This window comes from Ipomoea nil, unplaced genomic scaffold (genome assembly GCF_001879475.1).
Source record: "Ipomoea nil cultivar Tokyo-kokei standard unplaced genomic scaffold, Asagao_1.1 scaffold2805, whole genome shotgun sequence".
NCBI classification, from domain to species: Eukaryota; Viridiplantae; Streptophyta; class Magnoliopsida; order Solanales; family Convolvulaceae; genus Ipomoea; species Ipomoea nil.
This window is the reverse complement of record NW_017619233.1, coordinates 610,601-754,779: the sequence shown is the minus strand read 5'-3', so window position 1 is coordinate 754,779 and position 144,179 is coordinate 610,601. Positions and strand designations below refer to the sequence as shown.

The 144,179-nt window shown below is 37.5% G+C and overlaps 9 protein-coding genes and 1 long non-coding RNA gene across 11 annotated transcripts in view; 5 read left to right on the top strand and 5 right to left on the bottom strand.

Moving 5' to 3' along the window:
* Positions 1-16,565: 16,565 nt before the first annotated feature.
* LOC109158274 (protein kinase APK1A, chloroplastic-like) lies at positions 16,566-19,802 on the top strand. Its single transcript, XM_019306185.1, has 6 exons — positions 16,566-17,103; positions 17,505-17,827; positions 18,022-18,157; positions 18,262-18,404; positions 18,499-18,622; positions 18,945-19,802. Exons 1-6 carry the CDS (start codon positions 17,046-17,048, stop codon positions 19,397-19,399), a joined length of 1,239 nt encoding a protein of 412 aa, XP_019161730.1. The 5' UTR covers positions 16,566-17,045; the 3' UTR covers positions 19,400-19,802.
* Positions 19,803-40,126: 20,324 nt separating this feature from the next.
* LOC109157987 (expansin-A9-like) lies at positions 40,127-42,285 on the bottom strand. Its single transcript, XM_019305798.1, has 3 exons — positions 42,073-42,285; positions 41,677-41,992; positions 40,127-40,845 (listed from the first exon to the last, which is right to left on the bottom strand). Exons 1-3 carry the CDS (start codon positions 42,221-42,223, stop codon positions 40,536-40,538), a joined length of 777 nt encoding a protein of 258 aa, XP_019161343.1. The 5' UTR covers positions 42,224-42,285; the 3' UTR covers positions 40,127-40,535.
* Positions 42,286-60,141: 17,856 nt separating this feature from the next.
* Positions 60,142-63,408, bottom strand: LOC109158298 (RHOMBOID-like protein 1). The gene is made up of 6 exons (XM_019306218.1): positions 62,859-63,408; positions 61,930-62,093; positions 61,408-61,571; positions 61,055-61,314; positions 60,726-60,852; positions 60,142-60,433 (listed from the first exon to the last, which is right to left on the bottom strand). The coding sequence occupies exons 1-6, from the start codon at positions 63,188-63,190 to the stop codon at positions 60,308-60,310; spliced, it is 1,173 nt and encodes a 390-aa protein (XP_019161763.1). The 5' UTR covers positions 63,191-63,408; the 3' UTR covers positions 60,142-60,307.
* A 2,723-nt stretch (positions 63,409-66,131) lies between these two features.
* On the top strand, positions 66,132-67,669 carry LOC109158299. 2 transcript variants are annotated; one of them, XM_019306220.1, is made up of 3 exons: positions 66,132-66,357; positions 66,944-67,331; positions 67,399-67,669. In XM_019306220.1, exons 2-3 carry the CDS (start codon positions 66,986-66,988, stop codon positions 67,401-67,403), a joined length of 351 nt encoding a protein of 116 aa, XP_019161765.1. In that variant the 5' UTR covers positions 66,132-66,357; positions 66,944-66,985; the 3' UTR covers positions 67,404-67,669. The 2 variants fall into 2 exon arrangements, with proteins under 2 accessions (XP_019161765.1, XP_019161764.1); XM_019306219.1 differs by having other exon boundaries at positions 66,133-66,357; positions 66,947-67,331.
* Positions 67,670-72,814: 5,145 nt separating this feature from the next.
* On the top strand, positions 72,815-99,574 carry LOC109158300. Its single transcript, XR_002050356.1, has 3 exons — positions 72,815-72,835; positions 73,789-73,791; positions 99,374-99,574. It is a non-coding gene; the product is annotated as an uncharacterized LOC109158300 (long non-coding RNA).
* LOC109158297 (L-type lectin-domain containing receptor kinase IV.1-like) lies at positions 74,474-76,584 on the bottom strand. Its single transcript, XM_019306217.1, has one exon. It carries the CDS (start codon positions 76,582-76,584, stop codon positions 74,668-74,670), a length of 1,917 nt encoding a protein of 638 aa, XP_019161762.1. The 3' UTR covers positions 74,474-74,667.
* Positions 80,658-83,032, top strand: LOC109158296 (L-type lectin-domain containing receptor kinase IV.1-like). The gene has a single exon (XM_019306216.1). It carries the CDS (start codon positions 80,658-80,660, stop codon positions 82,662-82,664), a length of 2,007 nt encoding a protein of 668 aa, XP_019161761.1. The 3' UTR covers positions 82,665-83,032.
* A 24,845-nt stretch (positions 99,575-124,419) lies between the features above and the next one.
* On the bottom strand, positions 124,420-125,979 carry LOC109158019 (zinc finger MYM-type protein 1-like). The gene has a single exon (XM_019305839.1). It carries the CDS (start codon positions 125,977-125,979, stop codon positions 124,420-124,422), a length of 1,560 nt encoding a protein of 519 aa, XP_019161384.1.
* Positions 125,980-131,089: 5,110 nt separating this feature from the next.
* On the bottom strand, positions 131,090-131,842 carry LOC109158018 (uncharacterized mitochondrial protein AtMg00810-like). The gene has a single exon (XM_019305838.1). It carries the CDS (start codon positions 131,840-131,842, stop codon positions 131,090-131,092), a length of 753 nt encoding a protein of 250 aa, XP_019161383.1.
* A 7,480-nt stretch (positions 131,843-139,322) lies between these two features.
* LOC109158234 (oxysterol-binding protein-related protein 3A-like) overlaps positions 139,323-144,179 on the top strand; it is a 5,431-nt gene continuing 574 nt past the window's right edge. The window contains exons 1-9 of the mRNA XM_019306121.1: positions 139,323-139,659; positions 140,153-140,246; positions 140,688-140,804; positions 140,905-140,977; positions 141,062-141,180; positions 141,280-141,401; positions 142,921-143,097; positions 143,409-143,553; positions 143,823-144,001. Coding sequence (XP_019161666.1) covers positions 139,547-139,659; positions 140,153-140,246; positions 140,688-140,804; positions 140,905-140,977; positions 141,062-141,180; positions 141,280-141,401; positions 142,921-143,097; positions 143,409-143,553; positions 143,823-144,001 — 1,139 coding nt within the window. The 5' untranslated portion in view covers positions 139,323-139,546. The remainder of the gene's footprint in view (positions 139,660-140,152; positions 140,247-140,687; positions 140,805-140,904; positions 140,978-141,061; positions 141,181-141,279; positions 141,402-142,920; positions 143,098-143,408; positions 143,554-143,822; positions 144,002-144,179) is intronic.

Genomic DNA, 144,179 nt, shown 5'->3' with positions numbered 1-144,179 from the left:
CCGGTGCGGGGCCGGCTGCCGCTCCTCCAAGTGTCGGTGTGGAACCCGCTCATCAACGCGTCGCTTCCCCGCCGAGTGCCGACGCGGAGCCGGCTCTTCGACGCGTCGCTCCTCCAAGTGTCGACGTAAGGCCGACTCATCAACGTGTTGGCGTGGGGTCGGCTCCCGAGACTCGCCTACCTCCTCTGTGGGTGATCTCTCGGCTTCTCTGTTTTCGTGTTGGCGAGGACCTCTGGTAGAGGATCCCTCGGCCCGTGATCCTAATCTTTGCCGCACGGGCGCCCTCTGTCCTAATCATTCTGGTGCAGATTGGGAAGGGCCTGGTTGTCGTCTGGCCGGTCCACTTCTTTGGGTCTCCACCCCTATTTCCTGGGGCCGCGGCGGGGGCACTTGGCCTTGCAGTCCCACCGCCACTTGGGGTAGCGCCGCCGTCACTGCTCGTTGTATGGTCGCCTGGAGGTTCACGACTTGGTTCGCCCCTCCATTGTTGAGTTGGTCTCGAAGGTCCCCGGGCCTCCCGTTGTTGAGCTGTTCTCGGAGGTCCCCTCCGCGATTGTTGGTGAGTTGGTCCCGGAGGTCGCCTGAGGCATTGTCATTGTTCACGTTGCGGGAACCGTGGGAGCTGCGGGACACCATTCTTTCAAGCTTACTGTAAGAGGAAAAGAGTTGTGTGTGTTGTCGCCTGCTTGAGTGTTGGACTCAGGCGCTCAATGAAAGCACCAATGACGGTAATAACGTTACCGGTAATAATAATATAATAATGCTATAACAGTATAACGTGAAAGAGAGAGTAACAATAGTTGTATTGCCTTAGTTTCAGCATGGAAAGTACAGTGTCTTTGTCCAGAGTATTGAACGTCCCCCTCCAAGCTGAGGGGAGTCCCTACTTATACAAAAGCTGCTAACGGTAATGATGGGGTGAGGACCCCGGTCCAAGGTATAGGGGCCCAAAGAAAATAGATAGGAGAAATGGGCCAGCGTCGAGAGGAGCCCGAAGAGCAATTGGGCCGAGTCCGAGAGTCGGCCCAGGCCCAAGCATGGGGCCCAGTTCCGAGCTGCCAAGAGGAGTCCAGTAGGAGCTTAGGCCGAGACAAGGAGTCGACCAAGGCCCAAGCCCAGGAAAGGACTCGGCTCAAGGAGCCGTTGAGAGCATTGAAGAGGCTCGTTTAAAAAGGGAGCCGTTGAGACATTGAAAAGCCGGACACGGTCAGGCCGTTACAAGCCTGGGAGAGCCGTTGGTCGACCGAGTAATAGCGTCCAACGGCTCCGTATCTTAATTAGCCATGAAGTCGGCCATCAAAGGCCTTCAAGTCGGTAGAGGAGGAGCCACTATATAAAGGCTCCTCCATTCTTGTAAAAAGGGGGACAATTAAACACCCAAGGAGGGGAGAATACCAAAAAGTTCCAAGTACTAGCATAAACTCGGAAATAGTCATACATTTCATTAAAAGGTGCACCCACCAGTCGAAGGTTGTGTTGGACCTCCTTGGGCCTGAAAACCCTAAAACCATCACTGGCGCCGTCCGTGGGGATCGAAACTAAGAGTCACGTATCCTCTTGAGTGAGGCGAGTCCGAGGAACAACGATTAGAATCACAGTCAAATTAGAAAAGTTCTAGACATGGCAGGAAGTGAAGAACAATCGAGCCGCCATGACAATGGACGGGAAGCAGACCTGAGAAGCCAGCTGAATCAGAGAAATGCTCGGAGTCGGGAAAACTAGACAACGCCGCCGCCGACACCACCGATAAACCAACAATTGCCCCAAGTGCTGCTCACCCCAGAGCAGCTGCGCGCAATCGGACGCGCCTGTGCCGAAGCAAGCCTAGGAGTGAGAGAACAGTCCATCACTCGCTAGCAGCAACACGAGTTACAGCCGCCTCGTAGGCCCGACAACCGGCAACAGAGCCGACGGGCTGAAAGCCAACCGGTACAGTCCGTTCATTCTCGGCTGGGTCCCAGCGTTGGGCGTCGGTCCGCAAGAAAACGATTGGGTCGGATGGAAGCCAGTCATGCCCCGTTAGCCGCTCGCCATCGACAAGTCGCACGAGAGAAGAACCGTACCAAAAGAGCTAGGACTGAGACTCGTCGCGTGGAGCAACCTCCATGCAACCCCGACCAACCGGCTGAGTTTGAAATCGGCGAGAGCACGGAATCCACAGGAAATCGCACCCGGGAGAGGGTTGAAGTGGCGAACTTAGTGCAAGAAGTGCGAAATCTGAAAGAACAGATGGAGGGGAAAACCAAGTCCCCAGGACGTACGTTACTGACTGCCTTACCCTTCTCGGATGAGGTTATGGCTTTTAAAATACCGGGTGATTTCAAGTTCCCGGAGCAAGCCACGTTCGATGGAACCGGTGATCCCCGGGAACATTTACTGAGCTACCAGGCTAAGATGCAGGTTCTGGGGGTACGAGATCTGGTCATGTGCCGCGCCTTCTTACCCACGTTGAAAGGGTCAGCACAAAGGTGGCTAGTGGCACAGCCCTCGGGATCGATTCGCAACTTTGAAGAGCTGGCAGACCGCTTCATGAGCCATTACGCCGCTAATATCAAGCCACAAAAGGACCTAACACACTTGGGGGACATTTGTCAAGACGAAGGCGAGTCCTTGAAAACCTATCTGGCACGCTGGCAGAAAGAAATCCAGTCCATAGAAGAGGTCGAGGACCAGACGGCGCTCACTTTCTTCATCGAGTCGCTGCGGTCCGGCCAGCTGTACCGGGACCTGAGGGACAATCGTCCGGCCACCTACGCAGAGGCCATTCATATGGCCAACAAGAGGGCCAACACAAAGCAGGCCATGAAGTACAAGCGATAGCGCGAAGTCGGCGGATCCGCCAGCGGGAAGAGGACGCGAGCGGAAACCAAAGAAAGGCGCCCGGACGTGACTCGGCGACCCGAGGTCCGACGGCCATACGACAGACCCGTCGTCCACGCTTATCGGCCGATTCCCGAACGTCCGGTCCATGAGATACAAACGGTCGCTCCGCCTCTGCCTCCGCCGACCGACGATCGCCCGACGAACGAAGAAATGGGTAAGATCTCTAAGTATTGTCGTTATCATAAATCTTATACTCACAGCACGGAGGAATGCTTCTACCTGAAGAAAATCATGGAGGGTATCATTCAGCAAGGAACCCCGCCTCCTAATCAGTGGAGGCGGAAATCGGTCCATCGAGGGGATGAGGATCCCGCCGCCGTTGCCGAGAATAGTCGAGGCAAGCAGCCGACTCCCGAGGAGGAGGAGGCTCAGTGGCGTCAGAAGCCGGTTATCAACATGATAGTCGGCGGGCCGGAAGGTGGTGACTCAACGAACACCAGAAAAGCCTGGGCCCGCCAGTTATACGTCGGAACGGTGTACGGGCGCGAGGAGAATCCTAAAAAGGCGTGCCGAGAGCCCATTGTGTTTACCGACCGAGATTTACCAGCCGGTGAAACACCGCATCGAGATGCCTTGGTTATAGCTATGGATATCAATGGCGTTGTCGTTCGACGAATCTTGGTGGACACCGGGAGCAGCGTCAATGTGCTGTACCTCGAAACCTTCATCAAAATGGGAATGACTCGGGAACAGCTGAGTCCTGTTAAAACTCCCCTCGCCGGATTCACAGGGGATTCGGTGGAGGCGGAAGGATCGATCACACTTCCGGTTGAGATCGGCAATTACCCAGACGTACAGAGACTCAGCATGAAGTTCATTGTGGTAAATCTGGCCTGTTCGCACAACGCTATACTCGGCCGACCAGGTCTCGAGGATTTGGGAGCGTTGATTTCAATTGAGCATCTTTGCTTAAAATTCCGCACGCCAAACGGAATAGGCACGGTGCGCTGTGACCGTAAGGTCGCTCGCGATTGCTACCTACAGGCATGTAAAGGGATGGGCAAGCGCGAGATGCAGGTCCATGAGATCACCGAGAGGCCCCCAAAAAGGACAATGATACCACGTCCGGAGCCTGCCGTCGAGTTGGAAGAAGTCGAGATCGACTCTACGCAGCCGGACCGACGAGTCCGAATTGGAGTCGGCCTCCCCGAGGAAGTAAAGGAAGAAATTATAAAGGTACTCCGGGAACACCGGATGGTCTTTGCCTGGTGCCCGGAAGACATGCCAGGCGTCGACCGATCGATCGTATCGCACAGACTCGCTGTGGATCCCGGGCATCGACCGGTTGTGCAGAAGAAGCGATACCTGGCCAACGACCGAAGAGAATTTGTGAAGAAGGAAGTGAGCACGCTACTCGCAGCCGGACACGTCCGCGAAGTTAAGTACCCAGAGTGGTTGGCGAATGTGGTCCTTGTACCCAAGCCCCCGGCGTGGCGGATGTGCGTGGACTATACCGACCTTAATAAGGCCTGCCCAAAAGATCCGTTTCCCTTACCGCGGATCGATCAACTGGTCGACGAGACGGCGGGGTCGGCGCTGTTGAGCTTTATGGACGCTTTTAGGGGGTATCACCAGATATTCATGCACTCGGCGGACGAAGAAAAGACCGCGTTTCTGACACCGGACGGAGTTTATTGTTACCGAGTCATGCCGTTTGGGCTCAAGAACGCCGGAGCCACGTATACCCGAATGGTGGCCCGATTGTTTCAGCACCTGCTGGGAAAATCGATGGCCGCGTACTTCGACGACATGCTCGTCAAGAGCCGAGAGGAGAGCAAACACGCAGGGGACTTGGCTGACTGCTTCAAGGTAATGTTAAGGTACAACCTCCGGCTGAACCCTAAGAAATGTGCGTTCGCCGTGCAAGGTGGAAAGTTCCTGGGTTACATGGTCACCAAGCGAGGTATCGAGCCTAACCCTGAGAAAGTACAGGCCATCGTCGACATGCAGCCTCCCAGCACTATAAAAGACCTGCAACGGCTGACCGGCCGATTGGCCGCCCTTAGTCGCTTCCTAAGCAAGGCGGCAGATAAGACCGTGCCCTTCTTCGAAGCCATGAAGAAGAAAGAAGGATTCGCTTGGACACCAGAGTGCCAGCAGTCGTTTGAAGAATTGAAACAATACCTCTCGACACCCCCGGTATTGTCCACCCCCAGGAGGGCGAGCCCTTACTTCTGTACTTAGCCGCCTCTCGCAAGGCGGTGAGTTCGGTATTGGTCCGAGAGGAAGAGCGAGTCCAGCACCCGGTTTACTATGTAAGCCGGTCTCTGAAGGCTGCCGAGTCAAGGTATACCGCCTTGGAAAAAATTGTATACGCGTTGGTGATTACCGTGCGCAAGTTGGCGCCCTACTTCCAGGCTCACACTGTCCGAGTACTGACAGACCAACCTCTCGGAAGTGTTTTGCGAAACCCGTCGTCGGTCCGGCCGCCTGGTAAAATGGGCCGTAGAACTGACACAATATGGGATCGAATACCAGCCCCGGCCTTCCGTGAAAGGTCAGGCCTTGGCCGATTTCTTGGTCGAATGCACCGAAAGTGAGGAAGAAAAGGAACGCGCCGCGGAGAGCTGCCCGGGCGAATGGTGGGAAATGCATGCGGACGGAGCCTCGAGTCGACAGCACTGCGGAGGAGGTGTTGTGCTCATCACCCCCGAAGGATTCCGACTGTATTATGCCCTGAGCTATTTGTTCCAAGCCTCCAACAACGAGGCCGAGTACGAAGCTGTGTTAAATGGCCTCCGACTCGCCAGGGCCTTAAGGGTCGAGAGGTTACGAATCAAGACTGACTCTAAGTTAGTAGTCGGGCAGATCTCAGGCACATGCGAGGCAAAGAATGCCCGGATGACTCTCTATAGAGAACGCGCGGTTGAGATGCTGAAAGAATTCGGAGCCTACGAAATAGAGTATATATCTCGAATGGATAACGTAGAAGCTGACATATTGTCCAAGATTGCCTTGGAAGGAGTACCGGACCACCTGGTAAAAATCTGTCAGAAAGAGGAGCTAAGCCGACCAAGCATTGAAGAAGCACCGCTAAGGGTCCAGCAAGTGACCGACGAGGAATGGGACCGGGAGAAAAATCCCGAGATGTTCTGGATAGAGGACATCCGGCGATTCGTAGAAAAGGGCGAGTTACCGGAAGATCCAGGAGTCGCCGCAAGGGTTCGACGAAAGGCCCCCTCTTTCCAGATCGTTGATGGGCAGTTATATAAACGGTCGTTCGGAGGACCTTTGTTAAGATGTTTGCTCAGGCCCGAGGCCGAGAAAATAATGGACGAAGCCCATAGAGGCATCTGTGCCGCGCACCAGGGTGCCCACACACTCGCTCGGAAGTTAGTCGTCCAAGGATATTATTGGCCCACCATGATGCGAGACTGTATTGAATGGATATCCAAGTGCGGCGTTTGCCAGGCATTCGCCAAGAAAGATACTCGGCCAGCTACTTTTTACACGCCGGTCACCACCGCTATCCCATTTGCCAAGTGGGGGATTGATTTGCTGGGCCCATTGCCAGTCGCCCCCGGAGGTTTAAAGTTCTGTGTCGTAGCTATCGACTACTTCACCAAGTGGGTCGAGGCGGAACCACTGGTCACCATCACCGAGTACCAATGCCGACGTTTTTTATGGAAAAGGGTAATTTGCCGCTTCGGCCTGCCCGAGCACATCGTTAGCGACAACGGACGACAGTTCGATTGCCAGGCATTCACCGACTTCTGCCGCCGACATGAAATTCGCCACACTAAGGTGTCGGTAGCATATCCACAAGCCAATTAACAAGTCGATAATGTGAACCGAACATTAGTGGATGGAATTCGGAAGAAATTGGAAGACATTCGAGGGAATTGGGCGGATGAGCTTGACCGAGTCCTATGAGCTTATCGCACCACCCAACGACGAGCAACGGAGGAAAGTCCGTTCTCCCTCGCGTACGGCTTTGAGGCCAAGGTTCCAATTGAGGTGGTCGAGCCCACTCACCAGGTCCGTACCTATTCAGACACGGAGAACGAAGAGAGTTTTCGAATTGAGAAAAATTTCTTAGAAGAAAGGAGGGAAGCCGCGAGTGCACGAATGGTGGAATACCAACAGGCGGTGAAAAGATATCACGATCGGCGGATTCGTCCGCGAGCCTTCCAGGTCGGCGACCTCGTGCTACGGGATCGACAGGCCAGTCAACCCACAGAAGGGGATAAGCTTGCGATCAAGTGGGAGGGACCATACCGTATCGCCGCGGTCGTCCGAGCGGGGACCTACAAACTAGAAACCATGGAGGGCCAGCCCGTGGATCGAATTTGGAACGTCATCCACCTGAAGAAGTTTTATCAATAGAAAGGGACAGAGCATGTATGGGCCTGCGGGTCCTGAAATACTTGAATAAAAGTACGAGTTACGGTTGACCACTCCAGGGACTCGGCGAGTATATAAAGAAACAATGGGGCACTGACCCTAAGACGTTTCTAAGAAAGTAAAAGCCTAAGGAGTCGCCTCGACTGAGGGACTCAGCGAGAAAGAGTTAGGAAACAAGGGCCTAGACCCTTAGTCGTTTCCGTGAAAAAGCCAAGAGGAGTCGCCTCGTCTGAGGGACTCGGCGAGTATATAAAGAAACAATGGGGCACTGACCCTAAAACATTTCTAAGAAAGTAAAAGCCTAAGGAGTCGCCTCGACTGAGGGACTCGGCGAGAAAGAGTTAGGAAACAAGGGCCCAGACCCTTAGTCGTTTCCGTGAAAAAGCCAAGAGGAGTCGCCTCGTCTGAGGGACTCGGCGAGTATATAAAGAAACAATGGGGCACTGACCCTAAAACGTTTCTAAGAAAGTAAAAGCCTAAGGAGTCGCCTTGACTGAGGGACTCGGCGAGAAAGAGTTAGGAAACAAGGGCCCAGACCCTTAGTCGTTTCCGTGAAAAAGCCAAGAGGAGTCGCCTCGTCTGAGGGACTCGGCGAGTATATAAAGAAACAATGGGGCACTGACCCTAAAACGTTTCTAAGAAAGTAAAAGCCTAAGGATTCGCCTCGACAAAGGGACTCGGCGAGAAAGAGTTAGGAAACAAGGGCCCAGACCCTGAGTCGTTTCCGTGAAAAAGCCAAGAGGAGTCGCCTCGTCTGAGGGACTCGGCGAGTATATAAAGAAACAGTGGGGCACTGACCCTAAAACGTTTCTAAGAATGTAAAAGCCTAAGGAGTCGCCTCGACTAAAGGGACTCGGCGAGAAAGAGTTAGGAAACAAGGGTCCAGACCCTTAGTCGTTTCCGTGGAAAAAGCCGAGAGGAATCGCCTCGACTGAGGGACTCGGCGAGCAATTAAGGAAAACAGGGTTGAAGAGAAAGCCCCAAGCTCAAGATAATACGAAAGAGAAGAGAAAATGGTAGTTCTATTAAAAAAGGCCCGAAAAGGAGGCCAGCCTTTACAAAAGAGACTATCCCAGATAGGATAGCCCTAAACTACTGGGGAGGGGGTGTCAACGTCAATCCCTTCGACTTGAGCCCCTGCCGTTGGTCCAGCCAGGGGAACAGAAGAAGGGTCCTCGGCCTGAAGAGAGGACTCGGCGAGCTCAGGAGGTGTTGCTGAGGGAAGAGTCGTCGGATCAGAGGCTGCCGGAAGAACCGCCGAGTTCACGGTCGCCGACTGTCCTTCAGTCGCCGGAAGAGCATCTATTACGGGCTTGAGGCCCCAGCTCTCGGGAGTGAAGGAGGAGTCCCGGACCAACAAGGCCGAATGGATCTCTGTCTGCGCCTCGCGAAAGCCGAGGCGATAGTCACGCTCGCCCAAGTCCAGGAGGAACTCGTCACCATCCGGCGTCGACAGCCACTCCTTAGCAATTTCTTTCTGGCGAGCTTCTATCGCCGCCTTCACCTCCGCCTCGAAGGCAGCCGACTTCTTGTATTCTTCGACAGAGGTCGCAGCAATCGTCGCCACTTTGTCCCGCTCTTCCTCCCACTAATGGGTGACCCTCAGCATCTCGGAATTGTGCACCTCCACCACCTTGAGGTGCTTCGCCTGCTCTTCCAAAAAGGCCTCCTCCGTCTGGCGCAGCTTGAGGACCACAGACCGCATTTCGGTCCTGTAGTTCTGCAGCCGCTTACTCATCTCCATTTGGAAGGTGAGGTTCTGCGAAATGACCATGAGTCAGATAAAAAAGGGAGGGGGGGGGGGAAAGAACGAATGAGAGGAATTAGATGGGAAACACTTACGCGGTACGACTGGCGCAGCGAGGCTTCAATGATGTACTCGTCCCCCAGAGCATGAGTCGCCTCCACGTCCTTAGGTAGGAGGACGTTAGCACACCACTTACGGACGGAGGAGGTGCCCATCCAGATCTGGGCATCCTCCTCTACCTCATGGCACAGCCGGATTCTTTTTGGAGCCGGCTCATCAGTTTGACCGGCCGGGCGTTTAGAGCTGGGGCTCTCTGTTTGAGGAGGAGGCGGCTGTCGAGTGGGCGACACCACTGGAGACGGAGTCAAATCCACCACATTTCGAGGTGGTGGAGGAGTCGGCCTAGGAGCAGGAGACGGTTGGGATGAAGAGGCAGCAGCAGTGCCGGAAGTGCGCTGGGTCAGCCGACGCCTCATCTTTTCGGCTCTATCCGCCATCTCGGGAGTCAGCTCAACCGCTTCGTCGGAGCTGGAGGAGTCGGAATCGTACGAACCTGCGGAACGGGGAGAAAAACCATGAAGTATTCCGAGTCGGAATGTGGCAAGATAAGAAAAGAAGAAGAACGAGGGGTAACGAAGACTACCTACGGTGGCCGCACCCTCCGGTAGCAAGCCACGCTTAACCATGGCCCGGACTCGGGACCAGTACTTGACAGAGTACGGCCCGAAGCCCTTCAAGAACTCGCCGCCCAGGACCGCATCATCAGAAGGAACGACACGTCGAGAGCAAGGCTTGAATAGAGCGGCCGGCCACAAGGTCGGAAAAGTGAAGGAAGAAAAAGCAGGGCGAACGAAGAAATAGAGGAGCTTCCAATCCTTAATGGAATCAGACAGCCCCTCGAAAAGCTGCCGCCCCGGGCGAGCGGCGACTTGGACGAAGCCCGGCGAGTGCGAGCCGACCTTGTTCACGGTAAAAAGATACCGGAACAGGTCAAGGTCAGGCTCGCACAACCACCAGTGGTAGAGGTTGACGAAGCAAGTGAGGAGTCGGTGAGAATTGGGCACCAGCTGGCCCGGAACTAGGTTGTAATGGCGGTAAAAAAGGGAAAGAAAAGAACACGGGGGAACCCGGAAGCCAAAAGCGACCGAGTGTAAATGAATACCGACATAACCCTCGGGAGGGTCGTAAATTTGCCGGCCCTCCGGGGCGAGGACTACGGCAGAAGGCCCAAGAAGGTATCGGGCCATTTCCAGGTCCACCGCATTAACGACGGATGGTGACCCGGAAGGGCGGACGATGGAATCGAACTTGCCTCGCGGCCGTCCGACGCCACCCGGCAGAGCCGCCACCGTCGTTAGAGGAGCGGGGCTCAGCGGAGTAACCGCCCCCGAAGAAAAGGGGGTCGGTGGAAGAGAAGATGTCGATGGAATGTCCGCCGGAAGTTCCATACGACGAGGAGAGGACGTCGATGGAATGTCCGCCGGAAGTTCCATACGACGGGGAGGAGAAGAAGAAGACGAAGAAGGAGAAGACGAAGAGGGAGAGGTCGTCTCAAGGTTATCGACCGAGTAACGACGAGAAGAAGAAGAATGTGAGGAAGAAGACATTACCTAAGTTAGGAGAGAGATCGGAGGAAATACTGAGTTCCCGGAGAAGCTCAAAGTTGAAGCTGAGAAGAAAGACTGGAGAAGAAAAGGGAAGGAGAGACAAAATGGCTATTTAAAGGGGAGGAATTTCAAAGGACGACCACGTGCCGCCTTCTCGTTGGAGGAAGAGGAGGTGACGAGACGTGAAGGGACGCCGCATTTAATGCCTCAAAAGGCGGGGCGACGGTTCAGGCCTAGGGTTAGCCTACAGACGGCGCATTTGTCCTAGGCTAAGGGTCGAACGTCAAGTGACCCGGCCTGCTAAGCCGGAAGCCCGTGGTGGGCCATGGCCTCTGGGCCCATATGATACGAGCTGGAAGCTTCTAAAATGACCCGGTAGAACCCGGCTCATCGAATGATATCAGCCGAGTTCATGAAGAGACTCCCGTAACCAGGTCGGCAATCAGACTCGGCGACTCCCTCACCAGGAGGGTCTCGCCGTAACAAGGCTAGGAATCAGTCCCATAGACCAGAGGTCGGACGACAAAATAATAAGAAAATGTGGGGTCGGACAGAAAAACACACAATTTATTTAATTAGTACGAAGATTACAAGGCCCAGCACTCGGCCGATGCAAATTACAAGAGAAAAAACGAGTCAAGGCTTGGCTTCTTTCTCTGTCGACGGGCTAGCGGTCGGAGGGCCTTCCAGGAGGTACTGAGAGCGGAAAGGCAGAGGACTCGGCTCAGGCTCAGGCATTTCGTCCAGATACACGGCGGGCTTCCCGTCATCGATCATTTGCAAATGCCTCTCCAGAGCGCTCGGCGACATGGCCACACCGAAAAGGGGAGGAGCCTCCCACTTCTCTTCCACCATTGGTTCGGGATCTTCCACCACCGGCTCCATCTCCACCCCAGATTCCGTCTCCACGTCAATGGGTTCCCTGCACATCAAGTCCGGCATATCTGGAAGCACCACGATGGGGTCGGAGGCTGAGTCGCCCACCAAACGGCCCCCGTTAGCCAACCTTTTCTGCCTCAGTTGTTCAAGACGAGCATGCTCCTTGTTACGAATGGACCATCGGCGATCACCATCCCTATAACTCATAGCGCCGTACCTTCGCGAAGGGGAGAATGTTGCGATTTGCGTCAGCTGTAAAGGGCCTTTATATAGCCCAGCAAAGGCAAATACCTAGGCGGTGATCGCGGAGGAGATTATAACTGACATAACTGAGCCGGATTAGACGGATGACGCGAATCTCTGTCAGAGATTAGTTCCATCAGATCCGCTCGAGAAGAGCGAGATTCGCACGCCAATGCAGGAAAAAGTGGATTCGCCCAGGATATGGGGAATCTTGCAGGTGTCAGACCGAAAAGATTTCGATGACGTGACCGACCCCTTGACCGGTCGTCCAGATGAGTACGTGATAGAACACGACAAGACATAAGGCAAGGATAGCATTTATTATTATTGCAAAAAGGAGGATACACATGGCAAGGAGCTTATTACAATGGGAAATATGAAAATGCTCCTAAAAAGAAATCCCTCCGAACTATGACCGACTCCGGTACATACGATCACTCGCCAGGCGAGGAGGAGTCGCCCCCAAAGAACCCCCCCGATGGTCCAGGCGGGGATGGGCAGAACGAGTCCCAGAAAGCTGGCATGAGTGGTGGCGCAATCGGCTCCTCGTCATCCGGATACACCTCCAGGTAGCGGGCGTAATCCTCATCATTCATCAGGCCCGTAACCGGCCCGTCCAGGTCATCCAGCGGAATCGAGAAGGTCATCTTGAAAGTAAGTTGCTCCGGAACCGCCACCTCAACAAAGGACCCGTCTTGAGAAGTCACTCGGGCGGTTGTGGGAGTAGGCGGATGGCGTGATGGCGGGGTGACCTCGCGTCGAGAAGGAGTCGGCGGCTGAGAGGCTGAGGACATAGCGCCGGCAGGAGACCTCTGAGGGGCTGGGCGAGGAGTCTTCTTCCCGTGTTCTCGTTCAGGCCGAGTCCGCTTAGAGGGCAGCGGACGCCAAGGAGACCCGAAGTCAATCCGTTTTCCTTTCAGATTAGAACGACCCATGATAGACTTGAGAAGGTGAAAGAAAAGGAAGGACGCCATTTATAGGGTCCAAGTTTAGACGGAAGAATCCAAACGGCCCCGCGAGATCCGGAGGAGATGGCTGAGGATCCGGACGTTACCAAAAGAAATTTAAGAACGAAGATACGATGATTGGGAGGGACGAACAGTTGCTACTTTTCCAAACCCAGGTTAGCGGACCGGGTGTGGAAAAGTGAGGGACTAGTTGATGGGGTGAGGACCCCGGCCCAAGGTATAGGGGCCCAAAGAAAATAGATAGGAGAAATGGGCCAGCATCGAGAGGAGCCCGAAGAGCAATTGGGCCGAGTCCGAGAGTCGGCCCAGGCCCAAGCATGGGGCCCAATTCCGAGCTGCCAAGAGGAGTCCAGTAGGAGCTTAGGCCGAGACAAGGAGTCGACCAAGGCCCAAGCCCAGGAAAGGACTCGGCTCAAGGAGCCGTTGAGAGCATTGAAGAGGCTCGTTTAAAAAGGGAGCCGTTGAGACATTGAAAAGCCGGACACGGTCAGGTCGTTACAAGCCTGGGAGAGCCGTTGGTCGACCGAGTAATGGCGTCCAACGGCTCCGTATCTTAATTAGCCATGAAGTCGGCCATCAAAGGCCTTCAAGTCGGTAGAGGAGGAGCCACTATATAAAGGCTCCTCCATTCTTGTAAAAAGGGGGACAATTAAACACCCAAGGAGGGGAGAATACCAAAAAGTTCCAAGTACTAGCATAAACTCGGAAATAGTCATACATTTCATTAAAAGGTGCACCCACCAGCCGAAGGTTGTGTTGGACCTCCTTGGGCCTGAAAACCCTAAAACCATCAGGTAACAACATGGAGCATAAATGAGGAGCTAAGCCTTTAATTCTCTCTCATCAATGGTGACATCAATGGTGGCTTCAATGGCAGTAAAGGTGACAGCCGTTGGAATTCTGCCCGTTGGAGTTTTGCTCGTTGGGTTTCCATGTGGTGTCGGGTCAGATGCTGCTTATGATCCGGGTCGGGTGCCAGCACCATTCCATGTGGTGTCGGGTCAGATGCTGCTTATGATTCGGGTCGGGTGCCAGCACCATTATCCTGTCAATGGTAATATAACATTACCATTACCTAGGTAATCTAAGATGATCTGAACCAAACAGCCCTAAATAATATATCTAATTTGGGGCTAATGATGTGTTAATTGAGTGTTACTTTAGTTGACTAGACCTCTTAAAATATACATAAAATAAAATAAATTGTCAATCCCCCGGAGGTAAATGAGGCACAAATTGGTATCTGTATCAAATTTTGATTTATTTAGAGTAAAAGAGGATAAAATGTATACTTAAAAATTAAAATGTAGAATTTGATAGTTTTGAAATGGTGCATTACTTCTACTTTGTAGCAATAATTGAGTAACGTCACGGTTAAGGTAAAAAAATTCAATCTGGTGCAAGAAAGAAATTAGGCAATGGAGAAGCATGTTTACCTCGATTTTTTACTTTTTTCATTCCATGTTTTTTATGTTTTCTGTTTGAGTAATGCTATTTACCCCGCATATTTTTACCACACTAAGCATTTCGTTCTTATATTAAACGGAGGTTTGTTATTATATTTAGTTGAAAAATCAAAATTAACAAAATTTTGATTTTGCTATAGTAAATCATAATATTTTACTTTAAAATTTTTAATTTTATTTAATTATTATGGTTATTATGTTTTAATTATTTTAATTGATGTATCATGTATAGATGATGGTGATGTGTTGTTGTGTTGAAGAAATCCTCCCAATTCCATCCGAGTTTTTAACGGCGACTATCATTACTTAGACACTAATTTGAAGACTTGAAGAATGGATTAATTTGAAGATATATAATTATATTGTTGTTACTCGTTAACTTGTTATGTTTGGATTTTCAGACACTATATTAGTATATTACTATGTGTAATATAATGTGTTTATTTTGTTGATGTGTTTTGAATTTTTATGATTGTGGATGTGTGAATTTGTGGTGTGAACTTTTAGAATATTGAATGCATTTATTTATATTATCATATATTCCGTATTTGAATTTGATTTTAAAGTTTAATTATTTTTTTAAAAATTTTATTGGGATGGTGGCCCGCGGGGTCCGTGAGCCCGCATGGAACAGGCTTTGGGTTGTGTATATCTTAACTCTCAGGCTTCATGGGTTGACTCGCAAAAGTCCGTCGAAACAACCCACTGTGAGATGGATCAATCGTTATGCTATGGACCCGTGTCCAGCATGCATGCTGGACACGGGTAACAGTGCCGTATTATCTCTCATTTTTTTTTTTAATTTAATTTCAGACCGCTTCGTTATAGGAGTACATGTTCATAATTTTATTACAATATGTTAATAACTGTACATTCATAACTCCATAACTGTACATTCATAACTCTATAACTGTACATTTATAACTCCATAACTGTACATTCATAACTCCATAACTGTACATTCATAACTCCATAACTGTACATTCATAACTCCATAATTGTACATTCATAATTTTCGAAGCTCTATGTTCACAATTTTAGAGCTCTATGCTCATAATTGTAAGTTCATAATGTCAGAGCTCTTTGTTCATAATTCGATCAATAACTGTACATTCATAATTCCATAACTGTAGATTCGTAACTCCATAACTGTAGATTCATAACTCCATAACTGCAGATTCATAACTCCATAACTGTAGATTCATAACTCCATAACTGTACATTCATAATCTTCGAAGCTCTATAGTCACAATTTTAAAGCTCCATGGTCATAATTTTATCACTATATGTTCATAATTGTAAGTTCATAATGTTAGAGCTCTGTGTTCATAATTTCATAATTGCATAACTGTACATTCATAACGGCACAACTGTACATTCATAATCCAAAAAAAAAAATAACGCCGTTAACGGCAAAACACACGCGATTTTTTTTTTTTTTTATACTAAATGACGCGTTTTTTTTTTTTTTTTTTTTTTAAACGACGTCGTTTTAGGCCCGTGTCCACAATTCATTGTGGACACAAGTCTAGGGCATAATTTGCCGAGACGGATCTAATGGGGTGTATCGGCCCACATTGACACCCCTAATTGGAAAGTACATTTTAAAAAAAAATTGACAACTTAATTATTCTTTTAGTAATAGGCTGGTTTACTTTTTTTTTTTTTTTTTTCCTATGTCAACACTTTTTGTTTAATTCTTTTTTGATGATTTTAGAATGATTATTCACATCCAGCTAGCAATTCCGTACACCTAACCTTTGAATTGCAGATCTCAACAACATTGGACCTTAGAGAGTTAGAGATGAGAATAATTCTAAAAAATATTTAGGAAGTCACCAAAAACACAGTACAAACATATATATACATCATAGTTCAACAAATATACATCATCAACGTTAAAAAAATGCACCCCAAAACACACACAAATTAGGTATGCATCACCAAAAACACACCATTAGGTGTGAGTAAAAACACTATACAGTATTTGAAAATACACAATTGGAGGTGGTGAGTTATATGGTGTATTTTTTTTTTGGGTATATTAGTGTATTTTTTTTGGCATTTTTTCATTATGGTGTGTTTACCTTATACTATTGGTGTATTATGAAATTCCGTCGTACCGCCACACCTAAGGACATCGCCGCATTTGAACTTTTATATATATATATATCCTTTAAAAAATGGTTTTAAAACCCATGCAAAATGACATTTTAATAATCATGCCATAATATGCCCTTAGCATAAACAATGCCAAGATTTGACTAATCATAAGAACAGGACCCAAATTTGGACACAAGAATCCAACACCTAAGCATCTTAAAATCAATAATCAACTTTGTTGACAAATGCTAATTTTCCACTCAAAATTGTTGTATCCACAGTCCACTACTACTAGCTAGTCACAAGAGAAAAAAGATAAAGCTAAAGAGCGAGTCAACAGCCTTCTGTGCTCCTTCTTTCCCACAAAAGTGTCCAAAAAAGTTCTCTTTTTCAAGAAAGGTTGAAACTTGAGCCCCACAAGAGGCTACACCCAAGAACTTAAATTCCCTTCACTCTATTTTCTCCTTCTTGTTGTCTCAAGGGTTTTCTCATCCGAAATCCACTGGAAAGATACAATTTTTTGTTCAAAAGTTTGGGTTTTCTTGTTTTTTCAATTTCCTCACCGGTTATCTTACCTACAAGACAAGTTGGGGTATATTAGTGTATATTTATATATGGAGAGAGAGATATAGGGGGGGTAGTTGGAGACTAACAACCAACCTTTGGAGAGAGCTGAAAGGGATAAATCTATAGATTCACACTAGATCTAGGCTCAGGGGCCCTGTGGGGTTTTTACTGAGCTTTATACATGACTATTTCTTGATTTTGTTACTATCTTTTGTTTTTTCTTGAGGTATTTATTGTGATGGGGATTTGTTTGAGCAACCAAATCAAAGCTGAGACTGCATTTTATGTTGGTTCAGGTATTTTTTTTTTTCTTAAATTCAACTCTGATATCTTTTCCTCATATTCTGCTATTAATAGTTATGAGACTGTTTGTTAACCAAGATATATTTGTATTCCTTTTCTCTGATTTAAGATGATTTATTTGGTACTTTAGTAAGTAATCTGGTTGCATTTTTATGCTTGGTGTTTACTAGAGATTAGAATAACTCTAAGAAGATTAAAAAAAAAGTGTTCTTTTATATTCCTCAGAGCTGCAGATTAGAATGAACAGATAGATATGTACAGTTCATATAACCAGAAATAGTCAATTTTTTGGATGTATATATAGTACTAGAGTGGGAAACTGAGCCTGTTAGATGTTCATTTTCATCTCTTATGATTAGTTTTTTTGACAATTCTAGGATTGTTTTTTATGTAGGGGTGGATTCTAGAAATGTGAGTGGGAATGGGACTGAATCGAGTAACTCGAACAAGCTATCATCGGCTTCTGTACCACCCACGCCTCGTAGTGAGGGTGAAATCTTGCAGTCCTCCAACTTGAAGAGTTTCACTTTCAGTGAACTGAAAGCGGCCACCAGAAACTTCCGTCCCGACAGTGTGTTGGGGGAAGGGGGTTTTGGTTCTGTTTTCAAAGGATGGGTTGATGAGCACACTCTTGTGGCGTCAAAGCCCGGGTCCGGGATGACCATAGCCGTCAAAAAGTTAAACCAAGACGGGTGGCAGGGGCACAGGGAATGGTTGGTGAGTACATATATATATATATGGTATTTCTGCAGCCCGGGCATAGCTCAGTGGTCGAAAGGTTGAGTGTGGGTGTAGTGACCCAGCAAATACTCGGGTCCGAATCCTCAATGGGGCAAAAAGCAAGCACTCAAACCCTACGTCACTAAGGCACATCCCTGGGATCTGATGTTTTTGAACTTGTGAAATTACAGGCTGAAATCATCTATCTTGGGCAACTACGACATCCAAATCTCGTGAAGTTGATTGGTTATTGCTTAGAAGATGACCACCGGCTCTTGGTTTACGAGTTCATGGCCAAGGGGAGTATGGAGAACCATCTGTTTAGAAGTAAGTTCCGGAAATCTGCTTAAAGCTACATGCTTACACTTGCCCCGGTTATTAACAATTTCCTAGATGGCTATATAACGTCGTGCACGTTTTTGTTCGATCAGGAGGTTCCTTCTTTCAGCCTCTTACGTGGAGCCTGCGAATGAAGGTTGCCCTGGGTGCTGCAAAGGGGCTTGCCTTTCTTCACAATGCTGAAACAAAGGTCATATATCGGGACTTCAAGACTTCTAATATCCTGCTTGACCCGGTATGTGGTATCTTTTAAAATTCGGACACATAATTTTGTATCGTTTTAAACTCCTATCAAAAAATTTCCACTAATTTTGTGCATTGGGCTACAGGACTATAATGCGAAGCTTTCTGATTTTGGATTGGCTAGAGATGGGCCAACAGGGGATAAGAGCCATGTCTCGACAAGGGTTATGGGGACTTATGGATATGCTGCTCCCGAGTATCTATCAACAGGTTTGTCTCTGTGCAAAAAATTTGTGATTGAGTTATTTGACAATGCTTAAGCTGCTTTTATCGTGTTTTCTCGGGGAATTTCAGTGCTAATGTTTACCCTCGCTCCCGGGCATAGCTCACTGGTCGAAAGGTTGAGTGTGGGTTCGAATCCTCACTGGGAGGGGAATAAAGCACTCAGACCTGCCTCACTGAGGCACATCCCGTGATTTACCTCCTCTCACAGAACCCAAGGGCATGGGCGTGAGGGCATTTTCGTACTTGTATTAGAAATGAAAATTGCATTGCAATCTTCTAATCTCTTAACTCCTCTGTTCTTAACAAGGTCATCTTACTGCAAAGAGTGACGTATACAGCTTCGGAGTCGTTCTCTTAGAAATTTTATCCGGTAAAAAAGCAATAGACAAGAATCGGCCTTCTGGGGAACACAGTCTTGTGGAGTGGGCAAAACCTTATCTTACCAACAAACGCAGAATTTTCCGCGTCCTGGATCCCCGCCTCGAAGGCCAGTACTCACTGACCAAAGCTATGAAGGCAGCTAACCTCGCACTCCAGTGCCTATGCATGGAACCGAAGTTGAGGCCAAACATGGATGACGTGGTCAAAACCTTAGAGCAACTACAGGAGGCAAAGGACTCAACGACGGGTGATAAAAAAGAAAGGAACCTCACTCGAGACAGCCGCCCAAAGGGCCCGTCTAAGTCCTGCCGCGGCACTGCATCAGAGACGGCCCGAATGACCACGTACCCCCGACCCTCGTCCTCTCCTCTCTACGCATAACAGAAAAGAAGCGAGTGCCCGCTCGGGTTGCTAGGTTGCCGGCAGTTCGTGACAATGCCTATTCGCTTAAAGAGATGTATGTACAGCAGTTAACCTTCCAATTTATGCATGTCATTGTGTTGCTAGTTTGTTACACGGCTAAGGTTAGTCACAAGGCGGGTGTACCCAGTGCACACTTTCGGTTAGTGGTTGCGGTTTCCCTTTGTCACCAAAAAAAAAAAAAAAAGAAAAAAAGGTGTAGAATATTAGCATGATGGTTGTGCACGTGTATGGCATATTTTTTGGTACATTAGTGGGGGAATATGTATATATGCTTGTCTAATGCGCTCATTTTGTAATCCTGCAAACGTTTTTGGTGAATGCACTTCAACTATTTGCTACATATCAAGGTAATTTTTTTATTTTTTTTTGGACCATGAATATATGGTACGTTTTTATACTAAAAAGTGTATTATTTATGTACTAAAGGTACATTATTAATAATAGTATACAAAATAATATACTTTTAGTACACAAATAATGTATATTTAGTATATATATTACTCACTTTATCCCATTTTATTTGTCATACTTATTATTCATTGGTCAAACTAACTATTTTTTTCTTTGTTTATTTTCTTTAGTATTTTTTTACTTATCTTTAAATTTGATTTTTTTTTTTTTTTGTGTGTTTAATAGTACTTTTAGTGTAGTTTCTAAATATATAAATTTTGTATACTAATACTAAACTTAACATTATGAAGAATTGGATTAAAAATAACAGCAGTCAAGTCACGTTGGTCGAATCAGACACATAAAATGGGATGGAGGGAGTAAAAATGTACGTTTTATTGTTTTTTTTTTAAAATATGTACGTTTTATTCATGGTCTACACAACTGTGTGGGCCATGGTTCATAGAATAATGATTGACATATCAAAGACTAGACCAAAGATCTTCATTCATTTTAAGAATAACTAGTTACCACACACCCATTGTGCGAATAGTCCAATGTTCAATGTGTATTTTTAAATTAGTATTTAAGAATTTAACAAAGTATTCATTTTGTATTCTGGTGTATATCAATACATATTATCAAAATTTTCATAAAAATAATATTTCAAGAATACATAACTATGACCGGTAAGGTTTTAATTCTACATAGTTTATCAGTTAGTGAGGTTTTCTCTAAACAAAGTTATAAAGTTTCTTAAAGATCATATATGCATGTAAGTATTTGAAGTAACTTAGTAGATTGGAAATGATCTTTGGAAAATTTTAAAGTTAATGCTTTATATAGAGTTCAAGTAAAGTTGAATAAAGTATTCAAGCAATGAAGTATTCAAAGTCCACAGAAGTCAATAATGTTGACTTAGACCCTGTTTGGTAATGGCTATTAGCTGATAGTTGTTAGCTAATTGTGTTAATTAGAATGTATAATTAGTTGATAACATTAGCTGTTTTAGAAAAGTGTTTGATAAATTAGCTGTTAGTTGATAACTGTGTGGTATAATTTCTTTTCTGAAAAAACTAATTGAAAAAATTGTTTGGAGTAGCTTTTTGAATTTTAACATTTTAGAGTTACAAAAATCTAATTAACCAAATACTTATATTAATATTTTAATTAAATTAAATAATTAATAGTGGTTAAATAAGTCAAAATTGACCTATAGGTCAATTTTTTACCAAATAGTGCCTTAGTGAAGGTAGTAAAGTCCGGAGTAGCACTTTAGAGAAGAAAATGAAGATAGACAAGGAAGGGTCAGTGAAGTCAAAGCATTGAATTGAAGATCCAATAAAGTGGAAATATCAATAAAGTTCAAAGCAATGAAGACTAATTATTATTAGAGCAATGAAATGATGATTTCTAAGAAACTAACGGAGAGGTTGTTTTCAAAAAAAAAAAAAAAAAAAAAAAAAAAAAAAAAAAAAAAACGGAGAGCTTAATATGAGTAACAAAATGTTCAAATTGGTAAAGTCAAGATTTAAATATTATTGAAGTAACCTCAAATGGAGATACTAACCACAGAAAAGAGTTAATTTAATTTTTTATTTTAAATTTATAGGTGATAGTCTACTTTATTATTATTATTTTTGAGAAAGTAAACTTAATTCATTAAATCAGAATGAAGAATGTTTACAAGAAAAGATGGAGGGGAGTCCAGCCACTCCCCGCAACCTGACACAGAAAAGGCCTCCCTAGAAACACAGTGAGCGGCACGATTCGCAGATCGCTTAACAAAATAGAATTCAACATCCTCAATTTCAGATGCCAAATCCTTTACATCATCCACCAAATAGCCAAAAGCAGAACTAAAAGACACAGAACGAATAGCATTACATACCAACTGTGAGTCCATCTCCACATCCACGCGTCCTAGTCCCGTAGCCTTCAGCCAGCTGAGAGCTTCTCTTACGCACAAGGCCTCGGCTTCCTTCACCAAATAAGTTCCTGCTACAAGCACATTCTTAGCCGCCAAGAACCCCCCATTATCATCCCGCAGCACCCAACCCAACCCGATCCGTCCATCTTCCTGCCGCACAGAAACATCCGTATTTAATTTTAACCTGCCCAACCGCGACTTCTTCCAGTGCACAGCGTCCACCGCCCCATTCACACGGTGTTCCTGATTCGCCCCACGCCACCCTTCCAGAAAGTCTAGGGCACGCTGCACCACCAAGGCTGAATTATGCACACTGCCCTTCCAGACACTTCCATTCCTGCTTGTCCACAATCCCCAACAAACCATTACAAACCTTGGCAAAGAGTCAGCACACAACTTACTATCACCTGCATAAGCATTCAGCTGTGGCACACCCACTAGGTTCCAAACCCGCCTGGCCTCCGCACAGTTGACAAAAAGATGGACCGCAGATTCGGCCGCAAGCCTACACATATGACAATCAAGTGAACAAGCTACCCTTTTCGCAGCCAATGCATCACGTGTGGGAAGAAACTCAGAAGCTAGCTGCCAACATAAACATTTTACCTTAGGGGGAACATGTAAATTCCATATACGTGACCATGGCCGATCATCCGAAGCAACCATGGTAATCCGTTTGTAGCATGACTTAACAGAATACATCCCCTTCGGATCCCAATGCCAAGTCCACCGATCAACAGGCCTGCGCCAACTAACCAGAACATTCATAATCAATCTTGCATCACGGGAATTAAAAATATCATTAACACAATCATAATCCCATCCCGTACCTTGGTCATTTAACAAAGACGTTACACGAGCCCCGAAGACAGACTGGTGCAACTCTGTTTCCACATACGGGTTGTCGTCATCTGGCAACCAGGGATCCAAACCAATTATCGTGTCCGCCCCATTCCCAACGACCCTCCTACACCCCTCCTTCAACACCCCTTGTACCGCCATAATACCCTTCCAAATGTAAGAGGGATTACTACCCTCCGTTGCATCAAAGAAACCACACCTCGGGTAATAACGCGCTTTGTAAACCCGAGCCACCAAAGAATGTGGCCTGGTTACCAAACGCCAAGCTTGCTTCCCAAGCAACGCTTTATTCATCTCATGCAATTTCCGGTACCCCAAAGCACCACAAACTTTCGGCTTACACAACCCTTCCCAAGAGCGCCACCGGATGCCCCGACCCCCTCCTACACTGCCAGTCCACCAATACTGATTCATCAACGTCTCAATCTCTCGACACAGCCCCACGGGTAACAAGAAAATCATCATTGCAAAGGTGGGCATTGCCTGAATCACATTCTTCAACAGGACTTCCCTTCTTACTCTCGATAGGAGCTTTGCACTCCACGATCTGATCTTAGCAAGTATTCGGTCCTTGATGAAACCCAGAATCTCCTTCTTTCTCCTGCCAACTAGGGATGGTAGCCCTAAATACCTTCAACTCGTAACCCCTTCCTCCACCCCCAGTACCTCCACCACCTCATTTCGCACATTCTGCTGAACGTTTGCACTAAAGCACGCAGTGGACTTATCATAATTAACCCATTGGCCCGAAGCCTTAGAATAAGTGTCCAGAACATACCTCATCTGCACGCTCTCATCCAAATTCGCCCGATGAAACAAGAAGTAGTCATCAGCAAATAGAAGATGAGAGATCGCCGGGGCTCCTCTAGCAACTGTGACACCATGCAACACACCCCCAGCCATTCTCTTCTCCAACAAAGCACTGAGCCCCTCGGTTACAAACAGAAACAAGTAGGGTGAAAGCGGGTCCCCCTGACGAAGTCCCCTTCCTGGTAGTATAGGCCCCAACTGTCGGTGCTCATACAGCACACTATAACGCACCGATGTAACCGTCTCCATCATTAAATTGACCCACTGCTTAGCAAAACCCATTTTCAGCATTACAGCCTCCAGATACAACCACTCAACCCTGTCATAAGCGTTGGACATGTCCAATTTCAGCGCCACGACACCATTCTGTCCCTGCGTTTTCCTCTTCAGGTAGTGGTGCACCTCATATGCCAACATTATGTTATCCGAGATTAGTCTCCCCGGAATAAAAGCACTCTGCGCACTGGAAATCAATTTATGCAACATATGTTTCAACCTGTTAGCACATACCTTTGCCGCGATTTTATAGACCACGTTACACAGGGCTATAGGGCGAAGATCCTTCATAGACACCGGACTCGGCTTCTTAGGCACCAGCACAATAAAAGTTTCAGTTGCCCTCTGAGGTAATTTTGCAGTCTCAAGAAACTGCTTACAAAATAACCACACTTCTCCCCCGACAATATCCCAAAAGTGCTGAAAAAACCCCGGACCAAACCCATCAGGACCAGGCGATTTATCAGGGTGCATTTGAAAAGCTGCTTCACGGACCTCGTCCATACTCAGCGGCCTTAACAACCCTGCATTATCCACATCAGAAACCCTTTTTTTAATAACATCAATCACCTCCTGTACATCCCCGTAGTCCGGCGAGAACAACTCCTCAAAATAAGCCACCATCAACCCTCCTAATTGTTCCTCCCCTTCAACCCAATTACCCTCCCCATCTTGCAACCTCACCACCTTATTCCTCCGCCGGCGGGCTTTTACCGAATTATGAAAAAATCTACTATTCACATCGCCCCCCTTATACCAGTGCTCTTTAGCCCGCTGCTTCCAGTACAAACTCTGTTGTTCTAGCAAAAACAACTGCTCCTTCTGCGCAGCTGCATAACCCCTCATCCCATACCCATCTCGCCGCATACACAACCTTTCCATCTGGCTCTTACATCGGTCTATCCTCCGCTGGAACTCCTTATTATACTGACGGCCCCAACGACCAATATTCGTGGCACACATACCGATTCTAGAGATAGTATCCAAACCCGCTGACCGGGTCCAACTCTGCACCACAATCTCTCGGCACACATCCTCCCGTAGCCACATATTATCAAAGTAAAACCGTGACCGTCTCCGAACCCCGGGTAACACAACTGGAGTGACTAACAACGGCGAGTGATCACTGTAAGGGACAACTAAAGATTGCGCCCGTACACCCTCAAACAGAATAAGCCAATCATCAGATGCAAAGACACGATCCAACTTCTCCTCAATCATATGATCAGTTCCCCTGGACTTCACCCATGTGAACTGATTTCCACTAAAAGGCATATCATGCAGACCACAATCATCCACCGCCGCTCTAAACCCATTAATCTGCCACTCCGGGTGAGGCACACGCCCCCGTTTCTCCGACTGGTCCATAAGGTCATTAAAGTCGCCCACGACCAACCAAGGCAACTGACTCCGCCCCGATAGTGTGCGTAACATCTGCCAGGCCTCCCTACGTCGGGTTCGTTCCGGATATCCATAATACACCGTTAAACGCCATTTCGGACTCCCAACATCCAACTCAATCTCCGCGTCCACATGATTAGCAGAATAGCCCGTTACCCTCAACTCCACTGTACTCATCCACAAAACCGCCAATCCTCCACTATGCCCATCCGAATCCACAGCAAACACACTATCATACCGCAACTGTACACGCACCTCCTCCATCCGGTGCCTATCAACAAACGTCTCAACTAGAAAAAGAACACACGGCTTCTTAGAACGGACCAAGTCCGCTAGTACACGAATCGCCGTAGGGTTGCCAAGCCCCCGACAATTCCATGATAAAAGACTCATAATTCTGGGCGGGTCTATGCCGCAAGACCCGCCTCTAAGCCGTTTTTTGAAACCGTAGCATCACAGTCCATACCCGAAACCGTCTTCGACATCACCTCCTCCACCCGCCTCCGTTTCTGCTCCCAACCACCACACAACCACCGTCCCCCCTCACCACAACACTGCCCCCTCCCCTGCCCTCGACACTGCCACCACCATTCCTCCCCACAACACTGCCCCCATCCTCGCCAACCTCACTGCCATCATCCCCCCTCAACTCAACATTACCCCCAACCTCGCTCACCACACTGCCACCCCCCCTCCTTCCCACAAAACTGCCCCCCACACTGCCACCATCCCCTTTTTCCTGTACAGTACCCCCACCACCGCCCCCAACACTGCCTCCAACCCCCTTCTCCACCCCGGCCTCCCCACCTAGTCCGGCATTGTCCACGCCTAAACTGGCCACACCCCCCATTACCGGTGACCTCCAATGCTTCCTCTCAGCAGCCACTTGCGGAGGGATCCAACATTGATTCTGCGTCGGCGTAGCTCTCCTCGTCCCCGCCCTGAGCCAGGCCCCATATGGCTTGTCCATAATTGGCTGCTCCCGCCCCAATGCTAGGCGGCAAAACCTGTCCCCATGCCCAATCACCCCACACAGAAAACAAAATGTGGGTAGCCTCTCGTAACGGAAATCCACCACAACCCATCCTGCACCTCCATTCTTCAATCTCATCTGCTTCTTAAGCGGTTTAGACACATCAATAGAGACCCGAACACGGAAAAACGTTCGTAACGAACCATCAAAATTACGAGAATCCGATTGAACAACCGAGCCCACAAACGAGCCAATTGCCCTCACAACCACATCAGACCGAAACCCAACTGGCAATGCATGAATCTGAACCCAAAACTCAGCATGAGTTAGGGCTACCATCTCCGCATCAACCCCGGACGGAACCTCCTTCATCACCAACAAGCTCTGTTCATATGCCCATGGACCCTCACTCAATATCCAAGCTCGGTCCCCCTCATGATAGAAACGGAACAAGAACTTACGTGGCTCTAATTCATGCATATTAACCCCCATAGCAGGCTGCCACACCCCCGCCATTGTATCTTGAAAGAAAGCAAAACGTACTGACCTGGTTGTTATTAACCTCCCCACCGCATAGTAGCAGTCTTCTTCCACAATCGGGGCGTCAATCTCATCTGCAATCTGCATGAAACTACCATCATCATCTACGTCTGCTAGAGTCAGGCCCGCGCACTGGTTGGCTACATCATCAGCTTCCATCGTGTCTCACCGGCGAACAGACTTTCGTCATGGCCAAAACGCAAAAAACTTCTCGGAAACCCTAATGAACTCGCGAATACGGCGAGAGGAAAAAATGTAATTTTATTTTTTATTATTATTTTTAAGAATATTTTTCTTTGGTCCTAATATTATTATTACATAACAGTTTTTGGTCCCCATCAACAAAATCGTTGAAATATCATTAAATACATGGACATTTCATTCTTTTTTTTTTTAATTATTTTTTTTTAATACAAAGTGGGTTGACCTACTATATTTTTATTTTTTAAAAAAACTCCCTAACTCAAGATTAAAATGTCCTTATATTTAACAGCATTTAAATGATTTTGTTGACAGATCTTAAAAAATGGTCTTATAATACTAGGATTAAGGGGATGTTCTGAAAAAAAAAAAGTACCTAAAAATAGATTGTCCCTATAAATTTAGGATAAAAAAATGAAATTAATTAATACTGACAAATATTAAAAAGACTTGTGATATGAATATTATATCTGTGGGAAAAAATCTCACTTTCTGTGACGATGAAAATCACAAACAAATAAATGACAATGCAAGGGACACAGGATTTACGTGGAAAACCCTAGACCACCACCAACAACAATTTCACTATAACAAATCTTGGGTACAAAGTTTCTGGCTACCACACGAACCAAACATCCAAAAATCATCAAAATCCAACAACTCTAGGCCAAAGACATTCTTTACCATTCACATGTTAAACATGAATAATATCTCGTACTTAAAATATTCAACCAACACGAATAAGATGAAAGTGAACATAAATAGTACGAGAATATCTAAAAGATGCCTGGAACAAAAAAGCTGATCTCTCAAAAGTATTTGATGAAAAATACCACCCAAGAACTTCGACAAACTCACGGCAAATTACACCAACAAACATGACAAAGGATGAAACCCGCCGAACACGTTGCTGCTAAACTACCGAAGGAGACAAAGAGACAAACAAAAGAAATCTTTGTTTTATTTCACTGTCTTGCCTCATGTTTGCCGAATCAACATATGTGTGTATCGGTCTATCTTGGAGAAGAATGTTTTGCTCCCTTTTATACTGCCAAAATGGGAATATGGAAAGATAAAAGGAAATAAATTCTTCACCTCTTCACATGCATGCTTTAAAGAGCAAAATGACTCTTCTTCAACCAACTTCCAAAATTCCCTAATATTATTATATATACAACAAATACACATCAATAATTCCCTAATATCCTATCCTATTCTATCCTATATGAAATTAATATAGACAATGGATTCGGTAGTGTTGAAACTGGCGTTGTGACACAATTAATTTATAACGCAGTTTGGGCAAACAACCCTAAACTGCGAGGCACTTCTCAAGTTGAGAATTTGCCTAAATCCACTAAAAGCTTGATATTTAAAGTACACTTGGTTTAGGGAATGGGGATTACACAATATGATATCCTATCAACCTATTGTGACCTAAACACTTGTACTACTTTTCAAGGGAGTTTGGGTATCTCTTCTCAATGACTCTCGTGCTCACAGTTAGGTGTTGAAAGCGTGAGTTCTTGTGATTGAGGGTGGCTTCTTTTATAGGAACCAATAACCTTAGTCTGTGTATGAATAGGTTATTAATCCTAATCATAGTTGGATTATGACATCTACTATGATTAGGACACGGTTTTTGCATCTATCACTTTGACAATTCATTTGAGGTCAACACTCCCCCCCTTTGTCAAACTTTTGCAAAAACCTTGATCCTTAGAGATGCTTGATTCTTGGCCTGTCTCCCCCTTAATTTGATCACAGTCATGATGTGTCTTCCTCTTTGTTTTAATTTCCTCCTGTCACACAGTCTAATTTCTCCAAGTATCCAATCATGCGAGAGTAGAATAGCTACACATTTGTTGGGACTGCTACATAGTATAGATCAGTCAAATAATCTTAGTATTCCAAGTCTTCAAAAGATAATCACAAAACGGGCTGCCCGGACAGGGGATTGTCCAGTCATCCTGTATGCTCCAAGACAGTCCGAATACTCTTAAGTATTCAGAAACTGTCATTCAAAAAGAAGAGAAATAAAAACATCCTGATATACATTTTCCAGTTAGATCAGCTGAGTTCCAAAAAAAAACATAATACTGTCAATTTTCTAAACAGGATACTGTCAAGAATAGATCAACTAAACAGTTAAAAAATTAGTCCCAAAAAAAAAAGAGTAAAAGACATTTTTGGTCCTAAACTTATAGTGGCACAGACAATTTTAGTCCTTTTTAAAAAAATCAGACAATTTGTGGACACTCTTATTGTGACGAGGACAATTTTGGTCCTCCGTCAATATTTCCGTTAGATAGTCTGTTAGATAGGGGATAATTTTGTGTTTTCAGACCTCCTTCCTTCTTCCCCTTTTCATTCCCGTTCTCAACCAGACTTAACATTGGAAGACCTAATTTTGACTCTTTAAAAGAAAAAAAAATAAATAAATAAATAAAAAATAAAAAAAAAATCAAAAACACCACCAAGGCCATCGGAGATCACCCAAGGCAGCGCCGGAAAATAAAAGAAAGGGGAGGAACAGCAAGATATGCCAAAGCTTCACCATAAAAACGTGAGAATCATCTCACAACCACCAGAGAAGGAAGCCACAACGAAAAAACACCAGAAAAAAGAGCAAAAAGGAACCCCATAGCGGGGCAAAGAACGTTCACCGGAAAGACACCACGGATTAGAAGTCAATCCTCTCCAAATCTGCCTTCTTCTTGTTCTTCTTTTTCCTTCTCTTAACCGGTACACTTGTGTTGGGAGTATCTGAATTGCTCCTGACCCCAAAAGCATCACCAACCGGACTTGCAACATCCTCACCCTCACCAACATGAGAACTGCCAGCGCAGTCACCTGAGCTCCCATCCCGGGAAATACCAACTCCCTCCTTCGCACCCAACGAATTATCAGAAACAACAGGGGGAATCCCAGGGTCCAAAGCCGGAGGTATACCGCCATTGTTGACCGGAGGACCAACGTTGACATCTTCAACAGGGCAAGCAGGTTGCTGCACCTGCTCAGAGCATTCCTCCACACCGAATTTCTTATCCCTCACAACATACAAACGACAATCTTCTGTAACATGTTTGTTACTCCCCGGATTCCTTATCCCCGTCGTCCTCGCCCTGCTATCGGACACACATTTCCTCACCCCAAAATGTGAACTTCTCCGTACTCCAGCTTGAGTTCAATAGTCACTAACTACTTTAAAAGATTCTGCCTTTTTTTCTTTTACTTTCATCAGACTTCTGAATCAAGTCATGTGGTGTCTGCCCTTTTTTTTTTTTAATGTTCATTCCAATTCCATGATAGAGAAGGGAGATTTCAGTTAAGTGAGTTGGTCTTGGTCTATGTCCATGGATCCTCATTTGGATCTGAATCAAATATCATTGTAATTTCAGGGGTGAGTGGTGTACTTTGAAAACAGAAAATGTTCAATATGAAGTGAGTGCCTGAGTGGCAAAGAAGGATAGTTGCTAGTCGCGGAGATGGACCGGAGGAACTGGCTGTGGCGGAGGAAATCGTCTGACAAGAGTCCTAGTGGTGAAACCGAAAGCTCTGGTTCGATTTTATCGCATTCCGAGCGGAGAAGAAGGAATGAGGTCTGAAAAGACAAAATTACCCCCTATCTGACAGACCTTCTAACAGAAATATTGACGAAGGACCAAAATTGTCTTCGTCACAATAAGAGTGTCCACAAATTGTCTGATTTTTTTAAAAAGGACTAAAATTGTCTGTGCCACTATAAGTTTAGGACCAAAAATGTCTTTTACTCCCAAAAAAAATTATCAACTTCTTGATCAAATAGTCTGTTCCAAGAGTAGACTAGCTACAACAAAATTTCCAGAACCACCAGAATCCATTTCAGCAAAATAGTCTGATCCAAGAGTAGACTAGCAAAATTTCCAGAATCACCAGAATCCATCAGAGTCTATTTTAGCAACAGCAAATTTCCAGAATCCATTTTTTTTTTTTTTGTTTCTCCCCCTTTTTGCTAAAAGTTTGAAGATGCTAGGTAGATTTTTCACCACTTTCTTCATCCTCTTCTTGATCATCTTCTTCATTATTTTCACTGCCACTTGCTTCCTCATCTTCCTGATCATTTTCTTCTTCATTATCTGCTTGACCTTCTTCAACCTCCTGATCATTTTCTTCATTGTTTTCACTGCCGGTTACTTCTTCATCTTCCTGACCATCTTCTTTTTCATTGTCTGCTTTTAAGGCTGTCAACCATTGTAGTACTTCTGCTTTTTCTTCTTTGATTTCCATGTGTTTCCGTAGCAATTGTTTCTTTGAGTTATCCAATTCTTTTAACCTTTTCTCAAAGTATTTGATTAAAGTTTGCCTGTCAGTTGGGTCTTCTGCTGGAACTGAAGCCTTGAGATCATTTTGATGTGCTCCCTTTTTCAGTTTTATTGTTGTGTTCAAGGTTTTGACTTGCACTTTTGTTCCTTGTGACTTTAGCCCTTGTTTGGTTAGGATAGAGTAGATTAGATTTGGAAAAATTAGGTGGGCTTTTGACTCTCTGTTTTCTGCAAAGTGTGTGATCTGTGAGTGGATAATAACTCCAAGATTGATTTTGATTCCTTTCCCTATTGTGTATAACAGTTCTTCTAGGCTCCACTTGATTGTTGACTCATGTAGCGATGGCATCCAATTGACAAGGGCAATTTTTTGTAGTATAGCATGCTTGTTAGGGATGCGGCCTTGATTTTGTTTTTATCGAAACTTACATTTCCAGCTGTAAGTTCATGGGCAACCTGCTCACTTTCTAGTTGAATCTCTTGTTCTCCTGTTGTTGTCCCTAGGTCGTATTCATTGATGGTTTCAGGGTTGAACTCAAAGAATTTTCCTCTTAGATATACCCTTCCAAACATTGGGTTATTGGGGTTGGTGGTGGCTTTGGTGAGGTTGCTATAGAATTCCTTGATGGCCTGTTCCTCATAAGGGTGGATATTTGTGACTGACCCCAGTAGTTGGTTTCCTGTTAGAGATTCAGATATTTGATCATAGTTTTCCAGTCTGTCTAGTATAAGAGTTTTCTGGTTGATGATGTTTTTATCCATGAATTTATTCCATCCTTTGGCATTTTCTCTAGTCAAGAATTTTGGACTATAGGGTTTTGGTAGTTTTGACAGGTCAGCATCACTAACTACCTTTTGTTTCCCTTTATCCTTAGCAGTCAATTTCTTTTTCTTCTTTTCTGAGACTTTTTCCCCATATTCAGTGTCCTCTCTTATATCTTCAGGAACCCAATCTTGTTCTTCTTCTATAATTTTTCATTTTTGTTTCTTAGTATTACTCTGTCTTGGGGGAGGTATGTTAGGAGTTCTTCGGGGAGGTCTAGCAGAAATTGGAAAATCGTTGGGTCTTTTTGCTCTAGGATCTGCCCCTTCGTAGGGGTCAGTCCTTTTTCTTTTTCTCTGTTCTCTCTCGGACAGAGAGGGTGGACGTGAGGGTTCAACAGTGGGGTGTCCTTCTTCTTCTCGGGTGCAATCAATATTATCCCTCAATTCATCCACAATTGGTAGAGAAATCGTAAAATCCCCATGTAAATCAACTGTAAAATTACCTGGGTTAGGGTTTTGACATTCTTGAATTTCTTCGAATGGGACTTGCGAGATGGGGACCGGGTCCATGATGATGGTGGTGGTATCTTCTTCTTCGATGCATACCGGGTTTGATGGATAGGTTATTAATACTGATCATGGTTTTTACATCTATCACTTTGACAATTCATTTGAGGTCAACACTATATATAATAAAGCCATATGGTCTTGTAAAAATTAAATGGTGATAATCAACATTTAATTTTCACAAGACCATAATAATATTGTTATTATGAAAATTAAATGTTGATAATCAACATTTAATTTTCACAAAACCATAATAATATTGTTAATTATAATAACAACAACAACAACAACAACAACAACAACAACAACAACAACAATAATAATAATAATAATAATAATAATAATAATAATAATTGCAATAATAATAATAATGATAATAATTTCCACAGACAGTTTCTAAAATATATATATATATATATATATATATATATATATATATATATATATATATATATATATATATATATATTCACTTATTTATTTATTTATTATATTTATTTATATTTCAATTTCTACTGGCAAATTATTGTGAGGAACGATGGTCCACATAATTGTATGGATCATGAATATCAAATACATTTTTAATATATTAAAAATACATTATTTTTATATTGAAAGTACCTTACATACATATATAATGTACCCTTAGTATATTTAAAATATACTTTTTTATTGCATGCAACCCCAAAGTTCATAAGTTTGAAATTAATATATGGCATAGCTAGGCGGCCTAATATTTAAGATTGTTGATGTGCATATTGAGGACTACGGAGACAAAGATGCGTTATTCGTGGATTCATCGGATACTATCCAACAACACTCTCCAACTTAATTGACGTGAAGTGGCTTAGTAACATTAAGATTATATTCTCGAATTATTAGTTCTCATCTTTTATTGATTACACACTTAATTCGATAGTATTTGGAAGAAAAAATCAATGTTCGAACTAAGATTGTGATTTTGGTCTTTAAAGGTCAATTGTATGTTGCTAGATCTAGAGTTAGAAATCTCAAAGGTCTAAAAATTTTGATCCGTGGTGACTCTAAAATTGTAATTCAATTACTATTGTAGTTTACTAAGTTCTTTAAAATTTGTAATATTAAATACTATGTACTAAATTTTTAATATAGTTTAAGATTTGTAGTAATCACCCACCTTAAATATTATTTTAATTGTAAATATATTTATGTTCATAATTTTATCATAGGAATTCACACATAATAATTATTAAATAACAAAAATTTTATATATGAATAAACCTCATATAGGGTATATTTTTATAACATATTTTCCGTGCATCGCACGGGACAAATACTAGTAGTTATTATATATACAACAAATACACATCAATAATGTGCGCTATCATTGATAAAAGTGATAACGTATTTATTACCATCTCTCATTTGTATCGATTTAAAATCGCACAATTCACTATAGATTAATTCAAGTAGTTTAGTTTTCCTTTCAATCAATTTGAAAGGTGTTTTAGTCAATTTTGTCTCAAAACGAATTTCACATTTGTTATTCATGTTAATTTGGAATGTAGGAATTTGGTTCATATTAATTAATCAATGTATACAATTGAAATTAATATGACAAAAAAAAAAATGAACTTTACTTTTATTGATAGTAACAACCATTGCATTGAGCTTAAACATCCCATCAGTTACATATCCTTTTCATATAAAAATTTCTAGTTTAGAAAATACTACTTTGTCTTACTCGAACACCATCTTGAATTCATGTTTGTTCAACAACGAGCTAGACACCATATTCTTTTGCAATTTCAAGACATACAATACATTGTTCAATGTTAGATTTTTTCCAAAGATCATCTTTAGAATCACCTTGCTCATGCCTTCCATATTAGATGAGCAAAGTTTCCCATCTACACATTCTGGCCATCAACATTCTAGAAGGTGGTAAACAGATCTCGATTGCAACAAATGTGCCTTGTTACACTAATGTTGATAAACCATTCGTACTGGTTGGAGCTCGCCATGTTCACCTCAACCACAATGGCAGATAAGCTAATCTCGGCCTCCTTCTAATTGTCTTGTTCCACCACATTGGCTTGAGAACTCTTGTTATTCTTTTTCTTCAAAGCCTTGCAACTAAATGACTTGTAGCCCATCTTGCCACAATTGAAGCACTTTTTGTGAAACTTGTTCTTGGAAATGCCTCCTTTAGCACCAAGTTTCTACTTGTCGTTCTTGTTATTTTTGGAGTTTTATCATGTTCTAATACATTGGCCTTCACTCCACTCCCATTAGTCATCATATTGTCCTCCTCAATCCAAAGCCGAAGAATCAACTATTCTAGATTTATGACATTTCACTTGTGCTTAAGGTTATTCTTGAAGTGCTTCAAGCATGGAGGCAACAAATGGATTATGGATGTCACTTAGAAGGCTTTACTTACCACTATGCCTTCTTCATGGATCTCGTTGAATATTAATTGAATCACTTCAACCTAAATTAGCACGATTTTGGAATCCACCATCTTAAAATCAAAGAATTGGTCAATTACAAATTTATTTGCAACGGCATCTTCGCTTTTATATTTATGATCCAAGGATTCCCATAGATCTTTCGCTATGATATACTTCTTGTATACATCGTATAGCGTATTATACAGATTGATATGCACATAGTTCCAGTAAAGGAAGTCAAAATGCTTCCAAGCCTAATTACACTTACAAATTGCACATCTATTTCTTATTCCTTCACCTTACGAACCTTCTCGATCAAGAACATTGCCAAGCCGAGACTTGCTAGGTAGAAAAAGATCTTTTGCTGCCACCTTTTAAAGTTTGATCGGTTGAACTTCTCCAATTTTTCAACTAATCCACTTGGTACAGACACAATTACCTACATCATGGAGATATACCCTTAGATACCACCATCAGTCTGTCAACCAAAGTTCACCAAGGTCATGGAATGTTCAACATTGTTTTCATCCCCATCATTAGGTCTAGTATTAACATTATTCTTTTGTCTCCATTATTTTTAATTGGCAATACAGTGGAGTGCCTTTTTTTTCTTTTTTCTTTTTTTTTCTTATAAGGGAAATAACGTTTTAAACTTGTTGGATATAAATATGAAATACAAGCACAAACAAAATGTCAAGGTTACAAATTTGAGTCGTGCGACACACACTTTCCTTGAAACTTATTTGCTACCACCAAAGGTTCTAGAAGCATTGTAGCCTAGGTTTCTCAGGATAAAATAAATTTTGACTTAAATAGATGAACAATCAAACTATTAAGTCATGACAAACAAAACAGGGGTAGTATGCAATTTTTCAAGGTGGAAGAACATAAGTTTGAGAGAGTAAAGATAGCGTTTCATAGAGAAAGTATTTCATTTTCGTATGCGTGTAAATCAACTTCTCAACACCACGGTATTTATAGGAGAAATGGTCAAATTATCATTTAACATGACATCAACATTGATTGAAAATCAGTATGTAACACCCTATAATAGACCAATTAATATGAAAATAACACAGTGGTTACAAACATTAATTCTTAAAAATAAATTGGAATTGATAAAAATTAATTCCTAAAATTGACCAAAATTAACGTGTAAGTGCTAATTATTCGAAAACATGCGCAAAAGTGTTTTTATACTATATATACAATTCGAACTCCTTTAAAAAAGAGAATTGTATATATACTAGTACAAACTCACTTTTCATTTCTAATGTAGGACAAATACTTCTTTCAAGTCTCCTATAAGTATTTTCCAACTCAAATAGATATATTTTGAAAATTAATTTATCATACACACATGATTCGTTTTGAGCGTACAATATGACAATTTTTCGTCTCACATAAAAGAACACATCTCCCTTGACCCGATCTAAATTAAAAGTAAATCTTACTAATATTTGTACCATAAAATAGTCTCTTAAAATATCATTTTTTGCTAAAATTTTCAATAATATTAATCTAGAAGGGAAGCAAAGAGGTGATGCATAAGAGTTCTACTACATATACTCCCTAATCTTACTCCTTAAATTTTACTCCATGATGTGACCGTTTCTGATAAGTTATTTTTTTTTTTATGTAGGTCCCAATACAAAGTGTCTACATCAAGGTTTTGTGTTTGGAGGTACAAGTTGGGAGTACAAATAAGAGTACGTGTAGCATTTTTCTTAAATTTTACTCCCTGATGTGGCGAATTCTGATAATGAGTAGTTCTACATGTACTCCCATTTTCTACTTCCTATGATTTAGTATGTTTTGATTGCTCAATTTTATATGGGGGCTATGATGTTTATCTATTTTTTCTTTTCTTCCTTCAATCAAATTTGAACACAATTAAAAATAAAAGTTGAGAGTAAGCTTCTTAGAGTACAGGTAGTATTTTTCATAATGCTTTTGCTTTCCAAACATATTTGTTTTGCAATCCCTTACCATTGTCTAGTACTCTAGTGGCTTAGACTACACGTCACAATAGTCCTATACTCCCATTGCCAAAAGTTGAAACGTCACATAGTTCAAAAGTACAAACCAATCCAACTTTTTTTTTTTTTTTTTAACTAAAAACCAATCCAACTTTATAAGAGTTTCACTTTATGTATTTTTGTTTTGCAACAAATTCTTGGTAAAAGGTAAAGAATTAATTTTTGTCCTTTTTTCCTCTTTTTATCTAACTAGTATTTTCACCCGTGCGATGCACGGAATGGAATTGTTGTAATATATTAAAAATATTTAAATCGATATATAATTATTTAAGAGTTAATTTCACCAGAGGTCGTTTATCTTTCCTGACAATTTCAAATTTAATCCTAGACTATAGTTATTAATTATTACAATTTATTCTATGTTACAACTGTTACGTTAATATTCTTACTATTATTATTAACACTTAATTACTTTTAGATATTATTATTACCACTTATATTATTATTATTATTATTATTATTATATTATTATTATTATTATTATTAGTTTCTTTTCAAGTACTGTTAGTATATAAGGGTCGTGAGGCACAATAATAATATAACCATAATTAAATATTCTTGTATTGTATTCCGGAGTTAATGCCATTTTTGGTCCTAGACTTATTGAGGCATTGACACTTTTCATCCTCCATAATAAAAATTGCCACTTAGTAGACACTGTTATTGGTCGTTGGACAGTTTTGATCCTCCGTCAATGAAGCCGTTTGTTGACCGTGAATTAGAAGGGATTTTCTGTCTTTTTATGTCTTATTCTTCTAATCTTGTTTAGACCAGCGCTGCTGAGACTCCTGTGAGGCGAGATGGCGAGACTTGGCGGCTAAGTAGTAACCCTCGGTAGTGAGTAGCAGCGAGGTTCTTCTCGGGCGAGTTGTGGGTACGGCGGCGAGCATACGAGGCAGTAACTCCTTCCGGCGACGGACCAGTAAGGCAGATCTGGCGGTGCAGCAACAGATCCGGCGAGGTTGGGGCCTTCACCGGTGGTTTTTGGTTCCGGCAAAGCAGAGAGGGCAGCAAGTCGGCGAACCCTCCTATGTAAATAGCAGTTGTAGTTGTAGATGGCGTGATGTAGAATTTGCACCTGTAAGTCATCCCTTCCATATTGACCACAAATATCATTCCCATATCTCTCTCTCTCTCTTTCTCTCTCTCTCTCTCTCTCTCTCTCTGACCACAACTACTTGGTGCACAACCTCAAAAACTCTGTTATTCTACCTGAAATTCATTGAAGTTTCAAGCTAAAAATGTGGAATCCGCCGCTCCCCAAAAATCGCATTGTCTGAGGTGTTGGAATGGCCGGTGTTGACTTCCTGGCTGTTGTAGCTTCATTCCCCAACCCGGATGATAAAATTCGGAGCACCAGCTTTGAGGTTCAAGGAGGTGGTAACACTGGCAATGCTTTGATAAAACCCGGATGATAAAATTCGTCTTGGTCTTAATCCAAGGATCATATCTAAGGTTGCTGATGACTCGCATGGCGAAAGAATACTTGATGAGCTTGAAAGGGATGGTGTTGATACATCTTTTATGGTGGTGTCCAAAGGAGGAAACACACCATTCACATATGTCATTGTTGACAACCAAAAAAAAAAAAAAAAAAAAAAAACTCGCACGTGCATTTTCACTCCAGGATATCCACCCATGATATCTGAGGGTCTACATACCCAAATCAAAATTGTCTTCAGCGCTTGGAGTAAATATTGTCAACTTAGATGGAAGGCTGCATGAGACTGCTTTGATTGTAGTGCAGGAGGCAAAGAGTAGGGGCATACCTATTATAGTTGATGCAGAGAGGTTAAGGGAGGGGTTGAGTGATATTCCTGACTTTGCTAGTTATGTTGTATGCTCGACAAAATTTCCACAGGCATGGACTAACGCCCTTTCTATTCCAACTGCACTTGTTCCCATTATCTTGAGATTGATGTCAAATGTAAAATTCGTGATTGTTAGTTGGGTGAAGATGGTTTCTTAATGTTAGAAAGGACTGAAGCGGATAACCTCAGTTTGAAGAAATGGATGTAGCAGTGACCAATGGATGGAGAAATACAAGGATTAGAACATAAAAAGACAGAAAAACCCTTCTAATTCACGGTCAACAAACGTCGTCATTGACGGAGGATCAAAACTGTCCAACGATCAATAACAGTGGCTACTAAGTGGCAATTTTTATTATGGAGGATGAAAAGTGTCAATGCCCCAATAAGTCTAGGACCAAAAATGGCATTAACTCTTGTATTCCGTGAGTCACAATAATAATATAACAATAATTAAATATTGTTCAATTCTATATTCTTCTAGGATTTCTATTACCATCATTAATTATTTCCAAATTTACCATAATTAAATAATTTGACCAATTATAAAGAAAGATTATTAAATAATGCACGGGACAATTGTTTAATTAAAAATTTTAAAAATTCATCAATAAAACATAAGGTTCTCATAGTTTTTTTTAGAAACTCTTTAATAAAGTATTTTTTTTTTTTTAGAAATTGGTGGGCCAAACCGCCTACGGCAGTTTGCGGTGGATAGATCTCGAAAAAATACGCGATTTCAAAAAAACATTTGTCCAAAACGGACAACGGAGTCAAAAGTTATGCCTTGCCGAACTTTTGACACTTTACAACTTAAAAAATAAAATAAAAAAATTAAAGGCCGGTTCAGCCGGCGAGGCGGCCGCTGAGGAGGCCAATTCCGACCTTCCTCGCCGCGACCAGCGACACGATTTTTGCAACACTGATATATAAAATAGATATAGATTAGAATAGGAATAATATTACACAATTATATAATATTACAATAAAATTTTAACCTAGAATTATTGTAGAAATCAATATATTTTATTAGGAAGAGAGATTTTTTAGGAATTGGGCGGGAAGTTAAAATTTCAGGATTTTGTTTTTATATATAGTATGGATTGTATTACACTATTTTATAATATTAGAATAGAATTTTAACGCAGAATTATTGTACGAATGGGAAAGTAGAAATCAAAATATTTTATTAGGAAGAGAGATTTTTTAGGAATTGGGCGGGAAGTTAAAATTTCAGGATTTTGTTTTTATATATAGTATAGATTAGTGAAGAAAATGTGATATAACTATATTGTTTTCTTAAAAAGAATAGCTTGTACTTTGCTGTTACAAAACTATCAAGAATGAAATAATGCTTGAAATTAAATTATCCAAGAAGAGAGAAATAGAGCAAAACATAATTATGCAAACTTGATTACACATAATAATGAAAATAATAATAGTAAACAGAGAACTGCGGGCTACAATACTTCCTACTATTTTGTTTTTACTGCAACCGCTTCAGCCTCTACAACTTACAATCATTTCCCCTCACTTTCATTCATTACTTAACTTCCAACATCTATACTTAACAAACATCACTTAAAATACCCCCACAAAATATTAGTACAATATTTCTTAACTTTTAACTCCCACACAATTCAATTTTTCTCGAGAAAAAGAGAAAAATTGAAGGTGGGTAAATTACGGTAAAAAGAACTACATGTAAAAAGAAGAAAAGTATAAAGGGTAGATTTCTAATTCTTAGAAATTTTCCCGTGTCAGTTTCAAGGTTTATGGACTATATGTAGTAAATTAGATTCGGAAATTCTTGCCCACGTAAGTCTGGCCAAACTGCCAATTAGCGGGTGAGATGTTCTTTGAGGTTACTTTGCGACCATCACTGGATCGAACTCTGAAAGATAAAGCTTGACCTGAAAGCATTGCACTAGATTGCCAATTTTGCCCCCAATTGCGGCTCATGGTCAGCCATTGGGTGTTGGTGCCCTTGATCCACACATTTTGGACATCACCTGCACCTGCTACGTTGGTTACTATTACCAAGTTGAAGAATTGGTGACCATTGATCGTGAATCTGATTCCTCCTTGTTTTCTGCATGGAACCCTGCAATAATAATAATAAAGCAATTTTTTTAGTGATATGAAGTGTTTCTTATTTTTCTAGTGTGAGTGTGTGCCAATAGATCTTGATTGTTTGGGGTTGACCTTTTTCTTACTTTGTTTTTACTCTTCTTTATACACACACAAGAAAGGGTGGGCCAAAATTATATACTAGTGGTAGAATCACTAATATTTTTACAAGAAAATTGTGCACTTTTAGACTGTTATTACCCCAAGGTTGACCGGTATTTCTGGTAGGTTGGGTCCCCTAAAAGGGTGATTCTTTTTTCACACATTGATGCAAGTTCAAGAGATGAGTGGAACACTGTGAGCCCTGTCCCAGGGCTCTGAAAACAAGAAAAAGCCCAAAAAATAGTTTTTTTTTTTTAATTTTTTATTATTGATCCTATTACAATGTAGTATTAACATGTGATCTTTCATATAGAAGAGTCATAAAAGTGTCATTAAATTCAATTTATTTATTAATTACTAAAAAGTTAAATAATTTTATTGCAACATTATTAATTAATCAAATAAAATTGCAATACTTAAAAGAAACAAAATACTCCATCTGCTACATTTTATGTGTCTGATTTAATTAACGGGGATTAAAGTTATTTTTAATTTAATTTTTTATAATATTAAATTTAGTATTAATATATAAAAATTTATATATTTAAAAACTACATCACATAAAAAAAAACGTTATTAAATACAAAAAAAATTAAATATAAAAATAACTTAAAAATAATTAACTTAACCAGTGAATAGTAAACAGGTAAAATAGAACTGAGAGAGTACATAACATAGTATAGTGGGGAGAGAAGTTAGTTACCGGCGGAAGTTGACGGGGACGATACCGGCACGGTAGGCGGCGATTTTGAGGAACATAGGCATGGCGAGATCGAAGTGGAGGCGGGGAGGGTTGCACCAGCCGCCATTGTCGTTGGGCAAGGCGAAGTTGGGCGGGCAGAAGTTGGTGGCGGTGACCACAATGGACGGGTTTCCGGCGAGGCACGATCTGTCATTGTTGCATTTGATCTCGAAGCAGGCGCCGCAGCTCAGCCCGGTGTTGAACAGCGCCGTGCTCAGCGCCGCATTGTTAACCCCATACCCCTGCGTGTACAGATTCCCGTACCCACAAGCTCCCGCTACACAAACAAACCAACAAATTAGCAATTCAATTCATTCCAGAAACGAACAGAGACACAGAAGATCAATATATATATACCCATGGTCCCGGAGGCATCAGCGCCGCCGTAGAAGGTGGCGTGGGCACCCTGCCAGGGGCCGCCGGTGTAAACGCCGGGTATCCGAGCTCGAACGGCAGTGAGGAAACAGAAGAGAGCAATGCAGAACACCCTCAATGCCGCCATTTCCATAAACTTGAACTTGAACAGAGAGATTTACAGTAGAGAGAGAGAGAGATTGGGAGTTTGGGGACGAAGAAAGCGGGAGGAAGGTAGGGGTACTTAAAAGGGCGGGGCGAGTGTGCAATTAATGCTCTATTTTCGTATTTTTATTATTATTTTTTTAAAATTTCGCCATTTTTAATTTTTATTAGGGAAAATTAAACAGAGAAAGAGAAGGAAAATAAAATAAAATAAAAATAAAATTACGTACATGACCCAGTACTGCACATGTGAGCGCCACGTGGTCGTGACCTTATTTAGCTCTGTCGCACATGCCAATCGAATATTGAATTATTGAAAATGGAACCATTACTAATAATTCTTTTTATGCTTAAATCTACCGCAATACACCACCACTTTCTTCCAAATTATCACCATAAAACAAATCCCTAGTGTGGGTATTTTCGATATTTTAAATTAAAAATGAAACTTTGTCTTATAAACACTCATAATTATTTACAACGACAAATTATTGTGTAGGCCGTGATTCACACAGTGCTGTGTAGACTATAACAATAAGTACATTTTTAATATACCAAAAGTACATTAATCGTGTACTGAATGTACATTACACAAAATAATATACTTTTCCTGAATATAATGTACACTTTTAATATACTAAAAGTACATTATTTGTGTTTTGAATGTAAATTATTTGATAATATGAACCACACGGCTCTATGAACCATGGTCCGTACAATAATTATTGATTTACAAATATAGTATCAGTTTTATATTTTCACAATCTTTTTTAGCCCAAATAATACAGGCAAATTTTTATGTGAACCATGATCTAAACATTGTTATGTAGACCACAAAAAGTACATTTTTAATATATTAAAAGTACATTATTTGTGTAATGAATGTACATTATACAAAATAATGTATTTTCAGTACTAAAATGGACATGTCACTATAGTTGATGAATCAAAAGCGAAATAAATTGTATATTTACAAGTAACTTATCAGGGGAAAGGTCGACAGGAAGTGTGTAATTTAAGTTGTGCTTGTTTGAGCAAAATGGACAGTTGTTATTACAAACATGATCGATCTTGAGTAGTCTGATATATGGAATAATAATAAATTGTTACTACTTTTATGCTATGAACTTTGGACAAGTTGTTTGAAATAATTGCACAAGTTGGCAATACACCAAAATCCAAAACCAAATTATTGTATATTAAAGTGCAACTTGTGCAAGCTAAGTAACCAACATATATATGCACCGTATCATCATCGATCATTTACCCACCCTCTATACTAACTTCCAAGATCTATCTATGTGCAGCATTGATTTCCTATAGATTTTTGTTCGACTACCACCTACCTATACTATACATTATAATTATTATTATTTTTGTTATTATTATTTCATTCAAATATAATATGGGGAGTGTTTGGTAAATAGCTGTTAGCTGGTTGAGTTAGTGGGTTTGACTAGTTGATAGTATTAACTGATTGTAGAAAAGTGTTTGGTAAATTAGTCGTTAGCTGATACCTGATTACATGCAAAATGACTTTCTCAAAAAGTTGATCGAAAAAATTGCTTTGAGCTGCTTTTTGAATATTAGCATTTTGAAGCAATAAGCTGTTACAAAAAGCTAATTAATCAAACGCTCATATTGATTGTTTAGCCAAGTCAAACAGCTAATAACATGGCGTTTGGTTGATAAGCTAACTATGTTACCAAAATGCCAGAAAAATATCAGGGGGACATGGGATTTTAATTCCATAAAAATGAGGGAATTGCAATTCCTTTCAACCAAACAAGGAAATTTTGTGGCCCTTGGAATTATGTGGGAATTAAGTGGGAAGGGAATTTAATTTCCTTCAACCAAACGCCCTGTAATAGTGATCAAATAAGCGAAAATTAGTTGATAAGCTAACTATGTTACCATGGCCTATAATTATTAATATTATTACTATTCCAGGAATAAATTAAACTAATTAATTAAAGATAGGCACCTAGCTAGCTAGTTGAAGCAGTTTGGTAGGTAGGGTCCTGAATATTACTGATGACAATAAGGTTAGGCTATAAATAGAGAGAATGTCTTTCAATTTCCCAATCTGCATGCTGATCAACTTATGGTAAGCTTTAATTTAATTTGTTAGGGGGAAGAGCTAAATATATAGCATATTTGCTTTCCTTTGATCCTTTTTGTTTTTGTATCATAATTTAAAGCAAATAAATACAAATATATGCCATATTACAAACTTGTTAAAGAAAAATCTTTAAATTATGATTTCTATGGCATATCGTAGCATGCTTAATTAGCTCAATGATTCAGTATGCAGTATTTGAAAGAATAGACCAAGATTCGAACCTCAACGGCGACAGTGTGGGATTATGCCTAAAGTGACAAATTTCTTGTGCCCACCGGTATTTAGCATTTTAGCCCTGACCGTTGAACCATTGAGTCGCCATGATTTACATCCTTCCAAAAGCTCTGTTGGATCGGGATATAGGGGGATCTTGGGATTGGAGATTCAACCTTTTAAGAAAAGAGACCGGGATATAGGGGGATCTTGGGATTGGAGATTCAACCTTTTAAGAAAAGAAGGATGTAGCGTTTCCTTGCGAGCTTTTCCAGTCATAATAACAAAAAAAAAAAATGTTAAAGCACGGTTGAATTTGACAGAAATTTAATACTAGTACAAATTCGATGGTTACATGTTATAATCAAATATAATTTGGTCTCCACATCTACAATACTCCCATTACATTACTTCTTGATTAGAGTATCGATACTATAGGTTGATCTAATCTAGGTTTATATAATTTAATTTGTCTTGTTTTGTTTCTTCATAATAAAATAAAAAAAAAAAAAAAAAAAAAAAAAAGAGTTACTCAAATATGTAGTGCAACATCAAAATGTGTATATTATAAAGTAAATTAAGAAAAGGAATGCACCATTATTCCTAAACAATTAAAAAAAATTGGGTTTTAAATATTTAAGGTGAAATATATTTATCTACCTCTTAAAATTACTTCTTAATATCGATCACTTTCTAACATGACATTAAAAAATTCATTTTATTAACTATTATAAATTAACTAATTGGACTACAAGTTAATCAAGTTATATAAATTGTTCACTCACAGTACTAATTAAATACAAATAAATTTTAATATAATAATAAAATTTAAAGATCGAATAAATATTTTTTTTTAATAGTCAAATAACATAAGTTTGCAACTTTAAGCAAATCATATGGTATCTGATATCCTCAAAAACTATTAGATTAATTTAGATTCGACTCGATCCGCTTACACACCATTTACAAGGTTCCAACACCCACCTTTGTAATTTCATTAATTGTCCACTTATCAACTATTCTAAAATATTGGGTTAATATTCTACTTCTTTAAATATAATTAAAATTAAAATATATATTAGATAACATATATAGACCTGTTTCGTAACATAGTTAGCTTATCAGTCAATTTTACCTTATTTGACCACTATTAGCTGTTTGATTTAGTTAAACAATCAATATGAGTGGTTGATTAATTAGTTTTTTGTAACAGCTTATTGGTTCAAAATGCTAAAATTTAAAAAGTTGCTCAAACTCTTTGAGAAAGTCATTTTGCATGTAATCAGCTATCAGCTAATAATTAATTTATCAAATACTTTTTTACAATTAACTAATACTATCAACTAATCAAACTTACTAACACAATCAGTTAACAATTATTTACCAAAAACTCCATTCTAAAATACATTTAAAAGAAGAATATAGTAAGAGTGTAGTAGGCAATATGTAAGTGTCAAAGCGTTGGACACATGCGTAAATAGTACAAATCCGTTGGGGAAAGTAAACTAAAAGAAAGAAGGCTAGTCCCAACTGCAACAAAACAGATCTAGCAAATCTGCCAAATCATCACCAAGATATCGAAATTAAAAGAAATTTTAAAAAAAAAACAATATATATAAAATTTGGATCAATAAGAATAATGTCACATAAAAGAATTAGAAACCATCAGATGATCAGAGATTCAGAGACGTCAATTTAACAATGTGTACCGCTTTAAAGCAATGAGGGAGGTAAAATGTGGTGGTATTTTCATATATAATTAGGTCTTTTAAAGTGTAATTAATAACACTATAAAATAAAAGTGTAAAACTAACAACATTATAGAGAGCAAAGTTTAAACTACTAATATTATAGTTTTAGGTGTTTAAGTTTAAAGCTTAAAATGCTAAATTTAAAGTTTAAGGTGCGTAAGTTTATAGCTTAAGGTGTGTAAGTTTATAGTTTAAGGTGCGTATGTTTAAAGTTTAAGATGCATTACTTTTTAGTGTAAGGTGCATCGGTTTAACTCTTAAGGTGCATATGTTTAAAGCTTAAGGTGCCTTATTTTCCAGCTTAAGGTGCATAAGTTCGAAACTTAAGGTGTGTAAGTTTATAGTTTTAGGTGTTGATAGCGTAAATTGAACCGGGGGTTATGATTACGCTACAAATACGTATATTTGTGAACAAGTAGAAGAGAGTACGTGCTCATAGGTCAGTCGGTCGGTCGGTTTACCAAGAGTCGGTCTATCGAGTGACGACTGAGCAATCCGAGGTTGAGTAGTATCACAAGTATCAGGTGGTTATAAGCGGGTTGCTACAAATGGTGCAGATTGCAATTGTAGAGTGTAATTGTAAGCGGGTTGCTGTACAAAGTGAAGATTACAAGTAGTAGGAAGTAGTTGTACTGAGATGAAGATGATAAATGAGGGGGAAACTCTCCTATTTATACTAACTAAGTCGATCTACGCATTTAACGCACCTGCTGCAAATGGCTTGACGTGGGTATTCTCGTTGGCTTGGTCAGGCGGTTGCTCTACATCTATGCGTAGGTTGACTAATCGAGGAGGCAGAGCCGTTATTTCTGCAGGTTGTCAGTCGCCACTCTGCAGGTGCAAGTTGGCCCCTATAACTTGTCGTACGTATAAGTTACGTTTTCGGCTCTACAGGCTGCGTCACACTGTAGGCCGACTGGTCAACCTACGGTAGACCGGGCGGGTGGCTTTTTGTTGGGGCGATTTCAAGGGTGGTCTGAAAGCATATATCTTCATTTGTCACAAGGCCTATCGGTACTAGTGGTACGGTTAATCACAAGTGGTTTAGTCCCGTCGGGCGGATGGCTATGACAGACCGGTTGTGTGTATGACTTCTTGACAGACCGGCTATACGGGTCAGTCCTTTATGCGTATTTACCCATCAAGTGCATAAGTTTATAGCTTAACGTGCGTATGTTTATAGCTTAAGGTGCGTCACTTTTTAGTTTAAGGTGCATAAGCTTAACTCTTAAGGTGCGTATGTTTAAAGTTTAAGGTGCATACGTTCGAAACTTAAGATGCATTAGTTCAAAGACACTTGATCATTCGCATCCATGTCAGGAAGCGCGTTTTTCTAATAAATTTTCTTTCATATTAAGCTGTTGATCTAGATTAGATCAACGACTCAGATCTCACCTTATTTTTTTACCTAGGAGACCTTTCGCACGTGAACCATCCCATATATATATATATATATATATATATATATATATATATATATATATATATATATATATTGTTGCAACTAATTTTGTATGCAACCCAAGTGAGTAGGCAGTAGACATTAGTGAAGATGGATGAGATCCCCATGGCAATGCATGTGATTTGGCTACCAAGCTTCATAGCTTCCCCCGGGTCCCACCCGAGGTTCTAACCTCTTCCATCGGGTACACGTGTAGCCACGTGAACATGGGCCCTTTTCCCTTTTGCTGCCAAATTTATTCATCCACTCAGTGACTTGTCACCCTTTCTCTTCCAACATATTTTTGTTGGGTGAAGATTATTTATGGGAGATGAATTGAAGTTTAGAAGTTTGGTCAAATTGTTAGAGATAATTAAAATCTCAAATTCTCTAACTCACTAAGATGGATGTGTATGTATATCAACCTTTATATCGTCCTCTATTCAAATTATATTTGCAGTTAACATATTATGTATGTAATAGTAATTAAAAGATCATTTACAGTGACGGAATCACAACCGAAATAGTAGAGGCATGCAGCTTTCTACTCTCACACTCACACCCACACACCATCCCATTTATATATATATATATAGAGAGAGAGAGAGAGGTCCCTTATATATACATAGTTAACTTATAAATACTAAATTTATATAAAATTTAACTAAAATATGAGTTAGCTTAGATAGTAATATATCTAGTTTTCCTCTAAATTGTAGAGGTTCAAATCATATTGCAATATGCATGAATTTAACGGTTGATATACATACACTCACCTTATCAATAATATGCATATTGCATGAATTTGTAGTGGTAATGCTTAGTAACAATTAACTACTAGTTTTGAATTTTAAAAAATAAAAAATTTAACAGAAATATGGACTTTTGTTATATCTGATCAGTTAGGTCAAATTTGAAACAAATAGATCTTAAAGGCTTCCATCGGTTTAACAATGCTTATAACCGAAGAAATATAACTAGTTACAGCCGTCAATTCATATGATAAATTTTCTTTGCTCGCTCGGACTTAGTCCACTGGTTCAACAAGTAGTATTTAGAAGAAGACCAGAATTGAACCTCGACAACGGCAGTGTGAGGATTATATTGTATTCAAAGTTGGAAGATTCTTTGTTCGCAACATTTGGTCATGTCTGCTTAGTCATTGAGTCATAATGTGATGCCTTGGGTTTGGGGATTCAAGTCATTCAACCTTTTAGAAGAAGAAGAAAAATTTTCTTTTTAAAAAAAATGAAAAAAAAGAAAAAGAAAAAAGAAAAATTAGAATCACGAATGGATGCAATATAAGGGCCGCTTCCATGGATATATCCATCCGAAAGCTCACAAGTTCAAAATTCATTGAAATTAATGTTTTTATTGAACATTTATTAGGCCTATTATAGCCTTCAAAATATCTTACAACTTTTCACTCAGAAGTTATTTATGACTCCTTTATAAAGATCTTTTGGGTAAACAATCAGAAAATTAGTAGCGAAGTTTAAATGAAGTTAGAAATGTTAATAATAAAATATTAAATATCTATAATAAGGTTCAAATACAAAATATATTATAAATTATAATAGAATGTTTTTGATAGATTAAATGATAGTTAGGGGTGAGACAAAAATATACTTGAGTGGGGTGAAAATGTGAAATTTTAACACTTTAAAATGATATAAAAATATTTATGACAAAATATAAAACATAATCAATTAAATAAAATAATTTGAATAGAAAAAATATTATATTCATAAATACTTTTTAATTTTTATTTATTTTAGTTAAATTAACTTTAAGTTTTTATAAATTAATTCAAATACGATGAAGTATGATCTAATCTTATACACTACATTAATTAAATGATTCATAAAAATTAGTCTAAAAGAAAATTTAATTTATTAATTAAATGATTCATAAAAAATAAACTAAAAAATATTTAATTTATTAATTAAATTATTCATAAAAAGTAGACTAAAAATCATTTAATTTATCTTGTGAAGGGATGAAAGAGGTAAAACAAAGAGAAAAGGTAAGGGCAAGTACTACTCATGAGATTCAAACTTGTGACATAGGTTATTTAACATCAAGTTTAGGAATCCAACCGACTAAGCTACTCAAACATATAATAATTTATACATAAATATATATTATATATATAAGTTAATGTTATATGTGTGTGTTTACACACACACACACATACATATAATGGCGTGGGGTGAGGGGACGGAGGGCAGCTGCCCCACAGTGGGTCTGTCTCTATAAACAATAAGAAAACATGATCGTAAGGTCCACAATTCTACCTACATAAGGCGAAATACTCTTGCCCTTAGGGTCCTCACACCCCAACTCTACAGGATATATAGTGGATGTGTAAATTATGGTGACTCAGCAATCCATTAAGTGGGAGGACAAGTGCCCTGTTGTTCACAAGGAATACACTATATTGTCTACATTAGGTGTAACTTCCATAATGCGGTTGTCAGAGTTCAATCATGTATTTTTATTCACAATCTACAACTTAAAAAAAAAAAAAAAAAAAAAACAATTGAGCTGTCCGCACAATTTTAAAGTTTACAATCTTGTTGGTTGAAAATGTAGGAATTTTGGAAGGAGTAACTTCACTTTTGAAAGTGAGGTAGGATTCTGAAAGAAGGGCTTGGGATGGATTTAAAACTATTGAGTACACAAAAATGTGTACAAATAGTTTCATCAGTTTGTTACAAGCTAAGTTAAATCCCCGATATTTGTGTTCATCAATATTAATTAATTTTGGAGTTTTTGTTTGATTAGTCATAACAGATTTGATTTCCTTTAATTAATTTCTATGATTAATTAATAGTACCGACGCAAAAAAAAAAAAAAATAATAATAATAATAGTACAGACGCGCTTTTCCAAAAAAAAAAAAAAAACAACAAAAAAACAAACAAACAAACAAACAAACAAAAAGTACAAATGCACATATTCAAACTCTAGAAATTTGATTTAGAAAAAGTCGCATTATCTTATTTACACCTGATGAATATATAGGATGTGTTTGGTTCACACATGGGAATCGGAATCGAAATGCAAGTCAAATACTTGATAATTGTAATGGATTTTAATGAAAGTATTTTGCATGTTTTGTAGTAGGGTGGAACTGGAATGATTACCAATATTGTTGTTTGATTATGTATGATCCTATAATGAGAATAAATGTTTTAAAAATACAAGAAAAAAACATCAAGACAATTTATTCTAATATAAAGACATCTAAAGCACCAATATAAACAAAAAAAAAAAATATCCAAAAGCATTAGTCCAAACTTAAAAATCAAATTATCAATTAGGATGTTGAATAATGGAATGAAATCCTTATTTTATTAGAGAATGGGTTTTCTAATTAAAGGATAATCAAATCTCAAAGTAATGCTCTAAAAATCTGTCAATTAAACAATAATATAATAATGACTTTTGATTCCCATTTCTGATAGCTAAACCGATTAACCAAACACACCTGTACAATCCTAATTACGCATTCAAACTCTACGTCTTTCCTTTTATCACCAATCTGCTTCAACAAAATGGTCACAATAAGCTCAGGACCTATAAGGAGAAATATATAAATTTCCAATAAAAATGAGTTTTTTTTTTTTTTCTTTTTGGATAATTGGGAAGTACATAAAGAACAATGTATACGCTTTCAAAATGTTTTAATGTTGCATTTGTTTTCTATGTAAAATGTTAAATATAATTTCGATATTGTTAATTTGATTAATTTAACTATGATATTATTAAAAATATAACTATTCTGTAGTTTTTTATTTTTATTTTTTTTTTTTTTTTGGAACGAGGGAAACCTGCGGTGTAATATTACACTAAGAAGACATAATTAAACTCGTGACCTCTTGAGTAGGACTGTTAACGAATCGAACATAAACGAACGGAGGTTGTTCGTGTTCATTTGTTAAGATTTTTGGAGTGTTTGTTTTCGTGTTCGTTTGTTAAGGTTTTTGAAAATCATGTTCGTGTTCGTTTGTTAAGCGTTCGTTAACGTTCGTGAACACGTTCACGAACATGTTTGTTAACATTAACGAACACGTTCACGAACATGTTTGTTTATGTTCGTGAATACTTAGTAACCAAACATATGAACATGTTCATGATGATCACAATTCGTTCGTGAACAAGAAATAATATATGTTCATAAAAAAATAACCAAACAAGTAATACAACTACAAAGAGAATACAAACAAATATTAAATGAACACAAACGAGCTTGTTCACGAACATTATTAAACAAACACTAAACGAGCTTGTTCGTGAGCATTATTAAACAAACACAAACGAGCTTGTTCACGATCTCTTAGCAAACAAGCTTACAACTGTTCAGACTCTGTTCGTTTATAAACCAAGCTCTAAATTTTATTTGTTAATGTTTGTTTACCTTAATAAATGAACATAAACGAAGCCTTACCGAACACGAACACAAATAGTTAACCGAAAACTCTGTTTGCTAACACCCCTACTCTTGAGTAAGAAATTTATGTTCACTTTCTCAGCTACTCCTCTTAGGACACCATCATCTTTTTATCTGATTTAATGATGTGGTTATCATGTCTCTTACCAACAAATTGTATAACCTAAAGATTTCTTTGACCAAAAGACTTGACAATAAATATACTAAAACTTGTACAAACAAAATACAAACACAATAATCAAATTTATTTATATATATATGGAATAAGTTGATACTCTACTCTAATAAACAAGTTATTCAACTTAACATTAAGGGTTAAGGGTCAAATAAACCCTTCAATATCCATGTATATGTCTAACGTTGACATGGTATCCATGTGTCAAATTGATCTTGTTAACTAATATTTTTACATATAGAAAAAGAAACAACAACAACAAGAATGAGAACAAGTGAGCTAAGCAATAACATTTTGTAAATAGTTGTGCATGTTAGTTTGCGTCGAGTTGACAATACCATTTTTTAAAGGCAAAAAAAAAACAAATAGCTTCTAAACTTTATAAGAAAAAGTAATTGGATCTCTAAACTTTACAATGCTAATCATGGCCACTTACTCTCTTAGTTAGGCTTAGGATTAGGTGCGAAGCGAGGTTCCGGTAAAATATGCAGATAAATATGAGTTGTTGATATGTCCAGATCAACGGCTATAAAAAAAAATAACGCTTCTCATATAATAATGCCTTTGAATTCTGATCAAATCATAAAAGAGTAAATAATGTGTACTGGAAGGCACAAAATTGTACACTGGAAGCACAAAATGTTATTAATCTTCACAGGATTATTGAACTCGTTTCCTTCCCTCTTTCACGGGATTTAGCAACTGGTCGGTTGAGCTTGTTAAATTTGCTTGTAAACAATATGCACTGGAAGACATATCAATGTACATTGTAAGGCACAACAATGTACACTCGAAGGCACAAAATTGTGCACTGGAAGCACAATATGTTTATTAATCTTCACAGGATTTGAACTCGTTGCCTTCCCTCTTTCATGGGACTTACTGACTTAGCGACGGGTCTGTTGAACCTGTAGAACCAGCCTTTTAAAAATTAAAATATATGCACTCGAAGGGGAAAATATACACAGAAGGAAAATGTGAAGAAAAAATGTAAATAACTTACACAAATTTACCATAATGTCACCGTATTTTTTTTTTAATTGTCTTCATTTTGGACCCTTGATCTAGACTGGATCAATGAATGAGATTAAACCTTATTTTTTACTAGAAGAAAGTTTTGCATATGACACGTAATATATATATATATATATATATATATATATATATATATATATATATATATATATATATATATATATAGAGAGAGAGAGAGAGAGAGAGAGAGAGAGAGAGAGAGAGAGAGAGAGAGAGAGAGAGAGAGAGAGAGTTGAGTTCAAATGAGGACCACTATATTATAGAGGACCGTGAGGACTGATGTAGTCGTGTGTCATTAGTCTGTATATCGTGTGCATGGCCGAATATAGTGGTGTGCCATAATTTGTATGTCGTGTGCATAGATTTGTTGATTAATAGAGTCTGGGTCTGAAACCTGATGCTTTCATGTACTTATTCTTGTGCCATTGTATATTAAGTTGTGTGCTTGATACGAATTTATCGTGTACCCGTAATTAATCTGCACAAATCCGCTATATATTGTGGTCCTCATGTGAACGCAACCCTATATATATACACAAATACAGAAAAATGGAACGGTGGTAGCTTAGCGCTGACCCAAAACTGCTTTGACAATTTGACATTATGTATGCATACGTTTTTCTTGGGATGTAAACTCACATGCAAAACAATGATTAATCGTATTATTATTATTATTATTATTATTATTATTATTATTATTATTATTATTATTATTATTGACGTATGAAATTATAGTGATAGTATAATACTTACGTACGTAATATAATACTTGTAGACTAGTATTATGATATGTTGGATGGAGTATCATTTAGTATTGCGTTGGCCTTCCCATTAAGCAATCCCTAGCTACCTGCTAATCATGGCCTCTTAGCTAGCATAATCAGCTGATTATACCTTCCATTGATAACCGTCTTCTAGCTTTATATTCATAATGTTTTCCAACTCATCATCAATCTATTATATTTTATAGCTCCCATGGATGATAACCGTATTATTTATATTCGTTATATTTTCCAACTCATCATTAACCAATAAAATTGTAATTTGTAAGAGAGCTAAACTACCAAAACATATATAAAAGGAATAATCATCTCAGGTTTAACCAATTTAACGAAGATCATAGATCCTAGCAGCACTACTGAAATTAATTCAAAAGTGTATGTTTGACCAAAACCTTATAATATGCTCCAAAATAATATTCCATCAATAACACGTATGAGACATATCAAAAAGTTTATCGTGTTAGAGTTTAACAATAACCCAATTATGAATAACTTATGTAAATATCAAGTGTTTCTATTATGCATATATCTTTATACTCATGTAATAGCGAGCGCACATTAAATAATAGAATATAATGTTAAATTTGACCTTCTAGGCCTCTACCAAATAACTTAGAATATAATTTCTAATTTGAAAAGAAAAAAGTCTCCAACTCATGATACTTAACTAAACTTGCAATATAATTCTTATTTGATAATATACATACATACGCACATTAATGTTTATTGAAGTCAAATGATTAAAAATATAGGTAACTTAAGGTAGTCATTAGAATTAATGCTCCCATCTGACCATTTGTTTTAGTTATAATAATAAACTAATTAAGTACTAATGATAATTAATGATATGATGCATTAGTAAATGTAGTTTTGAATGAAAGAAAGGCAGAATTGAAAGGTGGTCCGGTCTTTGTTTTTGTGAACCAACGACTGTACTTCTGAGACTCAGATTCCATTTGTTCCGTAGAACCGTACCACCCCACTTTCTTAGCCACTACTTGTAATTAATGTTAAGATTAATCTAAGTACGTCGGTGATCAAATCAAATTATAACTAAATTGTAGTTTTATTTAATGCTTTTGTTTAACCTCTCGCAGTGGAAATATTATTTTATTCAACATAATTTTAATCTACACTTAATTTGGTTTAGGGAGGATTTATATGATAACATGATATATATATATATATATATATATATATATATATATATATATATATATGTATGTATGTATGTATTTAGGATGATATGAGAACACTTGCGTAGGTGAGAACGTGAGAACAAATCTTGTGCATCAATCTAATTAATTTTAGGAAAAATTGCATCTTTAGTCCCTGAGTTATATCCAATTTCTGACTCAGTCCCTGAGTTATGACCGTATCTATTTTTAGTCATTCAATTATGAACGAAGTGGCGCATTTGGTCCCCGGCCATTAAAATTGGCCAAAAAATTAAAAAAATATTTAAAATTTGAGGGGTAAAGTAAGAAAATTCACATTTTATTCTCCTTCTTATGTCAAGATCACTTTCACAACATTATTTTTCACTTCTTAGCCTCTTATTTCAAGATTGTTCAATTCTAAAAGCATTTCAATAACTTTAGTATGACTTGTTAGGAACCTGGCTCTCGTATAACAAACTTAAGACTTAGCACAAACAAAGAAACACTTGATCATTGTCTCCAGACGTGTGAAACACCCTATCCTATCAATTTTCAATTTTCTTTACTAAGCAACAAAGGTAATCAAACCAGAACTTTTGCGATACAAAATGATGTCAAATTTTTCAGGTTGCTTTTATGAGAAATTCACCAATGGAGTAACTTGAGATTTTTAGTATGTAAAATTTTTTCATATGCAACAATCGATAATCGTTTTTAGAAGTTTCATAATTGAGTCTTAGGTTCCTCATTCATTACTCTGGTTTTTAAGAAGACAGGGGTGGTGATAGGTATATATATAATATAATTTTCATATATTGTCAGGATATACGATTCTTGATTAAGTTACTGCAGAGCTTACGAAAGAATTTTACGTACTTAAAATATGAAGTTACTCCCTTGGTGAATTTGTCATAAAAATAACTGAGAAATTTGATATCTTCTTGTATTTCAAAAGTTATGGTTCGATTACCATTATGTTTAGTAAGAGAAATCAAAAACTTTTAAGACGGTGTGTTTCACATGCTTGAAGACAATGATCAAGTGTTCTCTAGTTTGTACTGAGTCACAGGTTCCTTATACGAGACTCAAGTTGCAAAAGTGGTTTCAATATAAGAAAGTGAATAAAATTTGAATTTCCTACTTTACTCCTAAAATTTTAAATATTTTTTAATTTTTCCGTCAGTTTTAACGGTCAGGGACCAAATGCGCTACTTCGCTCATAACTGAGGGACTAAAAATGGATACTGTCATAACTCAGGGACTGAGTCGTCACTACCATTATAACTCAGAGACCAAACTCGTCATTTTCTCTTAATTTTAATGGTCTAGATTAAGTGTGTGCGAACGCGGATTAAATGTGTACAAACACGATTAAATGTGTGCAAATGCGATTGATCTAGATTGGCCTAGGTGACATTGTGACCAAATCTTGTGTATCAATCTAATAAATTTAATGGTTTAGATTGATGTAGATTAAGTGTGTGTGAATGCAATTAAATGTGTGCGAACACGATTGATCTAGACCATTAAATAATATTAGATTGATGCACACGATTTGTTCTCACGTTCTCACCTAAGCAAGTGTTCTCATTGGAACCCTCCTATATATATATATATATATATATATATAGGGATCAGTTGCGGGAATGACTTCCCGTGCGGTTGTGCGGTTGGATGCACATTAAGCATTAAACTGACGCACTTTAAGTATACAACACACGCACATTAAACGCACAAACAAAACACCTTAAGAACACTAATCTCACGCACATTAAGCACAAAACTCACGCACCTTAAGCACAAAACTCATGCACCTTAAGTTTCAACAACTACTCACATTAAGAACACAAATCTCAGGCACATTAAACACAAAACTCATGCACCGCACAAAATTCACGCACCTTACGCACAAAACTCATGCACCTTAAGTTTCAACACTGCACTACTCACATTAAGTACACACCAATACACCTTAAGCGCAAAACTCACACACCTTAAGTACAAAACTCACGCACATTAATCACCGCACAACCGCACAGAAACTTAATTTTATATATATATATATATATATGGCCAAGTTTCAGTGGGTCAAACCTTAACGTGCGGTCAGTGCGGACGCACAATTAGTTATGCAAATACGCACCAAAAGTGTTAGGAAATGCACAACAAAAAAACTGTATTAATGCACCAAAAAAGCACCATTAGGTACGCATCACCACAAAACACACCATTAGATATGCATAAACGCACCACGCAGTGTATGAAAATGCACAATTAGGTGTGTGGAGGTATAGTGCATTTTTTGGGTGTGTAGTGCGTTTTGTGGTGTATTAGTGCATTTCATTATTGTGCGTTTTTCTAACAATAATGGTGCGTTTTTATATAACTAATGATGCGACCGCACTGACCGTATGTTAAGACACAACCGCATTTGAATTGAGATCTATATATATATAGAAAAAAATCTTAGCTTGTCTGAGTATACACGAGTCCAAACTTTTTGAGCCCATTTGAAAAGAAGCTGATCGAATGTGGCAAATCAAGCTTCTGTTGCCTACTTAAGGCTATAAAGAGCATTGTGTAACTTGCAAATATGGGTGGGAATGTTAAGATCTATGTGTAAATTCATAAAAATCTTTTCAATAACTAATAAGAAACTCATAAGGAAAAACATTCAACATCTAACGAATACATGAATCAACATCTAGAGAGATAATTTTCATTCATCCTTAACTGTACCAAAAATCAAGGGTTTAATCATTCGTTTTGGTTATGGAGCAGCCTTAAATCTTTAGGTCAGCTGTCTCACCCAAAGAGGTACCTACAATTCAGCGAGGGGTTTAATCACTGTGTTCGACGGTGAAAATCCTGGGTGCACTCAAAAAAATCTAGAGAGAAAATTAGACTAGAGAGTAGTGGTATTATTAGGTTAACTGTTTTATCAATGATGGTGTTATTCTATTGTCTATGTGTCAAATTTCACTTTGTTTTGTTGGTTGTACATGTACATAGTGATATAAAGTTTACAAGTTATAGATCAAGTTTGTATATATTGTATTGACTATGGAGAGAGATGATGTGAGTGGAGTTTAAAGCTAAGAGATGATATGATATTGCTAGTCCATTGTCTTATCAAATTCATGTGATTATATAATTAGAATAGGTGACTAAATTTATTTAGGAGAGATGCTAATTGCCATATAAGGATTAGGTAGTTGAATCCTTAACACTTGTAAAATTTGATATCTAACTTAATAAAAAAAATTAATGAAAAAAGAGAAAATTTTATCTCTTAACCTTAATTAGCTTCTTTCTATAATATAATTAGGATTGTATCAAGGTATAGTAGTCAAGTGAGATTAAGCGTGATCAAAGTACAAAATTCTAATTTAATATTCGTATTTTGCCTTGTATAGAGAATGTATCACTTGCCAAATGACTTGAAGCAATTGTCTTAGAGGATTCTAGTTCTCTAATCTAATTAGGATAGGATTGTGTGTAAATTAGTTTCTCCCTTAAATAATTTACTCTCTTGGTGTTACATTTATATATGTGAAGTCTAGCTACAAGGAACTAAAAACAATGTTTAATTAATTAAAGGAGCATGGAATTTTTCAATCATTGTAGCTTGTCAATGTGGGGATCTTTAATAATGGCCAAGAAACAAATTAGTGAAATAGAGAGGAGGGGAGAATAAAGAGTAGCAATGACATCATTAGGAATAAATTGTCATATGCTAGATATATATGCTCATTGTGACCATTGGATGGTGGGAATGAAAGAAAAAGAGATATGGATTTGAGCCTGTAATAATATAGATGAGGGGCAAAGTGTTAATGGTGTGGAGTAATCCATTCATTGCATATAGTAGTGTATCAATAATAGGAGTGGTGTGGAGTTTTTGTAATGGGAGTTTGCTCACTGCTAGTTGACTTTTTAGTGGAAGAGGAAATCATATATAGTCTGTGTGTTCAGGTGAAACATGTCGTGAGATGATAGTCATTAATTTTGTCAAAATCAACATCCAGGGTGAACACGAATTTAAAAAAAAAAAAAAAAAAACGTAATAACAATTTGATCATTTTGCGTATTGTTCAAACTTAAGGTGCGTATTTTGTGTTTAAGTTGAATCGTGTTAAATACTTAAGGTGCATCATTTTAATACTTATTGTGCATCAGCTATACACTTGAAAAATTAAGAAACGTTATTTGTTGAAACTTAAAGTGCATCATTTTAAAGTTTAAGATGCGTTGTTTCAATGTTTAAAGTGTGTCCTTTTAACATTTAAAGTACGTCTGTTATACACTTAAAGTGCATAAGTGTAAGGTGCTCTATTTTAAAACTTAAGGTACATGATATTACTACTTAAAGTGTGTCTTTATAACACTTAAGTGCGCCATTTTAAAAATTGAAGATGCGCGATATTAAGACTTAAGGTGCGTCATTTTAACACTTAAGGTACGTCTTTATAACACTTAAGGTGCGTCATTTTAACACTTAAGGTGCGTCTTTGTAACACTTAATGTGCGCCATTTTATACTTGCTTCTTCCTTCCGGGACGCGTTTTTTTTCTTTTTTCATTGATCTGAACCATTGATCTAGATTTGATCAACGATTCAAATCTCACCGCATGTTTGCACCTGCGAGATTCTTCGCATTAGATCTCATCCCTATATATATATATATATATATATATATATATATATATATATTCAGGTGAAAACATCTCTTAACGTGAGAACATGCGGACTTCTTCAGCAATGCACGATAAGTTCTTAGGTTATTGTTTGCCTCTTTTCGATCCTCCTCCTCAATGAATGAATTTACAGATGAGAAGATGTAAAAGCAGGGTACAGTTTTGGGATGATACTAACCTCTACTCTCTAAGCCTATCTAACACAAGAAGCAATTTGTGACATTCACCCATAAAATTTATAATCATCTCCTGCACAGCTGACTGCATAGCCCTTGAATCTGAGATGCACTTGCATTTGGCAGCTCATATGTTCTGCTTTTACTGCTGTTTGAGCATGATAACCTAAGCTTCTCGCCGTTTTGCTCCGACTGCATCAATAAACTCAGTCGTGTTCATGTTCATAACACCAAATATATACCTCAACTGGATTATAATGCACATGGGTCAAACCATACTAAAAAAATGAATCCAATCAATTAAGAGCTAATATCCAATTTAGTCATCGACTAGACTGAGTATTACCTTAATAACCCATAGCCTTATAAACCCATATGTTCTCTCATATATTTTCAATGTGGACCTTTCGCATTCTACATTAGAAGCCTTATTTGCATGCTCAAGTTCATGTTCGATTTTCAAAGAACAAAAAAGAGTACGTACCAGACATGAAACGGGCTCTCTATTGCAGCTCCACCTTGGAGTAGGAACACAACTCAAGTAATGGCACCAAGAGCATTTCTCGTTCAAGTCTACTCCACGGAGAAGCATAACAAGGCCAGTCGTGAAGCTATAAATACCAATGCAAAATTCTATAATCAAAGAGCAATAAGATGGAAATCCCAAACAGAAAATGAGATATAGAATCCTCAATATTGGCAATAGAAGACTTTTTGTCTATGGAATCATGATTTTGCTTGGCTCTTTCTTCATTAAAGCACAAACTTGGATTGGATGTTGGCCTAGAAAACAAGTGGAGTTGAGAGGCATACCCTATAATGAGAAGGATAATGGAGGAAACCCAGAGAACCAATTGATATGCCTTGAATTTAGGTATAGGTCTTGATGATGAATATGCAGTAGGGGCGTATCTCTGGCTAACCCAACCAAAATGGGGGCGGATTAGAAACACAAAACCGAGGAAAAAACCGGAGAGAAACCCTCCAATATGAGCAAAGTTGTCCACATGCGGGAGAAGCCCCATTGCTAGATTGATAACAATGATGACCACCAGGGTCACCAAAACAGCAATCTGGAGAAGCAGGGAAGAAAAGCGATACAAACTTAAGGCTTTTAACACTGAAAACATTAGTAGCAAACTTCCTTACTTGGGTAGTAATAGTACCTTGTTCACATATATGCTCCAATTAATCAACAGCTCGGACAGCATGCCCCCCAGCAGTCCAAAAAGGGCGCCAGATGCACCAACTGATATACTCGACTTGATAAAAAGAGCCGATAACAAACTTCCTCCAAGCCCAGAGATGAGGTAAAGAACTCCAATGCGTACTACAAAATATTGCAACTGTATGTAAGTGTTGGGTGGAGGCCACTAAAGAGCCAAGTCCATCAATTGGTGGCTAGGGGAACTGTTAGGCGGAGGCAGTGAAAGGTCAAGTCTAGCACCCTGCCTCTCGAAAATGTGATGGCAGTCTATAAGAAAATAAAGTTGTGCATTTGCTACGAACTATAGCTGTTGACGTAATGGTGAGTGCTTGATCTTAACACCTGGTATCAGAGCCAAGTCACGGGTTTGAGTCCCAACACCGGGAGAGAGAATTGGCATGGTGAATTAAGGCAATCATGAAAGAAATGAGCATGAGGACCAAATACAAGCATGATCCTGTAGTGTAGTATTCTCACATACCAAACCCAAATTCTTGCTCCAGCCGAATACCAATAATGAAAAGACTCAACATGTTGGCCAGTAAGTGGAAAACTCCACCGTGCAACCAAATGCAAGTGATAAGGCGCCACACCTGACGTTCCTCAACCACCTTGCTCACATCTAGAGCGCCCATCTTCTCTAGCCTAAACAAAAAGAAAAATACTTATAGCTTCTTAAGAATTCATTAGTGTTCAACTGCATATAATGTGTGAACTTAGCATTGATATCAAAATCACTTGTCCAAGAGATAGCTAGAGAAGGAAATAATCGGTTCCAAGAAGTTACAACGGGAGGCGGCAATAAACAATAATGCATGGTGTTCTAGTTCAATAGCTATATTCCTTTTTAAACAATACACAAAGACATAGATAAAAGAAGTGAGTTAGCCACTACCTCATACTCGGATTATGAATCCAATCAATAAAATGCTCTATCTATCATACCCACAAATCCAGTTCACCACGGGTAATCCTAGCCAAGATGACAAGAGACCCACAATTGTAACCATAAGGTCATGAATTTGAATCTTTGCCCTCTTGATTTGAGCCGATTAGCTATGGATAACCTAGGCTGGTCTATGGATAACCTAGGGCTGGTTTACTCACACTCGAAAGGGTTTTGGTTTCCTCTTCATCCAAAAAAAAACCAGTTCAGCAAAGATAATTATACCTTTTTAATCAACCAAGAGATGATAAAGAGAGGCAGGGCTAAATATTAGTCAGTTCAGTTTTGCAATCAACACCATAAGTTTAGTCCATTCAAGCTCACCCTATACAGTTGGATTCAGCTATGTAAAACCTTGGGCAATTTGTTTCATTCCATATGCTTCCGATTAATTTCGAGATTTGAGATCAAAACTGAAAAAGTTTAGTACTTTGAACAATATACAGAGAACGCGAGACGCTTACGTATTGGAAGAAGGTCCAAGGAGAGGATTTTCCGAGAAGGGCTGAAAGGAGAATCTCCCGAGGAAACGAGCAAGGCAAGAGACCGAGTTCTTGGGGCAGTTGTTCAGGAACATTGTGATCACGAACACGACAACGTTGGCTACAACAAAACAGGGAACCAACCAGGAGAACCATTTCTTGAAATGCTTGATATTGTTGTCACTGTAATCGATGGGGACAGGCGGCGCTTCCGGCTCCAGCGGGTGGATTGTGTTGCCGCCCCGCCGTGAGTTGACCCGGATTAGTATTTCATGATGATGCTGCGGCGGCGCCGGGTCTCTTCCCGCCATCATCTGAGCTCTGAAGAAGAATGGGTGCGAAGGAAGAAAGAAAAGAGTGGGTGATTGTCAAGGAATAGGCATAGGTGGTGGTGGTGGCGGCGGTAGTGGTGAAAGAATCATTCGACGTTTTGCCGGCGACGGTAGGCAAACCAAACTTACATCACACTTCACTATGATTTCGGAGTTTTTACTCTCGTCTTCCTTTTCCTTTTTCTCCTTTCACTTTTGCTCTTTTATTCAATTTCCCCTTTTTTATTTTTCTCTTTCTTTCTTTTATCAATGTACCTTTTTTTTTTTTTCTTTAAATAAAATTTCCCTCTATTGCAATGTTACTTTCTTTATTTTTGAACAAACTATTGCACTGTTACTTATTCTCTTGCATTAGAGCATCTCCTATGACTCTAGTATTGTATTATGTTCAGTTTTATGATATATAAAATATACGTTTTCATCTAGTATCAGGTTAGAATTTTTTTATGACGTTTCATGCCTAAGATGTTAATAATATTTGGGTTAGTTCTGAACGTACGGTGTTGGAGACTACCGCTTCTTGTTTCAATTGTGTCAGTAGAAATTGAATCAATCAACATCTTTAATTGTTTGTCTCGTAAACTATCTCTGCGCTTACATGAAGCACATACAATATTGCACAATTGTGATACAGTGATAAAAAAAAAAAAAAATCTCTAACATCATCATTTTTCTTTGCAACACCTACAAGTGCTAGTTGTAGTTGATGAGCAAAACAATGAACATAAAGAGCACTTGGATTCTCATTCATAATCAAAGTTCTAAGACCATTGAACTCACGTCGCATATTACTTGCTCCATCATTTCTTTAGCCTAGTATTCTTGAAATGCTTAATACATGCCTTGTTAGAAGATCTTCTACAACACCCTCAATTTTAAAACTGGAATATTTAATAAAAAGGCATTTTATTTATTGAAGATGATAATTCAAATGCGGAAGCGAAAATAACATTTGAAACACATGGAATGCTACCGCCACGTTTGGGCTACCAACTAAGCCCAAACGCTCAGACTAGAGAGTTCTATTTAACTTCAACATTATTATAAAGTCCAAAAACTAATCTACAATACCACACATTATACAACATTTCTATACAATCAAATATTTATAATCGATCTATTACCATCTACGAGGTACTACGCCTCTACAACGTGCTCTCACGCTAGCCTCAAACTCCAATCCTGAAAGCAACAAGATTTGGAAAACACAAAGCAATAAAGTTAGCATAAAAATGCTAAGTAAGATTTACTCTGCCCTGTAAAATAGGTACATTTTTAGTTTTAAACATAGTTTATATTTTGTAAATAGATTTTGAAACTCGGATAGACCCCAGTTTAGGAAACATTTAGACAAGGACTTAGAAAGAACATTTTCAAAAGTGTTTTCAAAATACTTTGAGTCAATATTGACCAAATAACGAGAACATTTTTCAACATAAGAGAGTGAGTGAGACTCTACAAGCACCACTCACACTTAAACAAGAGATTTTTTTCAAAATAATGATTTAAGATCATTTTCTCAAAAGTACACACGTTGAACTAAAGAGAAATTAACTTAAAGAACCACATTTGAGACTCTACTTACGCAACAGGTATCAATAACCACACTATAACCCAACTTTTGTAAAATAGATTTAACTCGACATCATAGATAAAAGTTTACAATATATAAGTCTGTTGATGCATGTTATTTAAAGTCTGCTGATACATGTTATTTAAAGCCCGCCGATGACATTTTATAAAAGAAAATTTAATAGAGGTCAATAACATGATCTGCTGCCACAATCGAAGTTCAACAATATAAACAGCAAAGAAAATGTTAAAAGGTCTGTTGGTGGACAATTTATTAGTTTTCGATTTCGTTCAATGTAGGTATATCAATTCGACCCGCACCCGACGGGATAATCTGATTCCCGCCAAGACGGGGGCGAGTTTGGAGAATTTTTTCGGAGAACGGGAGCGGGGGGATGGAGATAATTTCCCATCCCCGCCGGGGACGGGGAGGGCATTCCCCGCCCCGACCCTGACCCCGTCCCCGATCCCCATCCCCGTCCCCGATTCCCCGTATTATATATGTAAATGTGTGTGTGTGTAATATTAATCAAAACATATTCGCCCCAGCAGTAGCGAACTAGCGTTTCACCATAATATAATATTAATATTAATCAATGTATTTTGAACATTGATTATGTATCTAGCGAACAAGCAAATTAGTAATTAGTAATATTTGAACATTTTATGATTGTGTATCTATGTTTGGAAGTTTGGATATTTGTAGGACTTTAGTTTGGATATTTTAATTTTTTTTAATTTATGTATTTTAGACTTTGTTTAAGGATTCAAGGCTTAACAATTAAAATTTTTGATAATATCATAATATAGTATTTTTCTCATTGACATCATTCAAAAAACGGGATGGAGATTCTCTGTTCCCGAAAACTCCCCGCGGGGACGAGAATAACAAATAATTCCCCATCCCTGTCGGAGAACGAGGTGGGGTTGGAGAATGGGGACCGGACCTATTTCGGGGACGAGGATTGTCCCGCCCCGCCCCGTTTTTATCCCTAGTTCGGTGTTTGATAACCGATATATATATATATATATATATATATATATATATATATATATATATATATATATATATATATATACAATGGCCCAATGCCATTGTATATATATATACGGTGTTTGATAACCGATATATATATATATATATCGGTTATCAAACACCGTATATATATATACAATGGCATTGGGCCATTGTATATATATATATATATATATATATATATATATATATACATATACAATGGACCAATAGAGTGACTTCATTCTACCAATGGCCCAATGCTTAATAGCCCATACCATCCAAATATCCAAAGCCCTAAATACTAATCCACAATACCATCCAAATATCCGAAGCCCTAAATCCTAATCCCTATTTCCCTTGGAATCCCTAATTCAGTCATTCTCTCGGCGGACGGCAGCTTGGGTTCTCCATTCGACCAATCAACAGAGCCACAGACGACGCCCGACGCCCGGAACTTCTGCAGTGGCGACACTTCCGGTCACTCCTCAGATTCCACCGACGCTCTCCGCGAGGACCGACCTCAGTCCTCACATCCTCTGGTTTTCTGAAGAACCTAAAGGTAACAACAATACATGAGGTTGTTTCTTTACATTTGCTGTTCCCGACCTCAGTCCTCACCATCTTTGTATTTGTATCTTCATCTTCATCTATGAATGGGCCGGCAATCTCTTCTCGTTATCTCTTATGCTGCCATTACAGTATGTTTGTTCATTGTATGCTTAATTAAGTGTTCAAGTGTTGCTTTCGAGAAAAAAAGTGTTCAAGTGTTCAGCCCTTCAACTACTATAATTGATTAATTGTTTAAAAATTAATTATTTCTTCCTTATTATTGGTAAATGTCATCATGTCTGAAGCTTTGGGTTTGAAATTGGTAATTTGGCACTTTTGGCAATTGGCAATTGGCAATTTGGTATTTAGCAGTGTGTAGTGTGTTTGTTAATCATTTAGTTGTTCTGTAACCGATATTACCGACTGACGGTAGGTTTTTCAGTCAATTATAGCATATATATTTGGGTCGGTTTCGATCAGTTATGATGGTCAAAATTTTCATATCGGTTTTTTGGTCAGTTATGTAACTCATGACTGTTTGCTCATCCCTAAGTGCCATTGCCTGTATCACTGACAAGTTGCCACTTTCATGGAAGAAGGTTGAATGTTTCTTAAAGCATAAAAAGGAAGAACTTACCATGGAACAGTTGGGCACCGACGTTCAAGTTGAGGAAGGAATCAAATTGCAGGAAAGTGAAAGTGCAAGTGCAGGAAGTGTCAAAGGCTCCGTGGCTCCCGGTTCTGTTGATGAAGGCAAATCGAGTGAAAACAATAAAGGAAAAGGAAAGTTAGGTCAAGTCACCAAATCTTCTAAATTTAAAAAGAAGCCAAAGGAGAACACAAAAGATTTCTGTTGGATATGTAGCGGTCCACATTTAAAAAAGGACTGCAAAATTTGGAAGGAAAAGAGGAAGGAAAAGAAGGCACGAATTCAAAGCCAATGGAATGGTGATCATGGTCATGAGAGTGGTCAAGAGAAGCAAGGTGAGATTCTTAATCTTGTTTCACGGAAAATTTCATTGCTATGATCTCTGAATTTTTTGTAATGCAGAATGATGATTCATGGTGGCTAGACACCGGGGCAACAAGAAATGTTTGCAAGGATGTGGCATCTTTATAAAGAATTGAAAGATGGTTCAAGCTTGTACATGAGAAATGATTCTATGGTGAAAGTCAAAGGCACTGGATATGTTGAACTGGCTTCAAATTAGTATTTGAAACGGATAGATTTATTTTATCCAGTTGTTGTATTTGTTAGACAAAGGTTTAATGTGTAATAGTATGTTCAAATTAAATATAAATAAATTTGTTTGTTTCGTTTATATGGCGTGCTCATCTTCTTTATGGCATTATCGTTTATGTTACGTGAATTATAAACGGTTATATGATATGGTTAAAGATGGTTTAATTTCGTCTTTTGATTTAAATGTGCAAAAATGCAAGACATGCATGTTGAATAAAATTATTAGGAATCATTTTCCTAGTGTTATAAGGAATTCCATGTTGCTTAAATTAGTTCACATAGACGTGGTATTGACTGCATTTTTATTGGATATGTTGAACATAGCAAAGCCTACAGGTTTTATGTCATAGAATCAAATGATTTTATTTAACTTTTGAAGAAGTAATGAAGTTTCAGAATGTTGCGTTATGGAAGGCAATTACTGATGAGATATATTCAATAATGGGGAATAATATGTAATTTTAATTAATCCGTCACATGGTTGTTTAAAAATAAAATAAACCTTGATGGTACAATTGACAAGTTTAAAGCCAAACTTGTAGCACAAGTCTTTAAGCAAAAAAGAAGGAATTGATTTCTTTGACACTTATGCTATTGCTACAATTAAATTGTTAATTGCTATTTTTGCAATACACAATCTTGTAATTAACCAAATGGATGTTAATACTGCATTTTTAAATAGTGAATTGGAGGAAAAGGTTTACATGAAGCAACCAAAAGGTTTCGTGATTAAAGGTCAAGAGCATAAAGTTTTTAAATTAATTAAGTCACTTTATGGCTTAAAGATTTAAAGTATACCCTTAAACAATGGCATGATCGGTTTGATCAAGTTGTATTGGCAAACGGGTACAAAATTAATCAGTCGTATAAATGCATCTATAGCAAATTTAATAACCAATGACAATGAGTTATTATTTGATGAAGATTTTAACACTCTTGAATATTTTCTTGTGAGCTCTATATCTCTTAGTGTTTTTTTTTTTTTCACTTTTGAATATCTCGTGTATAGCACTCTGTTATTCGTATGCTCTGTTGGAGAATGTACCCGTTAGAAAAAGATAGTCTCAAATCTCTTATCTTCTAGCATTGTGTCAGAAAATATTCTAACCCATTGTTGCAACTCATATTGGCACTCACCTAGTTTAATAATTATATATGTGGGTGATGAAATTTGAACCTATAACCTTTAGTTTAACATTTCAACAATCTTCCATTCCATCCATAAAGTCCTTTGGTAACATCTCCAATCTTCTTTCATATACTTCTTTCTTTCCACAGATTATTGATCTCCAAGGCAATTTCATGCAAGCTTTAAATCACGTCTCTTCTTCTTCTTCGAATTTTCTCCAGGGAAGCCTTCTTGAATATTTGGCTTTCGGGTAAAGTTCATAATATACATATCATATGCATACATCTTCCTCTTCTGTTTTTTTTTTTTTCTTTTTAATAATTTCCCGTTCATAGTCTAAGACTCAACTAAACTTAAACCAAATAAAATTGGGAGTTCTACAAATTACAATTTGACATATCAAAATCTATTACAATTTATTCCTAACAACATATTTATGTGAAGATGTTTCTTCATCCATTGTTTGAACATGTATTCAAAGTAGTGTTTTTTTTTTTTTCCAATGTTGTCACACATTGCTTCTTAAAGTTGCATGAAATGATGATCTTGTAGATCATGTCTTCCAATGCCAAATGCGAATTTATTGAGATCGCTTATGAAGGAAGCAATTATTTAACTTGGGTTCTAGATATTTTTGAAATATATTTGGCATCGAAAGAATTGAGCCAAGCTTTTGTTGCTAAGTCATAGAGCACCGATGCCCAAAAGGCACAAGCTCTCATTTTTATACGTCACCACTTGAACCACGATCTTAAAAATGAGTATTTGATTGAAAAAGTCTCCATTACATTATGGAAGTCCCTGAAGGACCATTTCGACCAGTAGTCATCTATTGTCCTTCCTTAGGAACAATTTGATTAGCTTAATCTCAAATTTTAATATTAAAAGTCAGTAACTAACTATAATTTAGCTCTGCTTAAAATAGTCTCACAATTAAAACTCTGCAAACAAGAAGTCTCAGAGAAATACTTATTTGAAAATACTCTGTTTACTTTTCATGCGAGTAACCTTGTACCCCAACAGCAGTACATGGCAACAAATTATGAGAAGCATTCTAAGATGATTTTAGCACTCCTTGTGGCTAAGAAGCACAACCATTTGTTGATGAAGAATTATAATGCATGTCTAGACAGTCTAGTTGGTTCTGTACTGGTGCCTAAAACACATAATGTTGCATAGTCAAGGAACTTTATAAGGGGTTGCTTTCGAGGTTATACCTGAGGTGGTATGAGTTTCGAGCTCAAAATAAGAAGCAAAGTGGTCAAAATAATCAAGGACGATCAAACTCATCGATGCAAAATTCTAGCTAGAAGCATGTTTGTTATCAATGTGGGTGTGAAGGGCATTGGCTCCTACGTGCCGCACATCAAAGGATTTGGTCGTCGAAGAATAATGAACCTCATCTTGATGATTCTAGCTAATTTGCCTAAAGCAAATATTGCGATAAATTATGATATGAACTGATAAACAATCGATGTCATGATAATGTTTTGAACAATGCATGAAAATATATTCATGGCTAAAAAAGTTAGCTCATGCCTGAAGCATGAAGCACACGAGAAGTTAGCTCATGTTTGAAGCATGCTTGAAGCATCCGAGAAGTTAGTTTATGCCTGAAGCATCTGAAAAGTTAATTCATGACCGCAATATTCGAAAAGTTATTGCATGGCCGAGAAGTACATATAATCCAAAAGTGTTTTTTAGCGCAAAGTTATTTTTGGATGCAAATTATTATGAGGACAAAGTGATTTTACTTTGCTGATTTTACTATTCGGATTAACTATTCGAAATTTACTATTCGGGAAGTTTACTTCTCAGAGTTACTTCTCTTAATTTGCATGCTTATTTACTCAAATTTGTTCTCATGCATGTCATCATGACTCTCGTATGCAATTGACTGGGTTCTAATTCAAAGTTAAATTATTATTTGTTCCATAAATCCTATATCAATCCCGGAAGGATTGCTATTATCAACAAATTATGACAATCTTCTTTTGACTAAATTTAAGATGCCAAAATGTCAAATCCCTCTTCGAATATGACTTAGTGCAATTTTGTGCTATTTAAGGAGTGGAATACTATACCCCTTTATAAGAATGATCATTGACTTATGCCATACATGATATGATTGATTTAGATGTTATTAGTTTGAAAGATAGAAGCAAATGATATCATATCAGTTTGCTCGAAGAAAACGAGGGAATGAATTATTTCATATCAATTTGTCCGAAGCAAATGAGAGAGTGAATTATATCATGTGAATTTGCACGAAGCAATTCCCAAACTAGTGAGTGAAACTAATGGAAAGTTGAGGATATGGATTTTTGGGAGATCTTGAAGATCTCTTTGACAAGCTTCCCAGCTTCGCTACGATTGTTGTGTACCCTTATATAATATCATTTGATATGTATGATTTCATATCTGATTATATATGTTACTCTTAGATGATTGCATATATGTTTTGGGTACTTCATATGTTGCGATACATTTTTAAAGACTTTAAAGACCCAAATGAAATTATAGTATCAGATGAGCTAGTGGGTCGCCTTGGAATAATATATATATATATATATATATATATATATATATATATATATATATATATATATATATATATATATATATATTTTTTGGTGAGTCAGATTTCTTCAAATGCCTATTATATCAAGCATATTTTGTAGAAGAAAATTATTAAATTATATATTTTCTTGTTGGGACATCAATTTTATATGCTATTGTTGTTATCACAATCTGACCTACTGGATAACATAATTATTCCCCATAACACCTAGTACGTGGTATAAAATCAAACATTTCCATATCCGTTTTGTTCACAGTGTGCAGTCGTTTTACAATATATAATTAGGTAGGCTAACTGCACACTTTATGAAGATCATTTCACGGCATTAGGGGGAGATTAAAGCTCAAATTTAATAGAATGTCGAGAAATTCTATTGATGATTGATGAATATATAAAATATTCAATATTTAAATTCACGTACTAGGTAGACTGAACTAGAAGTTCAGAAGATGTAAACTGAACTAGAAGTTCAGAAGATAGCTAATATGTCAATATATATACTGATAAAAAGAGTGACTAGGTCCCACATATCTTCCCCAACTTGGACCGTATGTATCTACCAATGCTCCATGACTCCAGAAGTGTGAAGACATGTCAGTATAAAAGACAAGAATCCGCGGAAAGCTAAATCTAGTAGAAAATTTTTGTCACTCTTGAAATCACTTAGAGTATGTCTTGAAGGCATTCATCCAGAAGGCGAAAAACCCAGTAAAATTATATATAGGTGCACCCAAAATCATAATACTGGGATGCAGAACGACCAGATAAAAATATCTTTGGAAAATAGCTTGAGTCTGGTTGAATTAGGAATCGCTATTATTTTATGGGAGAAATTTATGAAAAATGTTATAGTTGTCGACAACACAATTGCCTTATAAATTGCTCTAAATATATGAAAATCTAGATCCAGAGTTAGGCACCAGTAGTGCCCTGTTTTTTTTTTTTTTTTTTTTTTTTTTTTTTTTTTTTTTTTTTTTTTTTTTTTAATGTATAAAAGAGAAATTAAGACATGTACAGTTCAGCTTGCTAAAATTGTATTCTCTTTATAACACGTACACCATTTAATGTTAACCCTGTAGGTTACAAATGAGTGTTTGTACGAAAGAGAAATACAAACAATATGGTGGTATTATATAAAGCGAGACTGACAGCTTAAGGGTTCACACAGAGATCCTGAATTGATCTTTAATCAAATGTACTCCCCCACAACATATGACATTACGTTCCGCTAATTAACATCATTGGCAGTAAATTGTAAATCTAGATATGCAATTGATGAACGTCATGACTGCAACTTATTGATCATTGCACGCTAATATTTATTTGTAAATCCCTGATGGATTCAACACGTTTTGAAATGAGGAAAAGTGAAAATCACAACGTGTATCATTAAATTACAAAAGTCTTTGTATGACTTGAATATTATTAACTGAGTGTTTTTTCTCCTGAAGAAGGAATGCATATTGAATGATTGAATTGACTGTGTATTTTTCCTCCTGAAGAAGGAATATGCAAATATGTACCATTATGTGTTCGTTAAAGAATTGTTAATGGAGTTATTTATTTATTATCTCAGTCGGTATTGATGCTTTAAATGTTATTGAAACACATAGAGAGCTTGATGATATTAGCTCATGCTGAAAGACGGAGTTTTGAAATAAAAGACTTGGGAAATTCAAGTATTGTCTCGACATGAAGATCGAGCTTCTCCTTGAAGAAGTTTTATACACCAGTTAGCCTACTTTAAAAATGACTTGAAGATGTTTTATATGGATAAGTATTATTTACTTATCACACTAACGGTTGTCCAATAATCTATTGAAGTAGATAAAGGACCATTTAGTCTCGAAGATGATAATGAGGATATTTTGGGACTGGAAGTCTATTACTTCATTGCTATTGGAACACTATTATTGAACTAGAAGTTCCAAAATTGCATCAGGCCTGATATTGAATTTGCGATGAAATTGATAGCAATATTTAGTGATTTCCCCTATAATAAAAATTGGAATGGTATTTAACATATCTTCTAGCACCTTCGAGGTACAAAGATTTTGAAGTTTATGTGAGGAACCAATATGTGGTTTTGATGGGCTACTTGGGTATTGGCTCTTTTATTTGATCCCTATGATGCCAAGTCCCAAACTGGTTAGTGTCATATTTTTACCTCTAATGTCCCATATGAGGACAAATAAGATTGTATTGCACAGTTTTCAAAAAAAAAAAAAATTGTGTTGCACAGGCAAATAATAGATTTGTTAATGGGAACCTTACAAAACATATTGCACCTAAGTCTATCTACACACATGAACTCTAGAAGAGTGGTAAAATTCTTGTTAAGAAAGTTTACCCCAGTGAACAATGTTGCAGATATGTTCACTAAGTCTCTGTCTACATCCACTTTTGTGAAATATGTTCATAAAATTGGGATACGTAGGCATAGAAGATTGTTGTCTTCAGGGGGAGCGACAACCCCTAGTTGCACTAGAATGTACAATCTAGAAAGCTTTTGAAATCCTGAAGATTATGCTCTGAAAACATATGGTTGTACTCTTTTTCCCTTAGCTAAGTTTTTTCCCACATGGTTTTATTAGGCTAAGGTTTTTAATGAGGCAACCGATGTTGACGCACTTGAGTGGATAGTCCCGAAGACCCTTGTACTCTTTTCCTTAACTAATTTTTTTTTCTCACTGAGTTTTCTTAGGCTAAGGTTTTTAATGAGGCAACCGGTGCAACACATGGTTTGACATATTTCGTGTACTCTTTTTCTCGTCTAGGTTTTTCTAGCGAAGTTTTTAACGATGCATGAGTATAGTTTGATAATGGCCAAGAGGAGTGTTATAAATATTATTATTATTATTATTATTATTATTATTATTATTATTATTATTATTATTATTATTATAGCCATTATCACAAGACCTTTCATTTGCCTTATATTATTCCATTATTTATGTTATAGAAAATGAAGGGTTATATGGATGTTTATATATACATGTTCAAGGCATAATGAAGTGAGAGTTCTTGTGTTCTTAAGTTCTACATCTTGTGTTCTTACTTTTCTCTCTACTCTTTCATTCCATTTTACAATCTTGTTCATATGTATAACATAATCGACACGTTATCGTACAACCATCCCGGTAGATTGAACTAACAGAAGGCCAAATTACAACACTCCATTATTGATTCTTTTATTGTCAAATTATAGATACATAATAAAAATATATTACACAATTTACAAAGCTCAAATTAAAACCAATACGCTACATATGCACTAGTCAATCATTCATTCCAGCGTGAGCTTGTCTTCACTCCGAAGGCTGAAAGAGACGTATATTAGTATATATAGTAGCAAATCTTCAAAACCTCAACGCCAACTGCCTTTTAGGCCAGCTGTGGAAAGACTAAGTGATAATAGTTGTGGATGTGGTGTAGAGCCTTCCAAATACATAACAATTTGTCGCATGCTTGGCCTAGCTGTTGGCTCCAAGAGAGAACACAATAGTCCAAGTTTTAAAACCAACTCTGCTTCTTCCGTAACGTAATTCGGGCCTAGTTTAGGATCAATAGCCTTCAAAACTTCACCTCTACTCCACCAAGAAAATACCCATTCCATCAAAACAAAATCCTCATTTGGCGCTTTTGGCTCCATCGGCCTTCTTCCACATGCAACTTCAAGCAAGAATGCTCCAAATGCAAAAACGTCTGCACTTGTTGTGGCCTTGCCCGTTCTTATGTGCTCCGGGGCTAAATAGCCTAGAGTTCCTACTACATGTGTAGTTTGAGGATCAGTTCCATGATCATATAATCTAGCTAGCCCAAAATCTCCTAATCTCCCATTCCATTCGCTATCTAGCAACACATTACTGGCCTTTATATCTCTATGAACGACCACATGCTCCCACTCTTCATGCAGATAGAATAGTGCTGATGCCACTCCTTTGATTACTTGAAATCTTTGGCTCCAATTGAGAGTACATTTTGGTTCATCATACAAATACTTATCGAGACTTCCATTAGGCATGTATTCATAAACCAACATCAACTCTCTTTTACGCCTGCAATAACCTAGAAGTGGCACTAAATTCCTATGACAAAGTCCCCCCATACTAACCACTTCAGCAACAAATGCCCTCATTCCTTGTCTTGATTCATGAGAGACTTTCTTTACAGCAATTTCAGTCGTCTTCTTGTTAGGCAACACTCCTCTATACACTCTTCCAAAGCCCCCAATGCCTAAAAGCTCCTTGTCGCTAAATCCTTTAGTGGCAGTGTACAACTCTTTGTACTTGAACCTTTGAGGTCCATACTCAACTTCCCAGTCCTCAAGCACTTCAGCAAACTTCCTTTTTATCACGACATAATAAGTTACACCAGAAACCGTTGCTAAAACACAGACAGTTAAAATCACAGGCAAACCAATTGTCAAAAGCTTAGACTTCTTCTTGGGTACTATTCGAGGTAGCCTCGGAAGCAGAGAGATATCAAGCCCCGCGGCCATACCATTAATCTTGAAGCTCCATCCCAGAACATAGTGAATCGAGAATATAGACCCCGTTGCTGATGAAAACCCAAGATACATGGTTTGTTCTAGGATTGGAGTAAGATCATAGGACAAAGATAAAAGAGGGATTTTAGGCTTCCCGACATATAAAGGTGCTAAACTGACATTAATTTGCTTCTTTGAACCACTATACTCTACCCAAGCTTGCATTGGCTGGCCACTGATAAGAGTCAAGTTTTGAAGAAAAGGTTTGCTGCCAACATAATAACCTGCTGGTTTTGATGCTTCAGACTTCATTCGATTTACGTTTATGCCAACATGGTTATCATTGATATCATCAAACTCGCGACTCGATACAGTATCAAACTCAACTGCAAAGAGATGGTTTGTGAGATTACCATTATTGGTGCGATTGAGAAGGCCAAGGTATGGGGCAGGAAGGCCTCCTGGAAGGCCCCTGTTTGGTGCAATTGCAAAAGCCAATCCATGACCACCAGAAATAGGGTATTCAGGCACTATAGCAAACACAAAGGTAGTGGAGAAGGAGAGAGCTGAAGCATTTGGTGAGTTCTTGAATCTAACTGGATTTGGGTGAAAGGCATGACCTTTCTGTTTCGTGGTGGAATTTGTTAGCCTCAAAAGGCCGTTGGACGTTACCTCGGCTAAGCCATCTAGGCTCAGGTTTGCTGATCTGAAGCCATTGTAAGTGAATCCATTATCTTCACACCCTGCTTGCCTGCTTAAAGCATACATTATCAATATCAGAAGCTTTACAGACATGGCTAAAGATCACAACAATTTCCCTAGTTTAACTAAGTGAATTTTTATCATGTCAAGAAGCATTATTCCCTAAAGTAAAGTCACTATGGTCGTCATCAATTCACTATTGCAGGTTCTCCACTTGTCACTACGAGTCCATTAAATCAACTGTATCATTTAAAAGATTTCCATACAAGTTCTACTATAGGAATTCTCAAATTCTACTCCATTAATTATACTCCATGATGACATAGATAGGACATTTTCATTTTATGAGTTCAGAAAAAATTGTCTACATTCAAAATTTATGAGAAAGAATAAAAGTTTGAAGTAAAATTTGAGAGTACATATTTTCCTTTTCATACCCACTTGTAATTTAAAAAATCTTTATACCCACCATTCATAGAATTCTTGTAACATGGACCAAGTCCATAATATAATTTGTCCTTTTCTTGTGGAAAAGTCTAAAAGCCTTGGTTTTTACGGAGTAATATTTTGTTACACGGTGGGACAATATATATTCTGCCAACTAATCTATTTTTTTTTTTTTTTTTTTTTTTTTTTTAATAAAGTACTATTAACTCTATTACATATGTTCAATATATTTTTTCTATCAATTATAGTTTAAAGAGTCAATACCACACCACTGAACCTCGATTCTGTGAGCTTTCTTCTAACAGAGCCACAAAAGTGCCGATCCACTATTTTAATCTCCATTCTCCAATCATTATTGCATGGACCATGGTCCACACAATTGTGTGGACCATAAAATAAAAAATACATTTTTAATATATTAAATGTATATTATTCGAGGGTACATTATTTTAGTATTAAAAGTACATTATTTTATATATACTATCAAATAATGTACCTATAGTATATAAAAAATATACCCTATATTCAGGGTTCATTTAAGTTGTATGGACCATGATCCATACAATAATTTACATTTTTTTTTTTATTACAAAAGAAGGGGATACCCAAATTACTAATTGAGTCCATTGAGGCAATTCGATGATAGAAATTTAGTGGGGATCTTTTTTTTTGAAAGCTACTGACTCTATTACATTGTAAACCTACTGAAACACAAAGAACCAATAACGCCTCCAATGAGGCTCGAACTCGGCACATAGTCCTGGTAACTCCACTCTCTATCTATTTCCTCATAGTTTTCATTTATCTATAATACAATATCTTGTTTGAATAATACTCCACTCACTCCCAGCTTTTATTTCATTTTAAAATTTTAAAATTAGAATAAATCCAATTAGTTATGAACTCAAATATTTTAATTGTAGTACGTTTTATCTTAGAAAACCTAAGCTACAACGCTTCTAGCACCTTTGGAGGATGCAAATAAAGTTTTAAAAAATGAGTGTTTCGTTCAACTCGTACTAACCCTAAATCTTTTTGTTGCTTGTGCTTGTAATTTTTTTAGAAATAATCTTTTTGTAAGATTATATCATTTTTTTTTTGTGTGTGTAAACCACACATTGTGGTCCGAGTCTTTCTCTGTCTGTTTAACGGTTCAGGTCCACTTAAGATTATATCATTACAAGTCTACAACCTGAACCCAAAAAAAAAAAAAAAAAAAAACAAAAACAAAAAAACAAAACAAAAACAAGAACAAAAAAGAAAAAAAGAAAATCAAACCAAAAACCAAATTGTCCACTCGTATTGGTTACCCTACCACAACTGGTAAGATAATCAACAGCGTCGACAAATCCACGTGATTTTCTGCAGACGGATTAGCTATCAGGATTGAGACCCCATAATAATTACGGAGTATAAGAAAATAATATACTTACTATCATTTAGAGTTTTTTTGCACTTTTGGTCCCACGATTATAGTGGCACTAGCAGAATTGATCCACGACTTTTGAACCTTACAATTTTAATCCACGATTATTGATTTTTTTACAAAAATAGTCCTTCCGGTCACTTTTCCTTCAAAATTTCACCCAAAAAAAAAATCTCGATTTTTAACCGGACTAAAATTGACATTTTACTTATCTAAAAAAAAAATTTGACATTTGACTACATACTAACAATATTACTGAGCGTGCAAGCTGTGAGCTTCTCCATTTTCTCTCATCCTGCTGATGAGTTTCTCCATCTCATTCTGAGTGAAGAGCCCGGCTCGGGGAACGTCACGGTGGCTTCTCCATTTTCTCTCATCCTGCTGATGAGTTTCTCAATCTCATTCTGAGTGATGAGCCCGGATAACCCGCCCGGGGAACGTCACGGTCCGCCGCCTGTTGCAGTAATATGTAGTCCAGTAATATTGTATGTAGTCAAATGTCAATTTTTTTCTTTTAATTTTTTAGATAAGTCAAATGTCAATTTTAGCCCTGTTAAAAATGAAGAATTTTTTCTCCGGTGAAATTTTGACGGAAAAGTGGCCGGAAGGACCATTTTTGCAAAAAAAAAAACATTAGTCGTGGACTAAAATTGCAAGGTTCAAAAGTCATGAATCAATTCTGCTAGTGCCACTATAGTCGTGGGGCTAAAAGTGCAAAAAACTCTTTTCTACTCTTAATTTTTACTACCACATACAAAATCTTGATGTAAACATTTATATTAGGACATACATAAAAAAAAAAAAAAAGAGTAGATTATCAGTACTCACATATTAAAAAATAAAATTTAAGAAGTAAGATTTAGAAGTCCATATAATAGAACTTATAATTATATATGACCCCAAATAGCACAATTATATATGACCCCAAATAGCACGCTGTACTACTCAGTACTCATGTTATTGTGTTCAAAGTGATTTTTTTATTTTTCTTATCTATATATTTTTATGCTCAAGTTTAATGGGATATAGAGTGACTCTTTCAAACAGGAGGTTATATGTTTGAACCCTAATTGGAACATATTAACTCATTGTGTAACAGTATCTGTAATACTCAAGAAAAAATATGCTCAAGCTTAATGTATTGTAAGATATTATGAAAATATGCTATTGAACTAGCACGTACAACCAAGAATATGTAGAATCATCTATTCCATCCATTTAGAATGATCAATGCTTCTCCCAAAGTATAATCAAGTCTAGGGATGAGCAGAAAATTCGGACCAACTGAAAAACCGACGATTGAAAATCGAATCGCTCGAATATTTCGGTTTTCAGTTCGATTTCGATTTTTCAAGAGAAAACCAAAAAACTGAAGATTAATATAAAGAAAAAAAAAAGGCTAACCTCATCTACCCCATCTACCTTTTACAAGTCCATAGTCTATCACATTAATTTTAATCGCTTATTGAATTGCATGGCATTTATTAACCACATAATGTATAAATATAGTTCATTTATATATCACTAAATTGCTAATGATCTTGTGGTCTGTTGACACGAAGTGACTCCCCTAAAAAGGAGGACATGGGTTCAATTCCTAGTGGGGTAGTATTGACTCTTTAGTTATGAACGGATACAAAAATCCCCTAATAAAAAATATATTAACTGGCAGGTCTCTGCATTCTTTACACATTGAGTTGAATAGTATTGCGAAGAAATTCAAAATAAACCAAGACTTTGAGTAAGGCAGGTAGCTACATTTTTATTTTTTTTTTGAAATCAGGTAGCTACATTTCATTTAGTAATAACTCACTAAACAAACATTAGTGACACTGACAACATGGAATAGAAATTGTTCTTCTCCCAAAGCATTTGTGGGGAAAACGTGTTTGTTTTCTTTTATATTTCAGTCAAAGATAGGTGCGTTTGAACCAACCATTAAAATTAAGATGATAATAAAAATTAAATACATTCTTCCAAAAGGTAGGGTGCAGCTGTTCCCCTCACCCTACCCCACCCCTACCCCTATCTATATATAATCTTTGTATATATATATATATATATATAGAGTATAAGTTTTAGTATTAGTATAAAAACAGATGAATGTTAATAAGAACTGAGTTAAATTAATTGGCAAAACATATGTTTAGTTATAATGAATGTCATGGATTCAAATCTTAGCACCAGACAAAATTTCTGGATCCGTCCTTGGACATTATGAATTGATGTAAGAAATATTAATTTCAACACAAACGAACCTCGCTAGTTGAACTAGGGAAGTTGAGTTTTAGCCATGTCTGTAAAGCTTGTGATAATGGTAGTATATGCTTTAAGCTGGCATGCAGGGTGTGAAGATACTGGGTTCACTTACAATGGCTTCAGGTCAGCAGACCTGAGCCTAGATGGCTTAGCTGAGGTAACGTCCAACGGCCTTTTGAAGCTTACAAATTCCACCACGAGAAAGAAAGGGCATGCCTTTCACCCAAATCCAATTAGGTTCAAGAACTCACCAGATGGTTCAGCTATCTCCTTCTCCACTACCTTTGTGTTTGCTATAGCGCCTGAATACCCTACTTTTGGTGGCCATGGATTGGCTTTTGCAATTGCACCAAAGCGGGGCCTTCCAGGAGGTGTTGCGAGCCAATACCTTGGCCTTCTTAGTGCCACCAATAATGGTAACCTCACAAACCATCTCTTTGCTGTTGAGTTTGACACCATATCCAATCAAGAGTTTGATGATATTGATGATAACCATGTTGGGATAAACATAAACCGAATGAAGTCTGAAATATCAATGCCAGCAGGTTATTATGTTGGCAACAAACCTTTCTCTCAAAACTTGACTCTTATCAGTGGCCAGCCAATGCAAGCTTGGGTAGAGTATAGTGGTTCAAAGAAGCAAATCAATGTCAGTTTAGCACCTTTACATGTAGCCAAACCGAAAATTCCTCTTTTGTCTTTGTCCTATGATCTTACTCCAATCCTAGAACAAACCATGTATCTTGGATTTTCATCAGCCACCGGGTATGGATTCTCAATTCACTATGTTCTGGGGTGGAGCTTCAAGATACATGGCATGGCAGACGAGGGGCTTGATATCTCTCTGCTTCCGAGGCTACCTCGACTAGTCCCCAAGAAGAAGTCTAAGCTTTTGACAATTGGTTTGCCTGTGATTTTAACAGTTTCTGTTCTAGCAATGGTTTCTTGTGTAACTTATTATATCATGGTGAAAAGGAAGTTTGCAGAAGTGCTTGAAGACTGGGAAGCTGAGTATGTACCTCAGAGGTTCAAGTACAAAGATTTGTACACTGCCACTAATGGATTCAGAGAAGAGAAGCTTTTAGGCACTGGGGGCTTTGGCAGAGTGTATAGAGGAGTGTTGCCTAACAAGAAAACTGAGATTGCTGTAAAGAAAGTTTCCCATGAATCAAGACAAGGAATGAAGGCATTCATGGCAGAAGTAATTAGTATGGGGCAGCTCTGTCATAGGAATTTAGTCCCACTTCTAGGTTATTGCAGGCGTAAAGGAGAGTTGCTCTTGGTTTACGAATACATGTCTAAGGGAAGTCTTGACAAGTATTTGTATGACGACAAACCAGAATGTTGTCTCAATTGGAGCCAAAGATTTCAAGTGATCAAAGGAGTAGCATCAGCACTGTTCTATCTACATGAGGAATGGGAGCAAGTTGTGGTTCACAGAGATATAAAAGCTAGTAACGTCTTGCTAGATAGCGAATGGAATGCAAGATTAGGGGATTTTGGCTTAGCCAGATTGTATGATCATGGAACTGACCCTAAAACTACACATTTAGTCGGAACTCTTGGCTATCTTGCCCCAGAGCTCATCAAAACGAGCAAAGCCACAACAAGTACTGACGTTTTCGCTTTTGGAGCATTCTTGCTTGAAGTTGCATGTGGCAGAAGGCCGATTGAGCCAAAAGCATTAAACGAGGATCTTGTTTTGGTAGAATGGGTATTTTCTTGGTGGAGTAGAGGTGAAATTTTGCAAGTGATTGATCCTAGACTAGGCCCGAATTATGTTGCAGAAGAAGTAGAGTTGGTTTTAAAGCTTGGGCTATTGTGTTCTCTTCTGGAGCCAAAGTCCAGGCCAAGCATGCGACAAATTGTTATGTACTTAGAAGGCTCTATGGCACCACCAGAATTATCATCATTAAGTCTTTCCACGGCAGGGCTATCAGGTGGTGAGAATGGAGGTTTTGATGATTTTGTAGTGCCCCTTTCTTCCTTCGGGGAGAATACAAGCTCAAATTGGTCCTCAATTACAAACTCCATTTCTTGAGAGGAGGTTGCTGATTAGATAAATGGGCCTGCACATGTTGAAATGAGGATGAATATAAGTGCTATTACGAGGGAAACCTGCAACCACTATCAGAGAGAGTGTGAACTGGATAAACTCCACCTTGTAATTCTAGCCGGCAAAGGATCACAAGGAGGTAAACCAGTTTAAGTTGTTATTGACTGGCTCAAACCAAGAAAGCTGAGATTCAAACTCGTGACTTTATAGTTACAAGTTTGTATATATCTTTAAACATCTTGGCTGGGGTAATCCCTACCACTGCTATTTTCTCTTTTTGTATGTATTGCACTTGTGCTTGATGACATATTATGTTAGAATACTGGTTTAATAGTAATTATGGTATGTTGTTCTATCTAAACTTAAAAAGACACATCTATGCCAGAATTCTGATGATTAACAAGAACATGCCATATATGGTTGCCAAAATAACCAGGCTATATATGAATGCAAATTGGAGGCATGCATACATATATAATCAAGAATTCTCACATTATATTCATAATGAAACAAGTAAACTTTGTAGAATCTATTGAATTTAGAAAAGTCAACAACTCTGTAAACAAAATTATCAAATTGGAAGAAAAATTCAGCAGGCATTGCAATTCTCAAACATTCAATCAATACAGTAGAAAATACCCTGGTTAATTTTAAACTTCCTAAGTACCAGGCAACTACAATATACTTGGGCTAACATACTAAAACTAGAAACAATTGAAAAGAATTTCTTTAAAAAAAAAAAAAAAAAAAAAAAAAAAAAAAAAAAAAAAAAAGAAGATACCCAATGGTCATTCTTCTAGACAGAACCCACTTCACCAATTCCATCTACCTGCTTTCAGTGTTATATTCAGCAATATAAAGGAAGAATTGAGCAACACAGATAGTACCAAGCAATATCCAAAATATAGCTAAAAATGCATCCTCTCTTGCTTGTGAAGTTCTTTTTGGGGTGACGATGAAACCGTCAATCACTATTCGAGGGTAAGAGGTAAACCGCATTAGGAAGATCCTATGCAACGAGTTCAAACTTGTGACCTTCTAGTACATAAATTATATTTTACACATTTGGCCACCCTTTTAGGGCGATTGTGAACTTCTTGCCTCCATCTAAAGGGGTGAGATTGTAGAGCAAACCCAGTAAAAGGCATCAACCATACCTAATTTCTCAACATAAACTAGGAACATAGTTAATCTTATCTGTTGGGATTTTTTTATGAGTTATTTGTGGGCCCCAGCATCCACCTTATCCTCCATTATCTCACTCAATCGCAAAAAATTCTTCTCCACATCAGTTTTAAGTTTTTTCTCAGTTTTTTGTTGACCTATCATTTAACCCACTATATTTTAGTTATTTCTTTTATCTATTTTAATTATTATGGACCCATCAGTTTTCTGACATTATTTGGTTGTTTGCAGTGGGATTGTTTTTGAAATAACTCACAACCACATAAGCTATTAACCTATGAATGAGATATTTACTGTAGAAATAACTTGGCATTCACCTCTAGTGTGAATGCTACAACAATTACAGGCACCACAAGAAAGACCATTGTCATCATAATTGATGGATATATTATACCCACGACCCGACCTGGGGTAGCAACATGGACCCGGAGCACCTTGGTGGAGCCCGAGAGCAACACGGACCCGGGGGACCACGGAGGTGCCTAAGAGCAACACGGACCCGGGGGACCACGGAGGTGCCTAAGAGCAACACGGACCCGGGGGACCACAGAGGTGCCCAAGAGCAACACGGACCCGGGGGACCACGGAGGTGCCTAAGAGCAACACGGACCTGGGGGACCACGGAAGTGCCCAAGAGCAGCACGGACCCGAGGGACCACGGAGGTGCCCAAGAGCAACACGGACCCGGGGGACCACGGAGGTGCCCAAGAGCAACACGGACCCGGGGGACCACGGAGGTCGCAACGCGGATCCGGAGCACCATGGAGGTGCCCCGACCCGAGCCGACCTACGTGGAGCTCGGTCCTACCCGAGCTCGGGACCCGACCCGACCCGGTCCACCCGGGCCCGGTCAAAGCTGAGATCTAACCACCCCCGATTTAGGGGGAGGCGGTTGGGGGGTTTGCTTGTATAAAAACCCCCTCCTTGTCCTAACAAAGGGCAATTCATTCCACATTATACGATTATTACACACTTTTGTCCTACCGAATCTTTGTAATAGCCAAATACTACAGCAATTAATATAATATACGGTCCACCGCGGCCTTTACGATATCGTTCTATATTATTCGTTTATTACTTATTATATTACGTTCTTATGCGGATTTATTGATTCGGGTCCACCCCGGGTTAATTAAATCCATCAATAATAAACTTTTATCTCACTCTGTTTGTTTCAAATTCTTTCATAATTTCACTTGCACCAACTTTCTAGCGCATAATATGAACGCAATGCTTTGATGAATAGCGTCTCATGCTTCTCTGCCAAGTAGTCTGCTGCTTTGTTTAGAACTATCTTTGTCACCCTATCTTCCTTCCCCAATCTCTGACCACCAAGAAACTGAGACTTCCACCATTGATAAGTACCAATTCTTTATATTTTTATGTGTATATTTGACATTCAATTCTCATAGTTTTCTGCTAATTTGAAGTTAAATGTATACTTATTTGATTTTGTTGTGCCATTTAGATGATTTGGAGGCAATGTGTAAACTGAAAAGCCATAATTTGGCTTATTTGTGCACATCATTTATTCTCATTTTGCATGAATTATATTGTAAGGTGATTGTGATGAAAGTCACTTTCTAATGGACCGGGACTATGACCATGACTTGCAAGATGAGCTTGCGGATCCCTGGGCTCCCGCTTGTTAGTTTTTGTGTATTGATAGTATTTATTGTCAAAATATTCTTGTTTCCTTGTTCTCACAAAACTATGCTCTTTTGTATGTCTGGTTGGAAACATTTCCTAGTTTTGTTTATTTATGGTAATCACGTTGTCCATATGGAAACTGGTAGATTTTATGTATTAGGGTTTTTAGTGCTATATATATGCATGGGTGATGGCCGCTGAAGAGAGGTGGAGCATACAGAAAACATCTGGTACTGGTGCAAAAAGATCACCTAAGGGATGTGCTTCATCAATGGGACTACAAGTCTTTCCTTGAGATTTTGATTTACAGGTATTGATCAGATGGGAGTCTGAAGCAATGGGAGTTGCGTTGTTATCAAGACAGAAGGGACCATATGGCACAAGGGAGTCATGTTCACCAATTTCTAACGGTTCTCTTGAACAGTGTCAATAGAAGTCAAGGAGGTGATCGTATTGTGTAAATTTCTGTGTCATTATACTTAAACATGCTTAGTGAATTGATCTTGATTTGGGTTGGTGCCATGTGGATTCAACCACGTTAAGTATTGGTGTCATCCTATTTTTTTATTTTATTTATTGCTCATCTGCTGCGTGGTATAAATATTTAGCATAAGGACCTCAGTCCCTCAATCCTGTGTGCATGTATCAGTTAATCTTCCTTTTCACAAGTTGTGTTCACTGAGTATGAAATTACACCGCTAATGCTTCAGGCCGTGAGCATCAAGGGGAGACCAAGAGTTCGCAAACTGGATCTCGACCTTCCGATGGTCTTCCCGACTAGGAGGAGCAGTGGGACCAACTGATCTAGATTGCGGATCATTTGATTCATGTTATGGGTCACGACCGTGACCAACAGTGTGACGTCAAGGATTCGTGAGGCTACCTTGCGGATAGTTATGCCTTGCATCCGTGGCATACTGATGCAAAAACGACGTCGTTTTATTAAAAACGCTCGTCTCCTCTTAAAAAAAAATTCAAGTTCGATTCCTAGCAACAGCATTATGTTGTTCATTCATTATGGAATTTTAGTTCATAGATTATGGAATTATAGTTCATTGATTCTGGAATTATAGTTCATCGATTCTGGAATTGTAGTTCATCGGTTCTGAAATTTTAGTTCCTAGATTCTAGAATTTTAGTTCATTCATTCTGAAATTTTTAGTTCATAGATTAGATTATGGAATTATAGTTCATCGATTCTGGAATTTTAGTTCATATGTTGTTTCTGGGAATCGAACTTGAATTTTTTTTTTTTTTAAGGGGAGACACGCGTTTTTAATAAAACGACGTCGTTTTTGCATCCGTATGCACCATGCATGGTGCATACGGATGCACAGCATAATTTGCCCTACCTTGCAGGTAACGATCGCCATCCTGGCCGTGACCATAGCTGGGAGCCTGGGATGCCATAGTTGACTTTTTGCAAGAAATTAGAAACACAATCCAAACTTGTTTTCAAAATTGAAAACACACGCATGAATAGTACCATAGGTACCATCGAATCTTGCCAGTCACATTTTTTTCTTCTTTCTTCAGGACTGCATTAGAAGCTCGACGGGGTAAAAGAAGGATCTCCGCTCTGGCACCTGAGAAGTGAATTTATACTACCGAGCTTCGACCAGAGAACCTGCCAGTGCGAGGTGAACGACTTAATCCACAGAGAAGACAGCAACAATTGCGAAAGAAGGACAGTGATTCGGTCAAGGATTTCCGCGGAAGACGGTCTCCTTCTTCTGCTAGTTCGAACGCCGGTGCTGCCTCGTTGGCGGTCTCCTTGCTCTGCTAGTCTGAACGCTGTTGCTGCCTCGCCGCCGGTCTCCTTGAGTTTCTGATTTTGCACTCTGGAGGTTCACCCAAGCTTGAATCTCCAAATCTGCTATACTCTGATAATTTATTGTTGCGAAAATGGCTCAGAAGACAGAGAAAGAAGATACGGAGTTCAAGGTCGTCCGCGATACTATTGCGTTGTGCGTCAACAACTGCGACGTTACCGGCAACCCTGCCAGGCTGCCACCAATAATCTCTGCCAAAAATGCTTCAACGCCGTCTCCACGCCATCTCCACCTCTAATTTTGTTAAATTAAATTTAGTTCCACATAATGTTGAAGTATTATTTAAAACCTATATACTATGTATTTAATTTAGTAACCTATATAGTATGTATTTAATTTAGTAAGTGGAAAATGAATTTCGAAAATAAGTACGGGTAAACAAGTTTTCGATTTCAGAAAACAGAGAATAATTTTCTATTAGTAACGAGCCCAACATTTCCAAGGAATGGAACTTTCCTTCCACATAGGATTTTGAAGGGAATGTGATTCCCTTCCCTTTCTTAGGTTATGTAAGATAACCTTGGATATTTATAAATTTTGTCATTTTAATTCTAATTATTTAAAAATATATATTTTATGTTAGCTTATATATATATATATATATATATATATATATATATATATATATATATATATATATATATATATATATATATATATATATATATATATAGGGAAGGGTTCAGGTGCGGGTATTGCTTCCCGTGCGGTTGTGCGGTTAAATCTGAGCAGTTGATCAAATTTAGATCAACGACTCAAATCAATGAAAATTAAAAAAAAAACGCTTGCCAAAGCTCAGTGTGCGAATACCAGGAAGGCGAGGAGGAGACTCATTCAACTCATCAACTCTATACTTTGAATTTGGATTTCTCCTTTTATCTTGCTTAGGAGTAGCGCAGCTTTGCTGGAGGGTTTTGCCAAAGCCCAGGGCAAGTCGGAGGCTTGGTGCACCTTAAGTGTTAGATCTTAATCACAAACTCACGCACTTTAAGTACAAAACTCACACACATTAAGCACAACCTCACGCACATTAAGTACAAAACCCACGCACTTTAAATATTAACTCACAGACTTTAAGTTTCAACAACCAAGTACAAAACTCACGCACATTAAGTACAAAACCCACGCACATTAAGCACAAACATCACGCACATTAAGCACAAAACTCACGCACTTTAAGTATTCACTCACAGACTTTAACTTTTAACAACTATTCACGTTAAGCACATCCCCACGCACATTAATCACAAACCTCACGCACATTAAGCACAAAACACACGTACATTAAGCACAAAACTCACGCACATTAATCACAGATCCGCTCACCTTAATTTTGACCTAGATGCAAAAATTACAAAATTGTCACCGAGTTTCTTTTTAAAACTTTGATAATCCTGGACGTTGATTAAAGCGAGATGGATGGCTCAGATTAAACCGCACAACCGCACCTGAAGCCCTCACCCGCACGAGAACCTAAATCTATATATATATATATGGAAGGGTTCAGGTACGGGTGATGCTTCTCGTGCGGTTGACTCACCTTAAGCATTAACATGACGCACATTAAACATTAACATGGTGCACCTTAAGCATTAACATGGCGCACCTTAAGTACACATTCAACCCATGCACCTTGAGCACACAAACAAAGTACCTTAAGAACACAAACCACTCACCTTAAGTACACAAACCACGCACCTTAAGCACACAACAAAGCACCTTAAGAACACAAATCACGCACCTAAGGTTTTAAAATGCATCACCTTAAGTTTCACACAACTGACGCACCTTAAGCATACAAATCACGCACCTAATTAAGAAGGAAAATAACGCATCTTAAAAAGAAAAATCACGCACCTTAAATTTCAACAACTACTCACATTAAGCACAGAACTCACACATCTTAAACACGGAACTCACGCACATTAAGCACAAAACACACACACCTTAAACACAAAATCCGCGCACCTTAAGTTTCAACAACTACTCACATTAAGCACACGACCCATGCACCTTAAGCATAAAATCCGCGCACATTAAGCACAAAATCCACGCATCTTAAATTTGACCTAGATTCAAAAATTATCAAATTGCCACTGCATTTTTTTTTTTTTTTAAATTTTGGTAATCTTGGACGTTGATTTAAGCAAGATCAAAGGCTCAGATTTAACCACACAATCGCACCTAGGCATACCAACCGCATCAGAACCTAATTATATATATATATATATATATATATATATATATATATATATATATATATATATATATATATATATATATATATATTTGTAATTATATTTTTTTTTATTACGTTATGTTAGCATATAAAATAATTTTATTTCTCAAGTTCAAGATTTTATTTAATATTTTAAAATCATGCAATTATATATGTTACCATTATTTTATTTATTTATTTTAATTTTTAAATTTATTAAAATAGATAAAAATATGTTAAAGGATATTATTTGTGTGTGTGTGAGATAATCCTAAACCAAACATGATTATATTACATACCTCAACTTTAATTAAACATAGAAATTTAACATTCCCAGCAATCTAACATTTCTTAAGATAATCTAACATTCCATTTTTAGGTCCTCTTTAGGTTTTTCTTGAGATAAAACATCTCCACAACATTTCCTTTTGTAATCAATCCACATTTGATGAAAAATTAAAAATCATTTCAACTTGTAATCAACTGCAACTGTAATTTCCATAGTTCATCTTTCATTGTTCTTGCTCAAAGCTAAGTATTTCTTACCTTTTTTTTTTTTTTTTTTTTTTTTTTTTTTTTTTTTTTTTTTGCATTTTCTTTCTTTCCATTGTTCTTGCATTGTCTTTAATTTCAATTTCAAATAGGAGTAGCTAGATTCATTTAGGGAATTGGATTAAGCTCTTTTGTTATGGATGCTATGTGATTTGAATTGTAACGCTAGATAGTGTAATAATGACTCAATGATGGTTCTAACCGTGACTTGTGAGCTTGGTGATTTATGTTGACTCTTGTATGATTGTGGCCAGATTATGCAAAAGGTACTTGGATAAGGTGTTGCCCTATGAGAATTGAATAACACCATAGTCACACGTCTCACTAGTCCAATTCTGCTTTGAGAAAAAGGGAGTTAGTTGGAAGGAAACGTGAATGTCATGTGTTTGATAAATTGCTTCAATTGGTTTGAGTCACAATGAGAGTGTGGCTTAACTCTAATTGAGAGTCCAATGTCAATGAGAGTGGCATTGACATTTAGTAGTGTCTTTCTAGTTCCTTTGTTGAAGCATTATATGGTATACTCAACATGTATAGGTTTTGGCATCAGCAAAAAGGGAGAAATTGTTATGAACAACTTGTATTAGATTTTGATGATACCAAACTTAGGAGTTTAGACCTCCTAATCTTTTTATTTCTTAGACTTAGGATAAGCCTACTCAACATTCGAATCTTAAGCGAATGGTTAACCGAGTAGATAAATTGTACTCAACTGAATGTACACTCGAGGAGGTCAAATCTCAATACCGAGGAGTTACCCGAGGGGTTAACTCTCAGACGAAACAAAGATAACGAGTTGAGATTTAACCTGACGGGTTGTCTCTCAACGACTCGTAACCGAAGTGTAATTAGAGACGAATGACTGAAGACAGAAGATTCGAAGATGAAGACGAAGATCGAGAGGGGTTAAAGACCTTGGAAGGGTCTACATCTTGTGTATTATCAATACCGAGTGATAAAGAAAGATCATTCGAGGAGTTACGGGATGATTAGTAAAGTCAACCATCGTATCCAATAGGAAACAAGGTTTGGGGTGTTAACTTAGTTAACAACTCGATAGACTGCCAGAAACATTCTCTGAGTGTAAATAGTCCGAAAACTTAAAAAGTGAGTGAATATGTCCCAAGGCAAAGTGAGTCCTAGGTATATATCCCAATGTCGATTCTCCATTTAATGCCTGTCTTTTTGTATAGAACAAAAAGCAAATGCTCAATGCATTTTAAGGATTTAACGGGTGAAAAATTTGACAGCTCACCTACCTCTGGATTACTGCCGGTCTCTATCCGCTGGTCCATAGGCTTTTTGAAATTTAGTTTTCCCTCCAACGGAACTATTCTTTACGCCTATAAATACCCTCTTCACTCACTAAAGAATGTGCTGGTTATTCTAATATTTTAAGTGCGAGAACATTTTTGATATTCAAGTTCTAGCGACGAGTGTTGAGAAAAGAGAGAGACAAACGCTTAAAGTTTACATCCAGTTTCAAGGACGTCTTGAGCTGCTTCAAGCGCGAAGATCCAATTCATCCAAGTCAAGACATCCAGTTGGAGAAGAAGAAGTTTGTTTCTTCAACCATTTGTAAACTCTACTCGGGGAAGTAGAAAGATGCGGAGTAAACTCTGTAGGAGTTGAAAAACCTGGTGTAATAGTTCATTGTCGGCTTTATGTTCAAGGGATGATCTGTTGGTGGTTTTTATACTAAGGGGATTTAGTGCAAACCTTCACGCATTGTGAAGAAGAGTGAAGTAGGTTTATAAACAGCTGAACCACTATAAAAATTATCTCTCTTTCTTTTTACTTTACCGATGTTATATCTTGCATATCATCAAACCAGTCTAATATTTTACCAAGAAAACAAACGTGCAAAAGAATTGAAAATGATTACAAATAATTTTCTGTTGTACTCCTGTACATAAAACTCTGAACTTGTGCTTAAGGTTATCACTTGGGTAAACTTGACTACTTGCGAAGAAATTTTCAAAACCTAAGTGTCTATTCACACCCCACCCCCCCCCCCACCCCCCTAGACTCACTCCCAAACCTTAGACCAACACATATTTTGGGCCTAGAGCCCTATAAGAAATAATAATTCTAGACTGCCTCATATTAGTTAATGTTACATTGGGAATAATAAACCCTAGTCCTACTACATTATGATTAATGAACTCAATCCTTACTACATTATAAATAATGAATAACGGTCAAATAGATCATTGAACTGCACACAAAAATGCAATTATGCCACTAAACTCAAAAAAGCTACAATTGAGTCCCTAAACTAACCTATTTCAAGCAATTTGTCCAATTTACATGTTTTCTCCCTTTCTAACAAGTCACCTAATTTAAAATATATTTTTAAAATAATTTTTTAAAAAATATTAATTAAAATAAACTAAAATTATTTTTTTTTTAAAAAAAAAAAAAAAAAAAAAAAAACCTCGTCTCCTGCCGGAGACGAAGAACGTATTTTCCCCACCTTCGGCTCGAGTCAAACCTTGAGACTGAGGAGGTGCAGGTCTTGCTCTAAAATCTTGTCTTTGCCTCTTGAAACTGTGAGATCCACTTCCTTCACTTCTCTTCTTGGCAAACTCAATGGATCCACTTTGAAGCTGTTACACTCGGTACAGGTCTACTATGCTCAGATAGGCCTTATTAAGTGTCCTAGGCTTGCTCACAGTCAAAACTTTCCGGGCTTCGTAGTTGAGTCCCGCCACAAACTTCTCCACATTAGCCAACTCGGTGGGAACCAACATCCGTGCAAAGCGGGCCAACTCGAGGAAGCGTTTGTGGTATTCCACCACAGTCGACTATCCTTGTTGGAGATGCAAGAACTCTTCGTACATGGTTGCTCTAACGTGTAACAAGTAGAACCTCTCTCTTAACTTATCCTTCAAAGCCGACCAGTCAAACCCTGGCTCTTCTTGACACGTTGGGCCTTCATGCACCCACCAGAGGTCGGCCTCGTGGCTAAAGTAGAACAAAGCCAAATCGACGAGGCGATCATCCGGACAACCCACAACAGCTAAAATCTTGTCCAAGGACCTGATCCACTCCTCAAGCAGGACAGGGTCCTCTTCTCCAGCAAAGACGGGGGGCCTAAGCCTCGAAACTAAGCGGTCTACGTCCCGATTTCCGGCAGGCGGTGACGGAGGAGGGTTGTTGTTGTGCAAGAGGGAATCGCTCAACATCTGCATTGTCTGGGTCAGATGCTGCAGGTTCTGAGCCAGCTGCTCATTTGTCGGCGTCTCTGGAGTACGGGCACGATGACGAGGCAGAGCAATAGCAAGATTTTACAGAAACAACACGGTTACGGCAAGACACAAAGAAGCTGCGCACCCTTACCCGACGCTAAAACTAAACAAGAACAATAGGATAAACACACAAGCGATAAACAAACTCACAGCTCACCACGCGTCCTAATAAACTTAAGTCCTAACACTTAGGCACTTAGAGGTCAACGTAGAGTCTTAATTCATACTTAGCTTCTTAAAGTCAAACTCTTAACATCCTAGGCTCTGATACCAACTGTAACACCCCCGATTTTATCACAATTTTTAAAACTTAAATTCAAAGATAAAGACTAATCATCAAGCAGTCAAAAGCGGAAGCTAATTAAAATCGAAAAGCGTTATGCCACACCCATAAACCATGGGTGCACAGGCTAAGTCTACAACTATCCATCAAAACGTTATCATGTCTAAGGCACACAGACCATGTCTAACCAAGGCTCACAGGCCCAAGACAAAGCAACTAAAGAGGGAACTACACTAGCTACCACAACGACTAGCGCGCTCGCCATCTACTCAAGACCTGTAAAACATATGGATAACAACCGGTCAGCGAATAATGCTGGTAACCCATCAATACGCGTTAAATAGCATAGTATAGATAGATATAAGCAAAGTCATTTGGAACTGAGGAATACAGTATATATCATTTTAAAACCAAGGAAGGAAGTCAACAACAAAGACTCATCACACTCCCAATAAGAACGAGGATCATCAACCTCACAACAACAATAAGATCACAAACCTCATAGACAACACAACTCGGGATGCAACCTACCATTCACAAGGTAGAGTACATCAAGACATGCATAAGCAAGGAAGTACAACAAGTCACATAATGACACATTCATGTTTCACATTTCATAGTTACAACATTATGCCCGGTTCCAACCTATGGCTACCCCCGGCCTTATACCAGTTCCAACTTTTACCTCCTAGTGCACCCCTGTACTTCTGAGTCCAACCTTATTCCACTTCGGACCGTTGTCCCCTACCAATCAGAACTGTATTACCACTGATCTCAAGTACACGAGGGTACTGTAAAGTCACAATATTACCACCGATCTCATGAGCAAAGCTAATATTACCACCAATCTCAATCATAATCACACACAGTCATCATCATCATCAAGAAGATTGAGGCTCATCAATAGCCCAATCGAGTATCAACAAAAAGGTACAACGACTTGCACAAGACCACATCATAAGGATCAATCAAGAGATCACAACAAAGACATGAGACAATACTCAACAACAAAGGATACATCCAACATCAAATGATTGTCAACACAAGTTGCCAACCCCAATAAGAAGGAACAAACCACACATACTAGTATAACAACATCAAACTAGCATGCTCAACAAGCGGGTAAACTGAAATGGTCCAAACGAACCTTCAAGACTCACATTAGCCCAATGAATCACAAGGTTGGACCCTTAGCACGATTCAAGACACCAAATCCTAACATGGATTCCTAACACACCGTTCTAGACATACGAAACATCAAGAAGACTCACAAATAGCTCAATCATTCAACAACGGGAGGCCAAAACATCAAATACCAAGAAGAAAGGATCACGAGGAACAAATCCTCGCAATCCACCAATACGTTCCCCGCGGGTGGGGCCACGGGTAAGCCCCCACCGTGGGCCTGCCCGCGGGGTACAATGCCCACAAGCCACGTTCTCCGCGAGTGGGGTGGCGGGTAGGCCACTTCCCGTCGTTCCGCCCGCGGGGTACACCTCGTGTACACCAATTTTCCCTTCGGGGAAATTCATCATCAATGTCAAGTTCAAGTCCAAAACACCCAAAATCTCACCCACAACAAAGATATGACTTGAACCCAAGAAATAACCAAGCAATGGCATACAAGAAACCTAAAAACAAGCTCTAAACATGCATCATTACAAGATCATGCATCAAATCTCACAAATCACACCAAAAACATCTAATAGAAGCCAATAATCATCATTTAAGTAAGAAAATAGGTTTTGTATAGCATGAGTTACCTTTGTAGCCTAACAGCTTCTCCTTTTCACCCTCTTAAGCTTCTTCCTAGAGCTCTTCTTCCTCACCAACTTCTTACACAAGCCAAAACACAAGAAAGATTCTAACTTTAGATAAAGACACCCAAAAGATGGCTAAAAACACCAAAAAGCTAAGAACCGTACCATTTCCTATGCTCAAGAAGAAGAAAGTAGGAATCTTGATGGAGATCTTGCAAGGCTAGGAGGTTCACCTTCTTGCTTGAAGAATAAGCTAGGTTATTTTAGAGAGGCTAGAGTGTTTGAGACTTAGGCTTGAATGATGAACGAATGAAATGAAATGTCTTGCTATGGTAGCTTAAACAATAATTTATGGGTGAAAAGTCACTTTTATCCTTACTAAGGTTGGAAAGACAATGGGGTAAGGGTACAACTCATGAAGCACGAGGTACATTCACTAGATTTAAGTGACTAGTCAAAATCTAGTCCCTCGACTATTAAATTTCAGGATTTTTAGAAATGGATTAGCAAAGAAAGTTTGGATTAATTCTTCAATTAATCCTCAATTAGTATTTAGATTTACGGGGTGTCACACTCTTCGTCTCCGGCCATGGAGACGAAGAAGGGATCTTTGTCGCCGGAGACGAAGTTTTTTTTTTTAAAAAAAATAATAATTTTAGTTTATTTTAATTAATTTTTTAAAAAATTATTTTTTAAATTGGGTGACCTGTTAGAAAGGGGGAAAACTTGTAAATTAGACAAATTATTTGAAATGGGTTAGTTTATGGACTTAATTGTAGCTTTTTTTTGCCTAATTGCATTATTGTATGCGGTTCGATGGCCTATTTAACATTTATTCCTATAAATAATAAGCTCTATCCTATCAAATTATGAATAGACCCAAATTGTCCATTACTTCTTGGACTTCCTTGATCCGGTTATTTTTTTGGGCTGGACCATGTGGCCCAAGCCCAATAATATACCATCCATCAATATTAACAATCGTTATACCCTACACCACGGCGCGCGTAGGAAGTTGCTGTGATTATGTATATTTGTTCATACAATTATGTATATTTGTTCATACAATTATGTACATTTTTTATTCAATTATGTACATTCTTTTTATACAATTATGTACATCCGAATCAGAAAAATTTTGTGTATTATGTTAAGAGTTGATGTGTATTATGTTAAAAGTTTATGTTTATTATGTATTATGTTAGATTATGTGTATTATCTTTTAAAAAAGAGTATGTATATTTTGTTATATAATTATGTACATTCATGTACACAATTATGTGTATTCTAGTATAACATGATGTACATTTTTGAACATGGGTTTTTTTTAAAGAAAAATTAACTGCCAAACACTGGGGCGGAAAATTTCAAAAAATAAAAATAAAAATTAAAACGACGTCGTTTTGCATATGGGCGCACAATGCAACGCGCGCCGTGGTACAGAATATAAATTGCCCAATATTAACTAGTATTTTCTATGCGCGATGAGCACAAATAAATGTCAAATATTAGTACTCAATTTTAAAACCGTAGTTATCTTTGATTTTTCTATATTAAAAAAAAAAAAAAAAAAAGAAGAAGAAGTAATAGCATATAAATTTTAAAAAGTCATAAAAATCATAGTTTTATACTACATATTATATTAAAAAGTATATTTGATAATTTGAGTTATAATTATGGTATGATTAATTTTTTCATTTTATATTCCCAGATCAGGCACGTCATTAGGCATCTCACGAGTGTGATAGGCCTCGTGAAGGAAATGATTCACTCTTTGAAGTCTCCTCTCACGAGCATGACACCAATGTGATAACAGAGTTTGCATTCTAAAGTTGGTCTCATAAAGCTTTGAACATGTGTTATCCGGCTTTCATCCTATTTTGTCCAATTTGAGTCCAAGTTATTCTTGATTTAGCCTGATTTACCTTCAAAACGTGATATGTTCACATAATTGATCAGTTTAAACAATATCAAAGCAATTTTTATCCAAAACTGACCAAAATATGCATCCTAAATAAACACAATTGAACACCTATCACAACTCTTTTGTATGCTACAGGCAAGTGATAATGAACTTGCTGACATTTCAAGAAATTAAAGATCGATCTCTTGCAAAACTCACATTAATTAATGTATCTAGCAGCTAGGCTTGTGCATTTGCCTTGAAAGATATTCAGTTAGCCACGGCTACAGCAGTTAGATTGCTCCAGGTTTGCACATATTAAAGGCTATTTTGTAGAGGTACCTTTTTTTTTTTTTTTTTTTTTTTTTTTTAATGTAGGCTCGCATGAAATATTTGCTATTATCAACTTATGTTTTCCCTTTTATGAATAATAACAATAATAGTATGTAATATATAAGAAGAGCAGCAGATTGGAGATGAAAGGAGGAAGAGATGGACTTTGGTATATTATTTATTCGTATATGTTAGGATGATTTACAAAAGGGGGAGATGGGTATTTATAGCATCAGACTGTTTAAACAAATATTATATGTTGCCTAGAGTTTACAGATGTTGAGATTAGCCTAGCTGGTAGATTAGGCACTGTTGTAATTTTGCCACCCCTACAGGTCCTGTGTTCGACTCTAACTTGTAGCTTTTCTTGGAACCTGTATTATCCCTTTTCCTAGTCAACAATTGCGGCAAGTATATATCATTTAATTCTTGTTTATCATTGTTGAGTTGGTAGCTTAGTGGAAAGAGACTTTAGCTTCTTTCTAGAAGATCTTGAGTTTGAGTCACATCTACATCTATTGTTTTGTTTCATACCACCTCCCTTGGATGTCCAAAGGATAAACATTTATTGTCTCGTTAAAAACCTTACCAAAGAAAAACTCAATGGAAAAAAATTTTGATGAAGGAAAAAAGAGTACAATAATTTGCTCCCCTAGAAAACGATAACACTGAAGAAGTGTGTTATATTCCATCTCCTCACTTTTTATTCCATCTCCCATGATGTATCATTCCTTCAACTGGGCAATACATATTGTAATGTCTTCATACCCATGTCTCGTTAAAAACCTCGCTAGAAAAACCGTGTGGGAAAAACCTAGTCAAGGGAAAAAGAGTACATGATATATGTTCAATTATGTGTTGCACCGGTTGCCTCATTAAAAACCTTAGACTAAGAAAACCCGGTGGAAAAAAACTTAGCTAAGGGAAAAAGAGTACAACCGTAAAACCACTATAAACTTTATGGCATAATATTCATGATTCATCATACTCCCCTTGAATATAACATTCTTCAAATCCCTTATATTAAACTTTCAAAATATAGAGAGGGATTTTGTGAACAAACATGTTCATCTATCAATGGGGTGAATATATTTTATAATAATCTCGTGACTTTTCTGGAGTTCACGTGGGTATCATATTGACATCATAATGTCTAGTAAAAAATAAGATACACATTTACTATTAGTGCAACACAATCTTTTATTGTCCTTTTATAGAACAATGTGGGATAGGTATTGTGAACACAAAAAATTGAATAAGATATAGTAATATTCAAAATTCTGGTTACAGTAGTATAAATCAATGCGGTGTGGGTACAAGTCTCTGGATGGTCATCTGATTCTTCAATTTGATGCCTTGAACACTCCACCATTGAAGGGCCTCCGGGTTTCAAGTGGCTTGATCTTCAAAGAAGGGCTGGATCAACATGCATCAAGATATGGAGGAGAATGGACTTTTACTTTCAAGATCACATTTTTATTGTGATCTCTGAATAAACTTCAGAATTCTTTCTATGATTTTTCCTAGGACTTTGTGATTACATAGAAATGAGAGCTCCAATTTATAGTTGTAGGATAGAAGAGTTTTGATAGGTTCAAACTCTTTTGATATTATCTAATTAACAAATTAGATAATATCTATATTATCCAAAATATTTCAAATATACTAATAATATTGATAAATAATCAATATTTATCAAAATTTAAGTATCAACAGTACAATTCAAGAAAGGGTTACTAATGAACTCATTGATTATCTCAGTCAATATTGATGGTGTAAACATCAATGAAATACACAAAGAGCTTAATGATGTTAGCTCATATCTAAAGATAGGGATATTGAAATGAAAAGCTTGAAAAAGTCAAGTGTTATCTCGACTTAATGATCGAGTATTTCTTTAATGGAACTGTATACTCCAGTTAGCCAATGTATGATTTTGATTGGCCATTATTATTGTATCCCCATGAAGGCCAAGTACCAAAACTGGTTGTATTATACCTGTTGACACTTAAATTTTGATAAATATTGATTATTTATCACTATTAGTATATTTGAATTTATGTATGGATAATATTGATATTATCTAATTTGTTAATTAGATAATATCAAAAGAGTTTGAGTTTATCAAAATTCTTCTATCCTACAGCTATAAATAGGACCTATTATTTCTATGTAAACACAAACTCTTGGAAAAATCATGTAAACATCTAGAAATATATATTATTCAGAGATCACAATGAAAATGTGATCCTGAAAGTAAAAGCCCCTCCTCCAATCCAATCATGCCTGTTGATCCAAACCTCCATTGAAGATCAAGCCATTTGAACCCGGAGGCCCTTCAAGAAGAACAAGTTATATATACAAGCCCTTCTTTGAAGATTAAGCCACTTGAAACCCAGAGGCCCTTTAATGGTGGAGTGTTCAAGGCATCCAATTGAAGAATCAGAGGGCCATTGATAAGTGCATTTTTGTCTATATTTTTACCCCTTCTTGAACCCTTTTTATTTGTGAATTGCCTAAAAACTTGTGTGAATTGTGACTAAGTTATGTTGGTTTTATTTCAAGGTGCAATCATTCACAACAAGTGAGGAATTCAATGATTTGTGGGAAGATACGAGCAATTTTAGGACCAAGAGATCAACAAAAGAGTTCGGAATGCATTTAGGAATTTTCAGGAGCACCGTACTGCCTCCCGTACGCCCATTCGTCAGCTCGTCCAAGATCTCAAAAAAGAAGCAGGTGGCGTACGCCCGCCCGTACGCCCTTTCCAGTGAACCAAGAATAAATCGTACTGCCTCAGGGATGACCGTCCCTAAGGCAGTACCTCTGTGCTCTGTTAATATTTATGCGAAAAGTTAGAACCCTAAATAGCTAGAACTCATTTCTCTTCACTTCATTAGACTTCATTAGCTTAGATTAGTCTAGTATTACATCTCTAACTCATCTAGCAAGCTTGTAAACGTGGATTGGAGTGGGATTCAACCACAAAATCTTCTTCTTCAATAGAGAAGCTTCTTACTCTTCTTTTAAGCTTTTGTGCAATGTTTATGATATTTTCTTGTGCTTTGTTGTTATTTATGCTTATGAAGTGTGAGTAGTCCGTTTTTGGGCTCGGATTAGGTTGATATTGCCAACCTAGATGCTAAATAGGTGATTATTGCATAAGGGGGAAGATATCTAACCTAGGGTTCATTTGTTTGTGAATGATTTATGTTGAATCTTGTTAATATTTGGTACGTAACTCTTATTAACTTGCTTTTGGCCTGGATAGTTTTTCTCCACAATGAAAGTTGGGGGATGAACTTAAGCCTCTCCTTTCTCTAAACCCATTTTCTTCCTATGAAAATATGGAAGAATTGGAGGCCTAAATGCTTATGTGTTTTAAGAGCTAGGAATTGATACACCATGAAAGTGGGGCAATCCTTGCTCTAATCCTTGTTCTTTAGCTTATGAAAATGGCTTTAAGCTAGGATTTTTATGTGCTTTGCCCTTATGTTCCCTTGGTTGATGTTCTCCCCTAATCCCTAAGTTGTTAAAGCATCTAGAAGGCAACATCTCCTAATTTGAGCCCATCTTTTATCATTGTGTTTACTTGTGTTTAAATTGCATTGTCTTAACTAGATTTTTAGCCTTTAATTGTTGACATCAGCCAACCATGAATTTGAATATGCTTGGATTCTTGTGGGTTCCAATACCTTGGTGCCTAGAATTTTAGTTGTCACTCAAGTACGTGCCATAGTCCCAATCCCTCGCGGAACGACAATTTACACCCGTTAACTCACCATCTCTTTCCCGTACATCAACCATCCAGAAACTTGTACCTACACCACATTGATACTTGATATGTAACTCTAGAATTTTGAATATTAATATATTTATTCAATTTTCTTTGTTCACAAATTGGCACGCCCAGTGGAACAGCTCTGCCTCTCATCTCTTCATAGGCACATATCATTCAACCGGTATGGGGGCAAACCCTATATGAAATTTGAAATGAAGGAAGCTAAATGATACTCCTTGGCACGAGTTTAAACGGTCTTATATTCAGACTCCTTGGCACGAGTTTAAACGGCCTCATATCTTTCAAGGCTCCTTGGCACGAGTTGAAACGGCCTTATATCTTAAAGTTGTAGTGTCAAGACTTTCTTGCACTACATATTTTCGAGTGTTAAATGTTCTCAAGTGGTGTACAAGCAAGTCTCGAGGGGCATTTGTAGACACTTCAATTTTGATAAGTATTGATTATTTATCAATATTAGTATATTTGAATACATTTAAAATATTTTGGATAATATTGATATTATCTAATTTGTTAATTAGATAATATCAAAAGAGTTTGAGCTTATCAAAACTCTCTATCCTACAGCTATAAATAGGGCTTTTCATTTCTATGTAATCACACATTCTAGGAAAAGTGATGTAAACATCTAGAAAAATATTATTCAGGATCACAATAGAAATGTGATACTGAAAGTAGAAGTCCCTCCACCATAATGATCATGCCTATGCCTCTTGATCAAACCTCTATTGAAGATAAAGCCATTTGAACCCGGAGGCCCTTCAATAAGAACAAGCTACATATACAAGCCCTTCTTTGAAGATCAAGCCACTTGAAACCCGGAGGCCCTTCAATGGTGGAGTGTTCAAGGCTTCAAATTGAAGAATCAGAGGACATCCAGAGATCTTGTACCCACACTGCATTGATACTTGATATGTAACCGAATTCAATTTTCTTTGTTCATATACACATCCTAGGAAAAGTGATGTAAACATCTAGAAAAATATTATTCAAGATCACAATAGAAATGTGATACTGAAAGTAGAAGTCCCTCCACCATAATGATCATGCCTATGCCCATTGATCCAAACCTCTATTGAAGATAAAGCCATTTGAACCCGGAGGCCCTTCAAGAAGAACAAGCTATATATACAAGCCCTTCTTTGAAGATCAAGCCACTTGAAACCCGGAGGCCCTTCAATGGTGGAGTGTTCAAGGCATCAAATTGAAGAATCAGATATGTACATATTATTCCTTCTTCATGAGAATAATAACCCCATTCATAACTCTTTAAAGAGTACATATAATATATGCATATTCCTTCTTCAAGAAGAAAATATACTCAATCAATCTTCAAATATTTCAAGTCATATAAAGACCATAATACTTTTTATGTTGCGATTCTCACATTTTTATCATTTTGAGAACTTTCAAATTCATCCGAATTTTTCAAATATATTGTCCAATGACCCATTATTATTTGGTCATGACTTTTCTTCATTGCATATTATTCACTGCCAATGATATTAATCAACAGAACTTATTGTCATCCATTATCAGAGTATATCATATCAATTATGGGTATCTGTGTAAACTCATGAGCTCCAAGCCTCGCTTTTTATCACATCATATCATTATTCTATTTCACACCAACACCTATTCAATGGTGTGTACATATAATACAGAGAATAGCGAGCTGAGCTATGCCTTAATCGCTCCTTTATATATCACATAATCAGGGCACATTTTGTGCCTAGCTCTGGATCCAAACTGAGCAATATAATTATTGAGGCAATTGTGTTGTCGATAACATTTTCATAATTTTCTCCCATATCCATAATAATTCATGGCAATTTCTGAATCAACCAGATTATGGTCATTTTCCCATAACTATTCAGATCTGGTCGTTCCGCATCCCGGTATTATAATTGTTTGGTGCACCACTGGGTATTTCGTCTTCTTAACAAATGTCTCTTCAAGACATAATTTAATCAACAGGTATATGGCAGATATTAATAAACTATTGAACCTTTAGTCCCGTCAATCTAGTATGTGGATTTTTGAAGATCCTTTCATATCATGAAATTTCTCGGCATTCAAATTTTCAAATCAAAATAATTTGGGCTAAAAAATCTCTCCCTGAATGCCTTGAAATGATCTTAATAAATTATGCAGTTAGCGTATCAAATGATCACCATATCATGGGCTCTAGGTATTTATACAATAGACGGGAATTTATAATCAACATATATACCTAGTTTTATTTGATAGCCCGTAAGGATACGCATAATGATGTGATAATAAATAGACTGCATATTAATAAAACACCCCAGATTTTGAAAAATGTTCAATCTTACACCACGTACTAGATGTAAGAGGATTATATCAAGATATGCAGTATGTCAGATTTTGATAAACAGTAGTATATCAAATTAGATCTCCGAATATATAATTTGAAAATTTTCATTTACCCATGCTTCATAAGGGAGACTACTATTTGATATATATATATATATATATATATATATATATATATATATATATATATATATATGTCCAAATAATAGTGTTTCAAATCTTACTTATCAATATTTAGCCCAAAATGACCCAACCACTCATGTCATAATTTAAATTAATTTGAATTTTTAAATCGCAACATATGAAGTACTCAAATGTATATGCAATCATATAAAGTATATGATCAAATTAACAAAGCACTATACATAATTTAAGAGCACAAATTTGACAAACCAAAATGGAATCAAAAGTCAGACATATATAGTTCCACATCATCTCATAAATTGTCAAAATAACTTTAATAAAAAGTTAAACAATATAATTATATGGACATTAATGTTAAACAATATAATTATATGGACATTAATGCCAAATAAATTGTGGATGGTGAGATGTTTCATGATTTCTAAAATCTATTTTCTCAATTTATGAGAAATCATCACCCATCATCATTAATATCACATATTCAGGATGATCTAATCGATCGTGTCAAATCTTAAAATTATTCAAATTAGTAAACTTTTAGTTTGCAATAAGATTGACTTCGGTGACACTCATTCTTGTGCAATATATACATGAAGAAAACATGGAATTTTCTAATACACATTTCTTCCTTGATATTGCCTTTAAAGGAATTTTTTTTATTCATTTCTTTTATAATCTCAACATGATATTCGTAACTACGAATACAAATTTCTATGAGACGCCGAAGAGAACAATGCATTTCAATTTTCAATGCATTATAAATTTTGTTCCTCTAGGTAATAATATATTGGCTCTATCGGAGCTCAATCATTTTTGTACTACCAAACTTTGTAGTAACAAATTCATCATTTCTTTTCAATGTGCATAAATACTTTGCACTTTTATTGTATGTGTGGGTAATCCACAACACATACATTTTCTTCATTTTTCTTGAATTCAATCAAGAGTGATGATGTATTCATTTGCTTCTTTCAAGCATATAGCCTTTAGGCATCACATGAAAAATCATGACTCACATCCAATTTTCTCCATATGATATTTGAAAATAACATGTACCAACATATGCACAATTATACATATTTATCCCATGATTTTGATTAGCATATCAAAATTTAACTTTCATTTATAATATATGAGATATATTCAACATTTATGGCCTATAGCAAATATTTATGCCAACTTTTATTTCATGATTATTCACATGACCATATTACATACGAGAGCAAATTGTGACACAAAACAATTGTCATATAATGTTCATAGCACGTACCATATATGAGATGGTGATTTCTAAAGTGTTTGTCACAATATTTTATGTTTATAATGCTCTCTAAAATTAAGAATCAATATGATGCAAAGACATAGGCATAATTCATCTAAGCTCAATTATCCAATAATGATAATCTTAAGAGAATATAATCAATGCCCAAATAAATAACTAGTGCACAAAATAATAAATTAATTTTTTGCATTTATCACCTTTTTGTTGAATGTAGTAACGCATATATAATACCTTAAAATAATAAAGCTCAGACAATAATATAATGTAATTAGGAAAGAAGAAGAGAGTGGTGCTCCATTATTCCCTATTAGCCTTTAAAATTAGGAAAGAAATAGAGAGTGGTGCTCCATTATTCCCTATTAGCCTTTAAATAGAGACACAGAAAAGGTAGACATACACATTAATTTATGACTTACCTTTATTTTAAAACTATGTCCCTTCCATGTTACACTCATAAGTCATAAAGTAAAAATAATTCAATATATATGTATATTCATGTATGCCTTATATAGTTATATATACACCCAACATGCTGACATATTAAAAATATATCTATATATGCACACAATTCAATATATAAGAAATTAAACATTCTGAATATATAAGCATATTTCAGATAGTGATAATATTTGGTAAGATATGATCCATACTCAAAATAATATATAATTAGTGCATACATAATAATTTATTATCACATAAATATGCATTTGTCATATTAAAATAAGAAAGGAGTCAAAGGACAAACCTCATCGGAGTATATATGGTCGAAAACTCCGGTATAATTTCTCATAATTAATTCCCGCCGTATTCCATGCTTAGTAGTCCATTGTTGGTACATTTCTTTCCCTACGGACATTTTTTTTTTCTTGCTGCTGCTTCATCAAATTCAAAAAAACAGTATTAGTGAGTAGTGTCCACTTGATTAGTTTAATAGTTTTACTGCACTCTTATCTCATCACATGCATGTGAATTTTATTTTATTTTTCTCTTTCTCTCAGCAACTAATTTCAATTCCCTTGCTTAGAGGTTAGTCATTATTATAATCATTATCATTAAAATGCCCAGCCATGGATTTTCGCACTGCGGCTTCTCTCTCGCCTCCCGGATCTGCCGATCCAGTGACCACTCATCGCTGCTGGCTGCTGCTTCGCCGGAAAAGAACCAGAGGTTCAAAGGTCGCTGGAAGAGGAAAAGAGAGAACAAAGACATTGGTGGTTAAGGGAAGATGCCGAAGCTGTGGTATCCGTCGGTGGAGGTTGTGATGGTGGTCGTTGCTGGAAAAATCGACCGCCGCCTCTGCTTCGCCGGTTCTATGGCCTTCGCCTCTGAAGTTCATTAGTGAGCTTCTTCAATTCATCTCGTTCATGGTGAAATATTGCTACGAAGAAGGAATGAACAAACAGAGTTGTTGTGCTGCATGCGGTAGAAAAACAATATATAAAAGAGCACTTTGTGCTGATAACGTGTTATGAATAATAACAATAATAGTATGTACGGAGTAATATATAAGAAGAGCAGCAGATTGGAGATGAAAGGAGGAAGAGATGGAATTTGGTATATTATTCATTCCCATATGTTGGATGATTTACATAAGGGGGAGATGGGTATTTATAGCATCAGATTGTTAATAAACAAATATTATATGTTGCTTAGAGTGTATAGATGTTGAGGCTAGCTTAGTTGGTAGATCAGGCGCCACTGTAGCTTTGCTACTCTTACAGGTCTTATGTTCAACTCCAGTTTTTCTTGAAACTTGCTGGTAACTTAGTGGAAAGAGACTTTATCTTTTTTTTTTTTGTAGAAGATCTTGACTTCGAGTCTCAGCTTGGACATCCACATCTATTGTTTTGTTTCATAACAATTAGAACTAGAGTTCAATGAAGATGAGTTTTTCATTATGGGTGGCAAAGTACATATTATTTTAAAGAGTTAATTACCAAAATAGTCCCTTGACTATAGCAAAATTATCAATTTGGTTCTCGACTATTTTTTTGACCAATTAAGTCCCTCAACTTTAAAAATCTTAATCAATTTGGTCCTCCGTTAGACTTCCGTTAACTTGGAACCAAATTGGTAATTTTGCTATAGTCAAAGGATCATTTCAGTAATTAACTTTAAGGGTGACAAAACCGAACCGAACCGAACCATACCGTAATTAACCGTACCGAACGATTCGGTTAAAAACCGAAAGAAAATACCGTTTGATTTTATTTAAAATATAATAATAATAATAATAATAATAATAATAATAATAATAAAGATTTTCAAAAAAAAAAAGTAAATACAAGTCCCTTGATGCCTCCTTTACCATTCAACCGAACCGTATTTCCTTTATTATTATTATTATTATTATTATTATTATTATTATTATTATTATTATTATATTTTAAATAAAATCAAATGGTATTTCCAATAGTTTTTAACCAAATCATTCGGTATGGTTAATTATTTTAATGTTCGGTACGGTTTAGTTTGGGAATACCGAATCGAATTGCTCACACCTAAAGTTAATTACTGAAATGGTCAATTGACTATTAAAAAAATGATCAATTTGGTCCCAAGTTAACGGAAGTCTAACGGCAAAACTAACGGAAAACCAAATTGGTTAAGATTTTTAAAGTTGAGGACTTAATTGGTCAAAAAAAATAGTCGATGACCAAATTGGTAATTTCACTATAGTCAAGGGACCATTTTGGTAATTAACTCTATTTTAAATATTATCCCTATGTACAATACTTGGTCTGCATGGCAATTAAGGTTGAGTTTTTACTTGACATTTGGAAAAAATGCATAATACAAGGCATGATATAAAAGATTAACCTATATAAGCATGAAACGTGACTGCTTCAACAAGTTTAGGTATAACTTGGATATGCTTAAGAATAGATACCAACACAAAGCTTTTATCGTGTCAAATTTATATTTGATTTGTTGTAATTATAAAACTTGTTTGTGTTATATCTTCATTATTTCAATGTGATTGAACCGACTACTTAGGGAGGAGCGCCAGTGTCCGGCTACTGGATCTAGAATTTTCGACGCCATTATGGGCAGTGCGTCAGGCTCATTCGCCACCGCCACTTGCCGTCTTGGTTCTGGGCTTAGTTTAGACCATTGCCTTTTGTTTTCCGATCAAGTTGTATCGTACACCTTCCGAATCCCTTTTTTGGTGTGTTTTGTGATCTGTTTGGGATTTGTGTTGGTGGGTATAGCTGAGTATGCTACTGCCTCAGGATCTTACGACGAAGAGGGTGATTAGTGAGGAGCTGAGTATGCTATTGCCTCAGGAGCTTTCGTTTTGGGCATGTTTCCCTTTCGTTGGTAAAGAATGTGTGTTCTCTAGTTCGGAGTTTGTCTTCTTTACCTTCTGTGTCCAAGCTTATTCGCTCTACGTTGTGTTCACCCAGAGTTGCGGTATTGGTGGCATCCAAGCTTCCGATTCAGGGGAGGGTTCAATTCCAAGTTTGTTCAGTCCACGTCGAGTTCACCCGGTGTTTATCCGTAGGTATTGGTGACGTCCAAGCTTCTGTTGCATAAGAAGTCTAATCCCGAACTTCTTCGATCTACGTTGAGTTCACCTAACTGTCCCTAATGATCCCATATTCCAAAGAATATTACTATCAGCACTCCTATCGCTTCAAACTTGAACATGCCCATCTTGATTCAAACAAATATTAAGCATATTTTTCCTTTCTTTGACTTGTATCCAAATCAATAGAAATTAAATTCTATCTAATAACTGGCTTTAGGGGTGTGCATCAAACAGGTTCAGATATATGAACCGCCAACCCATTCGGTTTGAGTTTTTATTTTTTTATATATATATCCAATCCGTTTATTTAATTAGTTAAAACCGCCACATATTTATAATTTCAAATTCGAACAATTTTTATCGGATGTCGATTTTTGTTCGGATTTTAAAAAAAAAAAACAAAAAAAAAAAAAAAAACAAAACAAAACAAACAAACAAAACAAAACAAAAACAAAAATAAAATACAAAATATACAAATTTTTAGTTCAAATGTTACAACTTACAAATTAATAATTAAAATCAACAGACCACCAGTCCACAAAAATATATAAAAACTTAGAACTTGCAATTAGTGAATTTACATTTCTTAAATTTAGATTGTCCAAATTACAATTTATAACAACTTCATGAATCAACAGATTGTCAATCCGCCTCTTCTTGTTCAGAATCACAAATAACGTAACAAAAATTCACAATACATGTGTGATGAGTAATGATTGCTCAATAATTACATGTGTGATGAGTAATGATTGCTCAATAATTACATGTGTGATGAGTAATGACTGGTCAATAATTACATGTGTGATGAGCGATGACTACTTAGAAAGAAAAAAAGGCAAATTGCTATTTTTTTATATCAAGGTAGGATTAGATCAAAGGCAAATTACTACGTGAATTTCGAAATAAAATTCAAAACTCATGAGCAACATACCAATCCAAAGTCCTTTGATTCGGACAAATGGTGAAAGAATCATCATAATCAACAAAGTTGTAATTAGTAAACACTAAACATTAAGACTTAAAATAATTAAGAACTAATTAAGAAGTAAATGAGAGTAAGGGAGTGATATACCATATGTCCATATCAGATTGACCATAAGACCCCACTCAAGATTCAAAGAATCAAGGCAAAAGGCTTAAAGGCCTATTGAACTGATGTTGATACATGTTTCATACTCAATGGGCCTCATGGAAAGGAATTAAGGGCAGTAACAGATCAATTCAACAATCTACTATACATAAAACGGATTAGGCTTCCACCATAAATCACTTAATAATCCAACATTCATACAAATTAACAGAAATAGGGGTGTGTATAGAACGGGTTCAGACCATAAATTCCATAAAATAAGGCAATCACCATGTAAGTTAACAAAATCACGTACAAAATCATCATGCAACTTAACCACTTATAAGCTCTCACAGTATTTACATAATTACATGCATTTTAAGCACAAAATCACAAAATCATAACATATTTCATCATTTATTGTGATCAACTATTCATATGGCCATATTATATCATAGTAGCAACTTATAAGCTTCCACATAATATATTTAACACAATTATGTTATGACGAATAAGATCCTAATAAATTAGTTTCACTCATATCATAGCAGATATAGATAGAACAAATTAGTTTCATTCCTTGTCCACATTCATGTAATCATGTTATTTGATGGTGAACTGTCTAAGAAATATAATTTAGCAAAATTAACCAGACGCCTCTTAAAGTAAAGATGGGGAATCTAGAGGAGAGCTTCTAGAGTTGAATGCAAAAATTTTACCTCTGAGACGCCTCTCTCCCTGGGCCAGCTGAACCACTCTTGACTTATTTGAGATTACATTAATAGATTGAGCTTGAATGATGGCAGAAATTTATCAATAAATATGTAAAGTATGGAAAAGTAGGGAAAGATATCCACCTTTTCAAGAAGAACTGCTCATTGTTTGGGCATCAATATGTTTGACATGCAAAAGATTTTAGAATAAAGAAAAGTTTAATGTGTGTTTTTACAATAAAATGTAAATCGAAAAAATAAAACTAGGGTTTGTAAGCTTTTATCGTGTCAAGGGCTTCAACAGTCACAATAGTCACCAGTTCACCACCAGGCTTGCTAAGGGCTAGGGCTTCCACCATTAGTTCAGTACAGCAGTACACAATACCACCGTCCACCGATCACCGGACACCACAGAGAGTAAAGAGCTCACACAAGAGATAACAGGTGGGTCGATTCGTTGAGACTCGAGAGAGAACTTGGATTCTCAGAAGTCAGAACTGACAGAATGAGAGAATTAGAGGAACTGAAGAAGTGAGGAAGTAGAGAAGAGAGTCACGAGAGAAGAGAGAAATGTGATTGCGCTCAAAATGTGGAGAATGGCTGAATTAGTGGGTAAATGTATATATATATATATATATATATATATATATATATATATATATATATATATATATATATAGCTAGACGACGTCGTATGGATTGCAGCAAAACCCTAACCCTAATTACTTTCGGATATTCGGGCGGTTTGGATCTCCAAATACCCTACCCAACCCGAAAATAGAAACCGACTTATTACACGGCTTCGGTCGGATTAGTGCATTCGGATCCGGATCAGACTGGATTGCCTCTCCTCAGTTTCCAGGTCAAGCGGGTGGGTTGGTTTTTTCGGGTTTTGCACAGCCCTACCTGGCTTGAAATAAAACTCCTCATCATAGAAATATGTATACATTAAATCCATACGATCTGAAAACACAAGCAAATGGCCACTCGAATTCCAAAATCCTATCGGATCAAAATGTTCATTTCAAAATGTCACCGCTAGAAGGTATACTTACATGTTTATGCCAATTATTATTATTATTATTATTATTATTATTATTATTATTATTATTATTATTATTATTTCATCTATTATCCAAATATCAATGCAAAACTCATTTACCGTACACGGTATAAACCCACTAAACACAACAATACTCTCATTCATAACTGTATAGTCATGAAGATTTTTAACATTAGAGAACGGCTCAATCTTACCAAAAACCTCATCATCCAAATCAAACCAAACCAAACCAAACCAAATCTCTATTAATTTTAGGCCAATATTATTTTCCTTTGAAAAAAATCCCTAATAAGCATAAGGGAACGCAAATATGGAGAATAGAGAGCCGCATCAATTTGCCTCTAGCTCGACAAATTACCTACCTGGCTACAAACCATTACAATTCCATGACTATCCTCAATTTCCCAATTTGCATCTTGAAAACTCAAAAGCATGATAATCTTCCAAATCATGTTATTAGACAATCCAAATCCAAATTGTATCTCCAAACATTTTCTGTTAAGTGGTTTGTGGGGTACCTTAATAAAAGGTAAGGCCTTAATTTCCCTAGTGAATGAGTTCAATATCAAAACATAAAAAATGATTTCGGGTGAAGTGATATTAATTATATCAGATCCAATCAAATCACCCCTGCATAGGATACCATGACAACACTTGACAAACCTGGTATTTGAATTTGGCAAGTCTAGTATGTGCATACCGCATCATCACACTCTGATTCTTTATAAATCAAGTTAGATACTTGATTAGGCCAGGGAGCATTGTCAAGCTGAAGGTCGATAACAACACCATGGCTTTTTCCCTTCCTAAATTCATAGTTGTCCATGAAGTGATATAGTGATGTCTACTTTGAATTTTAGTTATTTATATTAAAATTTGCGATTGACTTAAAAAGAAGTTTCACATAAACTAATAACATGTGCCATGTCATCATAGTAACCTGAAAACCTGTAAAAAATACTAGGTGAAAAAAAATTAATGGTAAGTGGCTCTAAATATATGTAATGAAATATCAGGGTGCGGCATGAACAATCCGATCGATATAGTTCAGGGTGTGGAATGACACTTTAACCAAAAATTTACAAACACATCTAAATTGCAGCATTCAAGTGAAGAACCTTGAATTGGAGACACGATGAAGACCACAAACCAATGGAGTTCTATCTTCTAAGATCACCTTAATGGAGCGGTCAGATTAGACTAGAGACACGTGCACTTCTTCTTTGGTACTTCATGCGTAAAAACAACGTATACATGAAGTTTAATAAATTTATTAAATAATTAAAAGAAATAGACATAATAATAAATATATTAATAAATTTATTACAAAATAAAATAATTTTTATGAAATTACATAATAAAGAAATACTATAATTATTATATTGTAGTGTAAATATATTCATTATTTTTAGTTAGAATTTGAGAATGAAAGTTAAGATTGATTAAACGAAGTATAAGTTTATTTTGAATTAAATGCGCTAGTTAATTAAAATTGTAAGTTTAAAATATGAGTTAATACCCAAAATTGTCTTCGACTATAGTGATTTTTCTCAGTTTTGTCGAGTTTTTTGCACTTTTAGTCCCACGACTATAGTGGTACTGGCAGAATTGATCCACGACTTTTGAACCTTGCAATTTTAGTCCACGACTATTGATTTTTTTTGCAAAAATGGTCCTTCCGGCTACTTTTCCGTCAAAATTTCACCGGAAATTTTTTTTTTTTCCATTTTTAGCCCCGGGTTAAAATTGCCATTTTACTTGTCTCAAAAAATTAAAAGAAAAAAATTGATATTTGACTACATACAATATATACTACTGCCCCAGGCGGCGGAGTTCCTGGAGCAGGCAGGGCTGTCAGTAAGCGGCGGAGTGGCCGTGGCGTTTCCCGGGTTAGTTGGGTTATTCGGCAGCAGCATTGGAGTGGTACATGTACTCCGCTGCCTGGGGCAGTAGTATGTAGCCCAGTAATATTGTATGTAGTCAAATATTAATTTTTTCTTTTAATTTTTTGAGATAAGTAAAATGTCAATTTTAACCCGACTAAAAATAGAGAATTTTTTTTCCGGTGAAATTTTGACGGAAAAGTGGCCGGAAGGACCATTTTTGCAAAAGAATCAATAGTCGTGGACTAAAATTGCAAGGTTCAAAAGTCGTGGATCAATTCTGCCAGTGCCACTATAGTCGTGGGACTAAAAGTGCAAAAAACTCCAGTTTTGTCCTAAACGACTTTGGTGACTTAATGTAGTCCTAGAGTTTTGTGTTTTTACTCAATTTCGTCCCAGACTTTTGTGTTTTTGCTCAATTTAGTCCCCCATTTGTTATTCCGTCCATTTGTTTTTAAATAAATAGACAATTCAGTAATTTCAATATTGGCATCTCTTTATTCATAGACATGTGAAGTGCGAAATCCCTCTTTTTTTACGAATTACTCGCAGAATCATTTCTAAAGTTGCGAATATAAAATTTGATCCGTAGGTCTGAGAGTAACTCTGAGTGTAATTCGTGTAAGAAAGAGAGATTTCTCACTTTGCAGGTTGAAAGTAAAGAGAGGTCAATATTGATATTATTGAATTGTCCCTTTATTTAACACCAATTTGACGGAATAACAAACGGTTGACTAAATTGAGCGAAACACAAAAGTCTGGGACTATATTAGGTCACTAAAGTCGTTTAAGACGAAATTGAGAAAAACCACTATAGTCGAGGACAATTTTGGGTATTAACTCTTTAAAATATTATTAAATTGAAAATATCAAAAATTTTAGTTGTGTTTATCCAATAAGTCTAATAATTCAAAATTTTGCAGTCAAGGCAAAACATTTTATACTCTATCCAAAAAATCAATAAGTCCAACAGTCTAATAGGACAAGTCCGCTAGATGGGCGGGTTGACATTCATACCTTTAACTTTTAAAATTAATAATACTTCTAACTCACAAGTTCATCATTTCAAGCCTTATATATAAGTGATTTTTTTTTTTGTTTTGTTTTTGTTTATACCTCCCAACAGTTATACTTAAATGTATTTGAATAGGGGAGGCATCCTAGTTATATGACCCTGGTTTACACATTTTTGCGTCACTAGTAATATATAGATTCAGAAACTAATTGTTAAGTTTTTAATTTCTAAGAATCTCCATCAACAAGTAATGTAATGTAATCATCAAACTTATGAATGGATTTTTATTTATATATTTTAAATTCTCACTTATACATTTAATAATCATTGTAAATAATGTCACAACTACATGAGTCGACCTTCGTATTACAGGCCACTACATTGTTACCTGCTTGGCCATAAGTATCATAATGCCTACTTCCGGAGGACACTCGCTCTGCACAAAGCTTATAACCTAAAAAATATTCTAACAGCTCAAAAGGTGATCCCTGACCCAGCCCCTCAATCAAATGTCCTCGTTAGGATTGCACTTACAACCGAACTACGTTATTTACAACGATTATTAGATGAATAACAAAGACAACCAATTTAAGAACTAGGTCAGCAAGGATCAACTTATGAGCTGCTAGAATATTTCTTAGGTTATGGACTCTGTGCAGAGTGGGTGTCCTCCGAAAGTAGGCATTATAATACTTATGACCAACCGGGAACAATATAGTGGCCTGTAATACGAAGGCCGACTCATGTAGTGGTGACATTATTTACAACGATTATTAGATGTATAAGTGAGAATTTAAAATATATAAATCAAAATCCATCCATAAGTTTGATGATTATATTACATTACTTGTTGATGGGGATCCTTAGAAATTAAAAACTTAAAAATTAGTTTCTGAATCTATATATTACTAGTGACGCAAAAATGTTTACACCAAGGCCATATAACTAGGATGCCTCCCCTATTCAAATATATTTAATGTATAACTATTTAGAGGTATAAACAAAAAAATAATAATAATAAAATAAAAAAAAAATCACTTATATATAAAGCTTAAAATGATGAACTTGTGAGTTAGAAGTATAATTAATTTAAAAAAATTAAAGGTATGAATGTCAACCAGCTCATCTCGCTCAGTTTCGGACTAGTCCTATTGGAATGTTGGGCTTAAGTGCTAAAGCATAGTATATTATACATTTATACCTGATAACGAAAGAGGCTGAGAGGAGAGCAGAGAGAAACGAAAGAGGTGAGAGTTCTATATATTGAAAGAGCGGAGCTGCTATGTGTTCTATATATTGAAAGAGCAGAGAGCAGAGCTGTATTAATAATTTTTGGTCACTGTTTCTTGTTATGGTTTTGATCGAGTCGTTTTCAGAAAGGTGAAATAAAAGGTGTTATATGAGGTGGCTTGCGGAGAATGTGCAGGCCGGTGGTGTATTTTGCGGCAGTCTTTGCTAAGGCATCAACTACATGATTTTGCTCACCAACAATTGGGCTCGACTTGCCAAACTTTCATTAAATAGGCGTGATACTGATATCTCCCGCTACACAAGGCCGACCCTCAGGGGGCCCAATCGTTATACACTGCACAACGCAGAACTGTGCACCCCGCGCCTCTCAAAACGACGTCGTTTTAATAAGTTGTGTGGGGAGTCGACGCGACAGAGTGTATGTGTACTATGTTATATAATTATGTACATTATGTTATACAATTATGTACATTCTGGTATACAATTATGTACATTATTTTATACACTTATGTATATTTTTTTATACAATTATGTACATTCGAACACGCGATTTTTTTTAACAATTAAAAGTTTATGTAGATTCTCCATATACGATTATGTACATTTTAGTATACAATTATGTACATTTTCAAAACAGGAATTTTTTTTTAACAAGTTAAAGAGGAAACACGAAAAAACGAAATTTTCAAAAAAAAAAAAAAAAAATGCAAAACGACATTGTTTTGCATTAGGGTGCACAATGCAATGTGCACCCTGGTGCACGATATAAATTGTCAAGAGCACCGGCAAATTATGTTGTGGACCTGTTAAAAAAAATTAATATAATTAACAATAATAAATGAATACTTGCAGTCGTATGACGCAACAAATATGAAGATATTTGATAACAAGCCAACAAACATCCTGAACCTAAATCGAATTTAAAATAAAAAATAAAAACTAAGATACAAATGCAAGATCAATTACTAATCAATCAAAAGTTTCACTCCACCACCTCCCCTACTATGCAATAAGCAAGGATGAGTTTGCTACTCTACTAGGAGTGAAACAAGGAGAGACAAGAAAGTGTGAAAATTGAAAATTGAAGATTTAAGTTTTATGGTTTGATATATATAGTTGATGTCATTTTACAAATATAAAAATGTATTAAGTAAAAGTGAAATATATAATATTCTTTTCACACACACATAGGCTTGGACTATAAACATATAGACTAGGCATTACACATATATGCCTAGGCCTATTTAGTTAAATATGCTTAGGCCTAGGGCCCTAGTCTCTTTACTAATTAGGTTAGGCCAAGATAGGCCCAAACTAGGTCAAGTCATAGGCTCCTTTAGAGGGATCTAACTTATTTCTACCCCTAGTTTCAGGTTATCCCTATTGGGCTTGCAGGATTTTTAGATCAGGTTATGTATTTTTTTTTTGTTGGGTTTAAAATTTTTTTACCTAGTAGTCAGGCATACCAGCATGGTCAATTAAAACTTTTTTATATTTTCAAATCAACATTCTAAATTTTTAATTTTGATAAATTAGCACATTTATACAAATAAATATAAACTTATATATATAATTCTATCAATCTAAATCTTCATTTCCAAATTCCAACTAAAATAATTGATATATTTACACAATAATATAATAATTGTAATAAGTTTTTTATTTTTTTCATAAAAATATTTTATTTTGTAATAAATTATTTATTAAATATTTGTTTACAAATTTAATAAAAAAAAAACACTACTAAAAATGAGTTTACATCTCAATTCAATGTATATTTTGTTTTACATCACTTGTGAAACGAATAATAACTATAAGTAGTTTGAGCTATTGGATTTGTTCACTAAATTTTGGCTAGCCAACCTGGGCCATCGAACTTATCGAATTAATTTTTTTATCAGATTAAAATTTTTTGAGTCTTAACCCTACAATTTTTTGGTCTTATTGAGCCAACTATCAATTTTGGGCTAATATTAACATCCATATACACAAATTAGTAGAAAACATAAGTCAAGCCCAACAAAGAATTTTTTTTTTTTTTTTTTAACAAGTAAAAACATCTTGATTTGGAAACAAGAAAGTTGAAATATCATTAATGAGAAACATTTTGTAACACTCCCATTTTTTTAACATTCGAGCCTAGTATAAATCATACTTAAAGGTGGAAATAAGGATAAAGATAGAATTTATAGCATACTAGATAACTAAACTAAACAGTAATGAGGATGTTACCGCCGTAGCCACCTATACAAGAAGTGATTACCCAGCCAAACTACAAAAGATAAGTCTCATAAATCCATCAATGAGGATTCACAGACCCAACAGCTAAAGTCACGAGCTCAACATATAATAAGAAACAACGCTCACAGGCCTAAATGTCTAAGCACTACACAAGAAACTCAAAAAGGTAGTCTAAGGCTAGAATAGACTAATCATCATAAGACAAGATGGTAAAGAGGTAACTAGATGCTACGAGCTAGACTCAAACTACTACAAACTATCTAACTCCTTCTAAGCGCACTCAGCATTCAACCATCTAGCCTGAAAGGGGTTAAGTAAAACATACGAAAACAATCCGATTAGCATATAATGCTAAGTATAAACCACTCAACCCTGTAAAATAGATATAGATATATATAGGTTTGGAAAATAGACAATTTTATCATCCACATTCAGCATATACCACATATGATCATATAAGGTAAGTCAAATAGATATAGAGTATAGATATAGATAGATTCACACACACACACACACACACACACACACACACACATATATATATATATATATATATATATATATATATATATAGACATAACTCACACTCATACTTTAGCATGCAAGCATCAAATCCACAAAGTATATATGCCGCATGACTGCAAAGTATGAGAATGTGTAAATATATGACAGACATGCTAAATAGCATTAGTGTAGAAATAAGTGTAAAATTGACTTTATACCACCATGATGAGTAAATCTGAAAGATTGAGTAATAAGTACATTTCAATCGTAAACATGTGTAAATGGGGTATCATAGTAAAATGATTTCTCAAATAAATAATTTAGTATAATCACTCTCACCCTCAAGAGAATATATATATTTTATAGTAATACTAGATAAACCATCATCATTATCTCAATCAATCATCATCATAATCATCATAAATCAGGGTCATAGGAGGCAGGAACTCCACGACAGCGAAGCCCTACTCACACAACCGTCACTTCCGCACCTAACGGAACCTCAATCAAGGAGAGGAGGTCATCTACTGTGACAACCCAAAAATAATTTTTCTAAATTCTATTTTACAAAATTCCAAATTAACCATTTTCACTCTTCCAAAATTATATTTCGAAGCATATGCATATTGCACTTTTCTCTTTTAGGTTTTGAACTTTTGTAGTAATATAATGCAAAAGATAAAAGCAGATAGATGAGATCTCATTGCAGATTGCACAAAAACAGAATTGAAGCTTGGCTTGGCTTGCCCCTTCACTTTTCATTCCTAATAGATCCTTAAAGCTAAGGGCTTTAAGTATATTATCTGATTTTGCCATTTCATTTGCTGAACACCACAACTCTTTTACACCTCAAAAGCCTTCATTCATCAACACATGAGTTCATATCAATCTCCTCTTTTCTTACCTTTTTCTCAACTCTTATTACTATGAATTTAATAATAATTATTACTATTATTATTATTATTATTATTATTATTATTATTATTATTATTATTATTATACCCCTTGAAGAAGCAAAAAGGCCAAAAAGGCAACCTGAAATAGAGAAGTAAAGAAAAACCAAGGATGACTAGCAATATAAAATCAACCAACTCCCATCACTGTTTTTTTTTTTTTTTTCTTAAAAGAACTATTGCCATGTGAAATAGACTGGCCTAAGGAAGTGCATAAGAAATTACCTACAATATGTCAAACTAAGAAATGGTCCCCATGTGTTTAAAACTACTCACTGTTTTTTTTTTCTTTTTTTTTTCCTGCAATGTAAGGTCTTTTTTACTGCATTTCTATTCATAAACAATGGAATTCTTAGGTTTTGTAATTTTTGACACACAAGCATACTTAAGATTGTACCATGTACTCACGAAGACACCAAACTAAAACTAAAGCTACTCACAAACTAAATTACACAAATGCATAACCAGAGTGGTCCAGAGTGGTCCCAATGGACACACATGGCAGTCGAACAACAAGCAATATCACCAAACAATACAAGTAATACAACCAAATAAGGAGAACTTACCGCGAGGCGGCGAGGTGACGCACCAGTTGGCCGTCGAGCGAGAGCTTAGGCGATGGCCAGCGATGGAGTTTCCAGATCTGTGGCGATGGAGCTTAGGGAGATCGACAAGGGTTGGCCGTCGCGGCTGTCTGCAGTGGGAGGCGAGTTGGACGCACGGCGTGGCCGGCAATGGAGTTTCGACCAGATCGGCAATGGAGATCGATCGTCTATGGCGATGGAGCTTAGGGATCAGAGATCGGTTTTTTTTTTTTTTTTTTTTACTTTAGGTAATTTTTTTTTTTTTACTTAGGATTAAATTGCGACCGATGGGTTATTTTTGGGTGGGAATCCGGGGCTCCAGTCATGGCAGGTGCCTCGGATTCCAATATTATTATAATAATAATAATATTGGAACCCGCGGCACCCTGTCCAAGAGCGTGCCGCGGATTCCATTATTATTATTATTATAATATTATATCCGCGGCAACCACTTAGGGATGTGCCGCGGATTCTAATATTATTATTATTATAATATTATATCTGCGGCACCCTTTACGTGTGGGTGCCGCAGATTCGCATATTAATATAATAATAACAAAATATCTGAGGCACCTCTTTATAATTGGTGCCTCGGAAAGTTCCCCCTTTTTCTATCCAAGACACCTTCACTTTGAAGGTGTAGTGCAAAGTACTACTTATATGTCCAATTCTGTAGTAGTGAAATATTTTAAACCGGATTTTTAAATAAATTCAACACCAGGACTTATTCCATTTTGAAAATTCTAAATTTCGGGTACATTTATGTACCAAGTTTTGACCCAAAAAGTCAATCTGAGTGAAACCGGAAAGGAACCTGAGAAACCTGAACCAAGTGTTTTAATTAGAAACTATTTTTAGAAAATCTATCCAAATTTCACTTTTTAGACTTTGGTCCATGATACAAGGTGGACCATGAGTTTCTACAAACCTTTGCCTAATTCTTTGCAAGAGACAAACACAAATTACCATTCCACCCTCAACCAATCATTGAAGATTCACCTAGGATTTTGCACCCCATAAATTCAGCACTATTCCATTGTTTGTTTCCGTGATCTCTTTCCTTGCCTCTCCCAAACTCTTGTCTGCTAGAAGAAGAAGCAATTTTACAGTAAGTGATTCAAGCTCTTTCTCCTCCATTCATTCATGTTTTCTCCTGGTTTCCTCTTCTCTTAGCCTTTATTCTCTGAGGTTTCTTTTCTTGTGTGTTGTTTGTGTGGTTGTTTGAGGAGTCTAGGAAGTGGAAGAAGTAGAAGTGGTGGAAGTTGAGTAGAGAGGAGGAAGAGATCCACACAAGGAAGAAGAACAAGCAAAGGTATAAACCATGGACTCTCAAACTATCTTTTTGTTCTCTCTTAACTGTTAGATTGTGGTTTGATGTGTAGAAATGCTAAATAAAACACACGGCTAGGCAATTTTAAATGGGAAAATTTGGGTTAAAATTTTGAGTTATAATTTCGGGTCAAAAGTTGGATCAAGTTTGGACAAAAATATAACATAATAAATACGGGAATAATTTAGGTTCATTTTGAAATCAAGTTTGGGTAAAAAAAAACAAGGTTATAAGTTTCACATGTTTGTCTCAGATAGACTTTTGGGTCAAGATTTTAGAAAATAAATATATATCCCTTAAGTAGGGCTTTTAAAATCATAAATAATTATATAAATATTTTATACCAAATCATTTGAAATAGAAGGTTTAAAATACTTTATTTATATTTGATAAAAATCATTGTAGGAATAAAATAATATAATCAAATTTTGGTTGAAATCTTTATAAGACAGACTTAATTTGGAGGAAAAATTTTCAGGGTGTTACCAGTGTTGCAAAACTTGGCCGCCTAGGCGCTAGGCGGCGCCAAGCCTTGCCGTTTTTGGGTGTAGGTGGCCATTCCTCGGCCAAAATCGACCGAGTCGGCCAACTCGGCTGAGTCATCCGATTTCGTTCGATTTTAACCGATTTTGTCTGATGTCGTCTTTCATTAATTATTGATTTTAATATTATTATGATGTTATGACCTATAAATTATAGTCTGAGATTTTATATGACAAAATTGATAGTATGAACTAAATTTAAAATTGCCACAAAAAACAAATGACCTCTAGTAAAATTAACTCATAAATCTTCTGTAATCTTCCATCTACTCATACGCTTATACTAAATAAATCAATCATTATTGCATGGACCATGGTCCACACAATTGTAATTGTGTGGACCATAAATAAAAAGTACATTTTTAATATACTAAGGGTACATTATTTATGTACATAAGGTACATTTTTTGAAAGTACATTTTTAATATACTAAAAGTACATTATTTTATATTATGTGCCTTCAGTACAAAAATAATGTACCTTCAGTACAAAAATAATGTACTTTTAATATATTAAAAATGTACCTTATATTCATGGTACGTACAATTGTATGGACCACGGTCCACACAATAATTTGCCTAAATCAATCAAAGCCTTCATTCATTAAATTATTTGTTAATTATTAGTCCACATATGTCATTATTTGTTAATTAGTAGTCCATATATGTCATCCTGTATAGTATATTACTTTGTCTACTTTAATCAACAAGTTCTAAAACATCCAATTGCAGATTCAACCAGAAAAATTAGCACTAAACAAATTAATAACATAATATTAATCAAAGAAATTATTATTCCGCAAAGAAAAATGAATGAAATTACAGAACAACACAGTTATCAAATATACAAAAAAAAATAAATAAATAAATAAATAAAAATAAAAATTTACCTTCTTATGGAATGGTGTTGAAAGCTCACTCACTCATCATTGCCGAAGTAGCCATGATTTATGCAAATTCTAGTTCTAAGTTTTTATTCCCAACTAAAAAATTTATTACTCTTAATTTTGCCTCCAATTTTCTATTAGAAAATGCTATTTTCCCCTACAAAATTTTTCCCTAATATTCCCCCCTATAATTATTGTGTGCCCATGAATTGGGTATAGTAACCCCACCATTTTTTTTTTTTTGAATTACAAAAGGGGTTACCCGGGACGGACCAGACAAAAAGGTCCGTGCTAAAATCACCCAATTGGTTATTGTGCACCAAAACATCACAATCCGAGAGGGGAGAGGGATAACCCCACCATTAATTAAAAAGAAAGTTAATTGTCCAATTAAAAAATGTCATATAAAAAGAAAAAGATGGGAGGAAAAATGTTAGAGGAGTAGATAGTATTACTCTTTTCTATTAATAATTGAATTTACTCACTTCTCTTGTGGTTTTAATAAACATAAAATTATATTCAAACATTGGATCAAACAATTCGATATTGTTGATAGAGATATTAATTAGTCCAACCTTGTCAGTTTCGAGTCAACGCTATTGAGGCATCGAGCTTATTGAGATGTCGAGGCATCAAGCTTGTCGACTTATCGGGTAAGTTTAACTAAAATTTGTGACGTTTTAACATTAACATTTACAATTTTAAGTTTAATAAACGAATGCATTTACTATTGAATATAAACTTATACATCTTTTAATCAATCCAAACATCTATTGCCTTTCCAAATTCCAACTAAAAATAATTACTATATTTACACATAATAAAATAATTATAATAAGTCTTTTTTTAAAAAAAAAATCATTATTTATTTTCATAAGAAACAATTTGCTTTGTAACAAATTTATTAATATATTTATTAAAATTTTATTTAAAAATTACTAAAGTTGAGTTTACGAACTTCCTAGCTTGTATATTCTAATTGTTATATTCTGTATCATGGACCACATTGCAAGCCTGGAAGGTATATCACTAACATATAAGTTCATTTCTATTGCACTACAAGTTCATTTTTAATGTATTATCTAAAAATGGATATATAGTATATTAAAAATGAACCCTTAGTATACTAAAAATACACATGTATCAATGATTCACCTTACAATGTGAATCATGGTCCACAATATAATCTCTGCATATATATTTTGTCAACATCACTTGTGAAACAAAGAATGACTTGAGCATCTTAGACTATCAGACTAGGCCGTTTAAGCCATCATGCTAATCAAATTGATTTTTATCAAGCTAAATTCTTTTTTGCCCTAATTCTTTTTTTTTTTTTTTTTTTTTGTTATAAAGATATTATTGTGGACATTATGAGCATTCAATATTTAACAATCATATTTATATTTATAATTTTTGTTTTCCGTTACAAATGTAATTATATATATATATATATATATATATATATATATATATATATATATATATATATACAGGGACGGAGCCAGGAATTTTTCTCAGGGGGGGCGAAGAAGTAAAGGCAACATAAATTTAAAAATGTTCAAATACAAGGTTCAAATACAAAATATCTAATACGAATATAATTGTCAACATATAAAATACATTATAAATTACAATACAAAGTTTATGATGAAGTACGGGATAATACTCCTCTACGCTCTCTCATCTTTTGAAATCGTTGTAGAATTGCTTCATTTGAAACTTGATCAAAAACATCCTTTTCAACATATGGCACTAAGCAATCATGTAAGAAATCATCACTCATCTGGTTGCGTAAAGATGTCTTAATTAACTTCATAGCAGAAAATGCTCTTTCCACACTAGCAGTTGCAACCGGTAGGATCAAAGACAACTTTAGAAGCAAATACACTAATGTATAGTCCAAATGTCTTCTCGTTTCCACAAGTTTTTGAGCTAATTCATCAATACCATCCAATTTAGAGAAAGCAGGATCAGAACTTACATCAATAAAATAAGTCTGCAGTTGGTTATCTAGTAATTCAAGTTCAATATCAGAAAAATCATTTGGATAGAACTGTGCCAATCGAATTAACTTATCTTTATCAAACATAGCAAAGGAATTCCTTGGATCAAAACATGCCACGCATAAGAGCAACTCTGTATTCTTCTCATTGAAACGGTTGTTTAGCTCTTGAAGTTGTAGATCTAAAACCGCACAAAACCTTTCAACGCGGTACCTATGAAGATGAGTCCTTTCTTCCACATTACGGCGAGGTCTTCCAGGAACTACATAAACTTCATCCATATTAGGTATGGAAATTGCATTCTTGTTGCAAAATAGTGAAACTTCTTTTAAAAGAGCTTCCCACCCATCATCCCTCATCATTTGCAACCTTTGTTTTGAGACATCAACTAGTCTCATGGCATTCACAATGTTTTGATCTTTCCTCTGTAATGCCTTTGACAAGTCATTGGTAATTGCTAAAACATCCTTCATTAAGTGCAAAAAGAATACAAAATCAAAACATAGGATATTCTTCAATACTCTAAATGCTTCTAGCCTTTGTTTTGGATCTTGCCTTAATTCGTCAAGAACATCAATCACCGGAGAAAATAATTTCAGAATGCTCACAAGTGCACCATAATGAGATCCCCAACGTGTATCACCGGGACGTTGTAAAACTACTTCTTGATTCAAACCAATTCCCGTTTCAATTGTATCAGCAGAAATTGAATCAATCAACATCTGTAATTGTTTGTCTCGTAAGCTATCCCTTCGCTTACATGAAGCACATATAATATTGCACAATTGCGAGACAGTGACAAAAAAATCTCCAACATCCTCATTTTCCTTTGCAACACCCACAAGTGCTAGTTGTAGTTGATGAGCAAAACAATGAACATAAAAATCACTTGGATTCTCATTCATAATCAAAGTCCTAAGACCATTGAACTCACCTCGCATATTACTTGCTCCATCATAGCCTTGACCTCGTATTCTTGAAATGCTTAATCCATGCCTTGTTAGAAGATGTTCAATTGCTACTTTAAGAGACATAGATGTGGTATCACGAACATGAGTAATTCCAAGAAGACGCTCAATAATATGCCCACTTGAATCCACATACCGAATAAACACAATCATCTGCTCTTTCACTGATATATCTCTTGACTCATCAACTATTATTCCAAATAATTCTCCACCAAGATCATTGATTATCATTCAGTTGTCTCACTTGCAATTGCATTAACTATATCTTTTTGAATGCAAGGAGAAGTCATTTGGTGATTTTTCGGTGCATTTCGCATCACTACTCTGCCAACATCTCCATTATTATCTGCAAGAAACTTTAAGAGTTCAAGGAAGTTTCCCCGATTAAGAGAGTCGTAACTTTCATCATTTCCACGAAAAGCAAGTCCTTGCCTCAAAAGTAACCGAATGCATTTAACTGATGAAGTCAATCGAACACGGTAGTCTTGTTTCGATTGCTCCGAGTGTTTTGATACACAAACTTGTAAGTGTTGCTCTTGAGTCATTAAATCTCGACAAGCTTGTACGTTCCTTGCGTGAACACTATTATGATTACCAACATGTCCACGCAACTTTTCAGGTCCTTTTTTCCAATTGTTGAATCCTTCTGTGACAAATGATTCTCCCCCAGCTTGTTGTCCAATACTTTCATCTTTGAATAGATAACAACATAAGCAATATGCTGCATCTTCAGATACACTATACTCCAACCAATTGCTATGATCTTCAAACCATTTAGGATTAAATCTCCTATTAACACCCGTAATCACTCTAGAAGGAAAGACATGATTTTTTGGTTGACAAGGACCCATTTGTAGATACCGTCTCCGCACAATATCTCTATCATTGATATGATATTCATATATATTTTTCCTTTTACCCGGATCAACTTCAAGTTCATCTATGTCTACTTCAATACGAGGCCTTGCACTTGACACTTCGGGACTACTTTGATTAGATGAATCCCCAAAAGTTGATTTTCTTTTGAAAAATTTTTCCATAGCTGAATCAATAAAATACAATATAACTAAGAGTCTAAGATTTAAGAAAATTATGACAAAAACAAATGCACCAAATTGGCCATCACTGCCTCTAGAAAATTAATATTATAAAAATTAAGCCCAGGCCACTGCCTCATTCGGCCATCACTGCTTGTATGCCTCTAGAAAAATCAAACATGAAACATATATTTATTTTTCAAGCTAAGCCACTGCCATACATATTTTTCAAGCCACTGCCATTCAATTATTTTTCAAGCCACTGCAACACCAATTATAAATTCACATTCATACACTGCAACACCAATTATAAATTCACATTCATAAATTCATAATTGATAATTCATAAACACAAACTGATAAACAAATTTATGTATTCAAGTATTCAATCAAACATAAATTGATTAAAATAAAATTTGAGTAATTAGGGAAATTAAAGAAATTAGGGCAAAATTAAAGACCTGAGTTTTGGAGAGGCTTAGGCGCTGAGAGCTTGAGGGTCAAGTCTTGAGTGGTGTTGCCGTCGTGCCGACTTGCCGTGTTGTCCCTTGCCGCTGTTGCCGGAGATGAGGAGTCGTAGAGACTAGAGAGAGACCGGAGACCGAGGGCGAGCAGAGTCGAGAGAGACCAGAGAAATTCTACGGAGTATTAGCCAAATAAGAAAAAAAAAAAAAAAAAAAAAAAAAATATATATATATATATATATATATATATATATATATATATATATATATATATATATATATATATATATATATATAATACAGCCCCAAAACGACGTCGTTTTGGGGTTGTATAATTTTTGGCAGGGGGGGCAGCTGCCCCCCTGCCCCCCTCTCCATCCGTCCCTGTATATATATATATATATGAATGATCGCGTTCAGATGTGAACTGCTCGTCTAGGAGAGAACTGAGAACTATTCAACACGCGCCACGTGTCCAAATCTAAGGGCACCTGACGTTATAACTAGGTGCACCTATAAGTAGGTGCATGAATGTTTGCGGGTGGTTTTCACGGGTACTAACTACCGGCCCACTGAACTCCTCCGCAAGAACAAAAGCGATGCCAAACAGAACGAACTCAGATCAATGAATGTTAACAAGGCAAAATTATATGCACTTGTAGGTGAAAGTAGGTGCACTTGTATGTGATTTTACCTGCACTTTTTACTTGCAAAGGTGCACCAATTACTTGCACATATAACACATTTACATGCACCAAAAGACATGTGACGGGAGCTAGATGGTTCTCAGTTCTCTCCTGGGCGGCTGTTCGCATGAGAGTGCACCTCTATATATATACCACTTCATATGTATTGATTTAAAAGTTGGAATAATATATTAAAGTTATACTGCTGTTCATTTCTCTCTGTACTTTTCACTTACATTATACTGTTCATCCAACCCGTTAGGGGTGCGCTCAATTTGCGCTAAGAGAAATCAATTACAACATATTATCAGCACGATATACATGTTTGGTGAACGGTATGCTTACTTTCTATTAACGTTCCTAGTTGATCAAATTGCGTATGTCTTGCATAATTGTATTATGGGAAATACCGTAATTATGTTTACTGTTCATATGCAATTTGTATTTTGATTGATGTTGGAATATATTGTATGCAATATGTATATCTGTTGCTATGATATATTTACAATACAGAAGTATTTATGTATATATGTACTTTGTTATTCACAGTGTATATATAGTTTTCCTAAATAATTTATCAAAAATATTATGTATATTATTTCCAAAATATTTTCAAAATAAAATAAAATTACAAACCTACTGCAACCGTCGTTCGGTGGCGGAGCGACAACAACGAAGACGGGAAAAAACCTTACTTTTGATCGTCGGACATAGCGTATGGCTAGGAGACTCGCCAGTTAACCGCGGGACTAAGTGAGTGGTGTTGTTGGGCGCTGCAATAAATCAGGATGTTTACGGTGGTACAACTTCGAAGAGAAGAATATGTGCACATACACATATATATAGGAAGGTTTAGGTGTAGCGGATCTTTTCCGTGCGGTGGTGCAACGTCACCAATAGTTAAGTAAATATACATCATTAACATTAGGAAATGCACCAAAAAAACACACACAAATTAGGTACGCATCACCAAAAACACACCGTTAGGTGTGAGTAAAAGCACCATACAGTGTTCTGAAATACACCATTAGGGGTGGTGAGTTATATGGTGTATTTTTTTTGGGTGTGTTGTATTTTTGCATTTCATTGTGGTGTGTTTCCCTTACACTATTAGTGCTTATCATTAACAGTATTGGTGTATACTGGAACTCCGCCGCATTTGAACTTTTTCCACTCTCTCTCTCTCTCTCTCTCTCTCTCTCTATATATATATATATATATATATATATATATATATATATATATATATATATATATATATATATATATATGGAATCCCGTGCGATTGGCCTTCTCAGGTGTGGTTGTGCAGTTGTTTAGGTGCGTGATTTTCATTCTTAAGGTGCGTGGTTTGTGTGCTTAAGGTGCGTCATGGTTGGAACTTAAGGTGTGTCAACTAAAGCTTTAGGTGCGCGGTTTTCCTTCTTAAGGTGCGTTGTTTTCCTTCTTAAGGTGCGCCGTTTTCTTTCCTAAGGTGCGTGATTTGTATGTTTAAGGTGCGCCGTTTTAAAACTTTAGGTATGCCATTTTAAAACTTTAGGTGAGTGGCTTCTGTTTTTAAGGTGCTTTGTTTGTGTGCTTAAGGTGCGTGGTTTGTGTACTTAAGGTGTGCCATTTGAAAACTTTAGGTGCGTGGTTTGTGTACTTATGGTGCACGGTTTGCGTACTTAAAGTGCGTCATTTTAATATTTAAGGTGCGTCAACCGCACGGGAAGCTATACCCTCACCTGAACTTATCCGTGTGTGTGTATGTGTGTGTGTGTGTATATATATATATATATATATTAGAAGTGTAGAGATTTATATAGAACTCATATAATTGTATAGAATTTTATGAAAGATTTAAGATATATAATCATAGTCATACGATTAAGTAAATCACCACCGTCCGTTGGGGTTGAATAAGTATAAATAACTTCATGGGGCTCATTTGGTAACAATTCAAGTGGTCCCAATTGTTCGAATGAAGATGAAGGAGGATACTTGGTGGTGAAGAAATGGAACGAGAATGAAAAAAATAGGAGAAGAAAAAAAGCCAAAAGGAAAAAAAAAGAAGAAGAAACTATCAGCTTATTTTTGAATCGCAAATAAGGTAACGCTTCAAAATACGTTACTCCCTCTGTCCCGAAATCAATGTCTTACTTTGTTTTGGCACGCATTTTAAGGTAAGTAAAGAAAGCTAACTCCCTTTCCATTTATGCCCTTGTTCTCCTGGTAGTTTGAATATTTGGTAAAGTACATTTCTTCTTCTTTCTTTTATCTCATTTGAGAACTGTACTACTCTGTATATTTCTTCATCTCACTTGAAAATAAACCAATCATCTTTCTTCATTTTTTTTTGTGCGAGACCCATTCATAAAAAACAAATAAAAATAAAAAAAATCGAACTATAAGAAATGTTGATCCATGTATCCAATGCCAAAACTCTCCGATCCATGTATTTGAACATTCATCAAACGTAGATCAATGTATCCAATGCCAAGTTCATCTCTGCTTTCGTGCTGCACGTAGTCTTTATTTCTGCTAGCCGGAGCTACACGGCGGTGACGGCGGCGAGGGGTCTGTTTCCGGCGGAGCTAGGAGGAGCAACACCATGCTTAAGAAAGGAGGAAATGAATCGAGGAAGAGCGTAGCACCTCATGAATTTCGGTTCTCGTAATCGGAATCCACTGATATGATGTTTAGCTATACAATATGTTCTTCATTTTTCTATGTTTGAGAAGTGAAAATGAAGAAATCGAAGAAGACAAATGTAAACATATGTTTTTCACTTTTTTTTCTAATTAGGCACGACTTTTGAGGAATTTGTGTGGATGAGAGTTGTTGGCCTGATGAGGGTTATTAGCCTGATGGAGTAGTTGTAGTTTAAGTTAAAAGGGTAAAATAGGAAAAATAGAAATATAATGATGTTCATTTTTGGAAATTGGACAATATTTTGGGACGGATAGAAAAGGAAAGTAAGACAGATAAAATGGGACGGAGGGAGTATTATTTTGAGCTACTATCCTATTTTTGGAATATTATCGATGGGGATTGTATTGATTAACCGAAACGAATAATAGTATGTACAATACTAATATAGAAGAGATAGAAGACAAGTATAAAGAGTTCTACTAGACTACTAATACTAGAGTCCTAACACTCCCCCTCAAGCTCAAGGTGGAGCATTCGAAATATTGAGCTTGTCCCGAAGCAATGAAAACCGAGCAGATGCAAGTGGCTTGGTGAAAATATCAGCTAGCTGGTCTTTCGTGGAAATAAAATGAACCTGCAACTCCTTCTTGGCAACCTTGTCTCGAACAAAGTGATAATCAATTTCAACATGCTTTGTTCGTGCATGAAAAACCGGATTAGCACAGAGGTATGTTGCCCCCAGATTATCACACCACAGCCCCGGCGCAGAGTCTGGAAGAAAGCCAATTTCGCGCAGCAAAGAAACCAACCACGTGACCTCCGCTGCCACATCAGCCAGCGCCTTATATTCGGCCTCAGTAGATGACCGCGCCACTGTCCGCTGCTTCCGACAAGACCAAGCAACTAAATTGGACCCTAAGAAGATTGCAAACCCACTTGTAGACTTTCGGTCATCCGGATTACCTGCCCAATCCAAATCCGAGAACGCATGCAACGCAAGAAACTCCGACTTGCAAATACAGAGACCCATACCAAGAGTGCCTTTCACGTACCGCAGAACACGCTTCATAACAGCCCAGTCAGCAGTAGTGGGCGACTGCATGCGTTGACAAAGCCTGTTAACTGCATATGACAAATCTGGCCTAGTCACCGTCAGGTACTGAAGTTCACCCGCAATGCTACGGTAGTGGGTAGGATCAGCAAACGGAGTAGAATCATCAACATCAGACCGAGCCACCGAAATAGGCGTAGAAACCGGTTTACAGTCAACCATTCATGCACGTCTATGAATATCCTGTATATAACGCCGTTGAGACAGAAGAATACCATCAGATAGTGGCAGCGTCTCAATACCAAGAAAGAAAGACGGGGGTCCCATGTCCCGAATCTTGAATGTACGCGCAAGCTGAGCCACAAGCCCATCAACACGGCTCGAGTCCGATCCCATGACTAAAATATCATCCACATACACGAGAAAATAAAGCTGCACACCACTGACAGAATATATAAACAACGAAACGTCAGTCTTGGACGGAACAAAGCCAACAGAAGTAAGAAAGTGATGCAACCGGGTAAACCAGGCACGAGGGGCCTGCTTCAGTCCATACAAGGAACGCTGTAGATGGCAAACATAATCAGGGACAGACTTATCCTCATAACCAGGCGGCTGACGCATATACACTGTCTCCGCCAGGTTACCGTTCAGAAAAGCGTTGTGGACATCCAGCTGACGAATGGACCAACCACGAGAGTGAGCAAGAGACAGAAGAAGACGGACGGTGGTTGGCTTAACCACCAGACTGAAAGTCTCAAAGAAATCCTAACCAGCGACCTGGTTAAAACCTTTGGCCACCAGACGAGCCTTATGTCGCTCAATAGACCCATCAGCATTCCGTTTCACCCGAAACACCCACTTGCAACCCACAACATTCATACCTGGAGTGTACGGGACCAGACTCCAAGTCTCGTTTTGCAGTAGAGCATTAAACTCAGCATCCATGGCCTCACGCCATTCCGGATGCGCCACAGCCTGAGAGTAACATGTCGGCTCGGGAGTTGTAGTAGCAGAAACGAGAGCCACATGCTGCTGCGGGCCCCGACTCCTCGTTGCCATAACATGAGAGGGCGGACCCGCCACCTTGTTCTTACTACCACGAGGTCGGCCACAAGAAGCCTTAGGGACGGCCGAAACGGTCCGTTCAGTGGAGACAGAGTCAACCGGACCAGAGGGCATACCCGGAACCGGCGTATCATCTACAGGCTCCTCAACAGAAGAAGAGACATGCACGATGGGGGCAACACCCCACGGCACCACTGGAGGCCAAGACACCACCTGCGAAGAAACAGAACCAGCAAAAGGAAAAACAGACTCATCGAATCGCACATGGCGACAGATAAAGACCTTATTAGTGACAGGATTCAGACAACGATAGCCACGAAAAGAGTCAGGATATCCTAAAAACACACAAGGAGAAGAACGGTACTCCAATTTATTACGGTTATAGGGACGTAATAAAGGAAAACACAAACACCCAAAGACACGCAAAAAGAAATAGGATGGAGGAGACCGGTGCAAACGAGAGTGAGGAGACTCATTGTTTAAGACACTGATGGGCATTTTATTAATCAAGTATACAGCAGTCTCAAACGCATAGTCCCAGTAACGAGATGGAATAGACGCCTGAGCCATCAGGGCCAAACCAGTCTCAACTATGTGCCGATTACGGCGTTTTACCCGCCCATTCTTTTCATGTGTGTATGCACAGGACTGCCTGTGACGAATGCCAAGAGACTCAAAGGTAGAGTGAAGTTTTTTGTACTCTCCCCCTAAATCAGACTGAATAGAAAGTATTTTCTGAGAAAACGAGCACTCAGCAAGTGACCGAAACCGTTCAAATATGGAATATATATCAGTTTTTAAGCGCATCGGATAAAACTAAACGGGTAAAGTCATCCACAAACAGAACAAAGTAACGAAAACCATTCACAGAGTGCACAGGCGCAGGGCCCCAAATATCAGTATAAACCAATTCTAATACACGAATAGTTTTAGTTTCAACATGAGGCAAAGGAAAACGGGATGACTTCCCTAACTGACACGAAGAACATAAACGAGATAAATCACTAGAATTAAAGCTGCTAACACCAGAAGACTGCAAAATCTGACGAAGAACCCGAGTATGAGGGTGACCAAGCCACTTATGCCACTAGAAGACGAAGCACGCGCAGCAACATAAGCAACAGAACGAGCAGAAGACGCAGGCCAGGAGTATAAGTCACCAGAAGTTCCCCCCTTAAAACCCACCTCCCATGTTTAAGAGATCCTTCACAAGAAAACAGTCAGGATGAAACTCAAAAAAGACACGATTATCTTTAGCAAAGCGCTGAACAGAGATCAAAGAGGAAGACAAACCAGGAACATGCAATACATCATCTAAACGAAACACCCTAGAAGACGAGGCTATCGAAGTAGACCCAACACTAAAAAAATAGGCATACCTTCACCATTGCCGACTCGAAGAGTGTCCGAACCGTCATAACCTGCCGAGGACATCAACTGAGAGGAATCGGGGGTGGCATGATTAGTAGCCCCCGTATCAGGAAACCACTTGTGAGAGTCAACTGAACCACCCTCACTACCAGGAAAAACCACATTAGCCTGAGGACCGGATGACTCAGAATAACGGCGCCAACAATTCACCGCCGAGTGCCCAATCTTGTCACAAATCTGACAACGCACATCCGAGCGACCACGGCCACGGCCCCGGCCGCCGCGACCACGGCCGCCACTGCCCGAACCACTGCCGCCGGAACCCCTACTGCCCGAGCCACCTCGGGAGAACCGGCCTCCGCCACGACCGCCTTGGCCACCACGGTGAACGGTCAAGGCAGCCGGCGCACCAACCCGGACCATCACCTGCGCAGATATATTCTTGAGAAATTAAATAATCGGAAAGATCCGAGAGAGTTACCAGGTCACCACGAGTCAACTGAGCAACAAGCGGGTGAAGATCCGATCGCAGTCCACGAAAAACATAAATATTCTGCTCATCAAGAGGAACCGGATGCCCAGCAAGGGCCAAATCTTCCACCAAAATCCGCGCCCGATTCAAATAATCAGAAACCGATGAGGCTCCCTGCGACAAACGCTGCAGCTCACTGAGCAGACGAACCGCGCGAGACCGCGTTGCCGAGCCGAGCTCTTGCTCAATCGCCAACCACAACTTATGTGACGTCGGCGGGCCCACCGCCAACGGGAGCATCTCGTCCGATAGGGACGAGATCAAGAGAGACAGGACAGCCTTGTCCTGCCGGCGCCACTGCACCACCGACGACGCTACTGCCGAGGCAGCACCGCCACTATCCGCCGTCGATGACTCCGGCGAGGCGGCCACCGGACATTCCACCGAGCCATCAACAAATCCCAACACCCCCTGACCTTCGAGGAACGGGAGCATCTGGGTACGCCAGAACAGATAATTGTGAGCGGTGAGCTTGATCGACACAAAGTGATGAGCACTGGACAAGCTCGGAGATGGATAAATGGGGGTGGAGGCAACCTCGGAGACGGTCCGTTCAGAAGAATCACGAACAGATCCATCGTCATTCCTACCCAAAGCTGCCATGGAAAGAAACCTAGATATGATACCAGATGAGGATTGTATTGATTAACCGAAACGAATAATAGTCTGTATAATACTAATATAGAAGAGATAGAAGACAAGTATAAAGAGTTCTACTAGACTACTAATACTAGAGTCCTAACATTATCAAACAAAACTTATAATTTGAATCCTATTTTTGGAATAGTATCAAACAAAACTTATAATTGGAATAAGGGTCAAATAGGTAATCAAACGAAAATACAATGGGACTGAACCTAAAAAAATCTACAATTAAATCTCTAAACTAACCAATTTCATGCAATGTTTTTCTGGTTTTTAATAGGTCACCCAAATTAAAAATATTTTTCTAAATTTAAAATATTGAGAAACATTTTATTGAAACATCATCGCACTATAACTCATATAAAAACAAAATTCCCAGCTATATGAGGTTTTAAATTCAAATTCGAGCAACTAAAACGAAGAAATACATAAATAGATATGTACATTTACTCAAATACAAAATAGAAATACATAAGAGAAAGACTAATGGTATCGGAGGGTTGAACTCTAATATCGGAGTGACTGCCTTTGAGTTTTGACGATGAACGGATCAAAAAGGAGAAAACGGTACGAAAAAGAACATAAAAAAAAAAAATCCTAAATTCGAACAACAACCCAACAATTGCAAATGCTGCTGCTTTCACCAATAGAAAGACAAAAAATAAGTGGAAATTATTTTTAAGAGAAAAAAGAAAAATAGTTTTTGGGTTTGCAGCAAACATAAATAATAAATATTTGATTATCGGAATCTTCAGGTTGTAATTAAAATTTAAAATATTTTTTTAAATAATTATTAAAAAATTATTTTAAGTTTGGAGTGATCGGTTAGAAACTTGAAAAACCTACAAATTAGACTAATTGCATGAAATGAGTTATTTAGGGATTCAATTGTAGTTTTTTTTTAAGGTTCAGATGGGTTAGTTTAGGGATTCAATTTTTTTTTTTTGTTTTTGTTTTTTGTTGTTTGTTTGTTTTTTTTTTTGTTTTTTTTTTTGTTTTTGTTTTTGTTTTTTTTTTTTTTAAGGTTCAATGGCCTAATTGCATTATGGTGTGTAGTTCGATGACCTATTTAACCCTTATTCCTTTATAACTTATTAGTAGTTTAAAATAAGTTATAAACACCTAAATAAGTTCGGCCAAACAGAGCCTACAACTCAGGCATATGCCATGAACCAGGATCTATATTGCATTGTAGACCCTGATCCAAAAATAACTTTCAGATTCTGTATTTATAGTTGACTCATTCTGTACCAGTAGCTATCATACTATATGTCAGCAATTATCAAGTTTTTTTTTTTTTTGAAAGGAAACGAAAGACTTTTATTAAATCAAATGTTCAATACAATACGGAATAGAAGAAATCCAAACACGAGGACCAGATTGTGAAAAGGCTGCTCTAGCAATGACATGAGCACACCTATTCTCTTATCGGCGAACATAATTAAAGGACACTATTTCAAAGTGTCTACGAAACCCCTTACAAGCTTCAATCGCGCATCCTGCATATGAAAAGTTCACACCCGAGCTATTAAGGATATTACATGCCACCTGACAATCAGATAAGAAAGCGACATTAGAGATACCAATCTCTTTTATCCAGGACATAGCTTCACGAATAGCAATCACTTCTGCAAATAAGATATCGTTGAGGCATCGAATATGGCCATTTTTAGCTCTAATATAAGTACCATTGCTATCAAAAGCCACACACCCAAAGTAAGCTTAACCATCCCCTTCAGAACTGCAGCATCGACATAGACTCTAGATACTCCTTCCATAATGTTCAAGCATGTATCATGTGGCACATGTTGAATACTTTCTTGTTGCAAATCAGACCATGCATGAATTAGACGTAAGGCTTGAATTTTAATATGAGTGTACTCCCACTGCTGAGCCTTCCAAATGAGATTATTCCTACCCTTCCAAATACTCCAGCAAATCGCTGCTACTTTCAGAGCTACATCATGATTTGATAAACTGCGCACAAGCCAGCTTGCAAAACCATCAGCATCCGAAGGAGGTGTACTGCTTGTCAACTCCTGCCATAAAGGAATCACCTTATCACAACAACATAGCAGATGAAACACTGTTTCGGGATTCTATGCACATAACGGACAATCAACTTCAACATCTACCCTTCTACTATGCAGAGCCATTAGCGTAGGAAACACATTATGTAGACACCGCCAAAGAAAGTTTTGCACATTTGGTGGAACTCTTAATTTCCAGATTTTACTCCAGGAACCATCCAGGCTCTAGTCATGTTCATAGATGTTGGTTAAAATACGGTATCCCTGCTTGACCGAATATAGACCTCTGACATCTCCACGCCACGACCACGCATCCTCATAATCCACAGATATCGGGATTTTAAGGATAAGTCCAACATCACGAGGTAGGAAGATTGATTGTAGCAACTCGATATTCCAATCATTAGAGCCTGAGTGAATAAGAAAAATTACCTTCATGTGGCGGTCATGGTTTGCTACTGGAGTTTCAATATAAGGGTTGGCATCATCAGGAAGCCAAGGTTGGTTCCATACCGTCGTTAACCTCCCATTACCAATTCGGTGAAAGCAACCACGACGTAGTAATTCTTGACCTGCTAAAATAGAGCGCCAACAGTAGCTTGGGTTAGCACCTATTTTCGCAGACAGAAAATCCCCCTAAGGAAAGTAACGAGCCTTTAGCAGTGATGAAGGGTTTAGCAGCAACCTCCACCCTTGTTTTGCCAGTAAGGCTACATTAAACTTAGATAATCTTTTGAAACCAAGCCCCCCTTTAGCCTTAGGGAAACACATACTACCCCAGGCCTTCCATCGAATTCCACCACCTCGATTACCATTAGACTCCCACAAATACTTGTTCATTATTTTCTCAATGCGATCACAGAAACTTTCCGGTAGATAATACATGCTCATGGTATAAGTAGGGAGAGCTTATGCCACACTCTTAAGAATGACCTCTTTCCCGGCTCTAGACAAATTTTTTTTATTCCATCCACCTAGCCGCTGTTTCAATTTGCATTCATAATTCAATTTGAACCTTACCGTCTCAGACAGCCATGGTCGTCGCCCTCGTTCCAGATGACCATGGCCGCCATGCTTAGACAGCACCAGTTGTTTGCCGAGAACAGCCCGTGTTGTAATCTTATTTTTTTCTTTATTTTTTTTTAAAAATTTCTTAATTTCTAATAAATAAATTAAAAAAAATTTAAAAATAAAAATTATTTAAAAAAGACAAATGTCAAATTTTTGAAAAAATAACCTGCTAACAGGGCGTTTGGTTGGAGGGGGGGAATTATGTGGGAAAGGAATTGTAATTCCATGGGAGTTGAATTACTGGGAATAAAGAGGGAATTTAAATTCCAGTGTTTGGTTGACAGGAATAGAATTACTGGGAATTTCAATTCCAATGTTTGGTATACATGAGAATTGAAAGGGAATAAGTAGTATAAAGTCAAAAATGTCCATTATTGTTGTTAGACATTAATTTTAGGTTAAAAGAGGAAGGGATAATTTTGACTCATCACTATCTTTTTTTCCCGGGAATTAAAATCCCGGGGGGGACATAGGATTTTAATTCCATGAAAATGGGGGAATTGCATTTCCATGGAATTGCAATTCCCTCCAACCAAACTACAGAATTTAATGGCCTTTGGAATTAGGTGGGAATTAAGTGGGAAGAGAATTTAAAATCCCTCTAACCAAACACCCTGTAAATATATCAACTTAGACTTAATTAAATAATTTTACAAATTTAAAAAATTTAAATAGAACTTTTTTTACTTAGAAGATCCAATTACACTATCCACTATCCACTTAATTTAAGGCTAATTTGATCTTTTTCCTAATAATTGTACACCTCACAAGTGCATCATCCTCCTCTGGAAAAGCCGGCTTCCAAGTTTCAACGAGAAGAAATTTCAGTCAACGTGAGAAATACATAATTATATACGATAATTCCAACGCTGTTGCATATATACAGCATAAAAGGCTTAACCGCGTTATAATCCATCCAATAATTCATTCCACAAATATTTTAATCTTATTTTTTCTATTTGCAATTTGTTACGAAATTCCTTTGCTAAAGCGAGAAGTCTATTCACACACAGGCTGTGACACCTTTTTTGACTTTCAAACCTTAGAAGTTAGAACCCGCCGAACACCATCTTCCTCCTACAAGTCTTCCATCGATTTCCAGTACAAATATTCAAGATTTCCCCAAATTTTCCCATCTAAAGTCTTTTCTCTCTACTTCTCTGCCTGTAATTCAGATTTTTCTTTTTGCGCCAAGGGTTTGTTTCAGACATGGCCGCCCCCACCAGCAAGGATGAGAAACCGAGTGCCGGCGGTGGCTTCTTCTCCTCCATAGCTTCAACCATCTCCAGTTTCGGCTCCGCCATGACCAAATCTGTTAATGGGTATCTCCCGGACTTCTTCTTCCTTCCTATTTCTTTCGATTTGCTAGTCTCCTTCAGTTCGATTGAGCTTGATTTGTGTTTCTTTTGCTTCTTAGCATCAGATATGGTGGTGTGTTTTGAAAGTTTGTGATTAGATGAATCTTGTGAAGTTGTGATTACAGATCCAGACTAATTGATGGTTGGGAAAAAATAGAAACTTTTTTATTTTTTTAATCTCAAAAGAAGAAAATTACATAACCCAATCTTCACTAAGATGTTAAAAAGTTGTTTCTCTTGATCTATAATCTCAATAATTTTGCTTCTATTAGTTATTAGTTTAATTTAGGGTTCATGGTATAGTTCATGCCTAGCTGCTTGCTAGTATCAACTTGTAATTTTTAATACAATTTACATTCTTGCTAATTTGAGGCTGGTTTGCATCATTTATTGAGTTCCTATGTTTTCCTTTTGGGATTTATTTATACTTAATTAAAGTGGTTCTTCTTGTCTATAGCTTCCTAGGTTATGAAGGCCTGGAAGTTGTAAATCCTGATGGAGGCACTGAAGATGCTGCGACAGAAGCCCAGAAGGGAAGATGGAAGCAGGAGGTCTGTATCCCTCTCCTTGAAAAAAATGTTTCTGTTGTTCACTGCAATGTAAAAGTATGTTAGATGAGGTGCTCGGTTCAATTTGAACTCATAACCTTTTTGTGGTCTAGTGGCTCGAAGTGGCTCTCCTATATGGGAGGTCATGGGCTCTTTGTGCTTCAGTAGGTTGAGAAAGTAGTTATGGACAGATACTGCGATGTAACAGAGTCAATAGTACTAAAAAAAGCCCCTGACCGTTACTTATTTGACTGTCTTAATTGCTTTGACTGCTTCGATATAGACCAAGAGCGTTCCGGGTGGGTCCAATTATACTGTCACTTTTGATGAGTTGATCCAACTTAATCAGGAATGGAGGACAAAAATAGTTTTAGTAGAGAGCCTTTAGTGATTCACCTTCTTCATACAAAAATCATATTTTTACTTTGAGGTTTCTCTTCGCAGGATCGTGACAATTACTGGAAGGTGATGCAAAAGTATATAGGTGCTGATGTCACCTCACTCGTATCGTTGCCCGTTATCATCTGCGAACCTATGACAAATCTTCAGAAAATGGCAGAGGTAGTTACATTTTGTAACTTGCAGCGTAGCAATGTCTCCTTTTTTATAATCTCTATAATTTTTCTTGTTAAGTGGACTAACACTGCTTTTATTCTGACAGTTGATGGAATACTCGTACCTCCTAAAATTGGCAGATGAATGTGAAGACCCGCATATGAAACTAGTGTATGCAGGTAAACAATCTATTTCCTTTCAAACTCTTGCTGGTATTTTCTGAATGACTTTCTTTTAAACTGATTAACAATGTGATTTTGCAGCTTCCTGGTTTATTTCCTTGTACTATGCCATCCAGCGAACATGGAAGCCGTTTAATCCTATTCTTGGTGAAACTTATGAAATGGTTAACCACGATGGAATTAGGTTTATTGCAGAGCAGGTGAGCCATGATATTTGATGCTTGCCCGGAATTAGGATTAAGATTCAAGGGATTCTACTATCTAATTTGCTGAACCTTTCATTTTTTTTTTTGTATTAGGTAAGTCATCACCCTCCAATAGGTGCTGCACATGCAGAAAATGAACACTTCACATATGATATAACTTCAAAGGTGAAGACCAAGTTTTTAGGAAACTCGGTTGATGTTTATCCACTTGGCAGGTAAAAGCCATTGTTCATTTCAGTCTCAAGCAAACAGTTCTATTTACCATTTTTGTTTCTAGAAGTTGTCTTGTTCTGCAACAGTGTAGCAAAAATCCCGCCTAGGCACCGACTAGGCTGCCTAAGCGCCACCAACCGCCTAGGCCTCCTAGGCACCGACTAGGTCGCCTAGTTGGCCGATTAGCTATTGTTCCCTTCTTTTATAAATGGGTTATTTCACTCAAAACGACATCGTTTTGAGCGAAATAACCCTAAATTGTTCATACACAAGATGTTTTTTAGGTTAATATTTATTATTTAATATTTTAGTATTAACTATTAAAGTATTAAATAGTTTATAATTATCAAGTCTTAAAAATTTAAAAATTTTAAACAATTTTTAAAAAAATAAAAAATAAAATAAAATATACACAGGTGCCTAAGCGCCGATTAATCGCCTAGGCGGTTAGGCGCTAGGCGCCCCCCCGAGTGCCTAGCGATTTTCTCAACCATGTTCTGCAATCAAGCATTATAAGGATGTTAGTACACATCCTAAGACTAAAGTATTCGTGGGAGAGAGTAATACTGAGATATTCTAAGTTTTTGTAGAGAAGTATGTTGGTTTAGCTAAGCAGTGATAGCTTCTAACTTGAAGCTAATTTCATCATGTTTCAAAATTCAAAACAAGAAATGCAATACATGTTATTCATAAAAAATATTCTGTAATTGCTTACATCATAATTCAAATCTGGGAGGTGAAATTTCTTGTCAGCTTAGGCTTCTAGAGTTCTACACTTCTACTCATTGGAGTTAGAAATGTTGAATTTGAAAGATCCAAAGGCTTGGCGGGTGGAGAATAACAACCACCCACCAGTTAGGCGGAAGCAGAGATGAAGAATCAAGGAATGAAAAAATGTATATAATACTGGAAGATTACAATATATTACTATATTCTATGTTTCTAATGAAGAAACATCATACATATATATAGAGACACATAACTCTTAAGTAAAGCACCTATTCATAAACAGACACAACCCTATAGACAGTAATAACCCCTTGTTTTTCAACAAGAAACACATTCTCAAAATGTTTTTTTTTTTTTTTTTTTTTTTTTTTTTTTCCATTAGGAGATTGTTGATCTTTTTCTTCTATTTCTTGTGGTTATTCCATCTCGGATTCAACTATAAGATGACTTCAACTGTAACAGCCTTGCCTTTCCCCTAGTTGGCCTAGTATACTGTGTTGGGCGTCGACCGAGTTGGTCTAGTTCAGCCCCTACTCGATTCGAGACGTGGCTCTGTTGCTTACCATGGAGGGATGTGGTTAAATGGTTAATGTCCACCTACTTATCACCAATTGGTTTTAAGTAGGATATAACAACCAAATAACCAAAGAACTCTGTGGTTAAGCGTGCTTGACTTATAGTAGTCATAGGAGGGGATCTAGTTTGTAATTTCTTCTGGGTGACCGTTTCAAATTTTCTGGCATTGTATGGAATGATTTTGGCAAACTATTTATCCTTTGTGTACATGTGCAGGACAAGGCTGACCCTCAAAAAGCACGGTGTTGTCCTAGACTTGGTGCCCCCTCCTACAAAAGCCAACAATCTTATATTTGGACGTACTTGGATTGATTCAGCTGGAGAGATGATTCTGACAAACTTGACCACCGGGGATAAAGTTCTACTGTATTTTCAACCTTGCGGTTGGTTTGGGTATGTTTTGCTTCTAGTCTCTTGTCTGAAATTGTTGCTCCTATCGGACATCATTTACATGCCCTTTTTTGGTTTTTGATGTTTGTTTACTGCTCTACCAAAAGTAATTTTATTTAAGAGAGAACTGCTTATTAAGCTCGCATGTCTTGTTCCCAATACATGCTGACCTTTTTCCAAATCGTTTGGCATAGGTATTACAACCTTGGATTGCCTAATACCTACTAGAACGCACACTTCATAATGTTAAATCTCCATAAGCTCGTATCATGTTTTTATTTTATTTTTTCTAAATTTTGGAAAAAATTTTGCAGTGCTGGTCGATATGAAGTGGATGGATATGTATACAATGCTGATGAAGAACCTAAAATTTTGATGAGTGGAAAGTGGAATGAATTTATGAGTTTTCAACCTTGTGATTCTGAAGGAGAACCCCTTCCGGGAACTGAAATGAAAGAGGTAACATTCAGCACATCTCATTCTTCTCTTAGGTTTTTTATTTTTTTATTTTTTTTTTTTTAATCGTTGAGGTGACTCTAAGTCTCTAACTGCCCATTATAAGCTTCACGAGTAAGATTTTGTGTTATAGTCTTTACATTTGTATATCTTCTTGACATAATTTCATTTGTGTGCTTCTGAAACATTGAAGTTGTAACACTTGATGTGAAAATGTTTACGGACTTACGGTCTTTGCATGCTTACAAATGGTATTATAATTTCCTTTTTAGGTTTGGAGAGCCGCCGATGCTCCACAAAACGATAAATTCCAATATACATATTTTGCCCACAAGATCAACAGTTTTGACACTGCACCCAAAAAGTTACTGGCATCTGACTCTCGCTTGAGGCCCGATCGATGTGCACTTGAGAAGGGTGACCTATCCAAAGCTGGCGCTGAAAAGAGCAGGTTCCTTTCTCTCTCTCTCTCTCTCTTATAGTTTTGATTGGCTCAAGGTCATTCAACTGGGTTATAATGCACATGGGCCGAACCACACTAAAAGACTGAACCCAATCAGTTAGCTAGTCTAAACTGTGGTCTTATAAACCGATATATTCTCTCTTATTTTTTTTCAATCAATGTGGGA

Bases quoted from the DNA above. Each gene is read 5' to 3' on its own strand.
- LOC109158274 (XM_019306185.1), top strand. From the start codon at position 17,046: ATGGGGATTTGTTTGAGCAACCAAATCAAAGCTGAGACTGCATTTTAT. The intron at 17,828-18,021 runs GTGAGTACATAT...GTGAAATTACAG, and splicing joins AGGGGCACAGGGAATGGTTG to GCTGAAATCATCTATCTTGG. The intron at 18,623-18,944 runs GTTTGTCTCTGT...GTTCTTAACAAG, and splicing joins TCCCGAGTATCTATCAACAG to GTCATCTTACTGCAAAGAGT.
- LOC109157987 (XM_019305798.1), bottom strand. From the start codon at position 42,223: ATGGAAATGGCGGCATTGAGGGTGTTCTGCATTGCTCTCTTCTGTTTC. The intron at 41,993-42,072 runs GTATATATATAT...TTGTTTGTGTAG, and splicing joins TGATGCCTCCGGGACCATGG to CGGGAGCTTGTGGGTACGGG. The intron at 40,846-41,676 runs GTAACTAACTTC...TTATTATTGCAG, and splicing joins GTCCCCGTCAACTTCCGCCG to GGTTCCATGCAGAAAACAAG.
- LOC109158298 (XM_019306218.1), bottom strand. From the start codon at position 63,190: ATGATGGCGGGAAGAGACCCGGCGCCGCCGCAGCATCATCATGAAATA. The intron at 61,315-61,407 runs GTACTATTACTA...CTGCTTCTCCAG, and splicing joins GGAGCATATATGTGAACAAG to ATTGCTGTTTTGGTGACCCT. The intron at 60,853-61,054 runs GTATGCCTCTCA...TGGTATTTATAG, and splicing joins ATTATCCTTCTCATTATAGG to CTTCACGACTGGCCTTGTTA.
- LOC109158299 (XM_019306220.1), top strand. From the start codon at position 66,986: ATGGAACAGTTGGGCACCGACGTTCAAGTTGAGGAAGGAATCAAATTG.
- LOC109158297 (XM_019306217.1), bottom strand. From the start codon at position 76,584: ATGTCTGTAAAGCTTCTGATATTGATAATGTATGCTTTAAGCAGGCAA.
- LOC109158296 (XM_019306216.1), top strand. From the start codon at position 80,658: ATGTCTGTAAAGCTTGTGATAATGGTAGTATATGCTTTAAGCTGGCAT.
- LOC109158019 (XM_019305839.1), bottom strand. From the start codon at position 125,979: ATGATAATCAATGATCTTGGTGGAGAATTATTTGGAATAATAGTTGAT.
- LOC109158018 (XM_019305838.1), bottom strand. From the start codon at position 131,842: ATGGTTGACTGTAAACCGGTTTCTACGCCTATTTCGGTGGCTCGGTCT.